Source organism: Dromaius novaehollandiae, chromosome 11, assembly GCF_036370855.1.
Source record: "Dromaius novaehollandiae isolate bDroNov1 chromosome 11, bDroNov1.hap1, whole genome shotgun sequence".
Lineage (NCBI taxonomy): Eukaryota > Metazoa > Chordata > Aves > Casuariiformes > Dromaiidae > Dromaius > Dromaius novaehollandiae.
Window position 1 is genome coordinate 22,926,918 of NC_088108.1, and position 126,357 is coordinate 23,053,274.

General features: G+C 45.9%; 2 protein-coding genes and 1 long non-coding RNA gene across 3 annotated transcripts; all 3 read right to left on the minus strand.

The window, feature by feature from the left end:
* Window positions 1-1,996: 1,996 nt before the first annotated feature.
* Window positions 1,997-7,477, minus strand: LOC112989735 (uncharacterized). Its single transcript, XR_003260891.2, has 3 exons — window positions 7,279-7,477; window positions 6,883-7,055; window positions 1,997-2,148 (listed from the first exon to the last, which is right to left on the minus strand). It is a non-coding gene; the product is annotated as an uncharacterized LOC112989735 (long non-coding RNA).
* A 60,386-nt stretch (window positions 7,478-67,863) lies between these two features.
* On the minus strand, window positions 67,864-73,091 carry LOC112989773 (protein FAM162B-like). The gene is made up of 4 exons (XM_026111127.2): window positions 72,818-73,091; window positions 71,217-71,322; window positions 69,573-69,681; window positions 67,864-68,656 (listed from the first exon to the last, which is right to left on the minus strand). The coding sequence occupies exons 1-4, from the start codon at window positions 72,978-72,980 to the stop codon at window positions 68,549-68,551; spliced, it is 486 nt and encodes a 161-aa protein (XP_025966912.2). The 5' UTR covers window positions 72,981-73,091; the 3' UTR covers window positions 67,864-68,548.
* Window positions 73,092-87,754: 14,663 nt separating this feature from the next.
* Window positions 87,755-104,262, minus strand: SLC6A14 (solute carrier family 6 member 14). The gene is made up of 14 exons (XM_026110925.2): window positions 104,124-104,262; window positions 103,270-103,438; window positions 101,233-101,364; window positions 98,937-99,098; window positions 97,432-97,567; window positions 96,546-96,678; window positions 94,696-94,836; window positions 93,355-93,583; window positions 93,145-93,270; window positions 92,928-93,046; window positions 91,610-91,709; window positions 91,243-91,352; window positions 90,130-90,297; window positions 87,755-89,530 (listed from the first exon to the last, which is right to left on the minus strand). The coding sequence occupies exons 1-14, from the start codon at window positions 104,169-104,171 to the stop codon at window positions 89,381-89,383; spliced, it is 1,923 nt and encodes a 640-aa protein (XP_025966710.1). The 5' UTR covers window positions 104,172-104,262; the 3' UTR covers window positions 87,755-89,380.
* Window positions 104,263-126,357: the final 22,095 nt, after the last annotated feature.

A 126,357-nucleotide genomic window follows, 5' to 3' on the forward strand; every position in this document is an offset into this window, starting at 1 on the left:
TAGGATTTGAGCTGGATTTCCTACAAGTCAGTGCAGTGCCAGTCCTAGGAGCCTGCCTGCTCCTACCTCACCTGCTGAAACCTGGAAGAGCAGAGCTGGGGCTGCTGCGTTCTTCTTCCTCCCCTGCCTCAAGCTACACATATGTTTGCAAGCTTGAAGCCAGCTAGTGCAAAATATACTTTATTAGGGGTGCTGATCTGACTAGGCTTGCAGCAGAAGAGAGACAAATATAAACCCTTCCCAGTAGTCATTATTATGACAAAAATACCTCCGTGACACTGTAAAGGTCCTTTGGATTTTGGCGAGTTGCTTTCCCAGGACAAGCCGGTGATTAATTTCTGTGTACTGCTCATTATTTTTTCAATTTAGAAACTTGCAGGAATTGTTGTGATAACATTTAAATGGCAAGAGATGACTGAACTGCACCAGTACTGGTCGGAGAGTCCCCGCTCAAGCCGCTGACATTTCAGCAGGGCTCTCATTAGCCGTGCTGCTCAGCTGCTTCCGAATAGACCGTCTCTGTAACTTTTTCCTAGGGACACATTTTCTTCCCCGACACTATCTTGCGCTTTCTGCAACTGAAGCGGCGCTGATGTGTAGCTGCGATGCGATGATGGCAAGGCTCGCGGCACGCTGGTGAATGAATTGGCATGTCCTGATTGCTCGTTACTGAGAAAATCCTCGGCGCTTCGGCAGGGCTGCTAGGCAGAGTGTGCAGGGTGTAACTGGGACGTGGTTTTGAACTTATAACTAGTGATCAGACAGGTATGCAAAGGAGAAAGAACAGTAGTCTTAAATGCTCAGTAGCAACATTTAAGCTAATTAAGCAATATTTTGTTAATTACAGCAAAAGATGTGGCTTTCTACTTTCCTGGCTATTTACAGATACACATGCACTTAGCTCCATGCTATTTCCTTGTGATATTAGTAGCTGGCAGAGCAGAAAATGAAGCTACAAATCTGCATGCCTCATTTGCCAAATCTCAATGGCAAGTGTCCTGTGAGGACAAATTCTACTCCTCCATCGAGCGGTACAAAGCACCTTGCACGGGCACTGGTTTCCAGCGAGTTAAACTGCTGCTAGACAAAGACGGGCTTTGGAAACTCCCCAGATGGAGCAGAGGGCGCTTGCTCAGGGCTCACTTGTATTAATGTTAGTTGGTTCTATTTATAGTCTCTTTAATACGTGAACATTTGTAAATGCTGGTTCTTCAATTCTGTGTGCTGCAGGCATCAGGAGAGAAATCTAAGCAACACCTGCAATGCCAGGAGAGCTTGCCACATGGTGACTAATCCCAACATACTGCACTAAACACCAAGTTAAACAGTGGATAGCAGTTGCCCCTTCTGATCACAGTTGGGAATAATGCTCAAAACTCTGCCAAAATGTTGCCAAAAAAAAAAAAAAGTACTTTGCAATCCTTAATGCAGGAAAAAAGCCTTGGACATCTATGGGGAGAGCCCACTGCCAGATGTCACTGACCGTAAGGGTTTGTGGGATCAGTGACTTGGTTATTCCAAGCCCCTTCCTCAAATTTGAACCTGGGATGCATCTCTTGAGCAGCGAGATGAATCCTGAGGCTGATCCCCAACATATTCCTACCGCAGATTAGGCAGGGGCCTTCCAGGACTCTAAGCAATTAAAACTCATCTGATTTCACCTCAAATTCAATAGTGTATTTTTATATGCAGTAAGGTGTTGGGCATAATCTGTGAAAAGTGTGTATGGGAAAAGGAAGGAACAGCTGGAAAAAAAATCTATATTAATATTTTAGTTGCAATTTGGCAAAAAAAGGCATATTCTCTATGTCACTGCAATGAGACAGGTTGAAGCCTGGTACCTGGGACACTGGTTTAAGAAAAGACCAGGGTCCTTAATACTCCTCGCGTTGCACCAGCAGTGTAGTGCAGGAGTTCAAACGGGCCTCACTGTCCCTCTTTGCCTGCAGCTTGCATCTTGCAAATGTGCTATTGGAGGGAGTTTCAGTGGGACCCGTGCTATCAACACACAGATCCAATGTTAGGCACAATTACGAGACTGTCACATTATCTTCTTATTCTGGATACCTGGAAATCTGGGGAAACCAGATTCAGGTTACAGACTCTTGAGTCTGTGAATCCCTCCATTGCTGTTGTTTGTTCTTAGATCTGAAAAAAAAAGTGGAGTATTTTAGGTAACGGAAGAGATGTAGCTAAGTGCTTTATGTTATTTTAAAATCCTGCCTGTATGTTAGCTGCTTCTCTGAAACACTCTTCATTTGCTCACTGTAACAAGTTTTGTGCAAGAAATCCCCACCTTTGTGCTGAATCTGGCAATATTGGCTATTCTGCTCGCAACTTCTTAGAAAACTGGGAATTTATTTTGTTCTGGGGTATTCTCCATTGTGCTTTTCTTCTTGTCAGAGCAATGGAAATATTTTACTAGTTAAATGGAGAAAAAAGCAGTTAAGGCATACGCTGCTTCATAACCTAGCTAATAGAGATGTCCTCAGGATTTGTAACGGTGGTTTACTGCAATGAATTACGTGCACAAATTCTTCATGTGGAAGAAATGATTTCTAAGTTTCCCCTTGAAACCTCATTTGTTCTGCAGCAAGATGAGTTAATGAAGAAACCTACAACTGAGTGTCTTTTACTGCCGTAGAGAAGCTTATTCTAGCTCTCAAAAGTAGCTTTTTATTCTTCGTTATTTTAAACTCCTTCAGCCATGATTCAAAACCAGAAGCCACAATTGCTCCTGCAGCGGTACCTTTCCGTTATCTGCCTCTTTGCTTGGCACGTATGATTCCCTATTAATTAGAAAGCACCTTGATTTCTATAGGCTAAACTCACTGCCAGTTCTTTAACCTGCATGCACGTGGTTTTATTGCTGACTAAAAACACATGCAAAGAGCAGAATGGGAAGGGTGGGCAAAAACAGCACGTTTTCGGCTGTTCGTCAGGTGGTTCCTGCCAGTTGCTTTGCTTCTGTCCTTCTCCCCTCGTTGCACCGACCCAGCACAGCGAGGGTGGCACCTTCCCGGTGGAGAAGACCCGCTCCATGAGTAGGGTGCTCCTAGCAGAACCCCTCCATTTGCAGGCGCGGCTTGGCTGTGCTCACACCAACACCTTTCAACAGCCCTTCGCCAAGCTAACTGGCCTTAAAGCCACCAGCAGGACCTGTTTGGTCCCATCTTGTCATATGCTGGCCCCACAGCACAGAGGAACTTATTTTGGCTTGCTTGGCTACCTGCTGCTGCTGGGTTTTGATTTGGGAGGAGCAGCTGCTGTCGCTCCCCATAAAGATGGGGATATATTTCTCCAACGCAGTAGTGTTTAGAGGAAATGATGGTACCGAGTTTGGATTTGATCTATCCTGAAAGGCAGCAGATACATTTTAGTGTCGAGCTTTTGTGCTCTCAGAAATGGATGCACCCAGGGATTTTATTGAAAGGAAGAAGATGGATGACATGGAGGGAGGAAAAAGAAATTTTGATTTGAGTTAAAAACAGAAATGTCATTTCATTTCTAGATTGATGCTTTGGAATTTTTCTTCCTTTCTTTATGATAACATTCTGTACTGTATTTCTGCCATGTCCTTTCTAATTGGGAAATAACTAGATTGCTAAATTGAATATTTTAAAGATTTTCCTTGGCTGGCGGTTTGATTTCCTCCAACACAGATAATAGGTTACAGGCCTGTCTCGGGAATCAGTAGCATGAGTAATACTATTGCATCAGTCCGGTTTGCACCGACAGGTATGAGGATGGCTCTTTCCTTCACTGATGCTTGCATGGCTCGGGAAAAAAGCTGAGGCTGTGGTTCAGATCTGGGAGGGACGGTGGCTGCTCGCCAAAGCATCAATACAGCAGGTCTCAAAAGGCTGAAGAGAAATGCTAAGCATATTAGCAAGGAGTAAAGAGGAGTAGAAAAAGCTAGAAGACTAACCAATTATACATGTTAAACAGGAAAGTATAGACATTTCTGTTTCCAGGACAGGGGTTATATGGTCATTAGCAAGCGATTCAAGAGGTTGCTGAAATATATTGAAGCGACTCTTTTGACCATAGAAACAGATGCATTTGAGGGTATGCTTACCAAAATATAAAGGAAAGGATCCTCACTGTGTGGTAAAACTGAGTCCTTCAAGTATACAGATAAATTTGAAAATAATAGTGGCATTCAAGAAAAACTTTTAAAGAGTTTAGAAATGCAGACCATGATGGGATTATGAAATTAGCTGAACAGGAAAACACCATTCTCACAAAATATTAGACTTGGGGGAGACATCTCTGCCTGCAGCTAGCATCCCAGCAGTGAGAAATACGTGCTCTAAAGCACCAGAATGCGCAGTCTTTAAAATCATAGTAATTTAACACCGAGGGCCTTTGCACCCGGGGGCACCTGGCAGCATCCAGGCTGGGGAATAGCACTGACTTGCAACAAGGCTTCCTATAGGAACTTTCCTGATGCTGCCAGATTTTTTGTTTTTTCTAACCTACTCATTTATTTACAAACTTGAACGTGGGGTCCTAAATTAATCTGTCAGTGTTCTTCTCGAATGGCAAGAACATTTAGACAATTAGCCCACTGCCAAGGGAAATCTCGGGATCGTTGTCGTCAGCTCTAATGACAATCCTATATTAAGGATGCTCTTGGAATAAGTAATCAATGAGACAGTGGTTTGAAATGACCCAAGGTCTTTCCAATCCAATGATTTAATAACACGGTGAGTAAAAAAATAAATCTTAGTAAGTAGTAGTGGCCTAGAACAGAATCTGCCCAAAGGAATTCTCTGATATTATTTTTATTTGCTTGTCATAATACATTTCGGCCACGTTTTCTCCTTTCTGTTCCATGTATTATATTAAAGATGAAAAAAAGTTTCATATTCAGCTTGAGTTTATCATGAGCCTTTTTTTCCTCGCTAGTTAACTAGAAAGACATTAAAATACAGAAATTTAATTAACTGACAGAACAATTTAAGTCAAGTTTGAAAGTAGTTCCTCTAACAGCGGTTGGGTGCCTGGAGAAAAAACAAGGAGAAAATCCCTTCCTTGGTGATGCATTTTTGTTTCTCTTCCTTCATTTGTGCAGCGATGAACCTTTTTGATCTCGCTCTTTTGTAAAGTAAATCTTCGTCAGATTAAATATGAAGATCCCTATCAGAAAGCACTTGGCTTTGACAAGCCTGACAGCGTCCTATGTTGCTCGCAACATGGTAGTGGTTGGCACCAGAATGAAAAGGACTTGGATAATGAATAAAGAATATTTTAGTAGCATGACTCATAAGTAATACAAAGGCAGCTCTGGCAACGTCTGTACTAATTACAGACTAGTTGCTATGTTGCCGCAGTCGTGGATATTAACTGTGTGGGATGCTGAAATGTGTGGGCAACCTGCTAAGCCTGAGCTCAGCTCTTCACAACTCAAGTCTCTGTCTAGCCCAGCTGGAAAGTGGGCAATGCATGTAGGTGCCTAAATTCGGACTGAGGGTGACTAAACGCGTGTGACTTTTTTAATTTTGGCCCTCTTGGCCACAAACTTTCCGAGCTGTTAAAAAACACAGACAAGCTTGTGTAAGGCAGAATTTAAGAGCCACCAGTCCTGGTGCTGCACGTCGCTCTGGGTCCATTCCTCATCGCGCAGCACCACTATCTTGCAGACGTTCCCCACTATTTTGTCATGATCAACTGGCCAGAGCAGTGTTTGTCACCCAGCAAAGCTCTCCTAGCTCGGCACGGGCAGGAGATGGTTGTTCGTCCTTCCAGTCTTTCAGGGCATGAGATGGTGGGGGAGAGCCTTAGGCTGGGAGATGTCGATGTGACTCACGTCTGCACTTCAGTGAATTTGGGGCCAGGTGTGGAATTTGCTCCAGTCTCTGTTTCAAGAGTTAATGAGTTGGAAAATTATCCAGGCTCAATTCCGTGTTTCCTTTAAAGGGTCTCGCTTCTTAGGTTTGGGTGATTACCTCCCTGTGCATCATCTGCCCTTGCCTGCTCCTTCTCTTGCTGTCCTTCAGGCTTAGAGGATTTCTTTCCTCTTCTTTCTGAAAATGAGAGACCCACTGTCCATTTTAGGGCATGAAAGCACAGAATAGCAAAAGCTGCCCTGTTCTGACAATACCACAGGACCATCTTACATATGGCGATTTCTGTGTTTGGGTGGTGTGTAGTGGGGAAAGCAGCCCTTGTTCTGGGAAACTTGTGCACAGAAAACACATCCGCAACTATTAATTACCCACGACTACTATCTGGTGATGTTTTAAAGTCATCTGAACCATGTCGGCAAGCTGACAGCTCACAGACCGCACCAGGGAAGGAGAATACAAGCTGCAAGTGATATTTTGGGAAGCAGAGGGGGAGGGATGGGCTTGTTTTTGGATTAATGTCTCCAGTAATGGAGCACTGAGAGAGGGCAGAAAATTCCTGTGGCACTGGGGCCACCTTTTCTAATCAGACTAATGCTGCTGTAATGAAAATAACACGCTCCTCTAGATTCCCTACCACTTTGTTGCCAATGTTCAGATGACCAGAAATTGGGGTAGTTTTCAAACACCACAGTCACAGTAACGAGAACAAGCTGCCGGCGACCTGTGCTATAGTGCATTTGCTTTGGCGCGAGCTCTCTGCTTTCTCCAATACCTTAATAAGGAGCTGAACGTAACTAAAGCTCAACTTCATGTGAGTGCATATTCATGGGCTTGTGGGATTGAAATTTTTCCATCATTAATAATCTTAGGAGCACTTGCAGCATTGCTTTTCTTCCAAAAGACATAATGGGAGGCATCGTGGGAGGCTCTCATCCCTTGAATGTAACAACTGTGAGCAACACACAATGCCCACGGTGCTGTTTCGTGTGCTTGGGTTTGATTTTGCACAAGAGATTAAAGCAGACGTTACCTTAAATATTCACGAAGAAATGTCAGCACTGATGGGGAAACGCAGGGGGAGGGATGGAGGTGGGCTCTGCATAAATCATTTAAGGCCATGAGGCTTGAATAGCTATTCTGGTTGCATCATTCTCAGTAATATTAGTTCAATCATGTGATTCGAATCTTGTCCTTAATGGCAACCTGGGAAGAAAAAAAGCACTTCTGCTTGAGAACGTAGTGGCTTGGGAAACCTGGCTGACAGCTTGCCTTTTCAAAAATTATCACAGGACTTATATTAAAGAGCCCGGTGGGGAGAGCAGCTCTTTTCCCCCCAGCACAGCCAGGCAGGACAGCCCTGGCTGTTGGTTCACTTTGCTGTAACTTTGGGGTCTTTATGGTCAAGAAACGCTGGGGGAAAACTTACCCTGCGGCATTCAGATGCACAGCCAAAGCCGCTGGAGTCCCAGCAAGGACACTGAAGTCGGCCTCCAGCACCCCAGCTCGGTTCCTGCTCCCCGTCGGTCCCAGCACCAAGGGCCTGAGCTGAGCTCGTAGCAGCAAAGAGGGGCAGGTATGGCCAGTTAATCAGCTCATGTCATCTGCGAGTTAATGACACTTCTGTTCCACTTGCTGGGGGAAAGAAAAACCAAAAAAACATATCTCAATACTGTGCAGTTTTATTGACGTAAAAAAGATCAGCATAACTAAATGAAGCTTGGGTACCAAGGGGAGCTTTGCTTGACGGACCGCAGAATTTGAGCCCGTGTGCCACAAAAGGGAGTGATTCCTTGTGACTTCAAAGCCTTCGTCTTGGCCTGTCTTTGGGTACTTCAGAAAAACCTGAAATATCTTAGCACTCAGAAACATAGATAAGCCTTGAGAAGGCGACACATGTGCAGCCAAAGGTGAGTTCTGTATTCCTTTCATGCACTGCGCAGCTGTACTGGTGATGATGCTCAAGGACTTTAAGGTGACAGGCATGTTAGATTAAAAAAAAAATCACTTGAAAGAAGGTTTCTGAGGCCCTTGGTTTACTATATAAATTCAGGTCTGTCTTTGCTTTCTGCAGCTTTCCTTAAGCTTGAACCGCTGGCTCAGCTTTGCTTTACAGTTGGCTTTGGTGTAATACAGATGTGATAGAGCTGCATTAGCAGCTATTTAACCTACTTATTCTCAGGTGAGCTAGTCAGACTCACTGCAGGTAACCCACCCCAAATCATGCGAACTGCTGCATCTCGTTCGCTAAACCTCCTCCTGCCCGTCCCCGACACAGGGAAACCTGCCGTAACACAGTGATCATGCCCTGCTGGATTTTTATATCCGAAGCTCACTTAACGTACACAGTTTGTTTTTGCTGTTTTGCACTAGATAATGTCAGATACCTGCACAGTCTCACTGTCTGAATCACCATGTAGTTAACACACCATATATTTTTTCTTGCCTTTTCTTGTCCACAGGCTTGGATACAATGATTTCTCTTGCCACAGCATTGCATATGACATCATATATGAGACTTTTTCTATTACCATATTTTTTGCCGCTGTACTAACTGGTGTTCCTTTCCAGTTTATCTCCTCTTCTATGTTTTTGCATGCCTTGTAGTGTACTTTTGTTGGGTTGACAGCATCTCTTCCTTGTATTTGCAAGCTTTTCTTGCACTACTTGAAAAATCAGATTTGTGCCTGCATTTCTTAGGCTCCATATCAGGATGCAAACTTTCCCCTGACTCAACATATACCATGGTAGAGCCAGCCTGGCTTTTCACGCTGTCCTTCCCTCACCATTTACAGGAAAATTGTTAGCAACTCAAGAATAAAGAAGGGAAAAAGACGTCTAGTCTTAGCTCAGGATAAAGCTGTGGTATGTAATAGAATTAGCCTGATAACCCCATTTTCTCTCTCTCTTTTGGAGAAAATCATGACTTGGTAACCAGCAATGCAACAGTATTGCCACTGTGCTCCAGCTGCCCTGAGCAAATCTTCCTGCAGCATGTCAAAAGTGAAATACTATCGGTGCTTAGACCAGCGGTTGTACATACTGAATAGCAGAGAATATCAGAATTATTTGGGGAAATAGTGATGAAAGAGCAAAGGAGCCATGTAGGTGTTTTACATAATGTTGGAGGGGGCTGGTTGGCTTGTGGGAGGAAAGACACTGGAACTGGGGCCAAAAATTCAGTCTGGGGACACAAGAGTAGGAAGCTTGTTCTTCTCTATCAACAGCTCTCGTTAAAAAAGCCACTTCTGTCTGTGACATTTGCTGACACAGGAGATGCCATGTGACATAAATTCCCTAATCTAGGTAACTAAGCAAAAACAAATCACCTTGAAGAAACTGCATTTACATCTCAGCTAGGGAGACATCTGAAAAAGGCAAATATATTTAACAACAATGCTCTGAATATTTGCAATACCTAGGATAATTTTATCAGAGGGGGATTTATGTGGGGATACATTACATTAGCCTAGTGCTGTGTGAGACATACAGAAATTAATGATGGATTAGATTTCAGAAAGCTTATAAAAAGAGCCTTGCAAGACCTTTCACCTTAAAATCGTTCATAGCTGAGCAATCCATTAAAATAAGCATGAAAGTAATCCTTGGCTGGTACAGTAGCAAGAAATATGCTAGTGATTAATGGGTTTGGGTTACTTACTTAACGGTTTAATACATGGCTATACAGAAAATATCTCTGATAACAGCACACAAGGTCTGTTGCAAGAAAAGTTGGACGTTGAGTTGTGAAAGTTGTGCATTTTCTGAATTGCACGTGAGCTTTACTGGATGCTCTGCCAAGGGATTGCAGCCCCTGGCAAGAGTGTGGGTCTCCCACGGTGCCCCCACGCCTGCCTTGCAGCCCAACACAGGCACGGTCACTGCAAACAGCCCCAAATCCCCAAAACAACGGTTGCTTCAGAAGTGCTTTGGCTCTGCTTGGAAACAAGTGGACAGACAAGACCCTGTGCACTGGTGTCCCGTGTGCGGCACGCTGGGGGACACGGGGAGACCGCCGGCACGCGCGCGTCCCTGGCTGGGTCAGGGCCACAGAAAGGACGCTGGGTTTTGCTTTTGCAGTGGCTTCCACAGTGTCAGAGCAGATTATCCTGCTGAGGCAGCGATCTGACAGTCTTGTCCACATTGCTTTATGGAGCCTGGCTGCATAGTGTCATCCAGCATAATTTTCAGCACTGGAAAGAGAAGCTTAATGGTGGAAGTGCAAATCAGATTTTCCTGTCGGACGTTCATAGCACTGGAAGCGTGTGGTGCTTGCTGGCTCCGCAGGGAACAAGATCACTGCGAAAACATTCATTACCAGTGATGACTGCTGGAATATATCTGTCTACACGGAAAAACATTGCCAGCAAGCTGCATTTGGAGTTGCTACTGAGAGGCTTACTGCTACTGAATAGGAGTTTCTCCCATAGCACAAGGAAAAGCCACTTCCACCGTGAACTGCCTTATGCTCTGTGGCTCCTTCTGCCACCGGTGCACAAACAATCTGACATTGCTGGCTGTCTTGAAAGGGAGAGCAAGGAGGAGGTGGCATCTACTCACATTTGGGCCATATCCTGCAGCCGAGCTGGACCAGAGTCATGGGATAGCAGTGCCCATCCTCTTCCTCACTGGACTAGGGTCCAGCCTCCATTAAAGGGGGCGTTAGGCAAGCTAAGAGCTCATCCCTTTGCAGCTTTGCTGGTACAACAGTCTTCCCTTTAGCCAGCTGTAACAACCACCACTGCTCTTCTGATACAGGTCTCCAACTGGAGGTACACAGCTGCTTCCTATGTGTGGCCTTAGTTTAAATAGGAAGTGCTGCTAATTTCAGTCATTGCCTATTCAGCACGACACACTTCCACAATGTTTTCCATCACTAATCATAAAAGTTATCTGTTTGAGCATTGCAGCGATGGCACTAGCACCACTGACCAGCTGAGGTCACTCCTCTCGGCCACGGTGGCGAACAGGGGGGCCCTGGGCGCGTAGCACACAGCGGCTTAGCGAGCTTGCTTCACCTCCCACCTTTCTCTTCCAGATGTCAGGTGTTAGTGAAACGTGCCAGGCTTTCCAAGGAGCAATCACATCAATTTGAGCAGAGAACAAGCTGTCATAATTCACTGTACTAATGAAAATTATGATGACACCACAACAAGAAAACCTTGCCAACCTAATCATCTCACACCACCATGGCATAAAAGTTATTTAAAGGCTAATGTTCTTAGTAGCATCTAAAAGCTACGAACAATTTCTGAAGGTGATTAAACACCGGAGCAAAGTGGAGTTGCATGGAGAATTTAGCTGGTGTCTGGTGAGCGTGCATTCCTCCAAGCACCAACATTATTCATACTGTATGAGAGAAAACAAGTCCAACAAAGCATGATAGCAGACAGTGGAAGGAAAAGCAATCCCTGGCCAGAGAAGTGCTGGGAATTCACTGTTGCTGCCATGCAACATTTCACTAATAATGATGTAAATGGGGATGCATACTCAGTTTTCTAACATTTAATTTCCTCACTGTGGGTCATGAAGTTGAGTCAAAATTAACTGGGGGGTGGGGGGGGGGGGGAAGGATTTGAGAAACCTTTTGAGGAAGGAGATGCACATCCCAGACTTTTCGCAGTGTGTAAGCCTGGGACCCATGCAGAGGGAAAAGGAAAGATGTTATGGGTTCTCCTATCCCCAGCATATAGTCGTTACTGCAAGCAATAATTATTTATTTTGTTATCTTTTGGGGAGAGCATGTGGAGGAAAGAATCCACATAGGTGCACCTAGGGAAAAAGCATGAACTCAAATTAGTTTTAGGGAGCTGTAAGAACTAGCTTGTGCTATTTGATTTACTTCAAGCTCTATCCCCAGCAGTGACTCATGAAACAGAATGTCAAACTACAGTAAACTCAAGGAATAGACATAGCATTTAGAGACTGGAAGAAAACCAAGATGAACGTGAAAGTGGGCAGTCAAAAAGAAAAAGAACAAACAGGGACATTGGAGGGAGAAAGGAGAGGGAAACAGGGAATTTGAGGCAAGGAGAGCTACTACAACATGACAGTATGTTGGATTCCACAGAAATCTTCTCATATTTCGTTATATATTCTCTACTCCCTTACTTGGAGGTATTGTTTTTCAAAAGAAATTTAACTTGAAAAAGTATTTTCAAGGCAGAATGGGAGCCTCAAGTAAGCAACGGGAGAATCCTGCTTAGATCAATTCCTTCCTGGCTCACAGACAAGGCCATGGGAATAAATACTTGAAAAGTGCAGTAATTCACAACTTGTACTTGCCAGTCAAAAACTTCTGTTTCTATGATGTACAGAAATACAGTATGCTACACCAAAATACAAGGCACTGCCTGTACTTCTTCCAGAGCAGAGGGGACACCAGGCCTTGCAAGGAGCCTTTGATACCCTCTAGCATCTGCAGGTGATGGCACAAGACTGAACAGAATGATGGAAATCTGGGAAATTCAGGCTTGGCTGCAGCTAGGGAAAGGCTCCAGCTCCCAGCATCCCCCTCAGTGTTCGACTTTGCAGGATACCGTTCTTCTCTTGCAGATATCTGGAGTTGCTAGCGCTCAGTCACAGTGTGTGCTGGGAAGATTTTTTGTCTGATTTTCAAAAGAAAGGAGGTGTTTGTGATTAGTCTAGCTTTTTCTCCCTGTACTCATTCCCAGCCACCCTCTAACGAAGTGTGACTGCATATGTTGCCATCACCCAAATTTTGCCAGCTTAGGTTTCTCCACCGCATGTTCCCCAGTGCTTTCAGGTCCAGGGCACCAATAATGGCTCTTCTCGGTCATTCCCAGTCCAAGAAATCTCAGCAAGTGGGAGAAACACATACAGAGACAGCTTCATGAGTTTCAGACCTGCTCAGCTGTGCGCCTTTCAGGCATCTCATGGATACTGGACAACTAACTGCATGCACATAGACTAAGCATCTGTATTTATAAGGCATGAGGGCTCTTTTTATTGCACAACATACTAAAGCATTTACTGTGTATTTCTCTCCATTGATCCAGAATCACTGTATTTCCTTTCTTGGGATTTTAAACCTCTCATACAGTTGAGGCAAAAAGAATATATCTTTCCTCTGCAGAAAGGCATTAAATTGTCTGTGAAGTTGTTTTGCTCAAGCTACAGCATTCAAGAAATAACATGTGTGTACCCAGAGCCAGCACATGCAAGGCAATGGTAAAGACCAGCAAGAGTGCACAGCTCTGCACTTTTTTAGATCTTTTTAGATCCATTGGCCACAGGGAAAAACTTGCCAATGAGTATGGAGATTTTTTGGAAGAAGAGTTAAGCATCAATGCATGCACTGTCTGAATGGCTGAACTCTGTTGCATGTTGGGAAGGAATCTCCCCTACAGGAAAATCCTAGGATTTAACCACAAAAGAGGGAAAGGCTGTGTTCTGATTTTAAATAGCACAAGTGGGAAATGCAAATAGGAGAAATCTTTAAGAACATCAGGCATATGATGGGGCTCTTCAAGCCTGGTCTTGCATCTTAAGTGCAGCTTACAAAGTCAACAAAATCCGCAGACAGCTACTGTGGGAGCGCTGAATCATTACATTTTACAGAGTCCTTTGCACTGTGAAACCTGGATGGTTCCCAAGAGGGAGCAATCTGGAAATAAAAATGTGTCTGATCAATAAAATGAAATGGCTTGAAGAAATCTGAGTTTAGTGCTCTGTAAGTCCTAATTGGCTTTGCAAGGATCAGGGGTGACCTTGCCCTTGGCAGCTTAGCTGTTTCAGTGGCGTGCAGGGTTATTGCAAGGTAACGCCAGCACGGGGTCGATTCCTGGCACTCTTGACAGTACAGAAGATGCTGACTGCAGGTGAAATTGGGAGAAAGGTCTGCAAAGAGGGCAAAACATCCTAGCAGCACCCGACGATGTAAGGTTTCCATGCCTAGCCTCACTCCTCCTTGGCTTTGCCATTGTTTAAGCTGAAACCTCCCTTCTCACATTGCCTGCGTTTCTGCGTGCTGGTGTAGACCAGGCCACGCTTCCTCGGTGCTTCACAGCCGGCAGGACCAGCGCTTCCTCAGCGCCCTGCTCTTCGGCCACAACTCACCCCTGAGCCTGGTGCTCCGAGTAAATCCCTTGGGAAGGGCAAGAAGCTGAGCTGCAGTGGCTAGAGGTGATGCTGGCTAATGCCTATTTGCAATCCTGATTGCCAGCTTCTTCATTTTTTTCAGCGCTCCAAGATATAGACATACAAACAGCTAACAAAAAGGCAAGTATAAGCATTCAAACAGCACCAGCTATTTAAATAGGGAAGTTAAAATCCATCCCGACTGGCTTTCAACTCTCAGCCCCATGATCTAAAAATCAATTGATTTTACTTACAGACTGGTAAAAGCTCTGGAGGAAACAGTTCTCTTTCCACAGCCTCTTATGCAGACAGAATAAACTTCGGAGGTTTCATAGTGGTTAGCCAGCCAAGACAGGCCACAAAAGCACAAGGATCTCCTTCCACAACTGCCCTGGTCTCCCCTAGCACACAGACCTGGCTTTCCAGCAGTAATGCAACAAAATAAGTGGAACCCGTGGACGAGATTGCCAGCGCTCACAGAGGGAGCTGGAAACAGAGCAGGCTCTAACGCCCCGTTTGGCTTCACAGACTGTCAGGTCTGAAGGGGTTTCCAGCAATGCCCAGACATACCCCAATGTATATTTTCCAACAGAAGATGAGCAGAAGCTCCCAGTAGGATCCCCCATTTGCCTGACACCCCAGAAACAGCTGCAATGGGGATTTGCACCAAAGAGGGCATCATCTCTTAGATCACGCAGCTACGCCAGGCTTCTGCTGCTGTAATTAAAAGTCTGCATAGTTCATTCAGCGTGGAAAACTTACTTTGGGCTAAAATGTAACATCTTCCCCTTGTAATGTGGAAATTGCACTCTTGTCCAGTTTAAAACTTGAATACTACAAATCCAAAATGAGCTTTCAGTTTGCCTCTATAAACACTTCGAAGTAAAACACAAGTGACCAACAGCAAGTCAACAGCCGTCAGCACACCCAGACTTCAGCGCCGAGGATCCAGACAGGAACTGCCCCCACTTTTCCCCAATTCTGTGCCACTGCCGCTGGGGAGTGGCTGCAACGCGCAGGGCTGAGGCCAGCTATAACCCTCCGGTGGTTGTAAAACCAAAAATTGAGCAGTTTTCACAGGGCCACCGCAGCTCCTATGGGAACACCATTGGTGACAACCTCGTGGCTTTAGTTTGATTTGACAACACGGTAGCCACAGCTCTGAAGCTTGCTAAGCCCTGAGAGCACAGAATTGGCAGCAAAAGCATGGGGAGATAGATCACTTCTATTTGAAGTTTCACCCCCCCCCCCCCCCCAAAAAAAAAAAAAAAACACTTCACATTTCTACAGCTCTGGCAATAAATCCATAGATCTCTGATGGCAAAAATGGTTACTGATGACAACCTGGGGCAATACTCCACTGTGTAATATTACAGTGGCAAGGTAAACCAGTGTCACTTCCTTGTAGCGTACTTACAACTTTATCAGGATAAACATTAGAGAATCCATCACATTTCTTTGTATCTTTCTCTTCTTATTAAACTCCTGGCTGCCTCAGTGAGCCCTTTGTACACGGCTCGGCTGCAGACCGCTGATCTGTAGCTCTCAGCACTACAATATTGTCATTTCTCAAGTCCTGTCCAACTCAGGCAGTAACTTTTCATGGGCAAAGATGGATGCCATAAGCAAAAGCCAGGCACGGGCAAAATTTATCTCAATTTATCCTGGACAGAAGAAGTAACCAAGAATACCTTGCTGAAAGCAAAATACACTGCTTGACTGAATTTACAATAAGTAATAAAATACAGCAGGGAGAGACCATTTGCTGTAGGGGAAGAAAGTAATATATGATGTCAGTAAGTCATTTTAAAATGATGCTATTAAGCAAGCATAAAGGTGATTATTGCCTTTTTTTAAGGTGTTAAAGTTATATTTATAATCCAGTTGGTGGCTGACATCTACCAATATAAAAGAGCCATTTTAATTTCTTCTAGAAGCAGCTATATGCGTTTTATGCCACTTCCAGGACTGTGCACACTCTCTAGAAGCAACAGCAGAGGGCCAAGGCAGGACCGCAGCTGACAAGAAGGCAAGGTCCTTTTGTCCTCAAGACCACATTGTAAACTCAGGAAAAAAAATAAACATCTCACCTAATTCATGGAGAAACTGCTGAGGCAAGACCAGGAATTAAATGTTTCTTCCAGCATTAGTCTTTAGCAGGATGCACAAAGTCATCCTGATCCCAGCACGATAAGGAGCAGCAGCACCGACGTTGCAAGCTAGCGCTGCCCAGACAGCACAGCCTTCTCACAAAGCCAGATCTTTTAAGCATAGATTTAAAAGGGAATAAACCTTACATAAGGAGGCATCTGTAGATATCTGGTTTCAGGGAAGCTGCTTAGGCTGACTTTTGGCTCCTGAGCCCAAAATGCCAATCCACCTCTCCCTCCACCCCTCTTGCCCAAGTCCTGGGGGTGCCCGAACATGCTTCTTCAACACTCTTTCTTCACATTTCTGCTTGGCATTTCTGCATCCATCTGGTTTTGAATGTGGGCACTGGGAATTGTAAAGAATATTGCAATGTCTCTGTGCAACACCAGTAGCACTTCCTTGCTGCTGCTGGGAACACTTTGCCTGCCGCAGCTGGATAAACCAGCTATGAACCCCTGTGATTTCCCCCAGCCTTTTCCTACTCGATACCTGCCACAGAGCTGCAGCTCTTGGGGACAGGCAATGGCAGGGGAATCTCAGCGACTTCTTCACTTCCCTGATAAGCTCAGAAGACAGCCCCAAAACGTGCCCTGTGAAGACTTAAATGCTAGAAAACAAGAAAAAATAACTCCAGATGGATTATGTTTTAGAACTCATGATTTTAAGTCAACATCATGATTTCGGAACATTTGGGCTCAGCAAGCAGTTTCAGATCAGAATTGCCCCCCACAAACCTCTGGCAGGGAGGTTTTCCGACATGTGTTTGACCTTTCCATCTCCGTACAAGCAAATGCCGATGTGATTTCAGTGACCTAGTCCCTGACAACTGCAGAATTAGTCTTGGTAGTAACTGTCCCCTCTGGCAATGATCCCTCAGTGCAGGCGGGTTGAAGCCTGGCTGCGCCAGGGATACGGGAGCAGCCTACGGTCTGTTAGGCACACGCAGAGTTCAGTGCCAGGGAATTAATTGGAAAGGATGCAGGAGCTTAATTCCAGCTAGTCCTTCAGGTTGCTCCAGCTCCATGGCTTAATCTCCAGGAGGATGTCTTGACAAATAAAATCCCCCAAAACATCTATCAGCTGGAGGCAGCACTCATCCCATTTACTGCTCATCATCATATTGCTCTGACTCATCAGCATGCCTTTCATATAGCTATTTTCAAGCAATAGTCAGGCTAATTAGAGTTCATTTCAGAAGAAGGTTTTCCAGGGTGGTTAATTCTGCCAGCCACAGCCAAATTATGGTAGCACAGCCAGTGCATGAGGCACAACAATCTCCTGCTCTACCTTAAGCTCTAGCTCTTGTGAGTATTTCACATTTGCAAGGGTTGAGCAGCACCATCTCTCTGACACAGCTCTATGCTCTGCTACTTTACAGGAGATCCAGTCTAGCAACATCAAAATCAGTGTTCAAAACCCCTGGTGAAATTACCGTTGGCTTCAATAACAATTTCCGCATTTAAACCAGCGGCACTTTTCCTGAGCCCATCAAGGAGAGGCTGAGCTCTGGCAGTGCAAGGCACCTTTACCCTCCCGACAAAGCACTCCCACTCATCGCACTTCCTCTGTCTACGTTATAAACATCGTTCTACAGTTTAAGTCTTCCCATCAAAGCAGACGCATCCTTATTATTTAGGAAATAAATTAAAATTGGGCAATTTTGTGCTTAACAAGAGCAGCAATTTAAATACTATCTTTGGAGGTGATGAAATTGTGCTAACTCTAAGAATGAAAGAGAGGACACAAATACCATGGAAACTGTCACCAACAAAAGCTGTAATATAGCAGAGAGGTAGTGTCTGCCTGTTGAAAATATCCAATGCTTTCTCTCTCAATACAGAAGCAGGAAAAATATTATTCATGCTCCACATGATGCTGACAGACAACAGACTAAATGATGGGTTGCAAATGTAGTTTCCTCCGGTTGTTGTGCCAGCTGGATAGAGGTCCCTAGTGCTGACATCCTGAAGTGCCCTGGAAGTGGAGAGGCAGGATGCATTTGCTAGAAACGCCAGAGCGCATTGAAGGCAACTATTATCTCCAGGCACTCTCCAGAGGAAAGTTTATTTCTCCAGAGGTCTTTTAGAACAGTAAAAAAAAAAAGTTGCTTCTACCTTTCCTTCCAGTGCTACCCAGTTCACTAGCAATGCTGCACACTGAAATGTAAGACCCTTATCATATAATCCCAGGAAGAACACAGCACCTCACCACTTCTCTCCAGAAAGTGTTTCTTTTCCATCGAGTGACAGAGGAATTATGTTCCTGGCAGCATTCAAAGAAGCTTGAACACATGACTTACTGCCTGCAAGCGCCAGGGGAAGACGCCACAAATCCCCATGCTACAGCAAATTCATCCTCCCGCTCAGGCTGGGGATACCGGGCCAAGAGCAACCTGCGCTGAAGCCAGTGCCACCCCGGTTACACACTCCAACAATGGGGAAAGACAAGGCAAAACATGAGGAAAGGTTTATTTTTTGGTGGCAGATATACTTTGGCCTTTTAGCTCGGGAGCAGAAATGCTACCTTATAATTATGCCCGATGTGGAGCTCTAGCTACCAGGCGTGGGCAAACCAGGCTTTACACCACTAGATGCTTTAACAAGCAGGTCAGCATCTTGCATCAAGGGATTTGGGATTTGCACATTAACTGGAGTGGCATGTGTTAAAAGGACACATGAATTAATGACATTATTTATAACCCATCTCATTATCACACACTGCTAGATGGCTCAGACAGCCACTAATTCTCTTAACCAGTTTCTTTTGCTGGAAATAAAACTGCTCCACTTCAGCTGTGATCTGTTAGAAGAATGCTCTTGTTGTACTTGTTTGTCTTTTAATGCAAAAGCTTCTTTCAAAGAAAGGCTTCATGACTGCATGACATAACTCCCCTGAGTCCAAGTCCCGGATACAAAAATATTCATGTTGAGTCTGCTAAACGAACAATGAACAAATTACATGCTTGATTCCTCTGCTTTGCCTTACTTTTTATCTCTAATATTAGATTGCTATAATTGTTTCTCAGCTCCTTGTGCACATTTTATTAATGCACATGTTGCTATAGAAATGCAGAAGTCAACATATTGTCCCTGAGGTTTAAAAAAATTTGCACCTCCTATTACTTTTGTCCCATTGTTTGACACAATAAGAAATCATCGTGTGACAAGTATTAAAGCCTCAGGCATGATTATGGCCTGTTCCCATAAGAGGCTGTCCTGGATCTGGCCTTGCTCCTGTCTTTCCAGCCCCATGACCTCATCTTTCAGCTGAAAGAGGGAAACGGAGGCATGATCCTGCTTGTAAGGAAAAGTAGTAGAATTTCTTCTTTAAGTAACTGGTGGAGTTTGGCAGGAGTCAGTGTCAGCACAGGCCACCATGGGAGCTGTGGCCTCCACACATCTCTGGCCAGCCCCACAGAGCTGGGCAAGGGGAAAAGAGAGGAAAGGCCCCAGTGAGGAAGAGCAGGGCTGAGGGTGGAGGAAGCTTCTCCTCAGCCGTGAGCAATGCTTTTCTGCTCCTGGGAAAACAAACACAGGGAGTCAGTTAGCTCTGAGCATGAGTGAAAACAATGTGACTTACCAGGCACTGAAATTGTTTCGGTGATGGGAATGGAAATGCGTTCATTATGACTGATAACGCTAATAAAGATCCTTCTCCAGAGGTGTTGTCCCTGTGCTGCTGGGGAAGGATGGAAAGTATTTGGAGGTGGGAGCAAGAGCCAGCTGCTTTGGAGCAAGTCACCTCGTTTGTCTGCTGGAGCCAGACTTGCACTCTGGTCCCGCACCACGAGCAGGAGAAAGGCTGAAGCACAGGCAGATTTTTGCAACATGAAGCATCAGGAAAGGAGAAGGAAAAGCCTAGCACTTAGGGCAGGGGTTGCAGAAGTGACAGGCAAACATCATGGTCAGTGCTTCGCCGAGTCAGCAGCGAGGGAGCCCAGGCTCGCCGAGCACCTCTGCCTACCCAGGGCCCCACATGGTCCCCAGCACGCTCAGCCCCACAGGGAGCAGGAATGAGAGCTCCCACCTTGCCTGTACAGAAGCCCTTTTGCAGCCTTGCAGGTGCTATGCTTAATTATAGCCTCCACCAGCTGGCAAACTGACTGCCTCACAGCTGATTTGCCATCCCCACCACACCACTGATAAGCATCTCAGGGCAAAGCCCTCTCCCAAAGCTAGCCCTGCTCTGCCAAGCCTCAGGAGCACCGTTCCCTTTACACACACCTCTTCAGAGGCTACACAGGAGCTTATCAAGCAGAGGAGAATCATCTCAGACACAGGAAGGGGGTAGGAGTTGATTTACGCCTCTTCTCTTGCCATGAGAGTAGCAGGATGGAGCACAGAGGAGGAGGATTTAACTAGGCACACTGTTGCTAGGCTAGAACACCGCAGCAGAAAGGAGCCCACTCAAAATGGGGCAGAGGACCAGGCCTTTTGCAGGACTGGCAGAGATCTCTGCTCCAAGTGAGTTCTTCCAGCCAGTTCCCCCTGCAATGATCCAGTGGCTGCAAGCTAACCTGTCATGTTAATTTAATGCAACAGGGTATGAAGGGAAACACTTCACTCCAGCTAAAAACAAGCATTTACTGTTCACTGTTAGCACAGAGGGAAGCCTCGGAGGTGCCTTCAAGCTTCTCCTCCTCCCCATCCAGCAGACCATGTGGTCTCCTTGCAGATGACTCAGTCTGCGGGCGTGCAACTGCCTCCACACACCAGCCCAGCTGCAATGAAGATGCTCGGTATCGAAGCCCTTAGTAACTGCCCTCTGCACAGAGCTGCATGGATATTTTGGAAGCACTGCCATCCTGAGCAATGGGTCACAGCTGCTTTCATCCAGCTGCCTGTCCATAGCATGCCTGACACCACTTAAAACTTCTTGCATCTTTCTTTTCTACACTTCTGCTGGAGCCCATTCCTCAGCTTCACAGCTCTCTTCTCCGGTTTTCTCTGCAGTGCACTTCCCTGTTAAATATGCACTGAAGAGATTAGTTCTCTCCATGTGCTTCGAAGCCCTCCGAAAGACAAACTTCCCCCCCTTTTTGAGCAGTGATTGCCAGCAGAGGCACTAATTAGCATGCTGCTATCTGCAAGAGAACAGAGAAACTTGGAGAAAGGTAATTTTACATGACATTAAAGGCAGGGTTGTTGGCAATAATTAAAGCCCAAGCAACAGCATAACAAGATACCTAAAAGTCTGCCTGTGGTATATTATCCAAGTAGGAAAACATCCTTCTATCATGGATCACATTTTGACTTTGCTTCATTTCCATCTGAAGAAATTGTCATGCAATATTATTGCTCCTAAATATGTTACTGATTTTAAATGGAAACAGGGAGACAAGGGAATGAAATACCAGCTTCAGTAGATGTCTTCAGAGATTCAGCAATTGCAAAGCCAGAGGGAACCACTACGATTATCCCACCCAACACCCTGCCTCAGCCTGCCAGGGAACCTCCTGCTTTAACTCCTGCCACGAGTCCAATTGCAGCATGAACCAGAGCATAGATTTCAGAGGGAAAAATCTCCTGTAATAATGACTTGACCACAGCCCTCTATAAATTGTTCCCAGAGTTAATTTTCCTCACTCTGGAAAAGCACTGCTTTATTTCCAGGTTGAGCTAGCTTCAGTTTCCACTGGGTCTTATCACACTTGGTTGACCAGACTGCAGCACCCACTGCTACCAAACTCCCCACCATCGGGAAGGCAGTAAAGGCTGCGCGGGGGGAGCCAGCTTTGGCAGCCCTATAGGCACTGTAAGGCACTGTGGCATTAAGTAAAAGCCTCATTCTTTTTAACATCCCCAGTGACCGTTCAGCCCCTCTGCAGCTTTTTTGCTCATAACTGATTCCAAGCAGTAGAATTGGCATTTTTGAAGCAATCCCTATGCTCCTGTCTGGGACCTGGCTTGCTTGCACACAGCGGTATAGCTTGGCCAGCATTATTTGCACCCAGGCAGATCTCTAATTCTCAGTTTGTAGAAAGGCATCTTTCCTCTTTTCCTGCCAGGAGAAGGTCAAATAAAGAGTTATTCTGTGCCAAAAGTAACACTTTTGCAGCTAGGAGATTGCCATCTATAATTATGGAATATTTCAAGGACATTTCAGTACTGACAGCCTGAGACCTCCATCTCTCAGTCAGGGCTTGCACTAACTCAGCCTCCTCCACAGGAATTTCAGTAGGGAACCTCTGAGCCACTTGTCCCACCATGGTCTATGTCAGCTGCCAGCTCCCCAGCTTCAGCACTACCTTCAGATGACACCTGGCTCTTTTGCCTTCCCAAATTTCACCACAACTGATTTTAACATTTGTAACTTCTGTGCCTTCACACCAAGTTTCTGCACCACCAGCTAGAGCAGTCCTGCAGCAGCAGACAGGCAGTGCTTCTTTGACACTTCCCCAGCATTGGTATATAGGCAATTAAAGGCTTATTTTCCTTTGTATCCCTTAATGCATTGAATAATTTTGTTTTAAGCTACTCATTTTTTTTTTCTTTTTCTTTTTTTTTTTTTTTTAAGTTTGAGCTAAAGGAGATGTCTTCCCTTCTCAGCACTTTCATTCTGCCTTTGCTGTCACCGTGGTGTTATGGAGATGCTGCTGTTAATGCACACGAGGCTGCTTGAGGCAGGATGCTCCCAGAGGAGCCTGCTCCACCTGAGCCATGAAAGGCTCACGGCCCTGGGGGCTTCGGTGGCCACGAGCCCCCGATGAGCCCTGGCCCATATTTCATTTCCAGCTTTCTGCTGCCTTCACCCGAGAGTCAGGGTGAAGGTGCCACACGAACGGCATTTCCAGCAATGCCTCCATGCTCAGCCGCAGCTCTCTATCACCACAGCACAGTGCCAAAAGGCACAAAACCCTCACGGCCACAGAAAGCCCCTGGTTTTGCATTCACATCTTGCACTGTGGCTCTGGGAAGCTCAGCAGTTCACCCGCCTTCACCAACTATTTGTTTTTCTCTCCTTAGAGGAGACCCTGTCCCCCTGAAGGACTGACCTTCTGGATAGCCTTTGGGTGAGCAGAGCCCACAGCTATTTCACTTAATTAATTCCCTTCAGAAAAACACACAGCAGAACATAGTGACAATGGAATATATCTAGCACAGGGCATTCCTCCCAGACACCTCCCTGCAGAAACACTGCCTGCTCCTCCTTTGTTTTTAAGGCTAACAGCTTACAGTCTAGCGGTTTAATTACCAGCAATAGTAACATCTTTAACTGATAAGACATGTTTGTTTCTATAAGCACATAAAGCTAGAAGTATTATATATAAAGGTAGAGTTTAGAAAAAGACTTTGTATTAATTGGGATACAAACATTTGCAATAGAAAATATTTCTACAGCTTTAATGATTGCTTTATTGAGCTGCTTATGAAAGTACTTTTGAATCAACTTTGAAATACTTAGAGCCTAGCTGTCATTACTAATATTGAGTTTCTGGTAAATAAAATATATTCTAGAATTTTAGTAAAAACAATTTCAGTAAAAACTTTGCCAAAGAGTACCATGAATGTTTCACCCATGAAAATTTAACTCTTCTTAGGAAACTACCAAGTGTCCAGAGCCAAAAATACTGGAGCCCAATGCAGGTGTGCACATGCATATCCCTCCCCATGGCAGCTCCCTTCCCCTAGCTGTCCGTGCCTGCAATCGCCCCAAGGCAAGCACAGGGAAAACATTAATAAAATATTAACCAAACTGCATACCTGACTAATGCCACATATTGAGAAAAGCCAATAAGCAATGCTTGGTCTCTCCTCTCTACTTTCCTCCAAGTTAAACTGAGATTTTCTAGTGCATGCACAAGGTTGCAATGGAGCAATGAACAGATAATTACCTCTCGCTATTTCCTACTCTTCCTCTGCATTATAAGCACATTTAAAAGGGTACTTCGCAAGCAGTCACAACCTAAATTAAAATGTAATAGGAAAAGAAAATTCGGTAGGCTGTATGGGAAAGTAGCATATCAAATATCACATACAGGAGAAAGTGACCTTTCCCCCTGAGATTTGCCCTGCTCTCTAGAGCTTTTCTGTTTGCTTCCTTTCACAGCTTTTATAGCTCCATAGTTTTCCCTGGTTACCTTTGAGGGAAGTGGAAGGAACAAGCAAGCCTTCAAGACGAGCACAATTTTGCTTTGGCTGTAAATGAAACCTTTTGTTGCAGCATTAGAAATACATGGCTCAACACAAACTCTAGAAGATGAGGAAAGCCAGATTGGTAGGTGGGAGCTGGCAGCTTGCTGAAAAACTGCCACATAAGTGTCTGTTGTCTTCCCAGGAAGGACCAAAGCTAGCATGAAACACCCTGATGAGTGTGAAACTGGCTTTCATAGTTAAGCCTGCAAAAAACAAAGATTAAAAATTCATCCTGAACTAAGTAGAGCTATTAGCAGAATACTTTTCCCCCATTATGCATTTATGATCAATAGGATGCTAATACAGATACCTTGCTCTGAGGATGCTGAAAGCTGTCGCTCAGCTCCCTGCGCACACCATGGGACCAGCACTCACAGAGCTGGTGCCAGCACTCAGCAGCTCGCATCCCGGCTGCTCCATGCCGGGACTCGATTTAAACCTGGAAGATAAGGAAACAGTATTTCACCATTTTGTTTGAACAAGAAAAACTCACATTTCAAACTGAAAAGGAATTTTGACTCCCTAAACTGGAACATTTTGTGCAAGAAAACATCAGAAGAGGATTTTGATGAATTTGGGAAAGCAGGCTGCAGCACCTGAACCGGTACATGGCACCCCACAAGGCTCCCATCGCTGCAGGTGGATGCTGCTTCCCTGCCTTTGCATGAAGATAACAGAGAGGACCACATAGGACCAGACCACCAGCACAGAGACTCCCTTGGCCACCAATGTCAGGTCCTCGATGGAATCGCTGAGGACTAACCAGCACCAAAAGGGACAACCCCCCCCCCCCCCCCCCCCCCATGAAATATAGCAAGAAATCAAGTTCCTGGGCAGCACACCAGGGCAGGCAATGTCTTGTTGCACCTCCATATACCTCCAATAGCACTACAGCCTTCATTATTTTGAGTGTGATCCTGCAGCTGTCTAGACTTTGATTATTTCTCCCTTTTCCAACAAGTTCTAATACCACACACTCTTGGCTTTATTTACCACCACAGATGAAAGCAGCTTTAAGTTCAAAAACATTAAGAAAGAAAACAGCTTTTCTGCTTTCCTTTGGTTAGCATGCTCACCAGTACATATAAATTCAGGGCAGAGTCTGCTTTCCTATAAAAGTTTGATGGTGCTCTCGGCTGGAAGGCTGACAAGACACTGAATTCCAAACTCAGGAAATGTTCGGCTCTATGATGTGTTTATAATTAAATTTATTTCCCTTGAATGCAACCAAGAGGCTCCCTGGCTTATTGAGCCAAGCAGCTTCATGTTCAGGATTATGCTTGTGGAATCAAATAGATTGATGACATGATTTAGGAACTGTCTAGAAAGATTAATTGAATTAAATGCAATGCACACAGTTTGCCTTAATCCTTTGAGAAGAGCCTGACTGAATTCACACCTTTACTTTACTCTAGAAACCTTATTAAAAGACAAAGGGGGAGAGAGAGAGAGAGAGATTGTTTTATATACTTAATTAGGAGCTTTAAATGTTCAATAAATTGCTCCTCTTTGGAGGGAAAATCTGAAATATTTGTTGTCTCACCCCTTGTCTTGCCTAGTTTACTATTTCCTTTGATTGTCCATAAATCAGCAGAGTGGTGCAGACTCCTCACGGCTGGGCTTCCAAGTCCCAGCGCTTAAGTGACCAAACCCTTGTGGCAACAATATAACCCTGGCAATACAACCCTCTTGCACGAGATGCTATTTTGCAAATTAACATTTCATCTTTGAACTCAAAATTGCATAGAAAATAAACACAATTTAAGACAGAATGAATTTTTCTCTCAGTGTTTCCATCCTTAACCCTTAAGGGCTTCCACTGTGATGTCCATTATCTGTCGCTTTTTGGAGCTCTTCCCCATGCTCTTCCTGGGTTCCAGGACTATGGAGGAGGTCAGAGCCAGTCCCTAGCCACATCCCACCTTCACACCCCAGGGTTTGCTTCAGCACAGGCTGATCATAGAAAGGGGGTAATGGCCTGGCAGGGTTAGACCCTCTGTCCCCCGCCCACAACCCCAAGATCCACAGCAGAGGCTCTGAAGGGCTGGCAAAGCCTCCCCACGGTGCTCGGGTCCTGCATCACATCACCTGCCCACAGGGTCGAATATTGCCAAACCGATACTGCTCAATAGTTTCAGGACAAGCCATTGAGAGGAATATTCAGCTTTAGCAGCAGGGGCCTCTTGGTATGTAGAATCACACTCTTCAGCTTGGATTTGGGCCAGGAACACCCCTTCTGGGGTGGGAAATAGGATTTTAAACCTCAGAATCTTCAGCCAAGTAATTAGATGTACAATAAAATTAATTCCCCCTCCCCACAGGGATCTACAAATCAAGAGCTGTAGATATCTGAATTTTTCCTTGCAATATCTTTAAAGAAGGTAGAATTAAAATGCATTTTCTCATGATTTACAGTCTGAACACATCTTTACATTGCACAATACTTATTTGATCTTATCTCTAATATGACCTTATTGATCCATTATGGGCACTTTTACAACTACCTAGAAATATGGCAAGTGTGCCATGCAAAAACAATGAGATGCAAAGACTTCAAGGTGCATCACCTTTCAAAATAACTGCATGTTGCAAATGCCTGTGCAAATGCCTAGAAGTTTAGCATCACAATATCTCTGCAACATATTCAATTTACCATGTAAACATTTCCACATATGAAGAGTGATGTTCTGCAAGAAAATAATTCATGCAGCACTTTATATATAATTTGGCAACACAATAAACAGCCCCCTTTTGCTTTCGGTTCAGTCAGTACGAGCTGGAATAATGCCACTGAGGAAAGCAAGCCTGCTCCGGGTTTATACAAAATTTTGCCCATTCCTTCCTCAAGGCAGCTACATTTCAAGTATTGCATTTTTGTTCTGCAACAACTAATTTGGACACAACTGATTGAATTTAAAGGTCAAAAAGGTGAGAAAATTGACCGACTGAAGAAGCTAAAACATTTTTTCAAAAGTGAATTAAAAAACTGGAACAGCTAAGTCGCAAAATGTTTTATGAAATCTGTATTTCATAGGAGGTAAAATTGAATCTAGCTGCTAGCAACAGCCCATCATTGCTCTTAGCATGCTGGCCTCAAAACAGTGAATTCTTCAAAAGCTGTGTTACTTCTGGCAACATTAAGGAGCAAGGTGAGGTGGGGAGAAAGATAATCTGCACCTCAAGTCCGCAAAAACAGACAGCAGAAGGAAAGGCCCTGAACCAAACCATGGATCCAACTGTTTGAAAACGGCACGTGGAGCCAGATCTCAGTTTCAGGTCCTTTGTCTAGGAGGATAGTGCTGGATCCAAGTAGCCCAAGGGAGCTCTGCCCCTTCCCCAGCGCTGGGAGTCTGCCCCCCAGCTTGGCCTCAAGAAGGGAGAGGGACCCTGTTATTGTCCTGCTGGGTGTTTAGGACCACCATTTTCTTTCATTACAGACCAATCACCTACACAGCATTTCTCCATAACCTAATGTGACTTCTCTTCCCACCGTGACAGTGAGAGCAGGCATTTATGTTTCTAGTGCAATAAAAGTTCTGAAGACAAACAAAAGGCTCTCTAACCTGGGGTGAGACAGGGAGAATCAGCAAGTCCACACTGCAGACAACAGTGGAATTTGGAGTAAATCTCCAATTATATCTGGCTGACACAGCATGACACATGGCTCAACTAGGAATCTCAGTGAAGTAAATGGGATTTCTGAAGGACAGAGGAAAGGCGACTTCAAGTCAGACTAAAGCTGCTGCAGAACAAACTTTGTTATTTAGAGCTCATTGATGCTTCGTGGCGTATAAAGCCACATGTCTACATGGGAGGAAGTTAGCTGGTCCATTCGACAAGGTGGCAAGCCACTATGAGGATGCGCGCTGACTCCTCAGCCACCATTCAGCCTGGTGACTAAGCGTGAAGAGCAACAGCCACTTGCAGCTTTTCTAAAAGCAAGCAAAACCATTGCATCTGGCTAGCCTGAAAGCGCAGCTCCGAGTGTGCATCCCCGTGCTCCCAATGCCCATGCAGGTGCTTTCCTCCCGGATTTACAATTCTACAGCATCCCCTGCCCCAAACACCTCAGGCAGAGCATGCCGTGCAGCACGCAGCTCGCGGATGCTGGGTGTCGAGCACGACGCACGAGCCCAGCAAGAGCAGGCAGAGCCACAAGCATGCACCGGGCAAGCAGAAAGGATAGATTCGCAAAGTCATAGAAAACAGGGCTGGAAGAGGCCTTGCAAGGCTATGTCACACATTTTCTTGCCTTGGGCTGGATCAGCTCTACCTCAGCCTGCAAGATATTTGTTTAACCTGTCCTTAACCACCTGCACAGACTATGCAAGCACTGCTGCCCACAAGGAAGCTTTCCCAGGTATCTGTGCTGACCTCCCTAGGTGCAGCACAAACACAGTATTTCACATCTGACTGCAAGCTGTTGCCTTCCCCTCCCAGCCAGCACCAGGAGCCTTTGTGCCCTGTGTTTTACACACAGGCCCAGGAGGGGTCCTGGGGGCTGCAGACGCCCAGGGAACAGAAATGCCCCATTGCCAGTGTCCCCATGCCAAGCCCCCACTGGCAGGGCTGCAGCTCAGCCAGGAGCAGGAGACAAGACAAGGGTGCCTTCTCACATGCTCTTTCATGCTAAAATAATCTAAAAAGTACTATTTTACTAGCACTATTGGCAGGAGTCGTACAGTATCATCACTGCATGTTCATGCACCAAATGGCAGTGTGCTGTTCCTCCCTCTCCTCACCCACACGAGCATCCACACCAAGCAGGGCTGCCAGCCCAGAACAGTGCCAGGAGCTGTGCTGGCCATCTGCTAATCTGCTCCACTATCCCACAGCTAATCTGTTTTGTGCAAATCTCACCTATCCTGAAGGGCTGCAGCCAAAGGGTTTTCTGCAGTTCAGTAGTATATACACATCTGCTCCTGTTCAAATACCCACACATGCTGAGAGATTAAAGACATCTCATATCTAACAGCAGGAAACATCTTCTTTTGTCTCTAGTGGCAGCTCAATAAGCGTTATTCAGAAAGAGACCAAGCTTTTTCAGGATGGCTAAAAGAATTGTCTGGTGTAGTTCTAGCAGAGAAAACGCAGGTACCGGGGGTCCCTTATTTCCTGCATATCCACTGACAGGGACAAATTCAGATCTGCTGCAAACAGATGAAAGTGTTCTTGAACATATTTGGACACAAACATTATACCAAGACTCTTTGCTTGGGCAGACCCTTCTGCAGGTTGTATCCTTAAAACGTAGAGAGGTTTTGGCACAGCTCCCCAGACCCCATCCTGGCAGCGGGCTGTCCCAGCCTGCCAAGGCCTCCAGGAAACTCCAGCCTTTCAAGTCTCAGGCTTCACCAGCTACTAAGCAGCACCGCGGACCTGCATTCAAGGTGGGAATTTCCATCTTGTCCCCATCACTAGCATCCTACGAAACTGCTTTCAGCTTTGTCCTTGGGGTGAGCATGCATTATGCATGGGAACCATTTCTCCATCCATCTTGCAGAGCACATTAGCGCTCTCGATAAGGGCTTTCCGAGTCGCCGCTCTCATTTGAAAGGAAGATGAGCTGACCCATGAATACCGCACGCTGCAGCTCCAAATGCTCCTTTCAACAAAAGCCCGACAGAGGGGCATGAGGGCTCTGTACAAGCAGTGGCTTGCACAGTGCAAGGCCCCAGCCTTTCCCCGAGGCTGCCAGACCCATGGCTCACTACTTCTGCACGTGGTGAGCATCTGCAGAGCCCTGCAGAAGGGACAGAAATGGAGACCACAGTTTCCCAGTAATACATGGGACAGTCAAGATCCAAGAGATCTCCAAAGGTCTTTCTGGATTTTCTGAACCCCATGTGGTGATAGTAGAATTAAGTTTAGCTTATTACATAGTTTTCCTGTAATGGATAGCAGGGGTGAATAGTATAAACACTGAGAGAAAACCAATTAAAGTTTTGCAGTGCATGCTGTATGAGTGTATATAAATGTAATAAAGCTAAGAGTAGTATCCTGTTCTACCTTCCATACTGTAATAGCATATTTCCTATTTCACTAATGGAATGTGCAGATGCGGCATAAAGTCTGAACCCAGACTCATGGGGGCTATTTTTACAGCTTGTAGAATCAGAGAAAAATACCTCCCGGAGACACAAAGCAATGCAATCAACCATGTCCGGCAGTTGGCCGCTTGCTTAATGAGCAGGCATCACATCAGTGTTTCCAAAAAGGCCACTCCAAGTACAGCTCTGCTCTGATTGCGCTCTAATCCCTGACATGAAATGCCAAAAATATTTATGCCTGCTGTATTACATTACAAATTTATATTTCTAAGAAGTAATGAGCTATGACATTACACCAGGCATGATAATTGGACCTCAGGGCCTAGCCCTGTTGAAGCTGCTCTAGAGTTGTCTTACTTTTGGGGGTTAGAATAACCTCCAGATGGCATTGGAGATGTTAAAAATAAAGAGACATCCAAGTCTATAGACTGACTTTCCACCAAGAGAGATGTCTAATTATGCATCCACTTTGCTGTACTCCGCAAAGTATTGGAAGCAATTATTTTAAATAGATAAAGGGTGTCAGTGAGGTTCAATTTTGCTCTCCGCCTATCAGCCATGCAATATGGGCACGCAGAGAGTAAAGTCTCACTCAGCCATGGCTATAGATATGTCCTGAAGTTATGTTCTGACATTTATGAGTCTCATTAAATGCACTTCCCTTATTGATTTGTTTGTTTTTTGTAATTGCAGCATACGAACATTCTTAATTTTTCATTTCGGCTCTTGGCATTTAATTTGAAGTGATCTTGTGTTTAGTGCTAAGACATGTATCAGAAATGACCTTCAAGCTTGAAAGAAAATCATTTCATTTTACGATCTGTCGATAAGCAATAGGCAGAAGCCTTGTACATTTAATAGCATCCATCAAACATTTTCCCTTAAGAACTTGCTGACCTTCTTGGCAGAGGCCATTCAAAACACACCACTTCTACTCACTGCCTTTATCAAAGGGACAGGATTGCTACTAAGTCATTTCTGCACTCAAAAATTAGGTCAGCTATCAACAGCAACAGATTACAGAGCTCAAATGATCTGTTCTCCCTGCCTGATGAAAGCAAAGTACAACAGCAGCCTTACAATGTAATGTATAGTCAGGGCATCCTCATCTCAGCTCTGCTCCTGTGTTACAGGACTCCTTTTAGCAGCAAAATGATTTAAGGAAGAGACTATACCTTTAGGAATCTGCAGGTCTGCCCAGCTGTCCTTACATTCTGGTTTTGCTAAGAGAAGACCAGGAAACAGCTGATCAGATAATTTGCAGTGAATAGTCAAAGGAGTTTCTCATGGTTTACAGCAAGGAAAGTAGGACCAGGCCCGAAATAAAATTGGCCCCAACGAGTTCCACAAGTGCATTTGACAAGCTAATTTCCAGATATAAAACAGAAGAAGGAGGAATTTCTTGAGCGACAGCCTCTTTAGTATCCCTTTTTTCTTGCACAGCAGAAAGATCACAAATTTAGAGCTCTGGAATGCAGGCAATAAATTAAGAAAAACAAGTGTTTTCAGATGATCTAAAGCTTCAAGAACACATCCCATGCATGAACTACAATTTAAAGAGAATGGAACAATCACATTTCAAAAATTAATTTGGTAGCGACAAGCTTAACAGAAGCTAAACAGTTGCAATTATGCTACTGCAGTTCATTTCATAGCAGGCATTCATTTTGTGCCTAGAATCACTTTTGCATTCTCACCAGTAGCCGGCTTTGAAGCGTTTTGGCTAGTTACATATTCCAAAGACGCGCAGCGCTCAGATCTCCCTGCCACGGAGCAGCAGCGCGCAGACGTCCCCGAGCCCCGAGCAGATGGCACGCTGGCCAGTTTTGAGCACTGAAGGGCCGCGCAGAATTGAAAGGAATTTTCCTGAGCCCACCAAGAAGTAGCTGCAAGCACAGTTAATTTCTAGCTCTCAGATGCTAAGCATAAGCAGAACAAGCCCTCCGCGTTGTGGTTCAACACGCTTGGGTAGTGGGGAGTGGAGAGCCTGAAAGGGAGCAGGAATACCGGCAGCCCCAAAACAGAGCCAGACCAGCACTGCTTTCCCTGACCTGAGCCCTGCTCCAACACTGAGGTCCCATCCAGGTCCCCTCCATAGAGGATGCGAGCGCCTCGGTCACATACCTGTGATGGAAGATGAGGGCCTCCCCCAGCAGGCACCTCCACCCCATCCCTCCTCTTCCTCACTGCTTCGAGGACATGCCAGGCAGGAGCAGGGTCTCAGGCTGCAAAGAGAAGCGGGTCAATGAGCAGCTCCATTTCCCCAGAGGCAGAAGCAGCCCCAGGCTTTACCACCTCCGAGCCTCCTCAACAGGATGAGCTCGGTCCCCTGGGACATCCCAGCGCAGGAGCTGCACCAGCCCACGTCATGGCCTCGTGCAAGACACAGCACGCACTTGCCCTGGCTCTGCACCAGGACCAGGGAGCCTCGCAGCTGCCTTCTGCTGCAATGCAGCCACCACCTCTGGGATACTGTGCGGGTTTGCAAACCTAGGAGGTGAATTAGCAAAGAGTTTTATCCAAAATGCCTCTCAGAAAAGACATTCATTAATGAAAGGATCATCATTCCCGTACTGGAATTTACTCTTGCATATTTATAACCTCGAAAGTAGGAAATCTATAGCATTAATTCCTTCCCCACAGTACTTCGTGTACTGTGGGGATTTATGGGCACAGAAAATGTATTGAACAAAATCCATCTACTTTTCATTAAAAAACTAAAATCAGAACTTTCAGAAAAATAATCATAGCCGAGCCAGATTTTTTCCAGACTTGGAAATGAATAGTTTCACTTGGACAACAAAATAAATTTCCTAGCTTCCCAGTCTGCCGTATCTTTTTACTCTTCTCAGCAGTGCTGCTAAGTGGAATTTGATTAGCAAAAACTGACAGGTGAAAAGATTGCATGGAAGGGACTGCAAACACGCAGATGTACCGAGAGAGATGTGGCTCTCACACAGTGTGAATACTGGAGCTTAGACACTTACATACCTGAAGCATCTCTGTAAATCAGTAAGAAAAATCTATTGTTTTGTGAGAGCATATAGACTCATTACTATCATGTTTGTGCCATCCCATAATTTTAAGGGGTTCTTTTTGAAGCTTATTCTGTTTATAGCTGGAAGTAAAGGCATGTCATTATATAAAATGTAAATAAGACATCACTTGGAGCCAATTGTCTAGCCTGTGCATTATCTTCAGTAAATAAACAGTATTCACAAAATAATAGTAATCACTGCTTTTTTTGTGATGTTAGACAATTTTCTTTCAGTTAAGTTTTCACTGAGACTTTGCAAGAAGGCAGGAGGACAGTCTGGTAAAATCTTCATAAAAAGTTTTCTTTCCCCCACCAGCTCTAATCTGGGAGATTTTTTTCCTAACTCTGAACTGCTAAAGAGAGACAAAAAAATCCATCTTTTTGTAAAACAGGAGAGATGCATGTTTTAGTCCTTTAAAATGTATGAGTTCTCCAAAGTTAAAAAGGTAATCAACCACCTCCTCCTCCTCTGGAGAGCTAGGGCAAGGCCAGCGAGAAAACAGCTGCAGGATGAGACCAAACCCTCCCTTTCTGGGTTAGCACAACAGCAATGAAACCAGCACATTGTACTGGTTTCACTATTTATCATTTACTTTTACTATTAGAAAAAAGGCAGTTTCTATTATTAAAATGTTCCATTATACCTATAAATAATAAAGCAAAACCCAAACACTGTCTCTCTAGTGAGCTCAAATCTGTGTGTGTGTGTATATATATATATATACACACACACACACACACACACACACACACACACACACATATATATCAGGTAGAGATACTCACTGTAAAACTCAGATTTTACCTAATTAGGTTGTTAATTGAGAGCACGACTGCATTTTGATTGCATTCATATATCTCTCATCTCTTTCTTTGCAGAACTGTACAAAAAAGAGCCAGAACAAAAGATTCTCATCTCTCCCAGCTGTTCTTTATGCACATCTAATTTCAGAAGTATTAAAATTCAATACAACAAGCAAGTGGTCAATATCGTAATTAGATATATGAGCTCACGCAGTTGTGAAACAATCAAATCAAACAAGCTTCATCCAATATTCCTTATAAGTGACAGAACAAATACATTGCAAGGCCTGTTTTAAAATTCCCTGATGGTGTTAAGATCATCCTGCCTAATCTTTTAGAGAACAACAGTGGTGTCTCCTACTGCATGTGATGTATTATCTAAACCCTTTGAAACTTGGCAAATTTAGCTCTAATACCTTTCCGGATCAAACGCTTTTTGAAATTCTAAGTAACCAGAAATGGCTATTCCCACTCCAAGACAACTCGGCATCTGCAGATCAAAGGAGCTAAACAAACATTTCCTGTCTGCAAACCCAACGAGAAAAATCTTTCCAGTAGCAAACTGATTCACTACGTAATCGCCACATGTTCCTTATCTTTCAGCAGCTTTAGATTTTATATTCATGAGTAAAATGGATGTTACTTGAAACAGGACGTTATTCCTGCCTTGATAATCATGTTACATTTAGAACCTGTCATGAGAGATTATCGAAATCCTCATGAAACGCAGTCATCAGAGAGTAACTGGGTAGGTTATTTTTATTAGTTACTTGGAGTATTCTCGGGTAGCATCTTGGAGCATAAATAACTCCTCCTTAGCAGGAGGATCATCTCCTACAGATCTTCAAATAGTTTAATTGCAGCTCTGAAGAAAATATGCCCTCTCGAGTGCCCGGGCTTTGGGCTCTTGCAGAATGGTAGCTGATTAACGGGGCTATCACTCTTCCCGAGATGCTCATCAGCAGCACACAGAAATGCTCCGTGATTAATGCCATGTGAGCTCATGCGCCAGGACCACGTGAAGCCCTCACAGAACATCAGTTGTATTAATTTATTAGTAGCAGAGGAAAAATCACTGCGTCTTCGCTGCTTCCTGGGCTTTACCTCATCCACTTACTACCTCAGCCCTTATCTGTCTCCATCTGAGATGCTTTCCTAGGATTGCTTCACCAGCAAACCTGCTTAATGGAGATGCAGTTTATACAGGCAACAACCAATAAAGTCATACCTCTGAAACGCACCTCTGAAAACCTCCGGAATGAAACGAGCCATTTAATAGCAAAGCCACTTCTTGGTGGCCATATTTCAACTAGAATTCTTGCTTAGCATCATGGAAATCTGTTTCGCACTCCTCATCCTTGTACCCATGACAGCAAAATCGTTCAACACGAGCTATCAGCCATAAGCACTCAAGTCGCACGCTCCCCTGAGCAATAGCCCAGCTACCCGTCCGATAGCGAGCCCGCTCACCTCATTAATATTTTTGCCAGTCTCTCCAGCAGATGAGCTTCAGACCCCACATCTGGATAGGTAGCTACGTCTATGAGCCCATTCATCAAAAGCTTTGGGGCAATTTGTCAGCATAACTGACAAATTATACAAATGTTCAAAACTTGTCCCCTTGCCGATTTTCATGATCCACATTAGGTTTCAGAGGATTCCCAGTGGCAATCTAAATATTGTGTTTTAATTTAAATTAAATCTAATTTGGGCTTTTTAGCTTCAAGCCCGCTATGGCCCAGAGTAGCACGATGGGTGAAGGACTAGAGGACATTTAACCTTGAATCAGGCAAGTCCCCTCTTTTTTTTTGAGGCTTTTTCTGTTGTTCAGAAATGCCAAGAAGAGCTGGAGGTTTCCCCCCAGCTATGCTCCCTTTGCACACTCAGCTCTGCTTCCTCAGGAGTTCAGAGCTGGGAAATCACAGGCTCATTACCTGCTCCCCCTTTCCTTGGGCAGTATTCCCCGCTCCCGAGGTGGGGGGATGCCAGAGAAACTTCAGACTTAACCTGGACTCAACATGAAACAGCAATCTGAGAAACCTCACTGCATTTCCAGATTGAGCCCCACATCTCTCCAGCAAGTTAACCCCACAAACCAACCCATCAGCATTTTACATTTTGTGCTTTCCAGCATTTTCATTTTCATCACAAAAATATGTTAGCATTTAAAAGAAGAGGGGCACAGATCTGTCACCTCAGTTGCCAGGGAACCTTCGAACCTAGCGAGCCACTTGCCAGGCAGCACCAGCCGCCTGCCTCGGTGGAGGGCAGCCAAATCGCAGGCAGCCAGGTAGGTTGCTGCACACTGCAATATAATAAAATAAAGAATTCACGGGAGAAGGTTGGTATCACAAACACCCACTGCCTCCAGCACCTCGATGGGACCCGCAAGTATTTTGCATCTCTGCGGAAAGAGCTACACAGCTTTCAGAGCGGCTTCGCCAGAAGAACACATAACTTTGCACTGCCACTGCAAACCCAAACGCTTTGGCACAGATGGGCAATAACGGAAGGAGAAGCCAAGCAGTCCTGCAGACACCCCCTCCTCCACACATCCCTCATGTAACCTTCTCCTGGCTGTCCAAGCAGAGTCTGGAGGAAGCAGCCACCCCCGGCAGCTGGATTTCCCAAAAGCAGGGAAAGCAAACCTGCAGCACCTTCTGCACCAGACAGATGTGGAGAAACTTTTTTTGCTGACTCTGCACAGCTGGCACAGCAGGGAGCCACCCCGAACAGAGCCAGGGCAGTTTCTGGAGGAAATAGCTCTTTCAGTGCTTGGGAGGTCCAAAAAAGATCCCACAGCACCTGGACTTTCTTGTCCTCATGTTGTTTCTCTCTGAGCATAGGATTTTCTTGGGGCTTAAGCTTCCAGCAACAGCCTGGGGAGATGAATCTATTCATTGTGTGTATAAGTAGTTCTGCAGAAACACATGAAAAGTCAAACTGACACAATTATGCTGGAATCATAACACATTGGTTTAAGGTGACCGTACCACTTGCTGAAGCTGCAGGATGCTGCTGCACTAAGAGCTCTGCTCCCTTGCAGGAAAGGACATGCCAGGGCACATTCCCAGCTTGCCCCCAGCAAGTTCAAGGTGTCCAGCCCCAATCGTGCAAATACAGGAGAAATGTTGGCCTCTATCTCATCCACCTCCAGCCCAGGCTTGGTTTCATTGCCACGTGTAAGGCAGGGTGCTGCCAGGTGACCTTAGCAAGCACCAGCATTGGACTTTGCAGCTAGCTCCAGTTCTGTTTTTGAGGTAGGGCCTTGGCAAAACAGCAAGGATCACAACTTAAGTACAGCAAATAAAGGATGACAGTCACCAGGGGCAGACCCAGTGGGGCCACAGTGTTTCCAGTCCAGCTCCAGATCCCAGTAGAGAAGTGCTGTCCATCAGCACAGTCCGAGACTGCACAGCAAGAAACTCTGCATCCTGATTATCCAGCATCCCTAATACACCAAGGAAGATCCAACAAAGGAGAGATTTCTCCTGCTCATTTTCTTCCTGCTGCAGCTCACTTTGCCTGGCAGTTGAGTCTCATTTGTGCAATAGGGAAAATTTGTAGGTGGTAACAACGTACAATACTTTGATGTATATTTGATAACAGAAGCATGCAGAGGGAGAAGGCAGTGATCAGAGGAAGCAAAATTCTGGGATACAAACACAGTCCATGGCATCACTTTTCAAAGACAAGCTCATGTGCATTCAAGGGTCCAAATGCCATCACCACCTCTGATAAACACATGCCAGGGCAGGGGAAGGGTTGCAACACTTGTGGCTGCACTAGCAAAGCCCCTTCCACTTCTGAGCTGTAGCTACCATTGCACTCACCCATGACAGATGATGCTCTGACAAAGATTTTTCCTTGTTTTCATGACCTGAGAAGAGCTTGGCTCACCAGATAATTTAAAGTTGAGATGCTTGGGCAAGGAAATCAAAGCCACTCAGCATTTTAGAAGAGCAGGTCTCAAAGAGGAGAAACTGGACTCCCAGTTTGGATGGGTCTAAGCATAAGTCATCATAGAATAGTTTGGTAGCCCAGAAGTGACAAATAGATCTTTCAATGAAAGAAATGCACAGGGAAGTCAGAATAAGTGTCTAAGTTTGATATCCCCAACTTATACTAAAGTTCCAACTTTTCAAATATTTTTCTTATTCTCAGCCTGTGACTGGGTTTATATGCTTGGTTCTAGCTTGGGGAAAAAAGCCACTTTAAGGCTGAACAAGCCAAGGCAAAGTTTTAACGCTACAGTTCTGGCTCAGATTTCCAGCACTTACAAAACTTGCAAGTTTTCTCATGCTAATCCTGCTCATTCATATTAATACATCGGAGATCAGTGTTAGTCTGATCAGAATGTATGCTCACGGTTGTGGGCTTATTTATTTAAAATAACATTTATCATCAGAACGCAACAGTAAGGGAACATTAATACTGTAGAGGCAGCAAGGCTTGCTAAATTGCTCTGAGGATGCTTAACCAGGCTTAGAATAACATTATCCAGAATACATCAGAAGTTAATCAAGTATTTTGTGGGAGTTAAAGACCTGAGAATTAGGACATACACCGGACACAAGGTACAAATGAACAATCTTTCAGTGCTTTGGTAAAGTAGAACTAATCCGTGAAGGGACAAAATTACATCAGAAACACCCAGTGAGAACACAAATGTCATAAGATATCTCAGGATGCAGCCTAAGATTTCTTAAGGTCACTTTGTTTGAGGAAGGGGAACAAAGCTAGTTAGCTCATGAGCTCGAAGTCTGTTGTGAAAGAACTTACAAAATTCTTTTCTGCAAAGATAAAATGTATTTTTGAAAAAATGATGCCAATATTTTAGCCCAGGGAAGATGCAGGAGATAAGGGCAAACTGCATCTTTTCTTCCACAACAGCTCACTTGAACAGAAGCGGCCTGGGAGCCTTGCACTACTGAAATGGATATTGTTCTTATTCTTGTGGATTACATGGTGTGTGAAACCTAATGTTAAGGAGCTAAGAGATGAGAATAGTTTCATGGGTACTACCATTTTTCCCCTCCAGAAAGGGTTTTAAAGCTTGCAGAGTTGATTACATTCTTTCAGCTCTGTCTTACATTTTGCTTTCAGTATGTCAGTTATTTCCATTTCCACTGCCAGTGGAAAGAGATCCATCTCGCATGCAAACCCAAATCCTGCTGTTCCTGTAAGGAGTTGGAAACAAGGATCACAAGACACTGACTGCCAGGAAGGGCAGCCAAGACTGAAGCAGTTCAAATAGTATTAGTGAGAATCGCACATTCCATCTTCCATCTTTGCATCTCATTTTATGCCCATCTTCTCAGCCAATTTTGCTGCAATTTTTAGAACCATGCTGGAAAAAAATACCCATCCTTGAAACAAGGATGTTTCAATTTTTCCTCATTGATAAATTTGACTTTTCAAAGCTCTGTGAATCTCAGCTACCATCTGAATGAAGCTTCGCACTCATTATTCCAGCTCACTGCAGCAATGTTCTCATGTAGCGAAGCACAGCACATAATCTGGCTGATAATTTAGCTCCAGAACACAGAAAGACAATTAAATAATAGCAGAAATTGCACTCCTGTCAAAAGATATTTTTATGAGCCATTCTGAAGAACTGATTTTTTCCAGAGTTTAATTTGGCATCCCTCAGGAAGCTACACATGCTCCCAGTTTGGACAAACACAAGAACAAAAAGCTACTGAGTTCAGTGAGCCAAAAATAAAGGGTTTCCCCCCTCCTTTTTTTTCCTATTAGCTGCTGCAGGGTAGGTGATACCTTATGCACAACCTGGAGCTAATTCCACCTAGTCTGGATGGGCAAGAAGGGGAGAAAGTTCACTGTAGCCCCTGGAGCAACCCAGAAGCACGCAGGTGTCAGGCAGACCTGGCTGAGCTGTGCACAGGAGCCCCAGGGAGCACGATGCTTGCAGAAGGCTGATTTTTAGGGCCACGATTGCAATGGCTCAGCTCCTGGCATTTTACTCCCAAGAGCAACGTTGCACCAAGTCCAGGAGCAGAAAAGGCAGCAGAAGGGATGCACTGTCAAACCCAACCTCGCTTCTCAGCTTTTACTCGTGTGGTCCCCTGACGATGCCTGCAAGCCTTCGCAAACTAATAAAAACATTCACAAAAATCCCTGCTTTCCCCCCTGTTACAACAAGGAAGCATCTTTGTTCTCAGCTGCTGCATTAGAAAACCTCACAGCTCATTTCACAACAGATAATTTGGGAGTTTTAATTCCATCTCTTGGGTTCCTTCCCAAATCCCCAGGTCAGGCTCAGGTGCTCAGATGCAGACTGCCCTGCTTCAGAGTTTAGCCGCTTCTGTCTGGGGAAAATAAGCTCCCCAGCGAAGTGCAGGAGAGGTCTCCGAGTACGTGTCTCGCAATCGCTTCCCTTCTGGCAACACAAAACATGCTGCTCAGAAGGGAACAGAAATACGGGCTCACATTACAGTCAGTTCAGTGGTATTACAGCAAAGCCCACATTACAGAAAAGCGACAGGCCACAGCTTCCAGCGAGCCTTGTAAAACAGGCTCATGCTGATGCTCCTCACAGTCCCATCCATCACCCAGAGACTCCTCAGAGCAGCAGCAGGGGTTACCCGAGGCAAAGGTCCATTTAACAAACATTTACTTGCATGCAATAGCTCCTGGAACCAGGGTCACCTTGCCTTTGACTGCTTTAAGACATTCCCACACTCCTTTTTGCCCAATAAGAAAAGACCACCTCTCCCATTTTTGCTGGGTCTTTTGGGGTTGCCTCGAGTTTTAAGTCAGTTTACAGATTCTCAGGACAGGTTTCTGCAGGGCTGGGAGATGCTGATGACTACCTCTGCCAAAGGTTTGTACAGGGAATGCTCAAAAGCAAATGCTATGATTTATAAGTCTTGAGGAAGAAAAAAAGCTGTGAAAACATCTGGATATTATCTTACCATTTTCCAGCTCTAACAAGAACCTAAGCCATCCTGCACACCATCTCTAGATGCCAACAGAGGGGAAAATGTTTGACCAAAATGGTATTTATTTATTTTTTTAAAACAGCTCTCAGCCTGCAGCCATTACCCATCACTCAGAGGGGGAAAAAAAACAATTACCAATGCTAAAACATTTCCCTAAATGCAGCCTTTGCAAGGCCATCTTTCTCAGAAGCACAGTCACCAGAGAGGGAACTAAAATAGCAGCTCGTTAGGAGACTCATTACACCCAGCCCATAGACATTTTTATGACCTAGTTAACATTTGATGGCCAACACTATCAAACACAGCCATCCACGTCAGTACAGGCCTGTCTCTGCACACTGCTGAGCACTTGCTGGGCTCCCAGTCACCAAAGCTGCTCAGCCTAGCAACTGTGCCGCTGTTTAGGTGCCAAATTTTGAAAGTGTGGACAGTAGTCCCGCTCTGCAGCAGGAGGAAAGACGAGAGAAGGTCTTGCTGCTTTCTAGCTTCCCATGCATGAAAATTCCCAAGTTGGCAAGTTAATGGCACCTGAGGATCTTTGGAAGGGACAGTCCAGAGTTCAGCAGCACTCAGATATAATGCACATGGCCCAGCTCTGCTGTTCCTCTGGCCCACACAGCTGTTCATACCACAGCTTAATGTCCTCCAGCATCTGCAAAGCAGCTGTCAACAAGTGTCAGAGCCATTTATTCCGCCCTCCCTGCACAGCCGCAAGTGCGAGGCTGCGGGAAGCATAAGTTCTTGTCTTGTTTTTGGGCAAACTTTCCAATCTTGTGTCCAGCATGCACATGGATCTCTCCCCCACACATGCAATCTTCAAGTAAATGCAGTCTTGATGGTTCACTGTTAAATAACAGCCCCCCATCCAGGCCCAGAGGCAGCCCGAGCACTGCAGCATTAGCAAACAGCACGAGGCAGCCCGAGCATTGCAGCATTAGCAAACAGCACTGTTCACAGCGCAGAACAGCTGGCACAAATACCCTGCTCCTAGTGGGAATGCGGCACTGCTCCCAGGCATTCCCCTGATGCCGGCTGGCATCTCCAGAGCTCCTAGTTACTTAGAGGAGGCAGATGACAAATTCCTGTCCCCAGTAAGACAGTGCCGCAGCCTTTCCAAGAGGCACATTTGGTGCCTGGGAGCTGTGGTGAAAGGCAGCTGCTCTGGGACTCAGCTGAGCTGCAGACACCCCAGAGCAGCAGCCCTCCTGCACGGGCACATTTTGTTTGGGGATTGAAACCAGGACCCACACACCCCCCCACAGCACGTGGCAGAAGCATTGCATTGCAGCTTGGCAGGGCACTGGGAAACCTGGGCAGGCCTCATCTCACCCCAAATCCTGGCGTCAGCAAGCCCAGCAAACACATTTAGCCAAACTCTCTTGAGTGCCAGCTGACTGAGATTATTTGTTTTGCCCACCCATCCTGGGGAGAGCAGCAACCAGACCGGGGGCTATTTCCATACACCAGCACATGGGCAAAGCTTAACTCGGATTAACCCTCCAGGGCAGACACAGCCCAGCCAAGGAGAAGAAACAGTGCTTTGCATGCTGCCCAAAGCCACCTGAGCTGCTCCAGCTCAGCCCCTCCAGACACCCCCCCTGCCCAGGACTGCGGCCAAGCCTGAGGGCACACCCAGCTGAGACTTTAAATGAGCTCTGCTGCCCACTGCTGAGTAGATGGACCTTTGGGGAAGAGAAAAATCCATAATGACTGTGATTCACAGTCATCTTTTAAAGGCTTAACGTATTAGCTTGTGGATTTAGGTATTAGGTATTAGCTATTGGCAGCGATGCTCAGGAGGCAGCCACAGACCAAGCTGAAGTTTTGGGGTTGGAAAGACTTTGATCTTTTAGCTTCTACTTCTTCTGCCATGTATCAGGGCACTTGGGACCAAGCCAGCTGCAAACGGGGGTGTAAATAGGAACTGCCCCCCTCCTGCAATTAGCAGGCACTGGGGTCTCCCATCACTCTGCCATAAAGCAGAGCTCACGGGCACAAGACAGTGCTGGTCTGTCCCGCTCCATCAGTGCCTGCAGGCCTTCGGCATTCCCAGGAGGAAAGATCTGCAAGGGGAACTTGAGAAAACAGGCTCTTTTTTTATGAGGAAAACCTAGATTTTGAAAAATAGGTATTTTCTAAGAAATATTTACTGAAAGCTCTCTCATTTATCCATGCATTTTTCTTTAGAAGTTTCCTCCTGCCCCCCATCCTGACAGGGGAAGAGGGGAGGAGGAAGAGTGGGGTACGCCAGGGTACAATGCCCAGTTACACCGCAGGCCAGTGAAACACAGCCTTGGGCCAAGAAGAGAAACTCTGACTCTCTTGGGAGGTTAAAGAGCTTTTTTTTAAAAAAAAAAGGTAGAAGCTGAAAGATGCATACACAAGAGCTCCAGGCTTTGTAATAAGATTAAACACTCCTGTGATCTAAAGTTAACTACAAACTCCCTGAATGCTCTCAGCTCTTGGAGGAGTAGAGCACATTTTTTTGATTTATCTTGTTTGGCTCTGACTCCAAAAATACCAAGAATCTCCTGTCTTCTCTAACTAGAGGGCATTTACATCTGTAGCAGTACAGAGGAAGATTTTTAAGACTAACTAGGAGAGATGACATTGCACTAGATTAATTTCTTGCGGTGAGTTCATCCTTCAGAATGGAAAAGGAGAGGTCATAACCCAAAAACCAAAGCCTCCAAAACCCCTATGAACAAGTGTCAAGCTACCGATGAATAGTTGCTTAGAGTAATATATAATGCAGCACACAGAAGCTCCCTGCTTAGAAGTCCCATAGCTACAGGAGCTTTCTCAGTTCAATTAGCACTCTTAGGAAAGTGTTCAGAAGGCATCTATACATCCAGTCACATGGCAGCATGTCATAGGAACAGATAGGGCTTCACCTTACCTATAATGATCTCAGATATAAAAAGCAATCATGATGGACTACTTAATTACAGCCTTCCTATTCAAAGACAAAGATCCCACTCTGCTTCAGTTTTAGTGGGGTGCGGGGGGAGAGAAAGAAAAGAGAACCAGGTAAGAAATGTACAATTTTGCTAAATATAAATCAGTGTCTTCATCAACCCCTACCTGGCAGCCATAGGAAAGAGGACCTTTCATGCAAATGGGAAGCCCAGCAATTATTTCCTTTCAACAGTCAATATTCTGTTCGTTCCCTGGGGGCCGTTACCTGTCTTTCCACCCACCATCATGCAAATGTGGCATTTCATCTCCTCCCACGCACAGCCAAAGGGGCGCGATCCCGAGCCGACTCCCTTTGGCAGGGATAAGGGCTGCTGTTCCAGCTGTGCAAGCCTACTTTGCACTATCTACATGTCAATAAGCAGATGTTCAGCAGACATAGGAGATAAAGCAGACTTCCTCCAATGTATAGTTTTGCCTACCTTACTGCCATTGCAGAGGGGCCTTAATGAAACAGCCCGAGTGAGACTGAGCCTTCCCTTTGCCTGCAGAGTGTCCATACCCCATCTCTCGCCTTGTTTTAATTCTCAAATAAGCTCTCTCCATATAGTTTTCAGCTTGCCCCCATGCTGCAATTGTCAGTGCAATTCAGTATGCCCTTAGGGATACAGGAGATGCTGCTCTTGACTCCTTGGAGCTTTGCCTCCATGTTTTATGCAAATACTTTTTTTTGCCCCTGCTCCACAGAGCTGCCACCCTCTAGGCTTCTTTCCAAAGAGCTGAAGGCAGAACAGAGCAGCCCTGAATTTCATCTGCCACAGGTCAAAAGCATGGGAGATGCCTCCTGAAGAAAGAAGATGACCTTGCAATTAAAGCACAACCCCAGCTGGCCAGAACCTTGCTTGGGTCTCAGCTCTGCTGCAGACACCCTAGGCAAAGTGAGGTTCACAGCCTGTGAGCTTGCAGAGAAGGCACAGCTTCGTACCCACGTGTTACTGCTGGACGCTACCCCAAGAGCATGCAGGGCTCCATTTAGCCGATTGCAGGCACCCTTGGGGCTCAACCCCCCTGGGGAGATGACTCCTATTCAGAGTCATCTGCAAAACTCTTTTCCCATAGTCTTGGTGGCTGCAGGATCTTAAACCATATAAACAATATAACCCAACAGCATGCGCCTATTTTACAGCAAAATTCAGGGAAATGGGAAGATGTGTTTGGACTACGAGGCTTGCATGCTTTATGTTTTCTTTTTCCTTTTTCACCCAGCTCCTGGCCAAACAGAAGTCACTTTGTAGTTTGGTATAACATACTGCAGTGTGAGCACTCTGAAATTGGCTGTTCAAGATTTGCAGTGCTTAGGTATAAAGTAAAATTTGGAGTTTTCTGCCTAAACACTCAGCACTCAGATGCAAGGTCACTGCCTGCCCCCCCTCCTCCCCCCCCCCCCCCCCCCCAATTTCCCAATGCTGCACAGCTTTACCCTGACTGAGGTCTCAAAACCTGAGTCAAACCAGGAGAAACATCTAGTAAGATGACAAAACTGCAGCTCTCAAGATCTAGGAGAAGGTGAAATAGGGCAGGGAAAAGCTGTGATAGTCAACAAAAAATACGCAGGGAGAGATTCAATGCATTGTTAAAATTAAGAGCAGTCTAACAAGCCTGACGATCACGTTGCCCTTCACTGGGGAAAACGCTTGATCTCTCTGCATCCCACTGAAAAGAGCGATGATACAGGAAGGCACATTAGGGAGGCTTAGAAAAAACACAGTGTCAGGAGAGATCTGCAAAGAGCTGATGCAAGGGGACGGGGGCTCCTCTTTTTTCCAAAGTTTCAGCATGCAGCTGGCGGACAAGCCAGGCAGAGCAGCACAGGAGTGCCTTGTTTCTGACCTGGATGTTGAGCTAAGCACAGCAAGCACGCTCAGAAAAACACAAAATAAAACATCCCATACCAGCAGCCCAATACACAGTTCTCATTGCTTTTGTAGGTGTCAAAGCCAGTCATTTCGTAACACAGCATGAACTCTGCTCTGACAGTCAGTACGTGCAGCCACTCCAGTTCTGACAGTTAATTAGAAAAATATATAATGGACCATTCAGCACATCTAAAAATAGAGGGACTAGAAGGTCTTCAGTGGCAGGTCAGAGCAGGCAGGACAAGACGGTCCTCTGCAGACAAAGTGCTGTGTCCTGCCTCCACCTCATCAGAAAATGCATGCCGTGGAAACCAAAGTTTCACAAAACTGCCTCTTCGATTAAGCCTTGGGAACAAGGTCTTTTCAGCTGACCTTGGAAGGCTGCTGTGATTGAAGCTGGGGGAAAGGCAGGGGAGAGGGAGGAAGAGAGAAACAGCAGATCCCATTTCACCCCAAGCAGCAACACCTTGCTCCAGAGGAGCTGATAGGGAAGTGCTCATTTCAGGTGCAAATCCCACTCACCAGGTTTTTGGCAGTTCTGGAGTCTGTCAGCTTCTCTGCCTGCTCAAAAAATTTCAGAGTATCTCTCATTTTGCTCTAGTATGGGAAAACCGTGGCTTTTGAGCCCCCAGGCATGCCCACGCAGCAGAGCCCTGCTTCCCTTGCAAGCAGAGCCGCCTGTGCTGCTTCGCTGCTGCTTTCCCACAGCACAGAGAAGTTATAACCCACTCTGAGGCAGCCTCCCTCACAGACTTTGCGACAACAGAGGAGTCAACTGAAAGACAGACATCATGGAGTAAGATTTTGTAAGTTTTGCAGAGTACTCAGCAACCTTTAATACCGAGGAACTGGGGAGCAGATGGGCAGGGGACATGTTAAGCATGTTCATTTTGCTTCACACAGTCTGTGTAACAGTGATTCTACACAATTTCAAAGACACCCACCCTTTTGTCATCTAAAAGCTCAGCCAGTTTCCTCATTTTGAGATGAATCACAGGGTGATGAACTTGCCTACCAGCTAAAGGCACCAATCCAACCCTGGGCCAGCTGGTGCTGAACCCCACGCAGAGCCTCACTGGCTTTAACAAGACTCTCCAAACTCTCGTGTCCGCACTGGTGGATCACAACACAGGACTGGGATTTTTGTGCTAGCTCCCATGAAGCAGATTTATTCCCATTAGAAATGCTACATCTGTGCATCCAAGAAGCATTAGCCTACGTTTACTAGGAAGAGGGAGTAAAACAGCCAAGTGGACATTTCAGTGCAATCCCAAGAGATCGCAGTACAGCATGCACCAACACAGACCGCAAATCTAGAGCCAAATAAAATGCTGTCTCTATTACTCAGCTTCTCACTATGGAAGCAGTTAACAGTGCTTTTGCCATGTTCATGGCAAGGCATTTTCCAGTTGATCCAGTTTCAAATAGGGTAAAGAATTCAATAAAAGGTAAATTCCTAGTTGACAAGTTTGAGCAGTCTCAGAAGAGAAGGAACACCTCAGAATGGGAAGCTCCTCCAAGGAAGGAGTTGAACGAGTTTCTCCTAGCAGAGTCTCTTGAAAATGCATAGTGAACCTTCCTGGCAAATCACAATTTCCTCATGAAATTCTTTAATCAAAATTTCCCATACAGCTGGCTCGAGCACACACCTCCTATTGCATTGATATATGCAAACGGACAGCATTACTGATGCAAGCAAAGGAATAAAAGGTCACAGAAGCAACTTTGTTTAAAGAGAAAGTCTGAACTTGGGTAGAAATTAGCTAAACTTAGACATATTGATTAACTGAGCTTGGTTTCAATTATTACAAGCCAGCCAAGAGTTTGCTTTGATATTGAACAGGGACAGATCACCGAGTATCTCATCTCTGACATTTCCAGTCACCTGGGAGATCAGCTAGCCTAAAAACAGAAGAATAGCTACAACAAGCAGAGGTCTCCAGCCTGACACCGACAGTGCTCCTGCTTGTGATGGGGGATCAAAGCAGATGGTGCCGCACAGCAGCATGTTGTGGAGCAAAGCTGCAACCATCTGCGTAACAACTGACCGCTCCAAGCTGGACAGGCAGGCAGAGGGGCTTAGAGAGTGCCACTGTAGGGATAAGGCACTGGGGGGGGAAGGGGGAGTAAAATTGAAACATCATACAGCAGCCTAGAAACAGGGGAAAAAAATACCACAAAGACAAAACAGAGAGGTGTATATTCCAGAGCAATAGATGGCATCAGAAGAAGGTGGAAAAAAATGTGTGTTTTTTTTCTTGTAACCTCAGTCCCCATAGCAGGATGCTCCTGAGGACAAAGGGAGCCCAACTCCTGAGGGTCCCCTCTGGGACCAGGACACATCCAGGAGGAGGCTGCTTCCCCCATCACCTGCCCAGGTTGTCCCCAAGCCCCAGCAAAGATTTACAGGTGCCATTTTTAGCATGTCTCACCCCAGGGAAACAAGTCACTTCCACCTAGGCCCACAGAGCTCATTTTCTTTATTTAATCTTCTTCCTTTCCAAAGTACACCTTCCCCCCCCCCAATGAAGGGAGATGGTCCGCACGTTACCTCCACTGCATGCGTGACATGACAGGGATGCAGTTGCCAAGCAACTACCACAGGGGAAAAAACTTTATAAGGATGTTTGTAATCATCTGAGAGCCGATCCTGGTGCGATAAGAGGCAGACAAATGAGCCCACCTCCACACCACAGATGATGTTTAATCAAAGAGAAGCTGCTTCCAATAAGTTGTTTCAATATCCTGAGCAATCTGATCAACAACAAGACGCAGAGCATAAATGCAATGCAACCAGAAAGCAGGCAAGACTTTTAATCATGTCCAGCTCCTGGACAAGAGCAAAAATGAGGGCAAACGCTTGCCTAAGCAAAAAAGGAGAGATAGCATCAGATGTGAAGAGCTAATTGAAATCATCCCAGCATAGCTAAAATAATTAAGTTGAAGCTTAGCTCTAATAAAAGCTAATTCTCCTCCAAAGGAGCCTCCCCTGCAGCACCAGCCTGGAGCATCCTCCTCCCACACCTGCTCCAACCTCCCTGTACCACGCAAGGTGTTAGCTGCTGCAAAGCCTCCCTTTAGAGAGGGATTTTCACATCCCTGGAGCCATCCTGGCCCTGCTCATGGCCAATACATGCCACTGAAATCCCAGGGCTCAGGGGCTCAAGCAAAGCAAACTCCAGCCAGGCACAGCTATATTTCCATTAAGACTGGAAAAAGGGTGCCCAAAGCCACCCTGACTTGTTCCCCTCCAGGGCTGGTGCCGGGTGGTATCAAATGGAAAGGCACCACTTCTGGGGCCGGGGAGTTTTGTCTTCATTACCGCACCAGGGAAAGGGTCTCCTCCCCAAAACACAGCAGCTTCAGGCTCGCCCCAAGGCAAGTGGGCAAATGCAGCAGCACTGTGGGCAGCTGCTGGTTCCATACAGCAAACACACTGCAGGAGAGCTGGGTCCCCTCCTTGGGGAGAGTGGTCCTGTTACACCCCCTTCCTTGCACCCTCATCTCCTCACTTACCTTGGCACCCCAATCTCCCCCTGCTTGCTCAAGCTCCTGCTGGTCAGGCATCCCCTCCCTCACTGCCTCAGGCCTGTATTAATTACTTCCTTCCTGATGTTCCCTGAGGCCATCAGCTGCCACTCATATTTCCCAGCTGATCTTCCCGAAGGCCAAACCCACCTGGTGCCCATCTCCGTGGGGCCCTTCCACCTCTGGCCTTTTGCTCCCAGAAGCACCTGAAGCCAAGTGCCCACACAGGTTGCAACAATTAGGAGTAATTTCACTCCAATCAGCCCTGCAGAGCTTAGGAGCTTTGATTTTGCCTGATAGGAAAAAGAGATGTTAAAAATATTCTAGCCTTAATCCCAGCCACTCAGGTAAATTTTAAGGAGGTAGAACTGTACAAAGATTATGTTATGGGAGGGAGTGATTCCTTACAAGACTGAACAAAGTGCTCCACCATGTTGTAAATAATACGCTAAAGGCACCTGAACTGAGGTATGTGACAGGAACAGGAAGAAATCAGAATGATGCTCTGAACCAGTGCAGAGCACAGGGGAAAGCTCTACCCAGTCAAGGGGCTTCTGCAATGTGAAATCACACTTTAAAGGACACTGTTGGAATTACCATTATTACCCATGGAGATGAGAGGCCGGATCCATATTTAGTTACGTTCCTAAGCAATGGGTAACAATGTGCTTCCAGATGATGAGTGAAACCGGAGACTAAGTGAGGGTTAAGACTGGTGTCCTCAGCAGGGAGACAGGGAGAGCTGCTGTGGGCATGACAGCAAGTTAAAAGTCGTGGGCTCCCTGCAGTGCCCTGTCAAACATCAATCTCATCTCCCATGAAACCATCTGATCACTGCTGCACATTTTTCATGCTGTGGTAATTCAAATGCTGGTTGAGTCCTTGTTGGCTTCCCTTGGCTAAGTCAAGAGAGCTAAAAACCCCTCGCAAGTACTCTTGAAGCTCAGTCACTGCTGTTCGTACAGCACTCTACTAGCAGAGATGGGAATAAAACATCGCAGCCTCAAAAAATCAAGTGGCCTGTCCCAGCTCCCCCATGGTGGCATTCAGCCCTGCTCCCAAGCTCGTCCCTCTCTAAACTGAAGGTATACAAAAAACTGCACATATCATATCTCTGTCCTCCCCCTTCAAGTTAGCACATTTTAAAATAATATATATGATTTTTTTTCTTTCTTCTGTGTGACTTCAGCTCTTTGAGTTATTTCCATGACTACTGAGGCAGGTCCATTTTTCCCCAAGCTGAGCCTGCGTTGTTCACGTGGCACCAGGAGCAGAGGGATCAGGACACCGAGCATCACAGCCTTGCAGCACAAGAGCCGCCAGCACTGGGCAGAGCCGAGCCTGCTGCAGGCTGAGCTTCCCCAGCTTCCCAAGGCCGCCACGCAGCCGGACTGCTCTGTCCCAGCAAAAGCTGACTGATCTGTTTGCTAAAACCCAGCCAGTAAGAGCATCCCAAATTAAATAATCACAGCACGGGGCCCATTTCTGGTACGCATAGATTTTGTGGTGAGACAGAATTTCGGCCTCAAAGTTAGATATAAGGAGGCAGGAGAACTGACAACTGCTGAAATTGGTGATATGCACACCCTTCACTTCTAAACTTTGGACTTTTTACAAATCAAGGATCTTCCATTAGGAGTTCAGTCCTCAGGACACCTGAACCTGCAACTTTTCATCTCGTGTATCTTCTGTCTTCTCAGGTATATTGTTACTGTATCCTGATTTATTCCAGTTAATGGATTTCTATCATACCATGCTCCATGTCAAATCCCTCTCTGCAAACACGCTATACCAAATGGCACAGTACATGACATCTGTCTGATAGATTCTCATTGCTTTCATCTTCATTCACATCAAAACACAAAACACTTCCAGGCACTCTAGAAAGCCAGCATGGTCTCCACAGTGCCCCAAAATCAATCAACAATTTTAATGTATTTTTGTCAAAAAATATTAATGTATCTAGTGGTATTGTAATGAAGCAAGGCTTAACCCAGCTGCACAACAATTAAAACAGATGAATACTATTCCACGGGACCTAGTCCTCTTGCAGAGGAGTCACTTGCCTATCTGTGTGCTAGATTTGAAGCTGCAGTTTTCCTCTGATGTGAAATCTAATTTCTGATCAAAAAAATCTGCATCTGACATTAAGAACTTGACCCAACTCAATTTGCCCTGGTGATCTGTGGGTTTGAGAGAGCTGCCATGTGGACCAGCTATTAGAAACATGAGAATATCCTGGCAAAGGGTAAAGCACATAAATCCCTTCATTCACTCTTTGGATTGTGGTTTTAGGCACTCAAATAAGAGTGCTGTATAACGGCAAAGTCCCTGCATTTTCGCTGTGCGCACTTTCAAGGCTGGGATTAATCCTTCCCCTGTGGTGCTTCTGCAGACTTATTTTATATCTCTAGCTTTATATTTTTTCCGTTCAAATCCTGTTTCTCTCTTTGCCTTTACGTTCTTTGGCTGCTTCCAACTCCCTTCCCGAGTTTTGACATTCATCCTCTAAGGACTTCCACACTTCCTTTACCCTATGCAAGTCCCCCAAAGTGAAAATTAGGGATGGGCTTTGCAGAGTCTTTAGCACTCTGCTGTGCCAGGACTGGAGTCTGGGCACACTGGAGACATGTAGAGGTGGTAGGGACGTGGCCAGAAGGACGTTGGGTCCCCAGCTGAGGTGACAGAGGAAGGCAAGGCTGAGTCGCAGCAGCTGGCAGGACAGGGGTCTGTCTTGCACGGTGCTCCATTCAAATTCTTTTCCATCCTCGTTTTCTGCCGTCTCATCTGCAGCCCACCTGCAGGCTGATCCTGAAATTACACAGGTTTCAAACCCCTGGGAGCAACAGGCTCACACCACTATGTTGGCAAACCGCTGATCTCCTTGTAATACAGGCTGCAACAGGAGCACGAATACCTCCAAGCAGAGAGCTGCTCCTGCGTGGACCTGCGACGTCTGCTTGCTCATGCTACACATGGAGAGTATGAACCTTGCCCAAAGAGGAGGGCCAGGAGCTATCTGAAGGATGTATTTATTCCCTCAGAAGGATGTATTTATATCCCTCAGGGATGGTACCCCTCAAATCCCATCCATCTCTTTTAAAGAATATTTCACCATTTAGTTTTGGGGCTCTTGCAAGGAGCAGTGGAAAGCCTTTCTTCCCGCTGCATAGAAAAATATCACTGGAAGTAGGAAGACAAGCACGTTTTTACAGTTAAATCAAGTGATTCAGAGAAATGATTTAGATGGTGAGTTATAGAAATTAGACAGCAATGTCATCAGTCCTACATGGCAAAGTCATCTATACATTTTTTAGAAAGGAGACCTTTCGGAGCTGCTGGGGTGGGCAACACTGCACAGTCACTGCCTGACACACAGCTCTACTGCTGGAAGCCCGGACAGGAAAATATGGGTCTGCACGTGCATTTCTGTTTCCTTTGGAAAGTCTCCTCAGCATCCATTCCTCAGCCAGATCTGTTTGGCTTTGCCATGTCACTGAGCACCTTGGGGAAGGCAGCAAAATTGGCTGAACAGAGAGGACCAGGGAGGGACCGCTCAGTTCAGCAGCCAAGCAAGAAACCCCAAGGGAGAGAGCAGAGGAGGCAGCCAGCAACACCAGCCTCTGCTTTGCTCCTGTACCCCCAGGAATCTCTCGCAAGGACAGCGAACCCCCAAACCCAGCACCATCTACCCAGAGAGCCCTGCTCTGTTTGTGCCCAGCAGCTAGTGAACTGCAATAGCCTGTGCAATGCTGTAAATCAGATAATTGCTCCAAGAAACCCCCAAAAGGCCTGGATCTGTTTCCTTTCCCACCACTTCAGTTCATGACAGCTGCAGGGTTTCACAACAGCCCTTCCAAGCACTGGACTGCTGTGGGTAGGAAGACAAATGGCAAACAGTAAGAGGGAATTTTGTGCACCAGTGGAAGAAAGGGCTCTAATGGAGCAACACCCTGAAAAAGGACATATAATAAGCATATCATATATCCTGGAAAAGCAGGAAAGGAAGTGAAAAGTGCTGATGATCGAAGTGAGAGAGCGCAGTGGAGTGAACACTTGACAGCCGGGTGATGCTGCAGTGCAGGGAGGTCAGCATGCAGGAGCTGGCTGGCCCACACTCAGAGCTCAGCAGGTTCCTGTTCTGGCTGTGAAAAAGCTTGTTCTTGCCAGAACAGTGAAACTGGCCCCAAAATCCACCCCTCCCGACATGCCTGCCCAGGCATTGCCAAGGAGGTCGTGTGCTCTTCTGCTCTTTCTACCTCAGCCCCTCTGCAAATGGACCAAAGCTCATCAGTGCCTCCAACAATCACTTCAGACCAATTTTACTGAGTATCCAACCAACCATGAGAATGTCATTTAAAAACAACCCATCAATTATCCATTTGCTAGAAAAGCAGAGTCAATTAAACACCTCCTGGGCTCCCCAGGTCACTGAAACGTTCCCGGATGGGCGAGAGCAGCGGTGGCTAGCTCTTCACATCTTCCATCTTCGTGCCCATGGGATCAGAGACCTCATACTAGGACTGTTTTTATTCTCATCTGCTTGCTCTTCATACTTTATTTCAAATCCAGGACCAATTTAGTTTAAATCTCCATATGCAGTAAATGCATATTGCATGTTGATAAATCATTAGCCTTCTTACATAGTATGCCATTTGGTAAAGCCATCGAGAGCTACTTACAATTCCCCACTGTGAATCAAAGGGCATTTGCTTAATAATTCTGTATCCAGATGTGTTCAGTGAAGCACAGGGAAAGTGTCGTTGTTTACCAGTCTGGGTGAACATTCTTGATCCAAGAAGACATAAAGCCTACCCAGACCTGCTGACAATTATCTCTGTGCTGCTCTTCGGAAAATCTAATTTAATGAACACAACACAGAGCCTCCCGCATGATCCGCAGTGGCGTGTGCCAGTCCCACCTGCTGCCTTGCACTGATCATTATACAGATACAGACTCTGGATACCGATAAAATGGACATAGGGATTTTTCCCTATGGAAGACATGCCACGTAGTGAGAACTTTGCTTGTTTCAGGACTAGTGAAAAATTGGCTGGGTGACAAACTCTCAGCTGGATTAACTCTCAGTAATTTCACATTTCTAAGATAATTTCTTGAAAAAGTTATAAGCAAGTTTAAAATTCACCTCCAGGTGTTTTAATGACGTTCCTAATTGGGCAGCTCCTCATCTGAAGTTGTTCTGAGCTTCTGTGCTGTCTATTCTCAATTCCTTTGGCTCTCTGTAGGAACCTATTCTGCACTGACGTTACAATAAAGCAAAAACGAAAAGCAAGGGGGAATTATGTGGAAATGCAAAACCTTTTGACTGTTGGAGCTAGCAACAAATCAAGGTTTTGTCCAAGTCAAGAAATTGTGGTTTGTCTTTTAGGACTTCATGGGAGACCTTCCACTTTCTCATAGCCTCAATATTGAGATGTAAAATCTGGAAAGTGCTGCCTGTAAAATGGTTGGGTTATTAACTGCTGCGCTAAGAATACTTGCTAAATTATAGCATGGAAATATTCTCTGGCTTATTATTTTCAACAACAGGCATCTTTTATTAAGAAACTCAACTCGGATAATCAAGAACCATGCACTGTGAAATGAATGAAGTGTGTTCTCCAGGGAATACAAAGGCTTTCTTTACAGATGCTGTGCCTCAAGAAAATGGCAACAAGTCTCTGACTTGGCAAATGTGGCTTTGCCTGGTTTGGAGGAGAAATGATGTATTTTATTTATTTTTGCAGACAGATGAAATTGTTTGTTAAAATAAAGCAAAGTCTTATGGACTAATAAATAGGGAACAAACAAATAGTGGACCAACACTAAAAGCCGAGTCCCGCTCCCAAACTGTCAATCCCAGCTGAAAGTTTTAAATGATTCATTCAGAAGAAACTTAGTGAGCAAAGGCATGGAAGAAGGCTGAGCTCATCTTTCTTTTCTAGCAACACTTAATTCTTAATAAGCAAAAGTCAGAAACTTCTTCAAGGATTGCTGCCAGACTCTTTGTCCCACAGTTTGTGAGGATGAGCCTTGTTTGCTGTTCCTTCTCTTTGGGATCTGGCAGGCAGAGCTGCAGGATGAATTTGCAGTTTTCTGCAGGATCCGTCACTGCAGCTCGGTCCAGCCGGGTTAGGTGGCTGTGAGGCAAGTGCAGCTGGGCAGAGCTAAGCCTCTCCACAGGTTTCCTTCCAGGCTGTGAAACACCTTCACACAAAATGCGGTTCATGAGGCCGTTGAGCAAGCATACGTCCTGCGGCTCCTGCATTCAATCTGTGAGCAGCTTTAAACAGGGAACCTCAACTAGAAAACTTAGCTGCAAGGCAACGAGCACCACACTGGCTTCCAAATTTCATCTTCTGTGCAGAGGGAGAGGTCTGAGGAGGCGGCTGGCTTGCTCTGCAGGTGCTAGGCAGGTGGACTTCAGAGCACCCTGTTTCACAGAGCATGGGGAAAAATTTCAGGAAAAGTCTTTTTGCTTGTTTGGCATGGAAAGAAATGGATGCACTCATTGCTCTGTATGTCCCAGGAGGTTTGACTCGCTTTGGATCAGGACAAGATGCCTCTTGCATAAGACTGTAATATCCAAGATCTGCACATTTGTCCACTCTTTACACTTCAGAGACTCCAGTACAGCTTGATTTTACCCTGTCTGGTGCAAGTTTGCCTCTGCAGAGCATTGCTTGCGGAACAGCAGCAAGAGGAATGAAATTTTTAAAGGGTGCGCAATGTAGAAGTTTCAAGCCAGGCATCAAGAAACTACAAAATAAAAGATTTTTCCTTGGCAGCTGTAAAAACTAGGCTGTTATTCCCACTCCCTGGGAGCTTCCTGCGGCAAGGCGGTGTGCTCCTCCTTTCTCCAGGCCGGCTTTGGCCGCAGTCCTTCGCCAAGGCTGGCAGCTGTGCTGGGGGCAGTGCTGCCCCGGGGCTGCCTGGGTCGCCCCCGCGGTGGCTGGGATTTGCATTTAGACCCACTACAAAGAGAAATCAGTTCTAAAAGGCAACTTCTCTTGACTGAACTGTGAAACTATTTCTTTTCTTCTTCTGCAAGCACGCAGTGTTCTCATAGGAAGTTAGTCAAAGAAACATTAAATGTACTGTGTTTGCCTATCTAAGTTATACACCAAGACATACTACAAAGCTGTAATGATCCGATTCAGAGAACACTGAAATCAGCAAGAATCTTAAACTCTGAAGCAAAATATTCCTTCTTGAACTTTTATAGCTGATATTGTCTTTTCTCTACTTCCGTGGAGAGTAGCTTGTGGCTGGAGGGATACTCTTTAATTTTACCGGCTGTGATGAAGTTCTATTTTTTAATGATTGAAACATTAAGTCTTGAATGGCAGATTTTTCCTTTTTTTTGCTACCAACATAGCATCATTATGTTGTTTGTAGGAATTATGGTTTTTATCTTCCTGTCAACAAAATATGCATGCAAATAGACTTAGATTATTTATAGAGCAACATCAAATTAAACTGCTTGTATAATGACTTAAAACTGGTTATCGCTATCCTGCATAATATCTGTTTAAACACACCACTTGCAACACGCTTTCCTAATCAAACGAAGCAACAAAAACACAATGTCACTAATTTTATGTACGCCATAATGTGCTTTTCAGCTCTCAGCACTGCGGCCCGGTGCGGCGTGGGGAAATGATGAGGTTTTAACGATATGCTCACTTCAATTTCTCCACAGCTCCTTGGAGAGCGTTTTACTGGCCAAATGTCAGATTTTCAGGGCTCAGCCACGTTTGAAAGCTGATGGAAATGTTCAGACACACATTATCCCGCTCCTGCCCTGGGTGCCAGAGGTCTTGGGAGAAGAGAACTCTTCGCTGTGGCAGCTGGGTCTGGGTATGAGCTTTAGCCAGGTTGGGAATGGGAGATTTGGGGCAAGATTTCAGCTTTGCTCACAACCTCTCCAGCCCGGTCTCATAACAGCACCTGGGTGCTCTGCAGAGGACCTGCCTGTGCCACCTTGCCATCCCCTGGGGTCCGCAGACTGTGAGATGCGCGAGGCTCCCCAGGGCTCGAGGAGGAGGCTTTCGCAGGGGCTGTGGATGGGGGAGCTCCTTCCAGCCCTTTGCCACTGCGCTTTGATCCGGGCGCGTGTCGCGTGGTAGTGCCGGGGCAGGGGCTAGTAAATTTAACACATCAGCGCTCACTTTCTCTTCCCGGCCCACATGCATAATGGATTTCTCTCTTCAGGGCAAACCACTAATGAGGTAGTGACAATTTAAGAAAGTCTATAGCAACGCAAAGAGAGCTATTCCACAGCCATAACAATTATTACTTAGTTTGTTTCTCTTTGCACGAGCAAGCACGGCTCAATCACTGTCTTAAAGACATGCACAGAAGCCCTGGCAGCTTCCCTGCCCTGTTCCCCAGCACACCGGTGTGGGTGTTTCACGGGAAAGAGGAGCAGTGAGCATGAGAAGCTGTCCAAGAGCATCGCCCAGCCTGGAGCATTGGCAGCAGGGAGGGCACAGGTTGCCTCTGTGCCAGGGTTTGCCGTGCAGAGAGTTACTGGATTTCATCTATTTTCCACTGGGGTTATTCACTCACACCATGGTCTGAGCATTTTAACCACGCACAAGCATCTGCAGGGCTTGGGAGAGCAGGTTAGTAATAGCCCAGCACCAGCCCAGTTGGCTAGCTGGGCTGCTCCTCTGGGCGCTCCCTGGCCATCGGAGCCAGCCGAGCGGCAGCAGTGAGACAGAGTGCAAGCCGGGGATCTCCTCACTCGGATGAGCTGCCACGACCCCCAGCACACACCCAGCACCTGCACAGCCCCACGGTGCCAGCGGTCAGCAGAGCTGGAGGACGGGCCAGTCCTGCAGCGCGTGGTCCCTGCCCAGGTGCTCGCTGGAGCATGGCACCCCGGGTTGCTTTCCCCCGGGATGCAGCAAGCTTCACGTCTCCGGCTGCCATTCCTGGCTGAGCATCTGCTCGCGTTACTGAAAGCAATGACAACCATCAAGTGCTTTAGAAATGGCTTTTATCAGCAATGCAGCTGCCTGCGGGCTGCCTTTCCTCCCGCCTGAGCTATGCTGCCGACCGCAAGGAGCATCACAAAAGCCCCATCCCTTCCACCGCAGTCCTCCGAGCCCGGCGTACCCGACAGGGCAGCATCCGCCTTCGGCAGCGGGCCACTGCTTCTTGCAAATCCTGGACTCTGACGGCCTTTCTCCTTACAAGACTGCAAGTTTGATAGAAATTACCCACGCTGGCAGCTCATGCCACATTTCCTTTGCTGGAAGCTGTGGCAAGACTCAAGCGAGCTGCAAACACAGCAGTTATCTGCCCTGCAAAAGGCTGCACCCATGGCCTGACCAGCTGCAAGACCAAAAGCCAGGAGCAGGGTGCAAGGAGCGCCGGCTCTGAGCAAGGAGAGACCACTTGGGGACAGCCAGGCAGGTCTCATCACTTCGCAGCATGCGAGGCTCTGGCAAGCCATAAATTGGACCTTCAGTCAACCATTTATGAGTGCTAGAAACTCCCCTGTGTAGGACATTAAATTTGCTAAGAAAAAAATAAAGGTGAATTTTTTTCCCTGCCTCTCTGACGATTTTGCCTTCTTGGAGTTTGCTCTGGTGGTGATGGAGGAGCTACTGCTGCAAGAAGGGTCATTTTGGTGGCTTTGGTCCCTCGGAAGTGGGAATCGGCCTCTGTTTCTACAAGCTTATGCTTTTCTTGAATGATTTAGCGACGCTGGGTTTGAAGCATTGCCATTTACTCATAGAGGAAAGTGCAAAGGGGCAAATCCTGCTGGTTTACTTCTGTTGTTCATCACAACTATAGCTTCGATTTATGTCAGCCTGGCATTCAAGAAACTGCGCGGGCCAAGGGCTGGATGCTCCCCTGCGGAGGTGGTGCAGGTGGCCAGGACAGACCAGGCAGCCCGGGCACACAAACAGGGGCTGAGCCCAGCTCAGTGCTGCCCGGCTCAGCGCACATAGTCTCAGCTCCTGGTCCAGCATCCCACCCTCTGTGAACTTTCTTCTGCCTTTGCCCTTGGTATGTCCCTACCCAAATAAGGCAGGGAAGAAGCCATCACTGACTTCTACAACCCTCATTGGAAGATAAGAGCAGAAAAAAACAAACAAATCTTCTCCACCCGAAGGAAAAACAAGTCAAAGAAAAGTTGAAATAGAGACACATATGGATCCGACAAGAACTTAGCGTTGTACTGACAAAGACCTATCTAAATTGGGAGCAAGTCCCACTCTCAGAGCCCACTCGCTGCCTTCTGCTCCGTCTTTCACTGAGCAAATTCTGCTTTCTCATCGTTTCACCAAAAGATTATGGATTCCCTGAACTTTAAGAATGTGTAATCAGCACAATGCTGGCTGGCACCAAAGAGAAAAGCTCTTCCAAGGGCATTTTTGAGGCCGTTAAACTTCCTCTGAAATCTACCTGGATGCTGTGCTTTTACTTGCATTCTTCGTGGATGCTCCGAGGTGATAATTAGCATTTTTAATAATATCGGCCTGTTCCCTAGGTGTGGAAGAGATAACTGCCTCTAATGGCTACAAGATTTCACCCACAGGTGTAAAATAAAAGCAGGTCAAAATCCTTTACTGGAGACAAGATGTATTATATTGATTGGCAGAGCAGACGCTAAACAAGCTGAAAAAAAAGACTATAATGTTAAATACGTAGCAGCGAGAAAATCTGCAGGCTCCAAGGACAGATTTCACACTCCCTGCTGAAACCGGGGGCCCCGCAATGCTGCTGCAAAGCAAATTGCTGTATTTTTCCTAAAGCGTAAGCTATTGGGCTTTTAAGCAGGGTGTTGCAACTGTACAGGGTGGATGCGGTTTCGGCAAAATCCTTTTGGCCAAGGTCAGGGCCAGGCAACGCTGCTCCCCATGGCAGGACGGCGACGGGGGTGCGGGAAGCAGCCCACGAAGCGGCCCCTCGCCAGGGCCGGGAGCTTCACACCTCGCACACGGCTGCTGGAGGCTCTCGGCAGCCGTCAGCCTCGATGATGCCCTGTGCTTCGCTGAAACCATGGCAACCAGAGAGTTACTTAAAAATAATAATGATAATAGTAAAAAAAAAAGCCATGTTTCTGGCGAGGGAGATAGCAGCTCCTGCAAGGTGTCAGCGCTCTGTCTGCCTCTATCCCTGGTCAAATCGGGGCCAGATTTGGTCGCTGCCTGATTATATAACAGAAGTTTTATTGTTAACAACACCGCAAGGTTAAGTAGGAGAGGAAACATCTGCACACATTTGTGCCGAGCAGACCCCGCTCCTGGCATTTTCCATCTCTCAGCCCCGCTTTGGGGACGGGTCGCGTGCCGGCCGCCCCGGTGCGAGCTGAGCGCCGTGACCGGAGCCCGGCACCAGCGGAGGGGACGGACATGGCCCATTCGTGGCATTCCCCAGGGCTCCGGTGCCTCGGCCAGCGCTCCTGCCCGCATCCTGCCAGGATGAGCAGCCCCCCGGCTTCCACTGCCGAAATTAAGTTGCTGGCTAGAAGAAAGGAGACCTGCGTTTCTGCAGACGCGTGACCCCGTCCAGCTTCGCTTTGCCAAAGGGGGTCCATGGACACATTCGAAGCCCCTTTCCAGAACCAGAGTTTGTGGCATAGTGGAAGACAGTGCCAGTAAAGCACAGAAAAACCGCGAGAGATTTGCTCAGGGTGGAAGTAATCTAAGCAAGGAGGGGACTGTTATTTGCTGATAAAAGGAGGAAGATAAACAGGCATTTGCCTTGACCCTCTAGGAGAGAGGAAAAAGGGAAAAAAGGAAATCTAACAGCGCCTGGAAAGCCATGCTGGGAAGTAGCTCAGGTCCCACTTTCATCTCCCCACTTGACAGCTTTCACATTTTGACTGAACTGTGACATTAATAAACAACGTATTGTGCATTCTCACCTCCACGGGCTTTTCACTGACATGTTGACGTGCAATTTCCCATCCTTTTTGTTTTGCAACCTGAGCCCAGCACCAGGAGTCTTCCTGTAGTTCGGAGCTGACAGGTTAGGGTTTTCACTCAGCATCGCGAAGGCATTAATAAAAGCTATTTTGCTCATGTTCACAAAGTGGAATCTGGGCTTAATGACTTTTTCTGCCACAAGAAAGAAAGAAAAAATTAGAACAGCCTTCTGGAGCTGCTTAAATCTTAAACAAGTAACATCGTGGTAAGCCCAAGGAAGGGGGAAATTTGGAGCAAAAATATGCCCAGGTCTCAGAGCAGAACTTTAGAAAGAGACGTTTTAGTAATGGGGAAATGTCAGAAGGGAGTTTTCTCTGCGGCAGGCTATTGTTGCAGAACCTGCAAATTGTACTTAAACTCTGAATTGCTCCATCGTTGGGAGCACTTAACCATAAAACCGAGCAGAAACACGTGTCCCTGCGCTGGCTGTGGGAGGTACTGGAGCTTTTAGATCGATTGTTATGCAAATCCTCCTCCCATTTCGACCTGGGTTAAAAGCTGCTCTCCAGTCAATTAAAATCCGAGTCACTAAAGTGGTGCTTGCCCCAAAGTTAACTTTCCAGAACTGTCAGGCGGTGGTTTTGCATTTTAAGATGTAGGTAAGGTCCCTGTTCCTCTCTCATAGGAGAGACAGAAAAACAAAACAAAACAAAACAAAAATCACTAAAAGTGCATTTCCCTAGGTCCAGGGAAAGCCACCCACAAAAGACCCTCTGCATGGATGTGACTTGGCCACCAGGTCCGGGCAATGCCCCAAACCAGGGATCCTGGTAGCTGAGGGGAAGAAGGACCCCATCAGCCACAAAACCTCCTCTCCGCCTCGGTGGGGAGTCTCACCGTGCTTTTCCACAGTCTCAGCCTCAGGAGAGCTGCAGGAGGTGCCGCTGGACAACCCTGTGCACACCATGCTTAGCTCCTGGGCTGCATTGCAGGTAGAGCCCACAACAACAAGACACGTGCCACACAATCTTCCTTTCCCTAAGGGAATTGGGTTCCATAGCCAAAATTAAGCACTTAAACAACTCATGGTTCAAAGCCCACGGAAGTTTGCATTTCATAGCAAGACAGTTTGCAAGTGAACTCATTGTTTCTTGCTCCCTCCTCTCTGCCACAAGCAGTGACCTGCTGCTCCACCTCTCCGGGGAGAGGCCTCTATTTCTGGAGGATGGATGCAGTAAAGCTGCTCCTTGCTTTGTGGAGCCAGATAAACAGCACACAGCTGATTTAAACATGCCACTTCATAGCGGGCAGACAGGTTTCCCCTTCAGTAATGCGCTTTATCAGCTGCAACATGAGTAGGTCAGTAAAACACATAGGTGTACTGTTAGTCAAGCCCCGAGATATGCATCATGAAGAGTTTGGAGACTGGTTGCGAGTCACCAGCCAGCGCTTTCCAGCTCGCCCGTGCTCACCTGCAATCCTATCCCCTTCCACGCGGGAGCCAGGTTGACCAAGGAAGCCCAGATGCCCAGAACAGCTCACCTAGTGCTCAGCAAAACCTGAGCAAACAGCAAAGTGCCACAGGGCCAAACCCCAGCACCTGAGTGCTCCAGGTGTGTGAGGGACCAGCAGCATCTGCATCCGGGACATTTCTGGTAGGGGCTTTGGGTAAGCAGAGCACTGCAGCCTGGGCTTGCCCAGCTCCAGCGATGCAGCTGCCAGGGATTGATTCAGGGCAGGCAGGGAATTAATCGTACGCTAAAAGCCACACATCTGGCAGGCAACACAGCGTGTGCTTCTGCAAGCGGAGCCGGGCACTGGGGGGTAACGGCTGCGCGGTCAGAAATCACAGCAGTGCAAGCCTACGTGGAGGGCTTGCTTCCAAGAGAGCTGTTATCTCAGCTCTGCTGCCCGAATGTCATAGCCCCTATGCCCGTTTTATTGCTTAAGTAATGACTGTTTACAGGAGCCGTAGCCCTGCTCCTCTAAAGTGGATGAAACGGTGCTGCTGTCCTTTGCGCTGTGTCTGGAGAGCTGCCGGGGAAGCTGGGGTCCATCCTCTCTGTCGCTCCTGCGCGCGCTGCCCTGCCAGTGCCGGCCCCCTCCGCTTCCACTTCCCAGTGCAAAACTTTCCACTTCTTTCTATGAAAGTGAAATTCTTGTTGTTCATCCTTCAGATGAGAGAGACACACTATTTCTCTGTGTCTCAGGGGAAACCTGCTTTTGAGATAAAGGTAGGCTGCAGAGATTTTACTTTCTTTTATGTAAATATATGTCTAAAAGAAAAACCTGAGGGATGCTGCAAATCATCTTCCAGGCTGGTGCAGAGCTTTGTGCACAGAGAGCGACTCTGGAAATAGGTGATTCTGGTTCATGTATTGGCACAGTTTTGCCAGCACATTTTTTTTTTTTAATTTCTCTCTGGCTATCTGAAACAAAATAAAATATTGTGCCTGAGCCTTCTCTGCTGCCCAGTCTCTCCTAGTTCTTCCCAAGGGAAAGGCTGAGCAGCCCTATGATAGCCATCAGATATGAAGAGCTTCCTAAAAAAGAAAAAGGCCAGAATCCCACCTGATGGCTCTCTGCAGAGCCAACATGGTGCAGAGGGCAAGGAGCCTCTCCGACTCCCGTGTGGGCTGGGAGAGCGGAGGAAGGACTGAAAAACCAGGACACTTCTGACCTTTGAAGGTTTGCTCCAGCCCTTCAGCTCAATTTGAAATCGCATTTTGGAGCCTCCTTCCGTTTCCCCTGGAGCAGCACTGCCTTAGTGATATCGTTACAGCCTTGATGGGTGTCCTCCTCAGGATTATAGTCCTGCTGTCAAAAAATTTGCTGCAGGACAATGCTTAGACAGTGGTAAAATAGCTAACGGGGAGCTCGGAGCTGTGTGTAATGATGGTGCAATTCACAGTGCCCCACGTGAGCTGTGTTTGCATTCATGCACTTTGCAAACAGAAACATCAGCCATTAGGAATGATTGTAATTAGCATATTACTAATTCATCAAGCTCTTTTAGTTTTCATTTCATTTATTAAAAGTCTCAGGCCCATGTCTCATCTGTGAGAAGTGTATTACACACTGGCATGCAAATCCCCTGGTTTTCCGGTCTTCTCTCACCGGCACTTTTTGATAACCATGCTCATGCTAAGGAGTACATAAGCCATGAAGGAGCCCATTGAACCCCTACAAAATCACTCCTCGCTCTGGCAAGCCTCCGCACACTAAACGCGCTCCCTGTCCCTTCGCTGGGGAAACGCTATGCCCCCAGGAAGCATCATGTCCCAACCCCGTGATTTCCTCGCGGAAAGCTTTCTCCGTTCACACAGGCACAGACAAGGTGTGGAGCCAGCTTGACCAAGGTAGCTTTAAGGTTTGTGTGTCCAAGTCCTTCCTGGAGCAAAAAAAATGTAATGTTCAGATGCTTGCAGAGCACTGAGTCCTTCGGGAGCTACCTACTCATCATGGGACACTCGCAGAGTGATAAATCATACAGCACTAATGGTCATCAAACTATTTAACCAAGACAAATTGCTTTAATGCTACCTCACTGCATTAATGGATGATTCATTAATTAAGTCAAATTATTGAGCACTGGTCTTGCTAGGCTAGAGTGAGTTAGGACCAGACCCAAATGGGACAGCAGTGTTTAAACTGTGAAATCGCAGTGGGCACGAGGATCCCAGACACCCACGACAGCAACAGCTCCTTTGCCGCAGTGATGCGGAGCAGAGGAGGAAGCACGAGGCTGCTCCAAGCTGGAAAACTCCTCCATGCAAAGAGAACAGATCCCTTTACAGAGCCAGGCCTTTATCACGTCTCACTTGGAGATGACACTCCTTTGAACTGATTCTTGGAGGTCCCAGGAAACAAAATCCTTTCCCCAGATTTCCAGCCGCTCGCCAGCCATGCTGCCCCAATGGGAGTTAGTTCCTCAGGCAAGGGAGAAAGAGAAGAGGTTTCTAAAAAGCACCGCCGTGCTTTTTCATTCCCTGGGGTAGCCAGCAAAAATCTGCAGAGAAATGCCTTTCTCCGAGCTTCCGCATCCTTTCTGCAAAAGTCCTAAATTATTGATTCTATGCTAATAAAATCTATCTGAATTGTTTATGAAGATGATCCTAAGCTAGTAAATCACTTAATACAGGTGTAAATTTACTATAGTGTCAATCAGTTCACTGACCAGTAATCTAGTGATATCCACCAAGCAGCTCTTAGAAACTACAGGTGTTTTGAGCATAACATGAATCCAACTCGGAGAAAGGTCTGGGAGTCAGCTGAGAGGTGACTAGCTAAACGTAGGAAAGAGCTGATGTGGTGGGAGGTTTTATGTTACTTACAGAAGACCATAAGCAACACCTGGAAGTTGAAGCTGGGTGAATTCAGCCTTAAAATAAGCAGCAGTTTCCCACCCTGGTGGGAGATTAAACACTGAGAGAGCAGGGAAATCTCTAAAATAAGATCTTTCTGAATAGTGGGATTTCATTTGGGGAAAATGCCCTAACCCGTTGCAAGTGCAGGACCACGTGGGCTCTGCTGCTTCCCAGGACAGGAGCTGCAGAAAGGAAAAGGATGGAAAGAAGCCAGGTGTCATTAGAAACCCCCTGAGCAGGTCCAGCGAGGCAAAATGAGCAAGAAGGAGAGATTTCCCAGTGGCAATTTGTTAACCACTTCCACACATGAATTCATTAAAATGGCAAATATCCTGTGGGAGAGGAAGCGTTCTTTCCTCCTGGTATGGAGAGGTGAATGGCAAGGTGGGAGTTTGAAAGACTCACCTTGGTCTCGCTGAACATCTGCACCAAACCGGGCTGCCCCCAGCCCGGCCCTCTGCCCCGGGCAGGAGCCTCCCGTTACCCTCCAGGCTACAGAAATACAGGGCACGTTATTAAAGAGGGAAAAATAGCTCCTGCCTGATAGCAACTCCCGTCCCTTTTGTAAATGACCGTGGGATCAGGTGTGACATTTAAGCAACATAGACAGGAGGAAAAAAAAGAACCCAAACCCAAGGTGGTGAGGATTGGCCAATTATACATTCAGGAAGCTGTGTTAACTAGAGGCTTTTCATGAGGAGATTTCGGAGGACTTTGCAAAAGATGGAAACCTATTTTAACACGCAGCGGCGCGTCCCAGGGAGTCGCAGTTGCATCAGCAGCGCAACGTCCTCTGGTGGCATCTCCAACTACTACAGCAGCCGGCTCCGGCGGAGGCTCGCCGTGCCAGAGCCTGCCACCTGCAGAGCACAAGCCGGTCGTTAGGCTGATTGATTTGGGGGACTATTATGACATTAAAATGAATAATCTTGCAGCCAGGGCTGGTAAATTATTATCCCCTGAATAATATTCATAGCTCTTTGCGAGGGCCCAAAAGCAATTAGATCATCTGGTAGCTCAGAAACGGCCCGTCATCACTGGCTCAGAGAGGTGGCATTGATTTTTCCCTTGTCTTAATGAGGATATGTAGTGCAGAGGCTTTATGTGCTAGTCAACAGAGATGGAGGCTGTTCAATAGGTCTTGAAAATAGTTCCCACCTGAAGCAGGTTTTCTTCCCCCCCACCCAGGCAGAGGGAAATGCAGAAAAGAGAGTGGAACAAGTCACAGTTAATTTCCTTGTTCTTTAAGTATGGTCATCATCACCTCCTTTTCTGCTTAAGCCAGGGAAGTTCAGAAAATGAGATGTGATTTTGTTCACTAGCATCAAAACAGCATTCCTTTGAGTGCTACATGTGCCATGTTAAAACACACGTGATGGCCATTTAGGAATTAAAAAAAAATAAGGGAATGACCAGAGATGTTTCAGCTTAGTCCCAAATGGGCATTAACCTTGAGGAATTACTGAGAAACCCCTTGAGGGTCGATGGTGCTAATCAAGAAAACCAAGTCATGTAAAACAAAAGAGCCCATATTACTGGCACAGGGGGAAGTGCCTTGGCAGCAGAGACTTGTTTGCTCTGGTTTTGTCCTAGGCCATTATTTTCACTTTCCTGGGACACGTTTTGTGAGGAATACTAGAGGGAGTAGCCGTCGCCTCTTGCACATCACCCTGCTTGGATCTGGAAACATGGACTGAGAGCACCAAGGTGTAACAGGTATAACATACCCCTTACATGAGCTTCTCATCCCAAAAACGGGTGTGCAATGTGGAGAAGAGTGCACCAGCAACTAAATATCCTCGGGGGGAGGAAGGGGGCAAAAAAAGCTACTGAATGACCACAGCTGCAGGAGCACAAATGCAACGTGAACAGTTGGAGTGACGGACATAGCAGAAGCGAGGCAAGGCCTGGGCGTGCTGCTCAGGATCCTACGCGAGGGCTGAGCATGGTTACAGCCTTCTTTGCCATCCGCGGCAAGATGGATGGGTTTTGTCCCTCCACATCCTTTGGTGCCTGGTGCAGACAGTCCCACAACCATGAAGTGGGGATATTTTCCTGTCTTAAAATTTAATCACTTTATGGAAATGTAACTTTCAATATTTCATTACGATCTTTCCCATCTGTTAAACATCATCCCAGAGAGTTTGGTGACACTTTAAATGAAGCTGTGAAGAGATGCGTTTATTTTAGATGTAATTGGACAGCTGTTTTATTATGGATTAATGAACTATGATGATTAAAAAGAACCCAATTTTAGCAAACCATGTATTAACAATTAATCCTGACTAAAACCACAACTAAACAAGTGCTGGGGAACTTTTATGACAATGCCCTGAACTAGAAGATCAAAAAGCAGAACTGGAGAGGTGCAGCAGGCTCAGAGGTAGAGAAGTAATTGACCTCTTTGTGATTTTAAAACATATTTCAGACCTCTTTCCCCCCTGCCAGTCACTTTGGCTAAGCCTGTTGTCATCAGGGGAATTTTGCGGAATTAGGTGCTCCCCAATGTCAGGCCACATCTTTCCTGGCACGGAGAAGACACTCTGGTGGCACCGCACAGAGGCGAGTCTGAACTGGGGGGGTCCTGCACCCATCCCAATTTTCAGTTAGCAGACGACTTCTGTATTTCAGGTGAACCCAGCGGCAAAGACCAGAGGCCACGGAAAACATCTGCTGGAATTTCCATAGGAGTTTTCACAGCTCGTATTGAGCAATTTTTAGGCAATGAGGTCTTTGCCCTGAGAGAGTTGCAGGGAGAAAGATCCAAAGAGTTAAATGAAGACAGGTACATATGCCGTGTGTGCAAAACACTTATCTCCTGCTGTTAAAATAAATCTAGTCTCGATCACCGCGGTGTCTCAACAGCTGCCTCCTGATCTCTCTCTGTTTCGGCCCTCCATTTGGCCTTCTTTTCTGTGTTCATCCTCAGCAGTGTGTGATCCCTTTTAGCAGCCTTGGAAAATAAACGGTGAAAATCATTGCATGAAAACATTTCTCATCAATAAATTCCCCCTCCTTTGCACCACTTGCTTTGATCCCCACTGTTCTTTTCAATATTTTGCAATGCAAGAAGTTAATGTGTTTCCTTTCTTTATGAAATTGTCAGCATTTGTAGCTTCTGATTAGCAGAAAAATCGTACTGCATATTGTACACAGAGATGCAGAAACTCAGATGCAGAGAGATTTGTGGATTGCATTTTTGCTTTACTTCATCACTGTTTGTTCAGTTGATTTTGGCCAGGAGCATCAGGCCACCGTTCCCATCTGCACTGGACCCGGCTGCTCTGGCCGGGGGCTCCTGCCTGCTGCCCAGCATGCGTGGCTGGGACATGCTAGTCCACAGCAGGAGCTGGAGACCCTCCTTCCCCACCAGCAGGACGGGGGAAGCAAATATGAGTAACAGCTTTTGGGAGACATGATGGCCAAAGGCAACTTCTGCAGGAAGGCAGCCGTCGGGAGGCCCATCACCTGCAGCAGCCGGGCAAGGTGGGACTGGTGATGTGGCCGAAGCAGGGGAATGCATCAGGGCTGCTATGTTTGCAGCCTGCTCCAAAGCCAGCTGATGTTATCTGAGTTATTCCGTGACCTTTGGGCCAGCCTTTCCCCGAGATACCAGTGTATAGGGCGTTGCAGTGCACTGGGTTCTGGCAAAGTGGGTCAAGAGGAACGTGTTGACCAGCCAGTGGCACTTGCCAAAGCCGATCTATCCCCCAGAGAACGTGGTGGTGCAAGTCCCCTGCAAGCATTACTAATGCAGACTTATTCTTAAAATCTTTGTCTCACCCGGGTGTTCATTTAAAAAGAGAACATACACAGAGGTGGGACAGTGTGAAGTGGGACAGTTCCCCTCACTCCAAAAAAATACTCACTTCTTTGCCCGAGACTACCATGGCCAAACAGCCCAGCAAGGTCAGCGCAATCATGATGTAACAAACTTTTATCCTCACGCTGTTCCTCGAAGCATCGAGGACCTCGGACCTGCAGAGAACAGAGCAGAGTTTCCATCCTGCGGCAGCAAGGGTAAAGCAAGAGACGGCAGAGAGCTGGGTGATGAATCCTGAATCCTTCCAGCAACTAGCTATTTATATACAATGCTCTTCTGCTTTGTCTTTCTTCAAGTGCTTATAGGCGGGCTCAAAAAATATATGCAAGATTTAGCCAAACCCCGCAGAGGTGAGGTCTTGCTGCTGTCAGCAGTGACACATCCTGCTCTTGTGCCTTCATTTAATGTGTGTGAGAGTGAGCAGCTGATAAACCGCAAGGGCAGGAACGCCTTTTCATTGCAGCAAAGACGTGAGCAGGGGCACAACCCGGGCACCGCGCAGCAGCCGGGAGACGCCCGCCCGCGGTGGCTGCAGGAGCACCAGGAGATGCCTGTGATGGGTGGGCGGTGCTGGGCGATGCCGCCCTCACTGCAGCAAGAGCATCTGCATGACATTTGGGCTAACAGCGACAGTGAGTTTTCTCACAGCAAGCAGCACAGTGAGTGCTCCGCAGTCCGGGGCTGTTTTCCCGTCCTGGCTGCACAGGGGGCTGCAGCCCCCTCCTCGGCACAGCTGCGGGAACGGATGCACACCTGCCTGGCCCAGGCACCATCCGTCAGCCAAATTGTCACGTTGTCCCATACAAATGCCACGGGAGCCACATGGGGACTGTGACGGATCCTGGTGTCCCCATGACCCGGCTCCTCCAGCACTGGGAAGCCCAGGGTCGTTTCTGCCAGCAGAGGCTGAGCCTGGAGGCTGGCAGCTCCACGATCTACCTGGAGACATGTCACCGAGCTGCTGAACAGCCACAGCCATCGCTGAGAAATCTCTACCACCTCCCACCAGCAACTCCTGACATCTCTGTGACAGGTGATGCTTGCAAGAGCCTTCAGTGTGACAGCTTAAGTCACTCATGAACTGGCATCCAGCTGTGGCTTTAGTCACATCTGCAAGGGAAACACCAGCTGGAAGAGCCCCCGGGATGTTACAAGTCAGGCAGCATTAGGCCTCCAGCAATGAGCGGCAATCCTTTAAGAAGATACCTCGACAAGGACATGAAACCATAGGCTAGGTGCAAGGAACTCCCAGCAGATGTCTGCCACCAATGCTGTAGATAGCTCCAACTCTCTTAAAATTCATGCATCGTTATTAATTGCTAGTCATTAAAAACTAGCAAAGCATGTAAAACCCAAAATGAATATTTTACCCCAGTGACTTCTGAGCTGAATTCACTCATTTTACAAAAGACACTTCATCTTAGTGTGAAATTTCTGATGTCTAAAGCAACTGAATCCAGTTAACTTCACGGAAGGTGACCCAAACTTCATGCTTCCAAAAGTTCAGATATTTTGGGATGCTGGTAGCAGTAGCAGCCCACCTACGTGACGCCCGCACTGCGCAACCCTCCTCACCACGTGAGCACACTTCTGACCGTGGCCCAGGCTGGAGTTTCAGTCTGTGCTTTCACATCCAAAAGTGTCATCCAGGCGAAAAGGGTTTCCCAGCAGAGAGCCCAGGTCTACTTACGATATGAAGGCGGGAATCTCCTCCTCCCTTTTAAAGCGTCCTGCCCATACTAACACCTTTTTATCGAAATTCGTAGGCCTTCTGTCATTTTTGAACGGCGGAGAAGCTGTAAGAGACATTATGAAAGCAAGCTGTGAGCCAAGTTTAAATTGAGAAAGACGAGAAAAAAGCTACAGTGAAATGGGAAAAGGGGTCGAAGGTTCAGAATGGCATTTCCTTTTTATTCCTTAAAAGCCAGATATACTTTTTAACGTCAGCAGGATTCAACAGCCCAACTATTAGGTTGAACAAACTGTCCACAGCATTAATAACTATTCACCCGCATCCCCAGTCCAAGAGTGCCAGTGGAGGCAAGGGCTGCTGCAATACAGCTGATGCCAAGGTGATGCCACCACGCTGCATGGGGAGAAAGGGACTCCCGCACCTCTTAAAGGAAATAATCCCAGCCTCAGGCTGGTGGCAGCAAGACAGCTGCTAAAATAGAGTAAGCAGTGGCCAGCCCAAATCCCACGGCAGTGCAACCCCTGGTTTCTGCGCTGCACATCCATAAGGGAAGAGCATTGCAAGGCAGCTGGGACTTGTGCAGGGCAGGGCAAAGCCAGGCCTCAGGCCCTGGATGATGATGACTGTGCTCACAGACATGGGACGGGCGCTTCTACATGCCCGACGGGTGCCCAGGACATGCGGGAAGGGGTGCAGGTGAGGTGCCTGGGCTTCGGCTCCCGCTGCCCAGCACTCCCTGGCCATCATTGGACCGCTGGTGCTTGTACAAGAGGAAAGCTCAAAAAACAATTCCAATTATAAACCTTGGCATCCATACCACTGGGTATATTTAATCTCCGGTTTCTCCTGTTTCTGTTGCTGCTGCCACAGAATGCCTCGGAGGCCAGGAGAGCTGCCTCTGAAACACCGGGAAGAGCCTGAATCCCATCCACAGCAAGCAGCAGGACGGCTCGCTGAGAGGGCAGGTTTCACTTCAGAGGGCAAAGCATCGTGCTGGAGTCCTGCAGCGATCCCGCGGGAGCGCTGGGAAAGGGCATCTTTGCCCAGCTCGCTGGACACGCCAGGGAGGGCAGGTAGCCCCTGGGAGGAAGCCCTCAAAGCCAGAGCCATGGTGGCACGAGTTAAAAAGAGAAGCAGGTAGGAAGATGCCCAGGCACAGATGTGACCCTGTCTTTCACACCAAAGGAGCAATGAACCCATCCAGCAAGCTGCTGGTGCCAAGCCAGCCCAGCTCCCTGTCCAGGCTCACAGCCCTCCCCTTATCCCAGATGAAGGATGGGGCATTGCATCACCACGTGGTTCACATCCCCCTTGGGAAACCTGGAGGAACTTTTTTTTTTTGTTGTTCTTAGCAGATTTCCTGACATGAAGCATCGGTTTTGTGTTAGCTGTCGTAGAAAGAGTGCTATGTAAAAGGTGAAGTTTTATACCACGCTAGTCCCATCCCTCGAGTCACTCGGTGTCCAAGGAGTGTTTATAACCCCGGGGGATGCAGTGCAGCACTGACACAGCCATGGAGAAGGAAAAGGGTCCCTTGCTCGCAGCTCGCTGTAAATAACCTCCCTTCCGCGCTGCAGCGACCAAGCGTTGCTACCCACCTGGAGTCGCCGTCCGAGAGGCAGCGTCCCGCGTGCCCCTCGCTTCATCAACAAACCCTCTCCCAAAGCGTGGGAGTGGGAGAGCCCCTGGGGGGTCCCGGGCACGCAGCCGAGCTGCCGGCCACCACCGCCCGGCCCTGCCGGCCAGGAGCCTCCCCAGCATCGCGCCGACGGGCCGGCAGCAGCCTCAAAGGCTGCAGCTGGGGGTTATTCGCGGAAAAGCAGCGCTTCCTGCGAGCGGGGAGCATCACGTGTTTCCGCCTTCATTGCCCACGTCAGAGTGACTAAATTTATTGCAGCCTTTGCCAAAAAGACACACCTTTCGAGTTACACGGCCAGCGACCGTGCTGCTCCGGCACGGCTCGCCTCCCCGAGCAAGGCAGCGCGGGCTCCCAGGCCTGAGGAGCTGCGTAGGATAGCAACAGGCATTTACAGGTTTTTCTTACTCTTTCCTATGTTAGGGCTAAAATAAGACACTGTGCTCTGTTTTCCCTGAAGAAAGGCTTAGTAACTGCTAATCATCATTGCCGGTTAAGCTGTTGGAGCTCTTAATTGTTCTCAGCTAAAAAAAATAATCTTCCAGATCAGTTCTGTTGAGCAGACTTTTTTGAAGAGGAAAAGCTTTTCTGCTGTCTCAGAACAAACATGGGTTGGCAAAGGGGGAAAAAAAAAAATCAGTGATCCTCTACTAGAACAAAAATTGCTTTGCTCATTTATTTCTTCAAATATCTTGTATGTGAAAAGAAAAAGGAGCTATGAATGCTGAAACAGGGGCACCAAAAGTCAGTTTTCTTAGAGCATTTTCAAAGACCAGAGCAGGGCGGCCAGAGGGTTCAGTCCTCCGGGTGCTTATCTCTGGAGTTATTTGCTTTGTGACTAGTGGCATAAGCTTCCGCCCTCCACGGGTACTTGACTAAAGCCATCAGGTTTGCTTGCTTTCCAGGACCAGCTCATTAAAGCTGATGTTTGTGACGATAAATGCAGAGTGGAAGCTCATCTAGTGATCATGACTGTCCCAGATTCAGGTAGCAAACTTTCCAAGAGCCAAAATATATTTCAGATTAGCTTTAAATTGGTAAACTAAGAACAACATAATAAAACATCAGGAGATGTAGTATTTGCCAGCAAGCAGATGTGGTCATGTAAACATAGCAGAACATACAAAGCATTTGCCCTCTTTGAATACAGCCTCCTCGAAGTCTGAATCATGCTGGATGGTTTCCATCACGTCAGCTGTGCTAACCAGAGAGCAAACCAGAAACAATGCTATTTTATCAGCTTGGCATTCCTCCACCTGCATTTTGCAGAAAATTTTCCCTGATGGGTCAGGAAATGAAAATGCAAAGTCTGCGTCTCATTTGGAGCACTGGAGTTTTCACGCTGCTTAGACACAGCAGGCTCTAAAGGTGGTTTACACCCAGGAAGAACATTTCCATTCAAAAGAGAAGAAGCCGTCGCCAAAAGGAAAGAGTTACAAACTATTTAATAGCACTATCAAATGCAATACTGCAGATAATGAAAGCGTGCCTGAGTGCGAGGGGAGGGAGCGCAAGGGAACACGGCTCGGGATGCTTGCAAGGATGTTCTTTAAGGGCTGCGGCGATGAAAGATGAGACAGATGCAGCTTGAGCTACCCAGCGCCTGGCCCCAAGGAAAAACGCTGCTGTTTACAGAGATGTTTTATATTTTTCAGAACATGAAGTTATTGATACTGCAGAAAGCAGAAACTTGCAGTAATGACAACTGTGGGTCCCCCCCCCTTTTCAGGAAAACTCCACAGTGCATCTGGGCATAACACAATGTGTTTAGCTTAATTTTCTTCTAATTCAGTAAGGTAAATTAGATCCATTTCCAGATTAGGAACGCATACAGAAAACAAATGGCAGTTTGAGCTTCCAGCTGCAAACTTTGCCGCAAACAAGCAGAAATCAGTGGAGCTGATTATGCTGAAAGAAGCAGGGTGGAAACCTGCTAAAATCACAGAGGATATTCACGACCTGCTCACGATTTCACTGCAGGGAGATGCCCCGCACAGAGGGGGAAACGGTGCATTTGCAGGATGACGTTTACAGGGCTCAGCGCGCCCAGGAGTATTCACGGGTCCGCTTGTTGCCTTGCAGAGCCAGCCGAGGCCACATTCGGAAAAGCTCCCAAATGTCAAGGATGTCCTGGCTGACTCAGTGCCAAAATTATTTATTGGCACCAAGGTCACCCACTCTGATGTTTTCCAGCCACTTTAACACAAAGCAGTGGCCCACCTCAACAAATAGCAACTTTCATTTGGGCTTGGAAACCATTTTTGCCTTAAAAGGCAGTCTCTGAAATTCTGCCAGCAAAAGTCACTGTTCTCACCTCGTGTCCACGTCTGAATTTAAAGAGAAGGAATTATCGTTTTTATTGCACCTCCTCACTTCTCAAATGCAGAGCAAATGGTCGGGTTTTCAGGCCTCCGGTGCTTATCCACCTAGGGGTTGTCAATTATTTCCTCTAAAAGTGGCACCAGCTAACAGCTATATTAATCACATCTGCTGTGAGCGAGAAAGCACTTCACGATTTATTATGCCAGCGTTTAGGAAGTGCTAAAAGACAGACAAGTCCCCGTGAAATCACAAAAGCAGTTACTTGTCCCTGAATTTTACTGGCGCTGCCTGCACTGGGGATGCTCAGCATGCCAGGGTGAATTCGACTGCAGTGTAAGGAAGCTAATAAAGAGCGATACACACCACCGCACTGGAGCGGCCGCCACTATTCCCAATATTACATATTTTGTCTGCTTGCCCTGCCGATACTCTTAAATCCAAAGGGTGAGCGAGCACTGATTTGGCTTCAGCTAGTGCCTCTCTGCTCCCTGCAGTCTCCTTTGCAGCGATGCACACGTGGGGGTCACATCCTGCAGGGAGACTGTGGTCCGGGTACTAGCTGGCACCTTGCCGGGTAAGGGGAAAAGAAAAATAAACCAGAAAACATGAAAACAACCAAAAAAACTCCCTTTACCACCCCAGTCACTCTCTCCCCACACCCTGGTAGTTTTGGGGACATGCTGTGACACTCCCCTCCCTCAGCCCCGTTGACCCCAGCTTCTCTCCTCCATGGCGAGGTTGGCCAATGAAGGACCCGGGAAATCCTGCAGGAACTGGCCCTTCCCTGTAACGGAGCCTGGAAACCTTGCACGGATACCCACTAAACTAAGTGTGCTTGCAACTTATGTGGCTGCCTCACTACAAGCAGCTGTGTATTTTTATGATAATTTGCTCATATATATATATATAGATACAAATATGTGTCTAAATATATTTATCCAAAGCTTTTCAAATTTTGAGGGCGAGCCACACCCATTCTGTTCAGCACAAGAGTGTGAAAGTTCACCGAAGGGTGAGGGAGGAAAAAAAGCATCTCCCTGAAATAATGTGCAAAACATGCTTATTTTATAAGCGTTGTTGCTTTGACTGGTATTTTATTAAGGACAAGGGACTGATTTCTTCCCAGCTTCCTTTAGTCTATCAAACTGAGCCTTGAATGGACTGGAAGCTGCTTTACACCTTCTCCCTTTGCAAAGCAGACGGGGACAGCACTCACTTTAGGCCAGGGCAGCAGCTGGCTTTGCTTCGATATACCCCAAAACCTTTGTGGACTTGGCCCCGCAGGGCTGTGGTATAAAATCATTTGCTCTTTGATTTCTGGCTGATTTTGTGCCGTCTTTCCCAGCACCTTAATCCTGGTTATTGCCAGCCTATTGCAGCAATGGGTAACTTTGACTCAGATTCTTTTCCTCTGTTCCGCTTTCGATAATCGCAGGAAAAGGCACTTTGGAAGAGTATATTCATGGCCCCAAAAGCCCAGGTGAGACCATCTGCACTTCTCTTTGCATCTCCTAGTAACTTTTCATAAGATCCTACAGCAATTTTTTTTTAAAGGCATATACACAGAAGGAGGCATAGGAGCATTTGATTAAAGATTGACTACTTATAAAATTGTTCTCCTGTGCAGTGTCCTTAGAACCAGATAGCTTAATATCAGGCTTTGTTTCCCATGGCATGAAAAGTTTTTAAATATGAGAGTTGTGACGAGCGGTAGAAGATAAGATTACCTTAAAATTCTCTGCCTTCCTCCAATCTAATTAAACGTGCAGAGCTCAGCCTCGGTTCCCAGCCGAGATAAACAAGCAATCCTGGACAGGCTCGCAGCTCATGAAAGTCTAAGTGAGTCAGGAAATATTTCCTCTTGCAACCGCATATTCTCTGGCAGTACAATTTAACACAGTGAAAGCCATGAATTGCTTTGAAACATCTCACTTACCTGCAGACTCTCAGCCTGAGCACCCTTCCCGCAGTCTCCAGGCCCCCCAGAGACAGCACTCCTTGTGCCTGGGTCTTCTCCATGTCCTCAGGTTTTCTCCATGCCCTCCTGGGACTGGGAGGCAATCTACCCTGAGGAGCCTCTAATGCAAACCCACAGAGATTAAGAGCTCGTAAACCATGTCTCACCCCAGCCAAGCCAAATCAAGGAAAGAGTCATAGCATCCTGCAGCAAAACTGCACTGAGATGCTCTGTAAAGAGCTCTGGGAACAAGCACCAGCACGAAGCATTTCTGGTAGTCCCAAAAGTTATCCATAAAACAAAACACCTGGCAAAAGCAGAGCAGCATTAGTAAAGGAGCCCTCCCCCCTTTTCAATTTTGAACTTCTTTTATGAAATTAAACAAAAATTCACCTTTCTAGTTCCACAGTAACTGAATGTTCCATTTTTTCCTGCTTGTATTGTCACTACTCCATCAAATTTGATAGCACCATTGCAATTTGAAAAAGCCCACCTAACACCCATAAACAAAACACCAAACCACACTGCTCAGGCACTCTGCTGCCTCTAGGCTAACTTGCTAATTTATGCCATTTGAGCCTTTTTGCCTATCAGTTTCCCAATAAAGGAAGGTAATTAATGTGACCCACTTGGTGCTTTCTGCAGCAGGAGCTGTTATTCACCCCCAGGTGGAAAAGGTTTGAGCTGTTCTGTAGGTCTGCTACTAACACAAGAAAGAGCAGGATTTGGCCTTCCCTCCGAGCAGCTGCATTTAAACATTTTCCTCCCTCAGCCCCAAGCACAGCTGGTCTGAGCAGAGGTGCTCAATGTCACAGTCTGCAAATGATTCTCCTCTAAGCAGATGCAGCTATGCTACCATTAAGCACATTTATCCTCCGGGGAGTTAAACCCCAATTAATGGGGTTAATGTTTTGCCATTTAAGATGCGTGTGCTTCTGGAGCAGCATCAGAGCCCTGTCCTGCTGCAACCTCATTGCATTGAACCCCTGACCGCAATGGAAACGCCCACGAAGAAGGGAGATTGCTCAGGTGGAGAGGACCCATAAACCACAATTGCTTTGTCACACTCTGTCAGCTCTAGGTTTTCAGCCAAGATGAAATATAACATTTATGGGTCACGGGAATGCCGTTGCTAAGTGCAATATAGCATTTGTGGGTCAAAGGAACGGGGTTATGAGCTGGCATAACAGGAGCCAAGTTCAGTCAAGGAAAACTTGTGAGCTGGGCCTGGAGGTGCTAATCTCTAGAAAAAAAGCGTAATGAAGGGAGTCGGGAGGGGCTGAATATCCAAAGTACAGGGTTAATAACCGCTAGTGTCAGAAGGACGAAGCTCATGGCAGCAAAACGCAGTTGATTAGTCATCACTCCGGCAAAGCTGGAGCTACGCCCTTTCCCCGGGATTTGGGGTGATCATGTAGAGGCAGTGAAACAGCACATGATCTCCCGGGCAGGGTGACTTGGTGCGCTCGGCAGCTGCATACCGATGGGCTGAAACGTGCGGGACTGCTGGAGGCCGGCTTCGTTACGGGGCGGCTGACGAAGCGCCGTACCCAAGCAGCAGCAATGCCAGGACCCGGGAAGCGCAGCACGGTGTTCAGAGCGCTGGGAGGACACGACAGGTCTTACAGCCAAGGAAATTAATACGTCAATAAGCTTTGCACCAGGGCAACTGCTTTCTGGAGTAATATAACATTGGGCTTTATAGCAGAAGGGTGCAAAAGTCTAAAATGTAAGCAAAACCTGTAGCCACTGGAGTCCAAACAATTTACATCATGACTCAGAATTGGGAGCGCTGTTTAATTGAAACCTTTTCCCCACCTGCTTCCCCAGCTGAGCCTGAGGAACACACTGACAAGGACAGACTCCTTGCTTGCTTGTCACTTAATGATTTTCTTCCCTGAGAAAAATTGCGTTGTCTTCAAAACCAGACACATCTAGGAATTCTTCAGTCCATTAGCCAATAGTTTGGGGAAAAAAGAAACCTAATTTAAAAAGATGGAACAATTCTGTGCAGAAACCTCTTTTCCTCACACTTGTTTTAACGTAAGGATGACTTACAGCTTTTCTGCTCCTGCAGTGAAGTCAAGCCAACAAACCTGCCCAGACTGGTATGAGCCCCTGCACTATGGGTTCAAATTTGGCCTTTTAAAGACTGGCTGAATATGTGTGCAATCAATACAGGAGCAAATGTGTCCTGGGTAACACCGGGGGGGGGGGGGTACCCCAGGGACACGTTCGTCCCAGCAATGCATACCACAGTAGGTCATAAAATGGCAAGGTGTCTCCTCAGATTAGCCCACCAAGTCTTGAGGACCCCTCCAAAGAGACTATAAAACTCTTCCGAACGCTCCTGGGTGAGACACAGCCTACCTGGAGGATGGGATTTACTGTCCCAGCAGCTTTTATATGACCGAAGGGACCATCAGGGGAACACATTTCCTAAAAGACACACAGTCCACCCAAGCGCAAGTGCTGAGAGAGCAGGAGAGTGACGACGGTCTGTCGCACGCAGCTTTATACTGTGGTCCAGGGGCTTTGGTGCAACCACGTTGTCTCACTGCCCCCGTAAAACCCCTGTCTACGTCCACCTGCACTCTGTTGGGGAATGGCTTGTGTATGCCGTTACAGGGCTTGAACTTGGGCTGGTGACTCCCTCTGCTGCGTGTTTGCGCAGTGCCTTGCATAAGGGAGTCCCGGGTATTACTGGAGCTCCTACATAGCACGGTAAAGAGATAATGAGTAGGAGGGAAATGAGAGACTGATCTTGAGCAGGTACATAATGATTATGGGCAAGCTAGGGGCTGCAGAAGAAGAAATTATTCCAGGGATCCTACATAAACCAGGCTTTGCTCTTCTGACAATAGCATAAAGCTGTCCTGCATTTTCTGGGCTGCATGCGTCATGAAAACGTGTAGGTAAAACCTCTGACTTACTGAAAGAGGAATTTGTTCAAGACTAGCGCTTATCACAGATATACGGCATGTTTCCAGGGTGCTGCCCACGTTAGGTAAGTAGTTCTCCTCTGCTTAGACTTCAGTAAAACATCTCCCAAGGGCACGAATCCAATGCTCAGAAAGGCAGAGTTTCCTATAAAAATGTTAAGCTGAAGAAGGAAGTGGGTAGAGTGGGGATGGCAGGGACCCGTGCGTTCAGGAGGACTGCGGGGCGGTCGCAGATGGAGTTAGTCAAGGGTCAGTCCTGGAGCAAGGCTTCTTTTGTTTGACCTTGGCACTAGAGGCAGCAGCGTGCTGGTGAACCGTGTGTCATCATTAAGGCAATGCAGAAGATGATGATAAGATCACGTAGGAGAACTTCATGACCTCAAGGTCTGGTGTTGTAGAACTGGGACGAAGAGCGCACAGTGCAAGGTCATCCCTCTGGGGCTAAGGATGAGGGTTTCTGGATGTATTAGTTTAGCAGAGGATGACTCCAGGCTGCCAAGTGGATGCTGTCATGGAAAACACAGGTGAAATTTTAAGATGTACAGGTAAAGTCATGCCAGCAGAGAGAAAATAGTTTTAATACCCTTATACAAGATGTCTCAATAGTCTGCCTGAGTTACCTGTACCCAAGAAAGGGGGGGACAAAGAAGGGGAATGATGAAAGAAACAAAGGCAGCAGGTCTTTTTTGGCTAACAAAATGAAAGTGGAGAGGAGTCACACTGGATATCTCATGGGGAAGGTCAACACCAGAGAAGAAGGACAGTTATGTAGGCTAAATCTCAGTATTTTTACCAGAACAACTAGGTATAGGATGCTCATGAAGAATGTCAAGGGCCTCATCCCTCATGGTGCTGTCCCATGTATTTGCAGTAAAGTGACAGGGCTTTCTCCATGCCCCCGTCAGCTAACGAAGCACGTTGCAGCACACACAAAGAGCCAGGCCTGCACAGCTCACTGGGCTCCTGCAGCGCTGCTGGAAAGTTTAACTTGGTCCATAACTGCACAGTCATTAGTGTTTACAAAACAAGTTTCCCAGGAAGCAAAATTACACACAGAGGAAACAATAAGCAGCAATGTAATCAGATGCAAGAGGGAGATCATTTCATTACCTGAACCAGGCCTCATTATTCACCGTTTCTCTGGCAAGAGCTGATAAATGCAGACTAATGAATCTTGGACCTCAGGACCAACGGGAGGAGGGCTGGCTCTGTGCTACCGCATGCTAAGCAGGAACCAGAGGATTCAACTTTCAGCCAAAAGTGCAAAAAGTAAAATATTAACTCATCCCATTGCAGCGCTGCAGGGGGAGAAGAGAGGGGTTTTGCCCACCGGTGGCTTGGCCGTACAGAGCTGCACCGGCTTTGGGAACACCACGGCTCCCATGTGGCATGTGCGTGGTCTGCTTCCAGTGCCACGATGCTGCTCTTCATCAGGGGCATCGGGTGACACATCTGTCTCAAAGCTGAGGCTTTACCAGAAGATCAGAGGAATCAGTTAAGCTGTCAATCTCCACAAAATAATAGGCGATTTGCCATGTGGTACTGCAAGACACTGGAGCCAGATGCAAGGGCCAGGGTTGGCTATTTAGGGAAAGCCTTCCAGGAGGACTGATAGCAGCTGGAGACTTCTCAGACTGTCCTCGCAGCTAAATCCCCCCTGGGCCACATTGCAGGGCATCCTGGGCCTGGTTACGGACCAAGGAAAACATCAGCAGGGGAAAGATGCTGCAGTGGCAACCTGGGAAAGCACAGCAGCAGTCTAGATGAGCAGGCAAATCACTCCAGCAGCACTTTGGTTTGTAAACAAAGGTCCCCACTGGCTACTGTGGACGTTCATCCCATTAAAAAGATATGGAAACAGCAGAGGCACTGTTTACTGTATACATTTATTAAAAATCAAGCAATGCTGACGAAACCATTAGAAATGGAAAGCAAAGCTCTTTAACATAAATGAATTCCCAGAACTGCAAAGACAACATCTGTTTTTCTGCACTTTCTGCATAGTTCCCAAGCAAAATGCCCCCCCACCCACACATTTCATGTGCAGCAACAGGCAAGAGCTTGGCAAGACTCCCCTGGGAGGGGCTCAGGCCCAACAGCCAACGCAAGATGAAAACCTATTCAGAGAGGAACACGCCTGTCCTGACTTTACAGGGAAACGCTGCCCTCGTCTGTCTTCTAGTGACAGGCTTTATTGTCCTGCCTGCTGTGCCGAAATCATTCATCATTCCCAGCGTGAACAGGCAAACCTCTTGTTCTGCCCAACGCTGACGTCTCTGCCTGGACCTGCAGCTCTTATCTGCGTTGGGTCCATTCAGCGCTGCTGCTGTTGGCAGGTGGAGTTGGTGCAACTGTGTTGGTGCAATGGAGCTGAAAGGCAGAAATGTCTTGATTCTTTGCATTAAATAAGCAGAAGGCATACTGGCCCAATAGAAGGAAACGACTTAATCCTATTGGGCCCAGCCTGCACATTCATTTATTAAACTAAAACTAGCCAGAAGAACAAAATGAGCCCTGATTCCAGGTGAGTGGGAGTGCTGAGAGGCCGCAGTGGGGTTCAGCAAGAGCAGAGCAAGGTCCCCGTCCCAGCAAGGCCTGCTCCTGCAGTGATTTAGGCTCTGCTGTGCTGGGCAGTGATCTGGGGATCTGGACCCCAGGGGCTCAGACCCAGAAACCCCGAGAGAATGAGGCTGGGCTGCCCCTTTCACGCGGCTCCGGGTGGGTAAATACTCCGGCACGGACACAGCAAAGGCACATTTCAAGAACCATCGGTGGCCCACAGGAAGGTGAAATGAAGGAGGAATTGAACATGCATTAGTATTACATAAAAATATAAGCTTTTAAGTTAGAAAATTGCATCTAGTAGATGTATTATGTCACCAGCCAGTCTGTATTTGTTTCGGTGCAGAGGGAGCTTCTGTTGAACCTCCATAAGACAACGCTGGAAGCCAGCTAAGGTCCACAGAAAGCCTTCTGCTTGGTGAAAGTGCAGATCACAGCACATATCTGTTAAAATTCACAAAGCCCCAGAGGCAGCACAGTGCCCAGAGCAGATGGAGATGCCCTTCTATCAGGGGCCGTGTTTGTTAGCTCTTTTAATGAGGTTAGCCCGGCCGAATGCGAGAGAGGGGGCGGAAAGCCCAATTCTGCTGATTCACGGTTTACTGACATCTCTCCTTGCCTCTGCCTTTCCCCCCTAAATTCCAGTGCCATTTGACTTTATTTTGAAAATCCTGGATTTAAACAGACTGCATCCCCAAAACTGAGCGTGCAGCTCCCCAGCAGCTGACGTTCGGAGTGTCATCCCGGCAGAGGCAGCCAGGTCTCATCTTTTCCAGGCCCCTCTGCTCAGCCCACGTCAAGATGCACCGAAGCTGTGAATCCAGCCCCCTCTGCTCGGTGCCTGCTAGGGAGGGAAGGGATTACCAGCTGCCTGCTCTCCACTGGGCCCGATCACCTTCCCCACGCACAGAAAGTCGCTCTCGCCATCCTGGCACCTTTCATTAGCCAGCAAACTTCAGCAGACATTTTTGCAAAGCAGTGATCCCCTCCTCCTGAGCCTGCTCTGCCCTCCTGGCACTTGCATGGCAAATTTTGGAAACGGTGCTTTTACAGCACAAAGCAGATCTGTCCTTCGCTCCACTGGTAGCATTCACCAGGGAGTACAAATTCCAGGTTTTCACCAGTTCTGTGCAACAGAATCCAAGGAAATGCAACCCTCAAAAGCTGAAAAATGTCCACATTAAAGTAGTTTTGCTAAAAAATGTACTTTAGCCCTAGCTACTTAGTGCCAGGCTGTAATAATTGTATAAGGGGATTATTTTTTTATAAATATTAAGAACAATTTCTCAGGCAGCAGCAGAGACACTAAAGGAACGAGTTTCATAGAGAACTAAAATAACAGTAGGTATTAAACATGGCATGAAGCATAGAAAATGGCCATTTGTCATTATGAGAGAGCCCGTGTGCATCACAGACTACTGTGCTGAACTCTCTTGTGTCCCTGCTCCTAAACCAGAACAGATGAGCACAGTGCATGGCTACAGCAACAGCCACCGGTAGCCCAGTACCACCACCCCAGCTTTTGGAAGCGTGGTTCAGTCAAACCCCAATGCTTCCACCCAGGTTTTTCAAATTGTCTGGTCGTTGTCGTTCTTCCAAAGTAATATATAGTCCCATAAATATGCAGAAACATCTGCATAACCCAGAAAAATACATGATAAATGTCTGTGGGTTATGCTGTAACTGGATTGATCCTCCACTTACATTAGATTCAATCCCAGCAGCTAAATTCACCCCTAATGGCCCCTATCCAGAAGGGCTGACCCAAACTTGATGCTCACCTGGGGCTCCAAGAGACAAAAGCAGCTCCTCAGGTGCTCTCCTGCTGTGCCAGGGCTTCGCCCCGTTACTTAGGTGACAACAGCAATTAGCGGCACATTTTGGGAGGCAGGCTTCATCGCCCTAGACCTTGCACAAACCTGGTCCCAGGAGGAGGCATCTCTTGAATCCTTATTCTGAGATACAAGGGAGGATGGTGGCTCTTGGCGAGCACGATGCACAATGCTGAAATGATCCCAAATATTTATGGGCTCTGGAAGGATATGGTTGGTTCGGCGCTCCCTTTGCCCACCTTCGTTCTGATGCTGCCCTTGGCCAGGGCCTGGCTCACCAGCTGAGCATGGTCCGGTCTGCAGAGGCCAAAGCTAGCCATTGACAGCCCTGAATATCTTTTTTTCTTCTCTGCATCCACTCTAGGTTGTGCTGAACATTAGCTCTCTGCTTCCTTGCAAGCCGCATGATTCATCTTTTAAAATGAATTATCTTTTTCTATCTTATCTTAATCAACACTAGTGGAGAATGATTACTATTCCGGGAAAGGGGAGCTGACATCAATGTGAAACAGGCAGCAAACACCGAGAATAAGGTTAAGCTCAGGCTGCCTGTAGCAAAGCTAGCCAGACTTTCCCTGTTTTTTGATTACGGTAAGAAATTCTGCACCAGAAGTTCTGCTTTCCTGATTGCTCACCGAGGAACAATGAAACCTTGGACCTGAAGAGGTTATACAGCACAGGGAGGCGTCCAGAGGAAACGGTGTTCGGGTGCTGTTGACCATGCAGCATTTGTGCCTGGCAGAGCATGCACAAGGGATGCACAACTCAGTAGGTTGCTCCTGGCACCGATCTGCCTTTTCTTGTAACTAAGTGAAAGTTTGCAAATACAGTTTGCAGAGTTCAGGTTCTGCTCTCAAGAAGGGCTGTTTGAGACCACACCAAAGGCCCAGGCCAGCGTCTCCTCCCCAACCCTCAGTGGCAGATCCAGTTTAACAGGCTGCTCTGTCCCTCGTCCACCGCAGCATCGCCGTCCCGTGCCGCCTCCTCCCTGCTCCGTCAGAGGTTTCTGCTTCTGATTCATCCGATTGCTACAGCTCTACCTTATTTTGGATTTACTGAGCAATGCCATAACAAAAACTACCGGCACTGTTTTGTTGTTATTGTGGGTTTTTTTGACAAGTCATTTCACAGAGCTGGTTTAGAGCAGAGTGGGACAGGACAGAGGACAAGCCGGCAGTTGGCCTCCTGCCCCATTCACACTCTGGGCTGGAGCAGAGGTTTGGTTCCCACATTTCACTCAGATACCCAGTTCAGCCACATTATTTAGACAGGAATTGACATATAAAATCAATTCACATGGGAACCATCAGTTCAATGCAGTGTCTTTTTCTTTCCTCCTTCTCTTCATCAAATGCCATTTATCTACAACACACAAATTTCAGCACATTTTTACCCTTCTCTGCATCGTCTGCCCAAAGGACCTGCAGCTCCCCCAGGGCTCGCGGAGGCCAAGATTAGATAGTGGCTCCTGGCATCCCTTTAAGGCAGGGCTGAATGTTGATTTTTGAAAAACAACTACCTAATGCAGTTAGGATGAAATGTTTTTTCTCTTTAAAGGGTTGCGTCAGTATTCTCCCTATTTGCGTCATAGAGCTAAATCGGAAAAGATTTCTTTCATCCTTCAAATGGTTTGAAAGCAATGATGATTTCCTCATTCCAAAACAAGTAGAAAAGTCAAAACGTCAACTCCACTCTCACCTGCTTCCCAAAGCAGCTTGGATTGAGCAAAACATTTTTTTGATTTCAAAAGGTGTTTGCTAAACTTCAAAATTTTTCTCTTTCGGTCCTTTCTAGCCTGTATTTACTAAATTTTTAAAGGAAATGAGCATTTGGCCAAAAAAAGCAAAATCACTTTGAAAACGTTGCAATTAGTTTTTTCCAGTGGTGTAAAACCTTTCTCCCTCCATAATTTCTATGGGCCCAGCAGACCTTAGTTTGGTTCATGACCAGCTCTGGTTTCAAGGGGATAAAGCTCAGCTGAGCTGGGACTGGGAGGGAAAAGCTGCCCCAAAGCCAAGCTGTGGGGCCGGAAAGGTCCGTTTCCCAGGGACAGCCGATCGGGCAAGATAACCCTTCGCCAGCTCCAGCTTGCAGAGGCCAGAGTGGTTTTAACGGAGCGGCCGCGTTGTTACTGCAATGCTCGGCTCAGTTGCGTGGGCGTTGCACGAGAGCACCGGGAATCTTCTTCAAACACCTGGAACATGAAAAAAGGCCTTTCGATACGGCAGGTCCGATTTGAAGCTCAAGCACCGTTCAGCAGCCATCGATCAGGCAGGAGCAAGTGCTAAATGACTCAGCTTTAAGGCTGCTGCTTTATAATACACTCCGCAGAGGATGGGGTGAGCGTGGCCGGGGCCGGACCCACCGCCAGCCTTCGCCCTCCGTGCCGGGAGCGGAGCCGGGAAAGCCGCGAGTCCGCGCTGCTCTCTGCTGGCCAGCACACCTCCACGCAGCCCGGCTTGGAAACACGCTGCTGCAAATAGCTACTCTGGGAGAAGTGAAATTATTATTGTTTTTATATTTGACTTCAGGCATAGGAACGGTGTCCGCAATGGAAATTAGGTTTTGGTTTTAAAATTGCTTCCATAAACCTAACTAATCACTTTACATATATATACAAATGACAGTTCAAATGCCTCTTTTTAAGCATTTCCATGTTATGGATGTGGCTTTCAGACTCTCTGGAACTGTTCATGTCTACGTTCCTTTCTCTGGCTGAAAACACACTGGCGTTTTGAGCCAATCCAAGCTGAATGTATTTGTTTTTTCATGTTCTACTTTTTCCAAGAGCTTTCCTTTCACTGCAGTTTGGTGTGATTGAAGCAGAACTGTTTTCTTTTAATCTTTTTCCCTCAGAGAAAAAATAAAAGCCTTCCTCCAAGAGCAGCACTGACTTCTAAAGACACCTAAAGGCTCCTCAGAAGATCCCTAGCTGGAAGAGTCAGCTCACCCAAAGAGACCAGGAGGAAGACTCGGTGCACTGGGAAGGGGTGGCAGACCTGGCCCGAGAGCAGCCAAGGGCAGGAGAGGCTTCCTATTAACCAGCTCCCAGCACAAGTTCAAATCCCACAGGCCTCATAAATTCACAGGCAGTTTTTCTATGTTTTCTGAGCCAGGGCAAGATCAGGGCTATTGCATTAGGTCCGAACTTCTACAAGGAAATGGTTCCTGGATGTAAACCTCTCCAGTTCAGTCTCCCAAAGCCTTAGGATCGTGAAAGGCACACTGGTACCTCCCCACCCCACCAAATCCCACCACAGTGCCACATGCATTGTCCAAAACCATTACAAACAAAAGATGACATTTTATTTGCTATAAAGTGTTGATTTGTCACAAAAATGCCGGTATAAAATGTACACTGAGGTATGCAGCTCGGGCAACTATCCACATTCCTTCGTGTCCAGAAACAGTGACAAAGCCCTGAGAGGAAGCGACGGACAGAAACCCTGCCATAGTGTTCCCAAGGAACCGTTATCACAGTGATAGTGACCTCTCAGCACACAGAACACATGGATTCAGTCAACAGATCTTTTTTGTTTGCTTATGAGGGATCCTCTTGTATTATGAGTGAAGTCAGCTTCTCTTAGCCTAATCCCCTACTTCCTACGCAAAGACCAAATGCATTACAGACTGCGTTTTCCTTAATGCCCCAACTCCTGGAGTCAGATTATAACACAAAGCTCTGCTCTCTTTTCTCAAGAAAAGCTGAGAAGTGTTGAATCGTAAAGACACCAAAGCAAAATCAAATTGAAGATCTGAACACTTTCAGAGTTTTCAAAAATCTCATTATTTTGGATGCCCCAATCTCATGATTTTGGACTGCCTGGACTTTGCATTACAAGGCAGTTGTAACCTTCACTTTGGGTGAACCTCTGCTTCTTTTGGCTGTACCACAAGACCAATGCACTGTTTGAATCTTCAAAAAAAAAAAAAAAAATCACTTTGGTTTAAGCCCTTTGCTAGGAAAAACTCCAGCCAGAGCGAAAGAAGATGCAGAGAACAAACTGATAGGTAAAGCCTTGATGAATGTAGGGAGAGCAGACACAGCAGAAATCAAAGGTTACTATTTCATTCTGCAGAGCCTGAGCTAGTGACAGAGTATGGGGACACACGGTTTCAGAACCGCAGACACACAAATGCCGAGCACGGGGCATGACACAAAAGATGACCCTTTGGGGACTCCTAGAGGAACAGTGATAAATATAAGGAAGCCTGCTTTTCACCATGTTATAGCCTTATTCCACGGCAAGGTAAAATTTTTTTTGCCGCTTAGTATTTATATATACACAGACAAAACACACACACTTTAGTCAACATTAAATCCTGAGCAGCCTCACAGCATTGAGCAAGGCTTAGACGGAAAAAAAAGTTATTCATATTCCCTGGGCTCCAGGGCCAGACAGCAGCATACCCGTTCACCCCTCTGCTGCCCGTGCAGCCCTGGGGAGCACGAAGCACAGCAGAAGCTGGTGACTGCCCACAGACTGTGGTATTTAGGTGCATGCAAGCACAGCACCAGTTGGCTCAAACTTCACATAGCTGCAGAGCACCAGAATGTCTCTTTATTTTCTTCCACACCAGCATCTGCAGTCCAGCTGGATACTGGTTGGACTGGGTTGAGCATGCCCACTCCATCAGCCTGGCGAGGCTGGAATCCACTTCCCTGCCCTCGTAACCTAAGTATCTGGGGAGACCTCAGCGTCTAATTTATGATCTGTTGCTCCCCAAACACACAGCACTAAAAATAAATAACATGGCTTGCTTTCATCTGCAGGCTGCGTTTTTGAGGGCAGGGGGTTGATGTGGGTTTGGTTGGGTTTTTTTTTTTTTTTTTTTTGATTTTGCATTGTCACCTTCTAATAGTTTAACATAAATTTGTTAAAAAAAAAAATGTCATCTGAATGGGCATCTCATTCTCGTTTGTATACGAAGCCAGACACAGTGGGGATCTCGTGTTCGTTTTCCTTTTTGGGATCTACAATATGGCTGTATCTTTCTCCTCGATGACTTTCCAGATAGGGACCCCAGTTTGCAGCTGGCCTGCAGCAGCTTGCAATGCGCTGGAAAACAAGAACAAAAGAGGCATTTAATGTCTTATCTTAGTTCTGCGTACTTTTCTGTTAAATAAAGGTATAACATTTAATATGCCCTGCAACTCAATAAATAGCAAGCAAACTACTTTTTTGGTTTCTTGGTTTTTAAGGGTTCCAAATGTGCCTGGTTTCAGAGGACTCTAGTCACCGAAATCAAACAAGCAGGGAGAGCTATGACCAACAGGACTCTTTGGCAAAGCCTGGCAAGAAGGGTATATCTCAGACCTTGGACTTGCTGATTTCAGTGAGGAATGGGAGGCAAAACTTAAATAATTTTCTAAGTTCTGTGGATAATTCAAAAGTTGCTGGAATAATAACAGAAACAAGGAAAATCACTACTGAATGTGTGGGTGCACTCCCAGGGAATCAGACTTTATCTTCATTTCAGAACATGGCAGAGCAAATTTGCCTCTGGTGCAACTACCAAAGATGTGTTTTGGTCTAAAAATCCAGTTAATGAAAATCTCCGCGTGTTGAACACACTCTTGAGAAGAGAGCACAAGCTTTCCTTAGCATGCCAAGGCGAGCAAAATTTGAGTATGACAGCTGCTTTTTTGTGCCCTTACCTGACATAGGTTTCCTTCAGCTCTAGCTATCTTTACAATAGCAGCAATGGGAATCCAGATGACACAGAAGATAATCATGCACCAGCCAACAGCAGTTCCCCATGTTGGATACGAGACTGAGCCATAAGTGGGAGGTGAAAATGTGATCAGAGACCAGAGCAAAATTGCCTATTAAAAAAGAAAAAAAAATGAGGGAAAAAAGCTGATTGCAAGGTGACCTGAACTTGTATTGAACACTGTTTCCAAGTTAGTTGCTACAGGACTGGCTGCAAACTCTGCACAGCTCCCTCTTTGCTGTCCAAATATGCGATTTGTTGTGTAGGATTTGGTATTCAAGCATGGCCTAGCAGTAAGACTGAAGGGCAGAACTGAAAGACAACACTGCTGTGCAGCCCAGCACTTTAATTACATCTTAATGTTTAAACAGAAATAGACTTCTGGGCTCTATTCAATTCTTATCTCAGATAGTATCTTCATTTGAATGAGCTCAGTACCTTTCTCCTTTTGTTTTAGTCCTATATTTATAGGAGAAGAAACGTTGGCAAATATTCTTGCAGATGTAAGATATTTGTAAGGAGCATTTCCTGAGTTACACTCTGGAGAGATTAAAGATAATGTTGTGGCCAGAACAACTTGCCACTGCTCCTGGGCTTGTGGCATTTTGCTTGTGTTTCCCCCCCCCAGATACTGCACCTATTAAAACTGAGAAGAACGTGACAGGACAAAGAAGGAGCTCAGCGAGACAGGAGAGCAGCTGGACATCCAAAGAGTAAATTCATGCCAAGGATCTGTCCAGAAAATGGGATTTTGCTCCAATGGGAAATTCTAGGTTTTCAGCATGTTTTTTCAGTCTGAAATGAAGAGATGCCAGCTGCTAGTCTGACTGCTGCATGTTACTCCTTGGACTGTAGACCCAGCTCATTAGTAGCTGCTCTGAAGGACTGACCTCCCCTGGAGCCCACCCAAGGCAGAGCGGTATATATTGGAAAGGGATAGCCTGTAGCCTGCTCCATTGGCTCAGCCATATCTCATCTTTATACGCAAGGCCTGGAAATTCAGCCCTGAATCTTTACGTGGAAGCCTGTTTAACATCATTCAGCCATTTACACTCACCGTTAAGAGCACGGGAGTAAGGAAAAACCAGCACACCCTCCACCACAACCAGAAGAAACAGTTCTTCTTTCCAATCATCATTTCAATGTCTTCAATGAATCTGTTTCCTCCTGTTGACAGATATTCATATAATATACTGTAAAGCAGGCATCTATCACGCCGGTGCAGTTACTCAAGAATGATAGAAGGAAGGAGACAGAACGGTCAAGGTCGAATTATCACAGAATTGGGGAAGTTGGTGACAGGCTTTGACGGTTAAAATGTTATAAGCATTTTATTGCAGGAATTAATGTTTAATATGCAATGTGACTGGGATTGTTTGTCTTTCCAATTGTCAATTCAGGGTTTTTCAGCTAATGTAATTTACCATAAATGTAGGCGACGCCTATTATTTCCAGGACAGCTGCAATAAGGATTCCCCATCCAGCACAGAAATGATCTATTAAGTTAACCCAGTAAATTCCTGCCTGGAGAACAAAGAATAAACAGGTAAAGATATGCCTAATCTGAGTAACTTTTTATGCAAATAGATTAAGTTGTGTTGTTTAAGCCAAATTAAATAATCAACAGTAAGTTTTTAAACCTCTAGATTGTCTGGATTAAGTACAGATTTGTGAACATTATTTCATTCAAGTATCTCTATGCGGAGTAGAAGAATGTATCTGAGTAAATACTGCAAATCTGTGTATTAACAACTAGATATATGTATATGCAAAATATATATAAACAGCTGATAGCAAGATTCAAATTTTTAACTTACAGTATTAAAGCTCAGGCTTCAATAACGATCTACAGGAATAGCCGTACCAGTTATCAGTTCTAGTAGGCTTATATACCCTCTCACACACAGGTCTCCCATGTGGGTTAAACACAGCTTTAAATACCAGTATGCAATAGCAGAAACACAGAACAAGCTTCATACCATCTCACACTCTTATGAAGCAAGTCCTTCGCAAGCTTCCTTGCCATCACGTTTCACATCCTACGTGCTTTGTTTGGCTATACAACCATCTAGTCCCCACAGCTCTCCTCTTCACATGCTCAGTGTAATTACATATATAAATCTGTGTTCCTAGATGCAGCCATTACGATGAATCTTTACACCCTTAAAAGCAATTGCCTCTAGAAAGTGTACATGCTGTACTGAAAATTTCTAATAAATACATTTCAGAAGGAGTAGCCAAACTATCTAGAAATGTTTGTGATCTAATGGGTCTTTATGACTTGAAAAGGCTATTTCTTGAAAGTGGTGCTCTCTGGTAAACGGTTCTGAACACAAGATCCCGTCAACATCTAGTAACAGTTCCCACAGCGTTACAGACACGCCGTATATGTATGCTTGCTATTACACAAATAGTCTCCTGAACTGAGCAGCAAAGTCAGGTTGATGGTTGGCAGGCTATTTATAGGCCTTCCATTTAAAAATGTATCTCAGCTCAATAATATATTAAATATATTAAAACATAATCACAGGAAACCTAGATTCTTCAAACCTTTCCCATGGTTATTTCTTATTTGCACATCCAGGTGTATTGGCAGAATTCAAGATTCTCTCAAATACAGGCAAAGAGGAACATGCAGGGAAGTTCTCATCACAGCAGGAAAGGATATTTTAACCTGAGCAAGCTAACTCATCATTTGAAGCATGATTAAACCCACTGCCAAAAAAAAGTTTAATGTCTTACCTGAGTGACACAGACAAGACCAAGAAAGAAGAGCAATATGCACACACCCAGGGTTACGGGGACTCTCAACTTTTTCATCACTTTAGGGTATATATCTTGTATGGTGGTTGTAAGTGTTTCTGCAAGAGAACAAGTGTCAGTTTTGAACAGAGGCAAAACAACTAAGAAAGGTAACTTTCAGGTGAAAAGCAATGGGTTACTTAAAACCCCCACTCACCTACGGTGGCAAACTGTGAGTCAAGGCCCAAGAGCAGAAGCATAAAGAAAAATAAAAAGGACCAAAGAGGGGAAACTGGTAACTGGGAGAGAGCCTCTGGGTAAGCAACAAACGCCAGATCAAACCCTGAAATGCAGCAGAATGAAAAAGGTTATTGTCAGGCTTTAGTCAAAGAAAGTCCAGACACTGGTCGTGCAACGATCAGCCTACCTGAGTCTACAACCTCCGAGACGGGTCTCTCTGACACATACGCCATATGTCCCAAGATAGAGAATATCGCAAACCCAGCAAACACGCTGGTGAGGCAGTTTGTTACACAAACTATAATAGCATCTGAGTAGCAGTTGTTGTGGAATTTATTGTACGAGGACAAAGCAACCAGTCCACCCCATGCCACTGACAAGGAGTAGAATATCTGCGTGGCTGCATCTTTCCAAACCTACCAGAAATAAGAACAAGGAAGATATTTTATTAATTACAGTAAAAATAATAAATATTCAAGTCCCTCTATGGAAGCTGCAGGGGGTTTCTAGATTTAGCCTTTATATCAAATTTTATTTCATGTGAGTTTTAGAGTTAGTGGGAAATACCATGCTGGTGACCCTACTGTGTCTAACACAAAGAATATCTTCTGTGATCTAGGGAAGGTCGTAGAAACATCCTGTGTCTGCTGCCAAATATTTAAGCCTTATTGGGATAACCTTGAAAGAGAGATTCAATTCATTCACATATGTGGGTTGTCAAGATACGAATCTTGTCACAATGCCAATGTATAAGGAAAACCAGCATAGAGTTGCAGAAATGAAAACTTGTGTGTGCTCTCCCACTCACCACTCCCACTCCACACCATGACCCTGAAGACCGGTCGCTTCTGTGAGGCTCAGATTAACTCTCCCTCTGCTGTAGCCCTTTAGTTAACGGCAAATGCTCACACAAAACACCCCAGAGCATTGAATCTTTGCTTTTCGTCAGAGAGAACTCATGTTGGCATAAAACTGAACAAAAATGCAGGCTAGGCTCCTCCTTCCCTTGCACAGTGCCCTTCCCTGTTCGCCTTCTTTTCTGAGGTAATTTACTGGGCAAGGCATGGCCTGACTTTCAAACTAAGAGGTCCCGTCAATCTTCCAATAAAGTCCCTTGAAGTTATTAGTAACCCAACCAAGTGGACCTGATATGCGAGCAGTGCTCGATCCTGCAGTGAGAACTTTCTCAGCAGGCCTGGTGATGTGTTTATCCCTGGATGAAACTCTAGCAAGTCTCCAGAGAGCCGCTCTAGAGGCAATTCCATGGAAGTTGCCACTACCTGGAGGTAAAATTTTCTAGATTAAGAGTAGCTAGATGGGGGCTTGGACTTCTTAGAGCTGGGATTTGCTGGAAAACTAGAACCCAGCTGTGGATGCAAATCTCACAGTAGGAAATGAAGAGGCATCTGACTGGGTAAAGAAGTAGCTGCTCTTCTTTAAGATAAGGAGCTATACAGTGGCTTTTATAAATAGTAGGTCGATATAAGCATGGAATTGCATCAAACTTCCAGAGCTGACACCACCTCACCTCTGCCTCCATCAACTTGGTGATGTTGGACTGTCTCCCAATGTAATATTCAATGCCATTCAGAGCACCTTCCAAGGTGGCACCTCGCACCAGCAAGATGAGTAGGATGACATATGGGAAGAGTGCTGTGAAGTAGACAACCTGTAAAAAGGAGGGCAGGGACACACATGAGAACTGAGGGAGTGCACGCCCTCCCAGGCAAGAGAAACAACCAGGATTTAGACTGAAAGCTGCTGGATTCAAGTGAAAAGTATGGCTGATCAAGGAAGTGAGACTGGAGGTGAACACGCATGTCAAGGGCTAACCATGTGGCCTAGCCGGTTCTGGAACTGCATTCCATCGGAAGCAGAAGGCCCAAGCCACCTAACCACTTTTGAGATAGTGCTCCGTTTCAGAAATGTGCCTTTTGACATGATTTACTGCCACAGCAAGGACTGGACTCAGCTACCTCAGAGGTCTCTTGCTAGACAATGTTTCTAGCAAACGAGAGCTTAAAGCCAGGCAAAATCAGGTGATCAGGATGGAATGATCTCCTGATGCAACTGAATAAAGCCATGCTGGAAGCTTTCTTTGCTGGGAACAAGGACTTCTAAGCTCTCTCAGACACAGATTATTTTGCTGTTGTTCATCTGTACAGCTTTGGGTACAGTAGGACCCAGGCCAGAAGCAGGGCTCTGCAGTGCTATCATCATGCAGGATGCTTTCAATAATACTCTTCTGTCGTGACTCTTAGTTTCAGTGTTATGCAGACAGATGATTGAGCCAGTATTGCTGGTTACACCAAACCTTACCCAAATCTTACCTTATTCCTGGAAGACTTCTGCCTTCATGCCAGAAAAGGAGTGACAACAGGAAGAGGCATTTCCCAGGAACCCAAAGAATGTGAGGGTAAGAAGAACCATGTGGCAGAACAACTGTGGCTGGGAAAGCACAGATACTCCACCCTGAAGTGCTGAGATGGAGGGCAGAAAGCTCCAAGGAGAAAGAAGAGGAGAAACATTAGACTGAGGAAAGGAAGAAGGGCAGAAAGGAACGGTGGAAAGGCACAATGAGAGAAGGGATAGGAAAAAAGCAGGCTAAATGAGAAGAAAAGGGCAGAAAGGGTGAGGGAAGGCAACAGAGACCAAAGAAGTAAGATGTGGAGATACAACACACAATTAAGAGAGCAACTAAACCAGAAAAAGAGCATCAGGCAGGAGAGAACAAAATTCAGCCTGCTCAATGGCTGCAGAGGAGCCTACCTAACCCTGGGGTAATTCCAGGCAGCCGTGCTCAAGCAGCTGGAAATCAGAGCTCAGCAGAACCAGAGTCTGAAAACAAGCACCCACACACCTGGTCCCTATGAGCAGCCTGAAATCTCAGGTATAAACAGGATGTCACAATCCAGCAGGAACCTGTGCATGCACCTCTGTTTGCAGGGCTTGACCTCTATTTTCCGAACACCTCAAACAGTCTGTAGGTGCCAATAATTAATGGGTGTTCTCAGGGTGTGTGCACGCAGTCGCATGCACGTGTCCTTCATAACAGGCCAGGTGACTGCCAGAACTGAGCCTAAGTCTTTCATGTGACAGCAAGATCCCCAAATGCATGGCAGCCCTGGTGGAATGAAGAGGCCAGTGCATTAAATATCTGCTAGGTAATAGGTAATCAGCACATTTGCTTCATAACTGTTACATAAAACATGAGTAAAGAGCAGCAACAAAGTCTAATACTACGTCCAGCAGAGGAGAGCAGGTATCGGCTGCATGCTGCCCACATGCTCACCTCCCTTAACTACAGCTGACGTTAGCAGCGCTGCCGGGCGGGATCAGGCCAGGCTGTACGTCTGTCATAAGCTCTTCCCAACTTACCTTTCCAGAAGATTTTATTCCTTTAAATAATGCAGCTCCGACAATTATCCAGGCCAGGAGGAGGCAGAGAGCCAGGTACCACACAATGTGACCCGTCTCATCCAGCCCACTCGACCGCTGAAGAGCCACTTTACTGAAACACAGAACAGTGCAGTGAGAAGAGAGCGACAGCAACGTACACTCCTCCTCTTTACCCACTTCTGGAAGGAGAGAGAGCAGGTTTCTGCAGATATTTTGAGAGCCTGAAGTAATTTTTGTGAGCGCACAGTTAGAACTGAGCCACTGGAGTTGAAAATATTTTACCCCACGTTTTTCTCCTTTTAAAGTCCGTCAGCTCTCCGTTGTCCATGCTTCTCCTGCCATGCCTACCTAGGTTCTTCCAAGATAACCAGAAACTCTCATGGCAGGAGAAGAGCCAGGGAGGAGGAGAATCAGCTCCCAGGAACCCAAAGGAGCATGAGGCAGATATAAGTCAGGTGGCTAAAGAGATTGCGATTTCACAAAAGGCCAGGATTCAGAACAGGTTGAATGTATTTTACACAGTAACTCATGAAACAATATGTACCATACATTGAGCTGCTAAGTAGTCCCTAGTGGGACGCCAGAGAAGAGGGCTTTTTCAGCTGGATTTTTTTTTTTTTTTTTTTTTTTTTTTGGTTTGCTACAGGTTGACTCATTTGCTTCCCTGTGATTTGTGCTTTATTCTTTAAGGGTTCAGACTCATCAATTAAAACTTAAGCTCCTTCTGCACAGATTTGCATGCCCATGCCCCTGGAGTAGACTGTTTCCGGAAGGTAAGATAGGACAAAAATGGAGCATTCATTCAAAAACCACAATGCAAAACAAATACACTTTAGCAATTTCTTAAGTATTTATGTACACTTACTTCCAGTACTGCTCACTGGGAAATTGCACTGATCTATAGTTAATGGTGTCATTGATGCATGTGAGATTGTTGCTTGTGATGTAAGAGTAGTTTGCATGAATGATTTCACCATTTAAGGTTGCATTGCAGTCACTTACTGAAAGAAAGAAAAAGAAAGAGGGAGCGGACTGTTAACATGCAGCGATTAAAAAAAAACACAGAAAAAAATAGAACAATCCTAATTTAGCAGATATTTTTCTGAACAGTTATAGCTTTAGTTTTGCTACTAAAGTAACAATCTTTAGAAAGAAACCTGGGCTACCATTTACAGCTGTGACTGTGTTGCTTTGTCAGTAAATTCAAAGACCAAGAATCGGGTGTGCTCAGCACCACCTTTTATGTACTGCAAAGATAAAGCATACTTGTAAAAAGCAAACGTGACTACCGTTAAGATGTTAGCCTTGGTTATTCTATGAAAACCTTTGTCCCAGACAAATGTTACACACAGATCTTTCTCTACCAACTTCATATTATTAGATCTCTTGAAAATTTCTCTTATTTTTCTTTTTGTTAGAATGTGCAATAACTATGATCTGCTCTCAACATTAAAGAGCATTATATCAGCATTTACTGAGAAAGTCTAGTCAAAGACTGTTCCAATGTAACTGCTTCAGTTCAGTTTTGTATTCCTCCAGAACCTACGAATTTTAGGCTGAAATATTTTTGTTCAGCCCATAAAAAGTGGCGGGTTTTTGTTAAACAAAGCATCAACTTCTTGTTATATAGATCTTAACTATAGATATAAAAATGTCTTTCCATTCAGAGTTACAATTGCATTAACACTCCAAATAACGTAATCCATTACCTTGTTCCTGTTATTTTAACAATCTCAACAGAGGTTGCACAGCAACACATTTCTAACGGGGCTAATTACTGCGGGTTATCTCACCAACTTCACCTTTTTCCTTCTACTGGCCTGATATGGACACTGGCGAGATAACAAGCGTTTGGCAGTACACGTGCTGCCAAACATTAAGAACAATAATGTGGAGATACGTTCTAAAGAGTTAATAAAGCGCAGGAGCAACATCCCGCTGGTGCTCAGGATTACCATGGCCAGTGGGCAGGCGGAAAAGGTAATGGAAGAACCCCAGCTGAAAGCCACAGGAATACCTTCCTCATGTGAAGTAGGAGTATTTGCATTGCCTGGAAGCCTGATGAAATGGGAAGGCAGTATTTCTGGGGACTGTATGCACTAGAAGAAACCTTAGATTTTAAAGGAGAAAAATGGTGACCAACAAGGAGGCGTCACACCAGCTCTCTATAGATTTCACAAGGACCTGGAACTGGTGAAAAGGCAACGGGCAAGTCCCACTCCCACGTCCATGTGTTCAGAGACAAAATTCCAGGAAGGATTTTTTGTGCCATGGCTAGTCATCTTGCTCCTGTAAGTTTTCCCAGAAAATGGCACAAAGAGTAATTATTCAAAACAAGACTATTAGAGCCATATTTGGTAAGTACAGTACCTATTTTTGTTTTGCTGCAGAACTCATCTGCCCAGGAAAAGCACTGTGACCACGGCAGCACTTTTTGAAATGAGGCAAATAAGTAGTAGAGTGCGTAAGCAATGATAACGTTGTAATAGATCGACACAAATGTTGAAATCAAGACCATCGTGATGCCCACTCCTAGGAAAGAGAGAAAGGCAATGTCTTAACTACACCAAACACAGGCTGAAAAAGTGAATGGCCTTCAGTGAACTCAACATGTCTTTCAGGCGCCAGCGGAATCCCCCGAAATTATTTCATTACCTTGCAGACTGAGAAGTTCTTACAAGTACAGAGGGACCCTTCCCTGGATGGAGACAACACACAATAACTTTTTCCTACGGCATGCAAAAAGCAGAGTCTGCTGCAATATATTGGCTCATTAACTGCCAGATTCCAAATCATTTCCACGTTTGCACAGACTACGAGCGATGAGGGCTGATGACAGGAGACAGGGGCCAGGCAAAACCAATGTGTGAGAACAAGGTAGAACAAAGCCAGGAACAAGGTTTTGCACGGCCAATACAAGTAAAGCTAACTTGCGAGTTCCCCCTCTGGAGGCTGACGTGTGGGCTTAAAACAAGACGTGAAAGAAATTCTTAATATCTGAATATCATTCAAGAGCTGCTTTTTCTGTTGCATCCTGCCCCACTGGAGTCAGAGTGCAAGAGATAAGTGCATGGAAGAAATTCTGTTTACAATATCGCCTTTTAAAAGGCTACTTGGGGGGAAAGTTTTTTCTATTTTTTTTGGTTGGGGATTTATTTATTTATTTATTTTAAATTGTGAGCAGCAACCAAAATGCAGGAGGGCTAAAGCCATAAAAATGCAGGATATGATCCAAACTGACCATCTCAAATGTGGGTTTTTTGACACAACGCTTGAATCGAGCTCATAGAAAAATTGAGCTAGTTCTGAAGCCTAAGTCTAAGGGGTGAGTTCAATACTGTGTTCTCCCACAGTTCAGTGGGAAGTTTTGATCACTTAGTGGGGGCGGGGGGAGGAACTGCACAAAAAATAGGGCTGACCCAGCCGGTTTAAAGAACCCATTGTAACGGCTAGTTGTGGCAATAAATGAGAAGCAACAGAGTAGTATTTCTGTGCCAATAACAGTTTTATCTTCTTTTGTTAAAATGAACTTTGCTCCGCAAGTTTGGGGAACATCTGCCAAACCTGACCCATCATTTCAGAGAGTATATTTATGGTTATATCTGCACAGAGACATAAAGCATTTGTTGCATCTATAAACTTTTGCTTTTAAGTTAAATTCGCCATTCTTGTTTTGAAAGGTTGTTTATGCTGCAAACTGATGACTAGAGGGAAGAGAGAGAGGGGAAAAAAAACGTATAGCTGTTCAGTCAACCAGTCAGACCGCAATCCCTTCTGTTCCCACAAAAGCTGGCAAGTAAAATTCTTATTGTATCAGAAACATAACTTCCTTGTTCCTACATTAATTCCTCTGATAGATAAAGAAGACAAACAGGACCAGGTCCTTTACACCCTTCTGTACAGGGCTGGATGGATACCAGCAAATAAAGCATGGAGTTACTCATTTCCAAACACACAAATCTCCCCATCAAGTCCAAACAGCTAGGCAAACTACCGCTATAGAGTGTAATTATTTCTATCACAACAGGACCCTCACCTTACCAAGCCAGATTCTAAGCTATTTTATCACACCAGTGGAGGGATCTCAGCACAATGACCTGGATGAATACATGCACAGCCATGCATTAAAGAAAAAAGAAAAAAAAAAAAAAAACACAAGAAACAGTTCCACATGTCAGCACCAACCACGGCAGCCAAATGCAGAATTAGCACCTCCAACGTGCAACTGCCTTGCAAGGTGCTCAGGACATAAAGCATATAGAAACGGCAATAAAGTGGTTATTTGCAACTTGTCGTAAGCAGTGCCAGGTATTTATCTGGGCTTCTCCCCAGAAAGCAAACAATGCCATTTCCTCTACTCCGCACATCTGCAGTTAGTGTGACATGCTGCATGACATGAGGAGAATCACTGATAAGGCCTCATGGAGCTAATCGCTTTGTAGGAAATCATTAATCCACATCAATTTATTAACTGGAAAGAAAAAAAAAATACCTCTGGTGTATCTGGGGACATAATATTACTGACCTTGAAACACTGGCAATATTCTTCACACGGAAGACAGGCTCGCAGAATTAATGATTTTGTGGGGAAATGATTAATCCACGTCTCTTTATTAAGAGTATTATAATAAAAAAGAAATCTATACGGAAACACAGTAATACCAACCTTGAAACAATGGCAAAAATCTCCACACAGAAATGGGCCCTAGGCTGGCGAACTGCCCAAGGGAACATTCCATGAAGAATACGGGCAAGCCGGCTAACGCCAGCATCAGCGTATACGGGATTAAAAAGGCACCTGAGGGGGGAAAAAAAACAAAACGAAAAAACCAATGAGCCTTTCAGTATTCACCACAACTGTAATGCATTTTATGCTTTTTTTTTTTTTTGCCAATATCCTATTGTGCTTCTTCGTTTTGTACAGAATGTATAGATTTGTTTGTAAGTCCTGTTTTCTGTAAGACTAAATAGTACCAGCATGAAGAAACACAGATTACCAAGAGAACTGATACTTTACATACGACAATTTCTCTCATAGAATTAAAGTGGTATCATAGCAGGTAACCAGCACATACTGTTCTCATAGGAACAGGAGCACCGCTCAGCTGTAGGTCCCCTTGGCTTTGTCTGCGTTCTACTGCATCTTATGGGGTTCAGTTTGCAACTGCCCTAGCAGAGGCACTACTGCACATCGAAGTGCAAAAGTTATTTTGCGTGCTTGGCCGACCCCGGAGACAAGTAGAATCTCAGCATGGCTCTCGTGCAACTCCATTTTAAAGTGCCATTAACTTGGCATCAATGATAACCCTGTTCTGCGAAAAGGGATGGTATTTCTTTTGTATTTGCATTGCTTTTTGTTTCGTGCATGCGGAAGATGAGGAAGGTGAGAGCGCAGGCTTCCTAAGCATGACCTGATATCCACACATGCAACTAAACAGAAAGCTATCCTCATTACTAGCAGCCTACTTAAAAATAATCAGGGACCCAGATCTGCAAAGAACTGCAAATACCTGCCGTATTGTAAGCAAGTAAAAAGTCCCACTGAATTAACTGAATTACTCCTGTGTTTTAAAATAAGCCTAACAGTAGTCTTGCTCAGTCATGGACTGAGGGGCATAGAGAAGGATTCAAGAAATAGGGCAAGTGAATTTTTAAAACACTAAACTTTCTGCTGTAGCAGATACAAGAAAAAAAATACCTAGCAGGTGAGGTAACGCTGTGATTTATTAGCATTCATTTTGGTTTCACAATTTTCTTTACCAACCACGAGTGACACGACGAAGCCAAGTTCATTCCAATAAAACCCTGTGCCACGAATGCCATCTGGTGTCCCACGTGCCCCCACAGCTACTGCCCATGGTGCATTTACAGCCCAGAACCTGACTTAAAATAACTGTTAAGCAGAGCACCTAAGTACATACAATAAGTCCCCTGCAGTTACTTGGCATTTACACTCTCTTTAATCACCAGCGGTTGCCTGGCGGGTAGGCAAAGCTCTAGATTAGCAGCCGAGGAGGAATCCAGAGCCTTCTTTCGGCTTTGCCACTAGTTCGTCGGGTAAGCAGGCAGAGACGCTCTCTACCTCCCACTTCCCAAGCATCTGATGGGGATAATTATTGAGCCTGGATAATTATTCCAGCTTAGCTCGTTTGTCTGGCAAAACAAAGGTTGAGAGGGGATTCAAGTGCTCGCTATAAACATGTCAGGGAGGTAAGCAGTGGGGAGGAAGAACAGCTATTTAGGTTAACATTGACAAAAAGGTGCAAGTCAGTCAGGAGTAAATTTAGTCTGGAAACTGAATCGTGTCTATCCATCCAAGGTGCAAGGTGGTCTTGGAATAACTCAGTTTCCTGGGGACAAGGACCAGGACTGGTTTGTTTTACAGCTTGAATGGTAGCTGTGACCTCTGGAGCCTCAGTGGCTCTGAGTCCAGCCCCATTTTGCTGCTCTCAGAAGTGTCCTGGAAGTCTCAGATGGAAGTTTGTAGTGAAAAGCCAAATATTATTTCCCTCCTCACTTGGTACCCAGAGAGGCTGGGGATGCTTCCTCCTCCTCTGCCCGTTCCTACCAGCAGGCACTATCCCAGGTCCCAGGGTGATGCTCACATCCAGGTCACAACAAAACACGCCCAGCCTCAGAGGATGGCCCTCATCTCTGAGGGACAGCAAGGTGCAACCCCCCAACACTGCCATTCAGTAGGTACCTCCGCCGTTCTGGTAGGTGAGGTAGGGAAACCGCCAGACGTTGCCCAGGCCCACAGCATAGCCCACCATGGAGAGCAGGTAGTCACTTTTGTTCGTCCAGTTGCCACGCTCCTGGTTCTCATCGCTGCTGCTGGCATGGGCATCTTTTTCCGCTGACAAACTGAAATCCTTGGAAGAGAAGAAGAGGGTAAGTTCAGGAGGGCTCCAGAGGTAAATGGGCTGATCACAGCCACCCTTTCCCAGCCCGAACAGAGCCCAGGGACTGCCAGGCAGGGCAGCAGGATGGGGTGGGCATGGCCAAGTAGGCTGCCAGTCCAGCTGGTCCCTGGCAGAGCAGCGTGGACCTGCCAGAGAGAGGGTCCCCTCGGAGAACCCAAAGCACCCTCAGGGCCAGCCTTGCCCCACCGCCCTGCTCCCACCTGAGTCCCCTGGGCTGCCAGCTCCTGGGGGCAGCACATCCAGGGACCCCCCTGCCCCTGCACGTGCCCAGGCACCCCGTCCTCGGCCGGGTGCTCACCCCAGCACACGCCTCTGTGTCCACTTTAAAGTCTAGGTCTTCCCGGACCTGCACAGGTGCCCACCCTAGCTCAGCCCCCTGCCCCTACCCGCCTCAGCACCCAAACCTGCCCAGGTGCCCGTCCTCCCCCCAGCCCCCCTCGCCTGTCCGGTGCCCCAGGCACATGCCAGGGGCTCACAGCGGCTCAGACCCCCTGGATCGGTCCCCCCGGACCCATCCAAGCCCTCGCTCCGGCTCAGCCCCCCGCACGTCTCCACTCCACCTGCCCAGACGCCTCCCGCACCGGCCCCACCTGCAGAACCGATGCCCCCCAGCTGCCCCCCCCGCCCGACCCACCTTCTTCTTCCAGCAGGAGAGGAAGCCCGGCAGGTTGAGCATCCCCATCGCGCCGCAGCCGCTCCGCTCTGCCGCGCCGCCCGGCGCCCGGCCCTTTATCGGCGCCGCCGCCCGCCCCCCGCCGGCCACCGCGGCCTCGGGGCTGCCCCGCGGCCGGGCGGGGCCGCCGCGCTGCGGCACCTCCCGCCCCCGCGCCGGGCGCCCCCGGCCGCGCCTCCCTGCCCCCTGCCCACTTGCCCTCGCTAAGTGCCCCCGGCGCAGCCACCCGCCTGCCACCGCCACCCACTTCCTCGGGAAACGCCCGGCCCCGGCCTCCCGCGCGCCCTCCCGCCTCGCCTCGGACCCACGGCCCCGGCCACGCACCCCCCGCTGACCCACACGCGCCCGCCCGCCTTGCACACCCACCTTGCACGCCCGCTTCCCTCCTCCTCACCCTTCACCTTCCCCTTCTGAAGTTGCCCCTCTCCCCTGCCAGACCTACCCCCCCTTGCCGCCCACCAACAGCGGTCTGCCAAACGCTCCCCCCAGCACGGACCTTCTCCTGCACGCCACGCGCCGACCTGAGCAGCCGACCCCGCGCTCGTCCTCTGCCTCTCCGCACCTCCCCGCGAAGCCGATGCCCGGCCACCTCATCTGTCCGGGCTCAGGTGAGCAGACTCCTGCTCGCATGCCCCGTCCTACCTAGCCGACTTTCACGCCCACCTATTCCTGCCTCTCCTTCCTTCTCCCTTCCTCACGCTGCAGCCTAGGCTCCGGAGCAGGTGGCCTCTAGCAGGAAAGCACAGGGCACCAGGGGGTTAAAGCACGTGGAAATTTCAGCTTCTAAACACACCTTCCATGCACAGGACAGGTGCAGAAAGAGGAGGTCTTAGAAGGGAACCACCCTCAGAGAAGGAATTTAACAAGCAATGAATTCAAGACATTTTCCTGAAGAACTCCTGTGTCACACACCAAAGCGGCATCACCCAGGCATCCCCTAAGGACACGAAGGGTACACTGGCCAAAGCGCCCTGCGTGTAGGGGGGCAAGGGGACAAATGTTGCCTTGACTTGATTAAAAGCTCTCTTCCGTTTCTAACTGCTCTCTCCTATGGCTTATCTTCCTTCGGATTCACGCTGTGATGAATACACACCTTCTGTCCTCGACTGGTGGGACGTTTCGTTGAGTAAGGTGCTATTCCCCACAGCTCCGTCTCGCTATGAGTAAGAGGTATATGAGGAATGAGAAGTGTGTGATACAGCTTTTGAAAGGCAGGAAGCAAAATCAGAGCACATTTTATCACCCTGTGCAGTAGGTTTTCTAGGAGACTTCTATTTTACAAGCTGAGAGAACGCCACTGTATTATATCTTTTGAATGAGAACTAAGCAAACTGTGGCGTCTTGGCATGATGCAGGCTCTGCAACCAAGAACGTGCTCCTTCACAGGCTACCGGTGAATTCTGTATTCAAACGAATTCAAGTCACCAGAAGACATGCCAAGCTTCAGGCTAATTCTGTAGGAAACAATACAAAACTCACCTACCCTGAGGACAAACTGGTAAATCAGTCAGGATTCTGTCGCAGCTTGTTTGGATTGTACGTGAACTAAACAAATCTTTCTGACCACCGTGGTTTGAGTCACGAATTTGAAATTATTTATAAAATGAGATAGCATGATTCAGATTTGGTTTCTGGATAACTTTAGTATCAGTGGGTCACCAAATCTCTCAGATGGAAATGAGAACATTCCTGTAAACAATGCTGAGCCTGACAATAGCACCAGGTTTTCTTCCAAACTCATGATTCAGAACTGATTATCAGCCTATTTAGAAATAAAATGAGATGAAAAACAACCTCTTAGCCACAGCCTCTCCCTCCTTATTAGGATTAAGTGTATGTTGTAATATTGCGGAGTCACTTACTGTGGCATTTTCTCTATGTGTAACTCAAGATGACTAAAACTATATTGAAGGCTCCTGGGTTGCATTCTGTTTCTGACCATATGAATGTTCATTTTTAATGCATTTTCCGCATATAAAGGAAAAGAGAGCAGAAAGTAAAAATTCCAAGGGTGAGGAGTGGAGAGATGGAAATAGTTAAAATAGAGAACTGCACATCAAGCAGGGCTTTGTTTTACCTATAGTTAGATATTCAGCCAAGTAGTACCTCAGTTAGATTTGCATTTACTAGAGGTTGAGTCCATCAGCTTCGAGCCCTGAAGGCTGGCCGCCCTCGCAGTTAGCGCAGGACCCATCCAGTGAGCACCCTGGAAGCTGGTTACCATTGGAATATCTCAGCTGGAATCACAGAGATAACAAGCAGCCAAGCCAAGGCAGCTTAGCTCCAGCAAAGATGAGATATCCCACCTCCTTCCCAGCAATGTAGCTGAGGTCTCTAAGTCACCTTTTGCTCTGGAAAATCTCCCCTAATTTACTATGATCTCCATTTACTAGGAATTCTAGTCACCCGATGAATACAAAAACAGAAAATAAAAAAAGCATTAATAATAGGCTTAATGCACTGCGAGCACAGCAAACATTGCCTAGGAATAGAAACTACCCACAGTTTCCGTTCGGTTATACCAGTGATGTTATTGCATGTTGGATACTGCCCTTAGCCAATATGAGCACAGCTATGGCAGCAAAGTACATGTGTTTGGTGTGCTTATTTAGGAAGATGAATAACCTTTTTTTCTTAAGCCATATCTTCTGCGATAGCGATGCTTACTGAAATCGGCACCTGGCACACATGCTGAAAACCGATTCGTCAGACAAAGCCAGGGCTCGTTTACCTCTCCCCTTGCCAATGCACAGGAGCTGAAGACCAGAAAACATGCCCTGTAAATAGGAGCAATGGCTTTAGAGTAGTACCAGTCCTTGCATTAAAGCAGTAAAAGGCAATTCCTGAAGTGCTTAGAAGGATGACAGTCCTCTCCAGAATAAAATAATCCAGAAGAACAGCAAGCGTTTGAAGACCAGGGAAGAGCGAATGCTGAACAAGAAAAGTTGTCTCTGTGCCAACAGACATAGCCAAAAAGTGGAATTCTGTCATATACATCTACTGCAGCGCTGGCAGTCACATGGGGGAGGACACAGTCCCCAGGGAAGGCAGCTGTTGTTGTAAAGTGAAGACAAACACCAGTGACCAGCCATTGAGCTCGGGTCCATGCCATTACAGACGCCTGCAGCTTTACCCTCTCTAAAATGCAGAAATCCTGGAAAAACAGTCAGGAACCTCAAAACACATTAAGTTTTCTCCCATCCACAGAAGACCAAGCAGCAAAGGCAGCTGCACATGGAAGTGTCCACCTGTGAGACACAAACCAGGTAGTTCAAAACAACTTCTGCGCTAGCTGAGAGCCCAGAATAAGGAAGAGACCAAGTACAGGAATAATTATCAGCGTTCTGTGAGGCTAATGGTCAAAACCGCTAACGGTGCACAAAAATGCTGCGTGAAAAGCTGACAGCACCAGGCCTTGCTGCCTTCAAGCCACTGAAGCCATCAATACATTTTATCCGTGCAGATCCCAGTCACAGGAGCCAAACTTCCCTCAGCGTGCTGCCACTGCAGTATGTCTAAGTGCAGCTACGTGACACTTGCCCCACGGCACCCAGCGCGGTGTCATCCACCTGCTCCACACCAAAAAGCAACAAGGCATGTGTCAGCATGGACCGGATGGTCATGATGAGGATCTCTGTACCTTCCCACAAAGCCAGAGATGCTGGAGTGAAGGGCTACACATCTGTGTCTACCAGCTGACAGAAACAGCTTCCTCGTACTTCCTTTATCCCTGCATCAGCACAGCAGCTTCTGTACCAGCTTCCCCTTACTGCAGGCAAACGTCAGCTAACCAGATGGCAGTAACACATGCAACCAGAGGGGTGGAAAAAAAAAAAAAAATATATATATATATATATATATATATATATATATATATATATATATAGGTCTTCGGGATCTGAGGAAGATGACATAAACCATCTAACCATCTCCCAACAGCACATAATTACTGTCATCCAGGATTCCGCAGCCGCGTTGTACTCTTTAGATGATGTCTGCAGACGATCTGAAAGCCAGAAGGGACAGCTATGAACTCACAGATGAAGCAAAGCAGAAAATTTAAGCCACTGGCTCCTGGAACAGCAGGAATTGTACTCTCCGATACAGTTGAACAAAACAGAGCCCTACAAATCATATTTAAATTAATTGTTTATAATTAATTAATAACTGGCTTATTGTTTAAGAAAGCATCAGCCTTGATTTAAATACCCCAGGTGATGATGAGCTAGCCAGTTTCCTCGGTGGTTGACTGAACACCAGCAATCTGGAGTGAAGCCAAAGACTTTCTCACTAACTTAAATCAGTCGTTGGACAAGTAACCCATAAAAGCAGCATAGCCTTCTCCATCCAGTGAGAAATGTGCTATTGCATCATGTGCCAAGTGTAAGGAAGGTGGAAGTATACTTGGAAGGAAGGTACAGCAAGAACTGGTCCTCCTGCTCAAGAGACAGGATGGAGAGGTCACAACAGGATCAGTAACGGCACAGGCTATGCAAATTATACAAAGGCCATTGTTTCCAAAGTACAGGGTCTGTGACTGGAGAAAGAAAGGCACTTGCAGAAGCAGACTGTCAGGGGTTACAACAAAACACAAAGAGAGTGGAAATTAATTGTTTAGGAGTCCTTGCCCAGTTCCAACGGCACCTATCCAGCAGTTCATGCAAGGTCATGCAGACAATTGAGACACGAGGCAGATTCTGCTGCCAATCCTGCTGTTCCCTTCAGGCCTGGGGGTGAGATTTTGCTTGCAGGAGGAGATGATCTTCCTAATGAATCTATTTTCCTCATTCCTCAGTTTTGTGTCTTTTCTACACAACTGGGATATTTATCCTTGCTGTTTAGGAGGCCATCAGAAGTGGGGCATCTGCTCCATTTGAAACTCACAGCCACGAGTTCATTTTCATTAACAGCTTTGCAGAAGTTTTGATTCAGACATTTTGATTCAGAAGCATAGAGGGTATGGAAAGTATTAATTATTATTTAAAGAGTTTGGGTTAAGAGTTATTGAGTCACTAATATAATATAAAATACTAAATATCAGTGCAAACTAGAATAAATGATGCAAGTCAGAAGGAATAAACAGAAAGTGGAAGCAAACCACAAAAATTAAAAGTAAATAATCCTCTTCAGTTTTGAATTATTTCAGAAATCTTCTACCAATAGTTTTACCAAAATTGACAGATTCACATTAAAATATTTTAATTTTGCAGGAGTGGGATAGTCTGAAGTAAAACCTCCACAATACTTTTAAATGTTCTTGTTCTCCATTATGCATCATGTACCGATCTGTCTTGACCTAATTTCAAAGACTGGTGCTGGAAGAGATTTTTTTTTCCCTCACTTTAGCACTCTTGAACTCATCTATGTGGCCATCTCAGGTCAGAAGGGCAGCAAAGCCACCCCTGCTGAGACCATCCTACTGCTCCTACTGCTACTGCACCCAAGTTAGACAACTGAGAGCTAACTCATTTATCTTTTCACAATAGCAGAGCTGCAAAAGTCCACTGTAAATACAAAATGCATCAGCCTTCTAAGTGACACTTCCAGGAAAATCCATTTTCCGTATTTGAGGGTGGAGACTTGAAACTATGTGAAAAGCAAATTTGCCTGTGGGCATTTTTAGCAGGCTGCAACCTGCGATTAAAATAATACACACTAATCAAGTTAGCAATGGTGATGTTTTACATATGCACGTGGGAAAGAAATAAGGCAGATTAAAAAAATCTCTCAAATATGCCATTAAATCTGAAAATCTCTACACTACTGGTCTTTTACTATACACAGAGTCTGGCAGAAGATTCTGCTGTCCCAGCCACTCAGAACAGAGCTATAAATCTCTAACCACAGAATTAATCAAAGCGATTTGAAGATTATTTATCAAATTGCCAGCTTTCTGTCTAGGGTAGTTGATCTCAACATTAGAAGCCCCAGTCCCCAAGAGCTTGTTCGTTTGTCACATGTCATGTATTCCCAAATGACAATTTTTGTAATGCTTCCGAAACATAGAGCTCCATCTAGAATAAGGAGCAAATCCATCAAAAGAGGACTGAGGTGTTCAAAGTGAGATTAAATAGAGTTGAGGTGGTTCCATCGAGTACGCAAATCTCTGAAAACCTCTGCTGAAGCACTGACTAGCTGCAGAGTCAAAGCACAGCCAGCAACTGCGTTTGCAGCCTCCGACTCCTACACCCGCTGCAGCTCCGCTTCTGCACGTGGCCAAAAGCATCTTGGCTTTCCCAGGACTAAGCAGCCTGGTGCCAAACACACACGTGGGATTGCCGGAGACACGCAAGGCAGGCCTCGCTCCGCCTGTCCCCTCCCCGGCTGTCCTGCAGACGTGCTCCAAACATGCTCAGCTTGTCTTTGAGCAACTGAAACACTATGTAAATGCAAAACTCAGGAGAGTATCATTAAAGACACAACAACAGATACAACTAGTAAAAGGGAAGAGATAAAGTACACGAAAACTAGACTCTGGGAGTGTGCAATCATCAAAACTAACGATCAGGGGAATGCATAAGTGTCAGAATATAATGACTAGCCTGTTGGGAAATATTGCAGAGGTGTGGACAGTAGAAACTAAGGAGTCACTTTTAATTGAGCACAGTGAAGGCTAAGAACAAATACGATACCCATTTTCGGATATGCTGCATGGAGTCCCTCAATCTCATTATCAGTTTACTTTTCAAATTATTCCCCAGTATCAAGTGCTGATATCTGCGGAGTTCAGTAAAACCAGGAGACGCTGCACTTTTTTGAACTCTACGCCTTCTTACTAGTTACACAAACAGCTTCTCACAGAAGATGAAATAAATGCATATTCTTGAGAGGCTTTTTACGAGCAGCAAGGCTTTGAAATACAGGCATTGACTATCATAAAGCAAAAAGAAGAGCTTTCAACTCAGTCCACCTTTCATTCAGGTAATTTTACATATTAAGATACGGTCCTGCTATGCGATCGCCAAGAGAATTACCCTCGTGATTGTTCTCCTTCACAGCAGGATAAAAGCCAGGCTGTAAGCCATGCCCCACATCTCGGGAAAGGAAATACCTCTGTCAACGCTTTCCTTTGTGCGATATCTATTCCTGCAGGTTAGCAGTTACGGGCAGAAATGGGCCATCCAGCTCAGTGGGACTTCTCATGTAAGCAAATGCTACCCCGTATCAAATAATAGCACCATGAAATCGCCCCTTAAAATAACACACTTCTAAGTATAAAAGGGAAAACCAGGATTCATACATTAATATCTACTGTAACATACACCATTCAGCACTTTACTCCCCCAAGCAAACCACATCACAGGGACATTAGAACAACGATTGCTTAGCTGAATGCCTTTAGAATTAAAAAAAATAAAAGGCCATTCAAAAGAGTAGGAATAACAGTAATGATAATAATAATGCCTGGTTAGTTCTTCCACAGCTCTTTCATCACCAGATTTAGCAATGCTTTATAACAGAAATGGGTCTTTTTACAGAGAGGACAGCAGCAGTAGGGTTATTCAAGTATTTTATCCAACACCTATTTAGTAGAAAGCATATGAATAGCTGTGGGCACAAGGACTGGACCCACGGATCCCAGAACCCATGATTTCCTCCACCTTCAACAAGGTACTCCTCTCCTGTGAAGCCAGGGAGTGTACTTGGATCCCCTCAAGGAAGAAAGAAACTTCATCCCCCGCAGATAACCCATAATTGAATGGAAAGTGCTGTAATCAGAACACTGAAAGTTGTTTTAATACCCACAGCATACACCTGGTTCCCACAAACCTTGCCACTCCCTTGCCTGTCCTTCCTCCCACAGCCAGGGCTTTCCCAGCCAGCAGCTCAGGCCCTGGGGCTCAGGCTGTCCCTCCAGCCCATCCTCACGGACCAGCAGCTTCTTTTCTCAGGCAGGAGCAGGAACAGCCACATTTGCCCTCAAAATCCCAGCAGAAGGGATGCCTCTGGGTGAAAGGAAATTGCAAGCAACTTCCCCTCTTCTCGTGGCCAAGCCGTTAGCAAGACAGCAGTGCCAACACCTGTGCGGAGGTGCATCCTCTAAGCATGCTCCCAGAGCACCTGCCCCACCAGCCCCCCAGGCCAGACTGCTCAAGGGAGGCTGCTTTCTGATGAAACACTGATTTCAGTCAAGCCCCTTGGACCTATCAACACTAAGGAACTTCAGGGTCTCCCCAGGCGCTTGACTTCCCGCACTTAACCTGAGGACCTTGCGTTTAAACACCTTAGGCTTACACAGCACCCGAGCATGAGGTTTTGAGGATCACAGTTCTGGATTTCAGTTCCACCTCATTGCCACTCTGTGCTGGTAATTTATTTTGGGGAAGGGTCAAAGTCCCTATCAGTCCTCAAGAAATCACAGCACAGAAGGGTAAGGGCTTGAATGCAGTCCTGAGGTGATGCCTCACTGTGGATATATATCTGAGAGGGATTTCTTAGAAGACACTTTGCTATTACTTACGCAGTATAAAAGTTTATCTTTACTAGCAGCTCCACTCAACTGCACATAATTTCAGCATTTCAGTTTCCGTGATTTACGTGAGATCAGAGCTTCAAACTGAACAAATGGAGCTTTATCTCTTCTCCCTCCATAAAAGGGCTGGCAATCATTGCATACGGAAGAGATAAAGCTTTTCAGATATAAGAAAAGATTAAGGTACATAGCACTGCTACAGTTAGCAGAAAAAATATACCTCTACCATTCACAAATTTTGAAAAAAATTTACCAGCATGCTGTGATTGTCTGCTTTGCTGTATTGCTTAAAGTAGCAACCTACACCCAATGCCAACAGCCTGCTCCCACCAAGTAACAGCTGCTCTGTATTGTAAAGTATGCCCAGGGTTACACGTTGATCTGCTCCATTACTTCTACAAATGTTTTACTCCAAAGGATAAAAATATACACTCCAGTTTCCTCACCTCAAAGTAGAAGAGATTTAATTTTGTTCATGATGTGTTAAGTTTTGCACTGTGAATTCTTCCCTAAGAACCTGAATTTTGGGTGCTTTCTGTAGCTGGTTTTAATGTTGAAGTGAAAAAAGTATTACAAAGTCATGTTTCCTTCTAGGTGGGGCAATTACCCACAACTTCTGATGGCAGCAATCCAGCAATTTATTGATCGTGAAGTTCTGGCAACTCTTCTTTAGCCATGAGTTTGTTTGCATAATTTCAGTCTAGCAATCCTGTAATCTCCCACATTCCTCATTACAAATCTCTTTTTGTCTGGCAAGCACACCAGCCCGAAAAGGCTGTACAGATTTGTTGCAGAGTCATGGTAGCCAGTAAGAAACTAATATTAGTAACAAGCCCCAAAGTTTACAGAATGGCTACTTCAAACTGAGAAATGGGCACAGAGATTGTATTTGTTCATATATTCAAATAAATGCTTTGCAGGATGCCTGCCACGCCAGCATAAGTAGGCATATTTGTCATACTAGTAGCCTAAGGTAGATAAAGTATATTTTTGAGCTATCTAAAGGAGAAGACTTGCCTTGATTAAAGAATCTAATCATGTAATATTGTAATATATAATATGTAATCATATGATATGATTAGACTCTTTAATCAAGACAGTCTCCCTTTGATAATCATGTAATATAATCATTTTCCAATAGCACAGTGCAGTGCCAGGAGTCCTGGGAAATGGCCTGGGAACTTCCTTCAATTATTCCATCCCAAGCACATTTGATGTAGTACAAGATGTAACACACACACTCCAGCACCTTTTTTTTAATAGTTTGTGCAATATGAGTATGGTGTTGGCTGTATGAAAGCAGAATTATGCTTAGCACACTTTGTGCCCATTAATATAGGACATTGCAACAACGCATGGGATTTCCAGTGTCCTGAAACATGAAGCCTTCAACATGGGAGGATGAATACTGGATGACAAATGCCTATTTAGAAAGTTAGCTAGATAGAAACCTTTCACAAACAGCTGTTGCAGTATGGAGAATTTAGATTCATTAGAAACAATAATGTGCAAGTGTTAATTTTCATTAAAACTTAATGATTCATGTCCAAAACGTAAAATTCTATGTTTATTCATTGTAGCTCTGCAGAAGTAGGTTAACTAATCCCATGTCACTTTGCTCTGCAGATGTTTCAAGTTAACATTTCATTTAAGCCATTCTGGTGGCAGGTATCAACCAAATCATAATGTTATACATATTCTTTCCAGCTATGCTTGTTACGGTGTCAGCAAGCATTCACTTTTGGGGAGATATGACAGCCTTGGTTGTACAAGATTCTGTGTAGAGGACACACTCCTTTAGGCAGAGCATTGTTAGCTACATAAAAAATTGCTTTCTCATTTGGAGTGAAGGGGTTTTTTGCTGCTGCTGTTTTCATTTGTTCACTGGGAAATGAGCTTTGGTATTGGAATATAATTCCAGAAAGAAGGAATTGTTCAGCACATAGTTTGATCTCCTCTATTCCGATATATATGTCTATGGAAATAGAATGAGTCATTACCTGAATCTTCCCTGGGTATAAATCATGATTGCCTTCTTTACCGGGTACCGGAGAAGGGGCCAGGTGTGTGCCCAGTGTTAAGATGACACTGATACCAAACTAACCACCGGTATTAGAAGAAGGGGCAACACACGAACATGAATGCCTTCAGCAAGGGGTTAATCCTAGCTGGCTTTCTCTTTCATATGTTTCAGTGCTTCTCCTTTCTTGGCTTTTGCTCATATATAGTTTTGCTTTCCATGCTAAATTACAAATTTTTGTATCCAAACCTGTTTAACTAGCACCTTTTCCAGCTAAGCAAATGTTGAAGAGTGTGGGGGGGGGGGGGGGGAGAACACCTTTTGGTAGGAAACAGGGTATGTCATATAACATGGGTTTCATTTACACACACACTTAGATGAGAAGCTAGTTATGTTTTCACATTTGCATTCAAATGACATGCACATAGGGCTTATTCTGTCTGTGCATCAGGGAACTGGCTGAGACACTAGTCAAAAAGATTTTCGCAATTGTTAACCTCCAGAAGACTGCGAGAAGGTTGATGGTGCTGCACAACAAACATTTTCCCGTCAAAGACTAGAAGAATATTTATGGTATCAGCTTAATCAGCAACCCTGGTACATCTATCTTGATTATTTTTTAATAAATTAGGCCTTTCAAGGTTCACTGACTCACCTAACAATTAACATGCTTTCTCCACGGACATGCACCAGCCAAGATAAAGTGGATGTGGATTACGGTAAGGAAACTGAGGCCCAGCAAGGAATCGAGTCTGCAACATTTGCATAGAGCTTTATTGCTGAGAAGCTATGTCAGGTCCTTTTTTATCTGTCCTAATCAAGGCCAGATGACACAGCCAATAGCTTGAATATTTCAACCACAATATTTACAACAGAGACACCTGTTTCAGTCCTTTCACTTAGAAAGATAAAGATTGTAAACACAACTACCACGTGGCCCTGAACAAAGTCAGGTATTTCACAGGCACGCTAAGGTCACAAATAATAAAATAGACTGCAAATGGCTAATTTTGTATCTCTGTTTCAAGATATTATAGGTATGAACAAACTTGGCATTTGGACCTTGCTCTTTACCAAAAGAAGGTTTCAAGCATTCTTGCAACAGGCTCAGGAAAAAAATGTGAACATTTCTATAAAGACTTATTAGAATGGATGATCTGGAACGGTTGATGCAAATCAGTGTCTTTAGTCGAGGGGTTGCTGTGGTGTTCAGAAGAACCCCAAGCAGGAGTCTGGGGAAGGAGGATCGGCATCACGCAGTTAGTACCCCACAGAAGGTAGTGTCACTCCCTTCCTATCTCAGACTGATCAAACCTCATTTTAACCAATTAGGTTTTCCTCTGCTACTCCCGGTAGAGCACTGTTCCACGGCCTAACACCTCTGAAGATCAATTGTGCTTTATAACAACTGTTCTTAGGCTTAATTAGCTCTTTCCTTTCTTTGATACCCCACCACACCTTTCCTCCCTTCTCCCCTCTTGCTCTTAGTCTACAGGGACCTCTCATCTCCCCTCTCAGTCCTTGGTTTTCCTACGGTAAATACACCAAACTCTTTTTCCCAAGGTAAATACACCAAAATAATCAAATCTCAGTTTCTCTGATCATTCCGGCATCCCTTCTCTGCACCTCTCCTCTTCTATATTAAGCTTCTTTGAACATGGGTAACCACAGGCAGAGACAAAGAGAGAAGAGGAAGAGGATGCAACCTTCCAAGATAGTCTGAACAACATGTTTACACGAAAGCCCAAAGAGAAGAGGCACATTCTGCAGTCATTTGAAAAGCCATTGATCCCAGCAGGGTGATAAAGCAGAGCCAGTAAGTCTAAAGTTTTTATCACCTTACTACATTTATGTTTTAAGGTGAATCTTTAGTTAATGTTTAAAGGCAGTTTCCTGGTTGAGACAAAACAAGCTAAACTATATTTGTGCAAGATTAAGTCATTCTAGTCTGTTTTATAACGACTAAAGTGTCTGTGAAGCAGTCACTGGAGATGGGAGATGTGTTTTTGTTAAATAGCAAATGCATTAGAAATGAGTTTCAAAATGACTAAAATATTCTCAAATTCAGCAAACAGAGCAGGATAAAATAATATTAAGATAATTTTGCATGAATTGTTTTTTTTCTGCTTGACTTTCTACGTTTCTAAGATGGTGTACAAAGGAGACAAAAACCATCAAATTTCAGAATTATGAGAGACGGGACACTTCTAGAGCTAGCAAGATGGTTCTGGAAAGAGGTAAATGTTCTGAAAATGCGTACAAGTCATCCCACCCACCCTTCTGCATCAAAACCAGAGCTGTCTTATCTGGTGTAAAACTGTAAATAATGTTTTCCCGACAAAGCTGTTAGTCCTTTTTGTTTTCAAGATCTAGGAACACAGCATGGATCTCCTTCCCAGACTACCCCATTCACCATCTGAAAGATCCTTTAGCAAGGAAGAAACTCAAACATACCTTGTGCAATTTGTACTCCTCAAAAGAGAGGATGACTTTTGCTAACCAGGGTGAGATCTCCTTTACGAGAAGCAGTCCTCCAGCAGAGCAAGTGTTGTGATGGGCACTCTGCACTTCCGTTCATCTAACCACCTCATCAGAGTCTAAACTACTGCTAAAACTCGGAGAGAAAGCCTGAACTCTGCTGAGAGGGCCTCCATGTCCTATAGTAGCATAACCTGTTCTCTTCCCACCTATTGGGACATGTCTCTGAGGCACTAGTGGTGGAAGCTGCACCTGCGTTCAGCCTGGACAGGTGACCTCAAAACCACTGACAGCTGGGAGCTGATAGGAAATGCCGTGGGGAAGAGGTCCATTACTTCCCTTGTTGACCATCTGCTGCTGGCCAGTCCCAGACACGTCCTGGGCCAGAAGAACCATCATTATACTCTGTTTTCTACAATGGTAATATAAAATATTTGCTCTGTGCTGCTGGATCACTCATGCATTTACTGCCATCAACTTTTAGATGATATTGGCCAGCCTGGCCTCTGAGAATAGGAACACCTTTCCTCGCAAGGCGAAGAAATAGGACCATTGCAAAGCCATCTACAATGCCCACTATGTATCTTTGATCCTCAGTCCTTTTTCTCATGCCTTCCAATGCTTGTGTGGGCTTCTGTTATTCAGAAACAGAGCCACACTTCTTTCTTGGTTTTGCCAGTATTGATGCTATTCTAAGATCTCTATTTGTAGGATTGTCTGGACTGAACCAGAGGGAAAGCAAAAGGATGAAAGCTACTTTTCTCAGTGAATGAAGGGAAACTCTTCAGCTGCAATACCATCATGCCACTAGAGAGGACAGAGACTCCGGCTGAAGTAAGGACCCGGATCTTGCCTTACCTACCCCTTCTGCTCAAACTGATTTTTCCTTTAAGAGCTAGCCGAGAGAAACAGCTTATGCCAGTCTCAGACAGAACGGAGGTAGTCAGAAGTGTCCTGTTCTAACATTGTTATAACAAGCCTTTCTACTGAAAGCCCTAACAGATATCTACTTTGATGAATATCAGTAGAAACACAAGTGAGATCCCTGAAAGAGAGAGATTCAGAAAAGTGTTAAGTGCTTAAAAAAAATCAACACCAAGTCAGAAGCCTGTTGGAAATGAGAGAAAAGAACAAGTGAGATAGATAGAAGAATTAAAAGCTTCTAAAACCATTTAAAGTTATGGGAAAAAAATTAAAACAAGGCTTTGACAGCCATAAAGAAGCATTCACACTTGAGAAGGCAGATAAAAGACGCCAATATTTCTGAACCCTGGAGATGTTGTTTGGATATATCATGGCACTTCACAAACTCAGCAGGTGGAAAGTAGTATACAGATCATTTCCTCGTGCCTGTGAGAAACAAATTCTTGCCAGACTAACATCAAGAAAATAGAAGTTATTTTTCTTCTGAGAAAAAAAGTACTTTTTCCCTTCCTCTTTTCTTCTGTTGAGATGGCATTTGAGATGGCACTGGAAACTGGGGATTTGACAGAGCCATTAAAAGAAGAAATAGCAGCAACTATTGGCTTCAGAGTCACTTCTGTCCATATCGCATGCATAGGCAATATAGCAGGTATGTCACATACACAACGGTGTGGGCATGGCGCTATGAAAGCCTATGTTAGTGAAACTACGGCTTGATGATGTCATCCAAACTTTGCGACTGTCCCTCTGTAACTATGTGTTCACGAGTCAATCTGTGTTTTCTCTTGGCCTTTTTTTTCTTGGATTTAAATATATTTGAAAGCTCTTTTGTGAGATTACAATACAAAATTTCCCATTTTTATTGAAATCTGCCACCCTCTGTCTAACATTCTTGACCACATCTATTTTGTGTCATGAAAGAAAAAAAATTTTCAGATGCAGTATATAAAGTGTGTTTGCATCTTGGCTATTTCCTTTTCCCTCTTCAGCCTATTCCTTGTGTATCTGATCCTGTTTCTTCCAGTCTGGACTTACTGATATGTAACCCAGACAACATTTAAACAACCTACACAATACCTAAGCCATATACAATCACAACAGAAATTCCAGTTTCATTGCAGGATGGTGAGAAAGAGCCAAAGTTCAATCTTAATTGTGGAAGAACGATAACAAGCGCAACTTGTTTGTTTGGCTAACACTATCCCCATTCCCCACCCCTCTAATGAGATGCCAAGCTTAGCTTGTATACATGCAATTCCGGGATGAGCATGATCTTTGGAGCCTACGTCAGTCATATTGGTTAAAGACACTCAGATGACCTCCAAGTATAAGTACCTACTTTTTTCTTTTCCGCATACTTTTCCTCTCGTCTTTTTTTGTGCCACCAGGTTTGGACTTCTCCCCATCCTTTACAACACAGATTCCACTCTATGTAAAAACTGAGTATGCCCATTTCTTCTTGTTGCGTAGTGTGCGCATGTGATCCCCCCACTGACAAGAGGAAGAGGTGCTTCATGCAAATTACTCATTGTAACCCACATCAATACCACCTTTGTGCGCGGGCCGTAGGAGCAGCCTCGCTGCCTGGCACAGCACCCTTCACGCATTCCTCCAGCTTACCTTTTGATCCTTATATTGCAAACTTAATGATAGTGACTATGATTTTGCACCTGCTTTTTGCCCAAATGTTTCAGTTTTTCAAGGAGACAATACATCTCCCAGCACGTTATTATGAAAACGATTTCTTTTCTTTTGGTCATGGTGCAAGCACAGCTCTCTAGAGACAGCAGATCCCCTCCACAAATGCCACATCTTTCTGTCAGCTTATACCCAAGGTAGTTCAGTTCTTACATAGCAAAACTCATTTCTTCTGGCAGGGTCCTTCCTGGCCAGGGCTGGCACTAGCTTTGGGAGGGTGCGCACGTACCTCGGCAGCCACCTCCAGAGAGCCAGAGCGGTTGGGTGCTGACTTCTGGGCAAGCAGAATGTCCTCACCGGCCGTTGCTAGGAGCTGGCAATGTGACGCTCAGATCCCCAGTCGCTGACCAGCCTGGGACAATGATTTTCTACAGAGGGATTGTTTCTATGTTTACTGTTGGTGAAGAAACAAATCCTTGTTAACAGCAGTGAAACCCATCAGGCTGATTGTCTTGGTGGCGGGGCCCATCCGCTTCACTGAACAAGTTTTCAAACCGCGGTGGTGATCTGGGTACATCCTTTTTGGATGCCTGACTTGAGACACCTGGCAAGAGTGTATGCTAAGTGAGCCATCTGCCAACCAAGCACCTGCACAGGGCAAGTGCTCAGTGCCGGAAACGATGGCTCTTTACTCTAGAGAACAGCTTTTTCACAGTTTTTGGGGAATAGGGCTGTTTATTACATAGCAACAGTCTGGTGAGCAGAACAAAGTCCCATGTGTACATTTCTGCTGTGTCTATGAAAGCGAGTCAAGCTCTGGACAAAAAGCCACCACAGCCTAGAAATTATTTGGAGTAATCCATAACAGAATACCTCTTTCTGAATTTTTGTATTCTTCCTGTCACCCTTCAGCTCTTTTTATGGTAAGACACTAGGATACAATCAGAGGGAGAATCTCACTCAACAAAGAAAGCCTTCTTCGTTTCGAATAAGCTTTTTTCCTTTCTCTTTTTAGGGAAAAGATAGAGTCATACAGCAATGGACTGAGAGTTGGCCTAGCTCGTAGTCAAAGGGCATCTATCTATACAAGGATACCCTCTATGACAAGGTTTTGTAAGAGAATGTGACCATTTAACCCTTGTATTTGTTCGAAATCAGAAAATATCCAAAAATTCTTTATCTTAGTATTTTATTTTCTGTGTAATTAATTGCTGCTCTGTAAGATCTATTCCTTGCCTTCTGCTTAAAAACAGAAAAGAATCAAATAAGTTAATACTTCTGTGTCTAGTATGCTTTCTATGGCTTAGTACTATCTAGTGCAGGAAGGAAGCATCAGCCTTGTTCTGATTCTTTGCTAAACCACACCATCATCTGTCAGGAGTAATGCCTAACAGATATTACGGCCAATCTCCTTTTTTGTTCAGCGATACTTTCAGATCAAAAGATTTATGTGTGAGCAAAGGGAGCGGTAGGCCATGGGAGGAATCGGGTTCCAAAAGCTCCTTAGAAATCCTTTCATTTCCCAAAGGGGATGCAGTTGAGTCCTTTAGGCAGTCGCCAGAGCCTATATAATATATATATATTTAATTATATATATTTTCAGACAGCCTACCAAATAGGCTTTGCTAATCGCTTTAAAGTGTCAAGCTCAGCCCAGTCTTTCAGGATGCTAACTAGAAGGCTAATATCTCTTCTTAGTTTTTTCAAATAATGGTATTTCTGACCCTGCTGGCAAGTCCTGAACGAAGGAAAACTTCAGAGCGTGCACCCTGCAAACCTCGTTAGAAATGACAGCTTCGCTGTGCTAACCAGAATGATTTATTCTTGCCGAGCAGCCTGCGTGACAGGAGCGATTCCCCCGGGAAGGTGTGAAACGCAGGCAAAACGCTGCCCGCTGCCTCGCCACCTCCGTGCTCCCCTCGCTCCCCGATTTGCAAAGCCACGCACCACGCTTCGAGCTCATGGCAGGCTGAAACACAGGAGACTAATACCTGTCACGGAGCTGTGAGAGCGGGCAACTCCCAGATACTATCAATTGTTTGGCAGTGTTTTTGTTTGCCGGCTGATTTGTTTCAAAGTTGTGAGATATATTTTTCAGGCTTTGCTGAAAGCGACTTGGCCTGGGATTGAGGAAGGTAAATACAAGTGGTTTGAGTTTAGACACAAAGATAACCCCAGATAACCTCTCCTTCTCTGTTTTACCCGAAAGGAGTTTACTGAAAGCCTTTATCGAGTCGTCTCCTCCCACATATTTGAGAGCAGGAAGACTCCAGAAACGGATTAGCCTGTAGTTCCACCTGCAGAAGTCACAGAGTAAAGACCAACCAGCAAAAAGTTCAAGAAAGTAGGTAAAACTGTCCTAGCCCAGGAGGAGGGGATATCCGGCAAACAGAGCCTTGCAAAACACACCTGCACAGCAGTGGTGCTAGCCTGGTCTTCGGAGCAGAGAGCTAAAAGCGAGGTTGGATCCCCCGCTGCGAGGAGAGGAAATTCCCAAACTCCGTCAGGAGAAGGATGCTGTTTTGCCACGTGCAGATTTTGCTGCATGTCTCTGTTCCATAACGGCACGCTGGTGTACCAGCTAAAGCACAAAGTGGGACTCGGGAGAGCCGGTTCTGTCCGGCATTTGGCACAAAAAGCCCCTTTCCTAGGTCAAAGAAAGCCCTGGAGACACTGGCTTCCTACCCCAATGCACTGAGCTTTAACATGTTTTGGGCTCACCCACTTGAGTTTTCTCGCTGCCTTTTTTCCAGTTCCCCGGAACTTTGGATCATTTAGCAGAAATAGGTCCATTCCTGCTCCTTTCGCAGGCAGTCTCAGTGCAGCAGGCCCGTCCTCCGGACTGCTGTCCAAGGGAGCCAGGATTAACTCTTCTTGTTCACTGCTTGTGTCTCATGTTGAATAACTTTATGCTTTACTATAATAACGATGGATTTAAAAAAAGCTGTAGCAGCAAACTCGAAGGCTATTTTTATTTGGTCATCTCCCATGGCAAGCTGATATGGGCATCTGTTTCTAATTGTAGGATGTCTTAAATTAGTACTGTATGAGCTTCAGCTGTCATATCAATTAATACTTCTACCAGTATAGGAAGGAGTATGGAGCTAGTGTAGCTAGTCGGTATCTCGTTTGATTTGATATTTTTTTCTTAGCTGCCTTTTCTTGTGGCTATTTTTTTCTGATGCCCAACAGAATTTTCTTAGTATTCAGTTTCAGCTACTGAGCTGAATATTAAGATTACTACTAATAAATATTAACACCTATTCAAAATCATAAAGCCCTATAGTCCCTTGTTCAAGGGCAATCTCCCGTTTTAACGGGGCGTCTTTCTGCAATAATGGTACTCTGCATATGAAGAAGAGTGTCGTAACAGCAACGATGACTGCAGAGGTGTATTTTGTCCCGTTTAGAGACCTAAGCTCAGCAGGGCTAGGTGAGCTTAGCCCCAGGTGAGCTTAACCCCGGGTGAGCTCTGTCCGGGTGTATTTGTCCCTTCAGCACAGGCTTGCTTCTCGTTCTCCGTAGCCTCATTGTAGTCACTGTTTGCTGCATTTTTCTTCAAAAACAGGCAAACAAATCACATCTAAAATTGGATCGAATAGAGATTACAGTGCTGAGAATTGGGTTCAGCTTTGTTTGTATAATTGGAAGCACATACCAGCACTCTGAGAGCATGAGCCAGACTCAGTCATTTTTCAGTTTGGATACCGCTCAGGAGAATCTGGGCAGACAATCCAACAACATAAATAAAGTTTTGACAACATTATGGACATCTTTAACAACTTGATTATCTTTCTACAGCTCTCTCTTTCAAACCCAACACTGCAATACATTCTTGCAATAACTCCCAACTGCCTGAAGTAAAACGCCTCCAGAGTCACTAGAAACTTGCTGAAAGACGTGGGAGAAACAGCAGTTTCCCCCTGCCCCAAACAGTATCCAACTGGCATTTTATGAAGTTTCAAGATATGAATGTATCTAATTCACTAACTTTCCACTGTCTTAGAAAATCCTGGGCATACACGTGTGCAAACCACACACACAGAGTATGATATCCTGTTGACTTGCGTATGGTAGGACTTGACCTACTGCTGCTGTCTGTATTTCTTACAGCTTCCTTCTCTTCAGAGAAGAGGAAGCTCATGTGTTGATTAATGCAAGCAGTTCTGTCCTAGGGCTGCAAAGAAACCTCTCTTTGCACTCCCTCCACCAGCTTTCTCTTGCTGCCCAGCACTGCCCCAAAAGACCTGCAATTTCTTTCGTAAGTGGAAGCAGTGGGGGTTCAACCATTCTCACCTTCATTTTGGCCCACTTCTCTTTCTGCCATTGCTGTGGCCTGGTCTGGCCCAAGGATATGGCATAATTAAAATCTGTTTCTTTTCTCAAGTAACCTGCCTACAACATTAGCTTAACTACCACTGCTAGAGAAAGACTGTATCAGGATGTTTCCAAAATAACAGGAACACAAGGGACCCCAGAAGTCAAACGCTTTGGAATATAGATATTGCTGGCGCTACCGTTTCTCATTTACATCTGCCTGGACTTTGCTGCTTGGACTTTGCCACTTGGACACCTTGGTAGGGAGTGCACAGGAAGTGGACTGAGCCACCACTCCCAGGGCAGGCTGAGAGGCTGGCGCCTAAAAGATGAAATTTAAGATCTGGCACAAAACACTCCTTTGTCTTGGCCATGGAGTCCCTAGTTCTGCAGAACCCTTTATAACATATATACACAGATAGCAACTGCAGAAATGTATTCCAAACACATGCATGGAAAGTGCTTGCAGAAACAGCCTAAAAAAACACCCAAAAAACAAAAAACCTCAGCCTTAGCGTGTCACAACCAGAGCGTATGAGCACATAATGATATGCTGTTCATATCAGACACAGCACACAGCCGCAGCTATGATCCCTGGAAGGAAGACGGCCTGTATGGTCATGCCCAGCTGAGGAGCAAGAACCTTCAGAGGTTGAATCATCATGTTCCAAAGTGTCTGAATAGGAATAACATGTTACATATCAGATTTACATGCTGAGACGAGAGGTCCTGGCCATGCTTCCCTTGCTGAACCAACATAAGGCTAATTTATTACATTCACATATGCAGGAAACAAAAAATGTGCACTGCAGACAAAGGCTGATAGTGAAGAGATTTAGCAGAGATGCCCAGAAGCCAGAGCTAGCTATATGCACTCATCCCAGCCACCATCACTGGAAGAAGCATACCATTTCTCATGGCCTTGACAAGCGGAACTCTGAAAAATGCAGTAAGATCTCGTAGCGTTTCGCAGAAAACAAGCCTCTTACATAATCTCTTAAATTTAAAGTTCAAACTTCATACAGCATATCCATCTATGTATTTAGTGGGCCAACTGTTTGGGGAAGAAAAGGAAAAGGTGCTCAAAGGGACTAAGCCCAGGACTGAAGCCCCACTAGCTTGTGCAGTCTGCCAAAGTACCGAGACAGTCCTGGTCCCCAAGAGCTTGCTGGGTGTAGTGATTAAAGGCACGCAGGTGGTGGGAAACAGAGTCGCACAGGAAAACCGATCCGAGACAAAGCAGCCTCTCAGCCAGAGTGGTGGTTCAAGCAGGAGACAGGGGAATAAAACCCAGGGGAAGCAGCTGTTTAAAGCTGTAAAGAACTTGGAGAAGGAGAGAACTGTACAACCACTGAAGTGCCCTACTTCCAGCTCCACTGGCTTCTTGAAGTACCAATAAAAGATACTTTCCATTCCAGGAAAGGACATCCTGGACTTCTCAGAGGAAAGCTCGTTCTCACAAGAACTGCAGCCCAATTACCATCTAAGGATGCAAGGACTTTGAATGAATGCACATGTTTTGGGCTTATCGCCTATTTTTTTAAAATTACTGATGCGTGTATAATGCACAATAATTCTCCCTTTTCTGACAGTCGATGAAACAAAAGGAATTTTTGTAAAGGACAACATTTCTTCATGCTTGTGATACTACAGAAATATGGACAGCAGGAGTAGATTCACCAGAGAGATATAAAGAGGCTGAAGGACCATGCGGCACTTCTCGGTGTCACTTCACACAGGAGCAGTGCCCGTTCTTGCACGTTCATTATGGTCCCTACAGCATCCAGGTCAGGCTTGGTATAAGTCTCAGTCTTACCTCACTAAACATAGCAACACCAGTTACAGGAGTTTGTTTGCTCTTCTAGTTCCAGTTCTGCTTCTTGCACTGATTTTTGTTTGTACTGCAGGTACAGAAGTTCATTTAATGTTTTCACTCCTAAGTGGTGATGTCAATATAATACAATGGGAGGCAGTTTGTTTAAGGTACTGCAAAACCATACAAGATCACACACATGCCATTAGGAGCAGAATGTGTAAACAAACAGAAGAAATGTTTTACATAACCTGCTAACTACAGCATTCTTAATCAGGAAGTTTTCATTGCTGTCAAGTTTAGTTAGTCATTATGCTCACTTGTAACTATAACCCTCCCAGATTTTATTCTGTAGGATTCTCAAGATATAAGCTTTCCGAACTGGACAACCTCTGACAGCAACATCATTGGAAATAAACCTCCAAGGCAGAAGACCTTGACCACACAGTCAGGTGCGCCCATGGATATCAGCACCATTAGCCATATACAACTCAGTATAGGCCTGCAATCTAAAAAGGCGTAGGTCTGCCTT

Coding starts and splice junctions, on each gene's coding strand:
- LOC112989773 (XM_026111127.2), bottom strand. CDS start 72,980: ATGCTGGGGAGGCTCCTGGCCGGCAGGGCCGGGCGGTGGTGGCCGGCA. Junction 69,682..71,216: donor GAGATTCCCGCCTTCATATC/GTAAGTAGACCT, acceptor TGTTCTCTGCAG/GTCCGAGGTCCTCGATGCTT. Junction 68,657..69,572: donor TGGTAGTCTCGGGCAAAGAA/GTGAGTATTTTT, acceptor TTATTTTCCAAG/GCTGCTAAAAGGGATCACAC.
- SLC6A14 (XM_026110925.2), bottom strand. CDS start 104,171: ATGGGGATGCTCAACCTGCCGGGCTTCCTCTCCTGCTGGAAGAAGAAG. Junction 93,271..93,354: donor CTCGGAGGTTGTAGACTCAG/GTAGGCTGATCG, acceptor GCTGCATTTCAG/GGTTTGATCTGGCGTTTGTT. Junction 90,298..91,242: donor TTACTCCCGTGCTCTTAACG/GTGAGTGTAAAT, acceptor CTTTTTTAATAG/GCAATTTTGCTCTGGTCTCT.